Below are 144,179 nucleotides of genomic sequence, written 5' to 3'. Positions count from 1 at the left end.
CCATCCCGTACATAGCAGGCACGACTTTCAGTCTTCTTTCCTTGCACCTTGGGGTTTGTTTGCTTCTTCACTCGCAGCCCTGCCACCTAATCCTACCCAAATCTCAGGTTAGCTCCTGCCTGGCTCTGGCAGTCGCCCCGGTTGCTTTCCTACCTGTGCTCTCTCCAGGCCCGCTGCAGCCGCTTCAGGAATGACAGAGGCACAAAAGGCTTCCAGAGCCTGCTGCAGCCTTATCAGTCCACCTCCATCTCTGAGCGCACCAGACAGTCTCACTGCTTCCATGATGTCCTTCTCCTCCCTGCTCCTCCCAAACCCTTTTCCACCTCTGCATCGCTGGCTGTTCTGCCCCTGCCTACATAAGGATTCGGGGAGCAGGAGTCGTTCTGGATGGTGTAGGCAGCAAGGGGTGCTTATGCTACGGCTGGAGCTAGAGGAAGAGTAGGCGGGCTTCCAGGGCTGACTCCTGGAGCACCAGGGATGGTGGTGGCAGGCAGAGGGAATGCAGAACATAATGCTATAGCGATGGCCCTGGTGTCAGAGGCTGCTGCCTTCACCGCACCTGCCTTTCAGCCGAAGAAGCCAGAGAAAACACAACCGTACACATGGGGCGGAGAACATGAACGTTCCTATCTCCATGCGGCGTCAGTAGCATTGATGAGTCAAAGGGGCATGACGAGGGCATCGCCTTCCCTTCTGTTTCTCCGCCTTGTCTGCAGTGCCAGAAATCTTTTCTGCATTTCAGAATCCTGGTTGCAGAGGAGTTGCGGTGTACCTGACCCCGACCAGAGACAAGGTGGATGCTGTTTGAAAGAATCAGTCCATGGTTTGAACACCAGGCCCTGCTCACCTCCCCAGCATCTGCCCTCCTCCTCCGTCTGCCAAAATTCTTTGGACCCATTTCAAGGCTCATTTTGAATGTCTCCTCCAGGAAATAGCAAGCAAGTCAGTGGCAGATCCTTACACTTCCTAAGCATCTCTAACCCACATTATAAAAACACTGTTCACGTAGCCACACCTACCTTTCCACACCCCTGTCAGTCATCCCACTTGAGCTGCAAGACCAAAGCACAGGGTTTGCTTCTCCTGGAGTTGTCTTCAGGCAGTTGTCTTTATTTATTTGAAAGGCAGAGTTACAGAGAAGCAGGGGCAGAGAGAGAGAGAGAGAGAGAGAGAGAGAGAAACAGAGAGAGACAGAGAGAGAGACCTTCCATCCACTGGTTCACTCTTCAAATGGCCGCTATGGCCGGAGCTGTGCCGATCCGGAGCCAGGAGCTTCTTCTGGGTCTCCCACGCAGGTGCAGGGGCCCAAGGACTTGGGCCATCTTCCACTGTTTTCCCAGGCCATAGCAGAATTGGAAGTGGAGCAGCTGGCACTTGAACTGGCGCCCATATGGGATGCCAGCACTGCAGGTGGCGGCTTTACCCGCTGTGCCACAGTGCCAGCATCTGCAGAATCCTTCTACCACGGTGCTCAAGTCAGCCGTTATTGACCGATGAGGTCGTGCTGTGGAGGGACCTGGTTTGCCATCCCCGATGTCTATGCCGCAGGCCTTTGGTTGTTAGGTTGCAATTCCCTGCCGTCATTGTTCCCTGTTGGTGACATGGGACGGTCTGCAGCAGGATACCTGTGGATGAGTGGAGGAGAGACACTCATCCCGGACTCAGAGACTCCAGACTGAAAGGGGTTTCAAGAAACAACCTAGTGCAGCTCTCTGTAGGCAGGAAAAGTATTACACCTGGGTTTAAAAATGAATGAGCCAGGGCCGGCGTTTGGCATAGTGTTGAAATGCTGTGAGGAATGTCCACATTCCAAACTGGAGCACCTGGTTGCAGTCCTGTGCTTCGATACAGCTTCCTGCTGACACGACCCCATGGGACAGCAGGTGATGGCTCAAGTAGTTGGATCCCTGCCACCAATACGGGAGACCTGGGTTGAGTTCTGGGCTCCTGGCTTTGGTCTGGCCCTGTCCTGATTGTTGTAGGCATTTGGGGAATGAGCCACCAGAGGGGAGATCTCTGTCTGTCTCTCCACCTTTTAAATAAAATGAAAATAAATAAATAAAAGCTTAAAAATTCATAAATTTAGGCCCAGAGAAATTGAGCAAATATCTGAGATTCATAGACAAAATACAGAAGTTTATCTGATTTTAAAATATTATATACTTTAAGACAGAATTATGAATGAATCTGCTTTTCCAAAGTTCTATTCTTTTTCATTGTTGGACTTTAATCATGGTATATAAAATATAACCTTAGTAGTTGAGTCTTTCTCCTTTTTGCTATTTTCTTTAGAGTTTGTTTTTATTTCTTTGAAAGGCAGAGGGGGAGAGAACTATATCTTCATCTGCTGGTTCACTCCCCAAATGCCTGCAAGAGCCAGGGCTGGGCCAGGTTGAAGCCAGGAAGCAGGAATTCTATCCAGGTCTCCGGTGTGAGTTGCAGGACCCAAGGACTCCGGCCGTCATCTGCCGCCCCCAGGTGCAGTAGCATGGAGCTGGTCAGCTATGGAGGCAGAGGCGGCATCCGTCCCAGGCACTCTGATACGGGATGTGAGCACCCCAAACAGGGGCTTAGCCCACTGTGCCACAGGCACACCCCAGTGCTGAGATTTTCTGCGTGGGAGCCCATCTCTGCACATGAGCCCAGGGTCTGCTTCTCCCCTTTACTCTTCTCTCCTGAATTCCAGGTTCACGTCTGCAAGTGGACGTTGCCTTTATTCCGTGAACCCCGCAGTCAGGACGAATTCACCCTAGTGCCTCAGACCTTCCTCTCTCCAAGGAGTCCTCCCACCTTCTCCGGCTCACAAAGAGGGAGACAGTCACCATCCACTCTGCCTGCTCCCTCGCGTAGGCAGCAGGGATGTTACAAGTTAACACGAGGAGCCTGGCCAACTTCTCTCGTTTGCCTTTGTTCCCTGCCCCAGGGTGGAGGGAACATGGCACATGGGGAGTTCAAGCTGAGCGAGAGAGAAGGGGAAGAGGCTGTGAGGAGGAGAAGGGGCCAGCCTGGGTCTCCCTTGCGCTGGAGCCCTGCGCGGGGAAGCCATGGACATGGATCCTGTGTCCCGAGCAGGGCTGGCTGGGAGCACACCCGACTTGCTTTCTTCCTGGAAGAGCTCCCTGCATTTCTTGGGCTGCATTGCAGCCACATGGGGCCACATGACTAAATTCTCACGGTGGAATGTGGCAAAGCTCATGATGGCCTGATCCCTGGCCGGGGGGGGGGGGGGTGGTCACTGCATCCCCCAGTGTGCCTCCTTCAGAGCCAGAACTCTGAGGTCCTCAGGCAAGGGCTCTTAAAAGCTTTTCAAAAGATTTATTTATGTCTTTGGAAGACAGGGTGACAACGAGGGGGGCAGTTTAAGGAGAAAGGAAGGACCCAAAGATTCCCGCATGCTCCCCAGAAGGGTGTGAATGCTGGCCGACTGGGGAGCTGGGTCTTGCTTGGAGACCGTTGTAGGGAGCGGTTAGGCAGAATCAGACAATCCTCCACCGAGGACGGCGCAGTGGGCTGCTGTCACAGTGGAGCAGGGAGCAAGGAAGGGCCCAGACGGCAAGTTCCTGGGCCACCGCTAGCAGGTGCGAGGGCACGGGCGCCAGGCTCTGCCAACCACACCTCTGCATGGAGCTGCAGGGATGGGCGGACCACGCACAGCTCCAGCTCCAGCTCCATCCCTGCCTCCCTGCCACGCACACCTCGATTAGGAGCCGCCACCTGGAGCACAGCTGGGCAGAAAGGCGAAAGCCCAAGGATTAAGTAGTTTTCCAGGCTCCTGGCTTTGGCGTAGCCGAGCTGTGACCATGTGGCCATCTGGGAAGTGAACCAGTGGGTGGAAGATCTTTCTTTCTCTGTTTCTGTGTCTTTCAAATAAAAAAAAAATAAATCTTTTGAGAGAGAGAGAATGAGAACTCATTGCAAAGTGACTTCACAAGAGAGACTAGGACAGTTGGAATTTTAAAATGTTGAGGGCCAGCGCCGCGGCTCACTAGGCTAATCCTCCACCTTGCGGCTCCAGCACACCAGGTTCTAGTCCCGGTCAGGGCGCTGGATTCTTTCCTGGTTGCTCCTCTTCCAGGCCAGCTCTCTGCTGTGGCCAGGGAGGGCAGTGGAGGATGGCCCAAGTGCTTGGGCTCTGCACCCCATGGGAGACCAGGAGAAGCACCTGGCTCCTGCCATTGGATCAGCGCGGTGTGCCGGCCGCGGTGACCATTGGAGGGTGAACCAACGGCAAAGGAAGACCTTTCTCTCTGTCTCTCTCTCACTGTCCACTCTGCCTGTCAAAAAATAAATAAATAAATAAAATAAAAAAAAAGGTTTTTGATGCTAGTTCAACAACTAGTAGTAGTGTGGCTCAAGAAAAAGTGAGGTAATGAGGGCTCAAGAAAAAGATGATTGGCTGCAGAAAATAAGGAAACAGAATTTTTTTTCTAGCACAGATAATTTGTAAATTTTTAAAATTCTTCTTGTTTCATTTATTTGAAAGCTAGCGAGAGAGAAACACAGGCACAGAGGGAGTCCAAGCAGACCAAGCCTTCTGCACAGGTCCTTCAAGGTGGGACGCGACACCAAGTCACACCCTGATTTTACTTCCCAGGGTAATTCCCCTTCTCTCTGCTGCAATTCCTACCACTTCGTGGCCTGGAAGCAGCTTCCCCAGCTGAGAGGCCTGGGCTGCAGGTGGCAGGTCTGGTGTGTCCTGTGTGTTCTGCTCTGCATCACCCTTGACCATTCCTGTCGATGGGGGGAGTTGCCCTGATGGTCTTGACATTGACCCTTAGTTGCAAGGGCTGTGCAGAACCTGCAGCTAACCTCGAGTCATCTGCTCCCTTCATGCTAATAGTGCTCTAAAGGCTTTCTGTGGTGCTGAGACTTTTAGTCTCACAGCTCCAGTTTGCTAGGAAACAACAAGAAGAGAAGATGGGCTAGAATGGGATATATTCAGCTTTCAAAAGGAACAAAATCCTGATGCATGCCATAGCTCGGATGAACCTTGGAGACTGCCCAGTGGAACAAGTCAGACACAAAAGACCACATAGTGGGCAGGTGAGTGGAGCAGTGTGGGCTTGGAATGCCCACATCCTGCCTCCGGGTGCCTGGGTGTGAGTTCCAATGCCACTGCTGTGCTGTTGGGAGACCTGCGAGGCAACAGTTGGGAGACCTGCACTGAGTTCCCAGCTTGTGAGCGTTTGGGGAGTGAGCCAGTGACTGGGCGGTCTCTGCGTCTCTGTTTTTCTCTCGTTCATTGTCTCTGGCTCTTAAATAGATAAAATAAATGAAATGTACAAGACAGTGTTGAAAACACTTTTAAAAAATGTATTTGAAAAGTAGAGTGACTCAGAGGGAGAGACAGAGAGAGAAAGAGAGAAAGAGCGTGAGATTTTCTGTCTGCTGATTCTCCCCAAATACCTACAACAGCCAGCAGGGCTGGGCCAGGCCAAGGCCAGGAGGCTGGAACTCCATCCGATCTGCCACCTGGGTGGCAGGGACCCAAGGACTTGGGTCATCTGGTGCCTTCCCAGTCACGTTAACAGGAAGCTAGATTGAAAGCAGAGTTGCTGAGACTCGAACCAGGCATGCAGATTTGGGATGTGGGAGTCTTAAGCAGCGGCTTAACCCACTGTGTCGCAGTACCAGCCTCAGACTTTTCTAAAAAGACCCCACATTGTATGATTCCACTTGTATGAGGTGCCTAGAATAGTCAAATACGTAATGCAGGAGTTAATATACGTAAAAATAAGTTTTAGGGGTGGACATTGTGGCAGGGTGGTTAAGCCGCCAGGGACATCTGCATCCCTTATCGGAGTGCTTGGTTGGTGTCTTGGCTCTTCCACTTCTGACCCAGCTTCCTGCTGATGTGCACCCCGGGGGGCAGCAGTGATGACTAAGTACTGGATCTCTGCTGGAGACTCTGAGATCCAGGTGCCTGGCCCAGCCCTTGCTGTTGTGGGCATTTGTGGAGTGAAGCAGCAGATGAGGCGGTCTCTGTCTCTGTCTCTCTGTTGCTCTGCCTTGCAAATAAATAGAAAAAGAATTGAGTATCTTAATGATTAAAAATATTTTAAATACTGTGAAACTGCTCACGAGCCAGAGCCCTGTGTGGCCCCAAGTTCCTTTCCCCTTGCTTAACTGTGAGGGTGTGGATTTGGGAAAGACCCTCCCTTCTCTCTGCTTGGATGTGGTGTGCGGCTGGCACAGCTCCCACTTGGGGTGTGGGAGCATCCGGAGAGAGTGAGTTTCCAAAGCGAATACAGACAAGTCATGGCTGAGAACACATCTCTCCCGGGACGCTTTGCCCAGACCTTGAGCTGCTTTCCTTTCTAATCCGGGCTTTCCATCTCAACTAGGAAATTGTAGTTCGGATTAAAAATTTCCACCTCTCTTTACTACTGATGACCAAGTGTTAATTTGAAAAGATGTTTTCATAAAGCTAAACACAAATTTTTATTTCCCCCCCAAATTACCAGTGATCACAAAGTTCTTTTGCGTCATAAAGCTGAAAGTGGGGCTTACTGCCAAATGTCAGATCTTCTATTGTTACCACATTCTGACCTCCGATGGAAACAGCCATCTACACTACACACATCCTGGCAGCACATAGACTGGGAAAGACTTGCCTGGCTTGTAGCAGAGGAGAGGAATCCCAGCAGTTTCTTTTGGGTTGCTCTTTATCCTGCAAATGCCTTAATCAACGCCCCAGATATTGCTGACATGACTTAGTGGAAAATACGTCAATTTCTTCTTTAACTTAAAAAACATATTGCAAGATATTAGTAAACATTTTAATGTTTAAATATGGGTCACAAAATTTAAAAAATATGGGTCTCAGCATCCGTTTTTTCACATTGCTTAAACTTTCTGGCAGAAGAATTAGAGAAGACAGCTGAAAGATTAGGTGCATAATCTGAAATTTTTAAATTATGATTTATATTTCCTGACAAGCAGGACAATCCTTTCATTTTTTTCCTTCAGTATCAAAAATTCTTAAAAATTATCCATATTGTTATGAAGTCTCATTTTATTCTGTCATTAACATCTTTCTATCTTTTTTCTTTTTTCTCTTCCTCCCCTCCTTCCCTCCCTTCCTTCCTCCCTCTTTCAAAGATTTATTTATTTATTTAAAAGGCAGAATTACAGAGAGAGAGAGAAAGATCTTCCATCCACTGGTTCACTCCTCAACCGGCCAGGGCTGAGCTAGGCCAAAGCCAGGAGCATGGAACTCCATCTGGATCTCCCACGGGGATGGTACATCTCCCACGGCTTTCCCAGGTGCATTAGCAAGGAGCTGGATTGGAAGTGGCACAGCCAAGATTCAAACTAGTATTTAAAAGTGATGCCAGTGTCACAGGTGGCAGCTTAACATACTGTCTTAAACAATGGCCTCTAATGTCTCTTTATTTTAAAAAGGATTTATTTATTGATTTGAAAGGCAGAGTTACAGAGAAAGAGAGGGAGAGACAGAGAGAGAAGTCTTCCCCATCCGCTGATTCATTCCCCAAATGGTTGCAATGACTGGAGCTAGGCCAGACCAAAGCCAGGAACTAGGAGCTCCTGGGTCCAGGGGCCCGAGGACTTGGGCCATCTTCTGCTTCCCTCCATGTGCATTAGCAGGGGCTGGATCTGATATCAGGGACTTGAAACAACACTCCTACATGGGATGCACTGCAAGCAGCAGCTTAACCTGCTGTGCTATAGCGCTGACCCTAATGGATACTATTTTTGACATTTCACTATTGCTAATGGTATAGCAGCTAGGATTGTGTGAACATATAAGAACGTGTACTTTATGAGACCATGCATTTTGTGCAGTTGTTATGTCACCAGTTTGGGACACCTGAATCCAATATATGAGTGCCTGGGTTTGAGTCCAGCTCCTCTCCTTGCAACCCAACCTCCTGCTAACGCACACCTTGGAGGCAGTGGAATGCAGCTCAAGTACTCGGATCCCTGCCACCTACCTGGGAGACCTCGATTGACTTTTGGGCTCTGGCTGTTCCAGCCATTTGGGGAATGAAGAGTGGATGGAAGGTATCTCTGTCTCTCCATCTCTGTCATTCTGCCTTTTAAGCAAATAAATCTCTCTTTTGTAAAAGTCAAGTTTGGAAGCATCCAAACATTGAAAACAAAAACTTTCCAATATGAAAACCTATACCCACTTTAATGAGCTTGAAGAGCAACTTTGAATCCTTTTCTTTAATCTTCTTACTTCAGTGAAATAGTGTTTCAGTGAAATAGCGTTTCACGATGTCCCCATCTTCAGCTCCCTCGGGGAATTGTCATCAGGGATAGCACAGGAGCTGGAATGCTTCCGTTACCCCCAGAAAGCAGGACATGGAAAAGAATCCAGATGCTCAAGAATTCAGGCTTATAAAATCCTTGCCTCCCCTTCAATGTGTTGCTAGATTCCCATCACTTCAATGTAAATAGTATCTTTAAGGAGCAGAAAAAAACAACCCAGGAATGTTGGTTAAATGCATCTTGGTTAGTATGGGAGAAAGTCTTTAACTATTTCACAAGGTATTTTATGAAGTATCTATTTATAGCAGTACACACAGTGCTATTTAACAGCCTTTATTGGGTACACAAAGCATGTTGTTATGGGATGCTATGTTCAGACCCCATGCTGTAGCCTAAACATGTAAAATAATTAATATCCAAAAATATTTTTAAAACTACAGTCACTAGGGCTGCGTAAATACATAAGACGTGTGCTTTAGGCATCCAGATTATCCGCTGTATTGAAATCCGCCTAACGAAACAGTGACCCTAAATCAGGGATTCTGCTGATCAACGCACACAGCAGAGCTGGGACTGACTGCAGCACTCGGAGGCCGACGTTCGTGGATGGAAGTGTTAAGGAATCACTTGAGAAGGAGCTCATGCTGTCGCTCCCCGTCTTCATGGGGGAACGACACTAAACCCTGCCTGGGCTTCATATCCGAGTCACGGCACCATTATGTCGCTCCCCCTCTTGGTGGAGGAGCAACACAGGACCCTGGGCTGTTCTTTCATCTGCTCGGCCCTCCCTGGGTTTGCTGCTGGTTCTTCCCGGGTTGGCTACTATCCCTTCCACCTCCGTGGAAGGGCAGTTCCCCCTGGCCACATTCCCCACTTCCGCAGGGGAGCGGCACACCGCCGGCCGGCTCTCTGGGGGCTGCACAGGTGTTCCCCTTAGATGTTCCTGGTGCATGCCGTCTCTCTCCTCCTTCATAGTCCTCCTCCGCCAATCCCAACTCGGCTGCCCACACGCCGAGTACGCTGCTCTCCTCCAATCAGTAGCAAGTCCTACAGTTTATTGGTTGAACTGGAGGCAGCTGTGCGGAAGCTGTTTACTTCTCTCCCAGCGCCATATTGTGGGAGAGCAGATGCATAGAATAAGTCTTAATTCCAGTAACTCAGTCTAGTCCGGTTTGCTCCCCACACATGCGTCCAGACAGCATGGCCAGGTGCACTGCCTAGGAAGCGACAGGCAGCCCCGCGTGCAGCAGTCGCTGGGGAAGGAAGCTGCGTTCACATGGAAGGACGCGGGGAAGGCAGGATTGCAGCTGGCTTGTTTTACAAGAATTCAGTGCCCTCAGCTAGGAAGCTTTGATTTGCCTTTGGAGAGGGGGAGAGCTGGGTTGGGCAGCATTTGGGCATTTAAGCCTTCCCTTGCCATGCAGGCATCCCATGTCCCAGCTTTTTTGCTCCTGATCCAGTTCCCTGCCATTGCACCTGGGAAGGCAGTGGAGGATGGATGGCCTTTGGGTCCCTGCCACCCATGTGGGAGACCTGGATGGAGCTCCAGGCTCTGGGCTTCGGTCTTTGACCTGGCCCAGCTCCAGTAGTTGTGGCCACTTGGGGAGTGAACCAGAGAATCTCAATCTCTCTCTATCTCCATCTCTTCCCCTCATCACTCTGCCTTTCATGTAAAAAATCTTTTAAAAATTTTCTCTTGCACTGAAAACTCATTTGATTTTCTACCCACAAATACTGCTGTACTTCTAACCTTGTGGTAGCCTGGCAACAGTGACATCTAGTGGTCACACTGATTCCCCAATCTCTCCAAAAAGTCTTAGATCTATGTGTTTGCTATTGAACCTCTGCTGGTGTCCACCCTTAAATGTCTTAACTGATCTTTCTGGGTCCCTGGGGAGCTTCAGATTTGTATGTTGATGGATCAAGGCTGAAGTGGTTGAGTCTGAGTATTTCTTTGACTTGTATGAAAGTCACCTAGTGATACAGCCGAAGGGGAATGATTGGGCTCAAACATTTTTTTTTTTTTTTTGGACAGGCAGAGTGGACAGTGAGAGAGAGAGAGACAGAGAGAAAGGTCTTCCTTTTCCATTGGTTCACCCCCCCCCCCACTAGCCGCTCTGGCAGCACACTGCGGCCAGCGCATCGCACTGATTCAAAGCCAGGAGCCAGGTGCTTCTCCTGGTCTCCCATGCAGGTGCAGGGCCCAAGGACCTGGGCCATCCTCCACTGCACTCCCAGGCCACAGCAGAAAGCTGGACTGGAAGAAGGGCAACCGGGACAGAATCTTGTGCCCCGACCGGGACTAGAACCTGGTGTGCTGGTGCCGCAGGCGGAGAATTAGCCTATTGAGCTGTGGCACTGGCCTGTGCTCAAACATTTTAAAGGACATGGCTGACAGCCCAAAGAGCTGGGTGATGGGTAGAGCGCTCCCGGGGGCTCCCTTTTCTTCAGTGCTGTCCTGCCTTGTGGGGAGCAACTCAGACTAGACTAAGTTACTGGAATTAAGACTTATTCTATGCATCTGCTCTCCCACAATATGGCGCTGGGAGAGGAGTAAACAGCTTGTACGCAGCTGCCTCTCGCCAACTTGAGTGATGACCTGCAGGAGCTGATCCTGCTCCTGATTGGAGGAGAGCAGCATACTTGGCGTGTGGGTAGCAGAGTTGGGATTGGCGAAAGAGGACTATAAAGGAGGAGAGAGACGGCATGCACCAGGAACATCTAAGGGGAACGCCTGAAAGAACACCTGAGCAGCCCCCGAGAGAGCCGGCCGGCGGTGTGCCGCTCCTCCGCGGAAGTGGGGAAAGTGGCAGGGGGAACCGCCCTTCCATGGAGGTGGAAGGGACAGTAGCCAACCCGGGAAGAACCAGCAGCAAACCCGGGGAGGGCCGAGCAGACAAAAGAACAGCGCAGGGTCCTGTGTCGTTCCTCCGCGAAGAGGGGGAGCGACATAATGGTGCCGTGACTCGGATAGGAAGCCTAGGAGGGATAATGGTGCCGTGACTTGGATAGGAAGCCTAGGAGCGACACTGCCCCCCCCCCCCGACTGAGCTCCAGGCAGAGTAACTGGGCTGTGTCCTGTGGCTGTCCCCCATGGCCCACTGGGCGGGATTCACACGGGCCTGCCCAGCTTCCACACTGCTCCTGAGATGGGTGCTCCTGACTTACTCAGTTTTTCCTCTGATTTCTCTGTTCCAGCCACATCAACCTCTCTCTGCGGACCTATCATATTCGTTTCTCCTTTCTTGCTTTTGTTCCTCCTCTTCCCTCTATTATTCGTTTTTTATTTTCATTTTATTTGAGAAGCAGAGCGAGAGAAAGATATCTTCCACCCACTGGCTCACTCCCCAGATACCAGCGACAACCAAGGTTTGGTCAGATGAAGTCAGGAGCCAGGAACTCCATCCGGGTCTCCCATGTGGGTGGCAGGAACCCAAGTCCTTGGGCCATCATCTGCTGCTTCCCAGGTGCGTTAGCAGGAAGTTGGATCGGAAGCACAGGGCAGCCAGGATTCAAACCAGACGCTCCTGACTTAGCCACTTCAGCAAACACCTGCTCCTCTCCCTTTCTTCTCTGACGCCTACTTCAAGGCTTGTCTGGAGGCCGTCTCTTCTATGAAGTCACGTCTTCTCCTCCTCAAGTCTCTGCCCATCTCGCTTTGCTCTGAGTGATCCCTTTATTCATTCTTGCTGCCACACAGTGAGCATTAAACCGCTTTGCTAGCAGCTCATGCTTCTTGATCTTGTCTCATCTGTGAGTGTTTAATTCCCTCAAAATCGAGGCTTGATCTGTTGGATGTCTGTCTGTATTTCCATAGACTTTTAATGGCATAAAATATGTAAAATATCCCTTTCAAGCTATTCCGTAGCATTTCCTCCAGTTTCAGTGGAAAACTTCTGTCTTCTTGTCTGACTTGGTGGTGGGCGATAGTTTTTGGTAACTGCTCATATCACGTGAAGCCTGGGATGCAAAGCAATAAATAAGCATTGCTTTAGCTGCGGCTGTTGTAAACATTTATTCCCAGGAGATTTTCAAGGTAACCCAAACAGCGAGTGAATCCTTTTACAAACATTAACTACTACACAACAGAGCAAAACATTATAGAATGGCATGGAAATCTTTCTGCACATTTGAATAGCTCTAATTGTCTTCCTTCAGGAAGCTCACTGGTTGTCGAAATGCTATCGTCTGTCTCCAACTCAAGTTGTGTTCACAGTGGTTTAGCAGCTCGCTGCTTTTCAAGTTTACTCTGGTGCACTACCACGTGGATTATCTGAGGAACACTGAGTATCACATTAAAATTCCTAATTTCTATTATGTTTTCAAATAAAAGGAACCTCTGTGCCAGAGTTTGGCTAAATAATATTTAAGATTCGATTACACATCCACTAAGCACTGGTGAGTTTAATACCATATTGGTTGAGATTCAACTGAAGGATTGAGTTCTCTCCTGGGCACTGCGTTTTGAAAGAGACAGACAAATTGGAGAGAGTTCAGAGGGGAAGAGCAAAAATGATCAAAGGTTTGGAAAATCAGCCCTGTGAGGAAAGGTTCAGAGAACCAGGTCTGTGCTGCTCTGAGGAAGAGAGGGCCGAGAAGGGCCATAATAGCGTCTCCAAAACACATAAAAGGGGCCAATTATGCTCATTAGTCAGCAGGGACAGGACCAGGAGTAATGGGCCTTAAGCTGCAGCCAGGGAAGATGAAAAAAAGATTAAATATTATGAAAACCTTCATTTCAAGGCTGGGCCTATGAGTTAGGGCTGAAGAAACGAGCCCAGCTGGGATGGCAGGGGACTGTCAGGAAGTTGCCACAGGAAACCTTGCTACTGCAGTCGATTTTGATGTTATTTTGAAAATTTGCATAGTGTTCACCCCTCCAGCCTAGTGAACTGGTTATTTTCACCCAAAACTGTAACGTGCACGCAGACACGCACACGTGAAGATGCAGACACACCCACATCACAAATGAATGCAGAGAGAACGTTAATTACCCATGCCTGGAGCATCTGGGCTCGCTCTCTCACAGGCTTCATGCAGACAAGTAGGCTTCATCATAGAATGTCACAATACCAGTGCCCTTCGTTCCTGGGTTGAGTAGAATAATCCTATTCAAACACAGTCTGACTGATGGACCGGAAGTGACAGAAACGTCGCGCCTGAGTGCCACGATGCTGGAGTGGAGGAAAATAGGCCACATCCCAGTCAACACCTGCGACTTCCCGCGTGCCACTGACTCTCTGTCTCCTTAGCCCCCTTCTGCACTGAGAAGGTGAAAGCCACTCAGCTCCAGTGCTTTCTAAAAGAACATTTATTTGTATTTATTGGAAAGGGAGAGAGAGAGAGAGAGAGAGAGAGATACAGAGACAGACAGACACACACACACACACACAGACAGAGAGAGGGAAAGAGAGAGAGAGAGAGAATATCTTTCATCCACTAGTTCACTCTCTAAATGCATGCGTACGCCAGGGCTTATCCAGGCCAAAGCCAGGAGCCAAGAGATCAATCCAGGTCTCCAGGTGGGTGGCAGGGACCCAAGTACTTGAGCCATTTGAATGTGTCTGTATTGAATGCCCTCCATATCCTGAGCACCTGATGGACTCTGGCTAGAACCCAGGACAAGGTGTACATAGCCCTGCCCTCATGGAGTGTACAGTTTGACAAAGACATATCTTTAAAAAGTATGATTAGGCAGCAACAGCTTCTTATAATTTGTAAGAGTCGCCCCACCTTAGGAGGAGGCGTTTAGCCTAGTGGTTCAGATGCCCACCTGCCACATTAGAGTACCCGGGCTTGAGTTCTGGTCTTGGTCTTGACTCCAGCTCCCTGCTAGTGCACATCCTGGGAGGCAGCCCTGATGGTTCAAGTGCTTGGGTCCCTGCCACCCATGTGGGAGACCAGAGAGGAGTTCCTGGCTCCTGGCGTTCAGCCTGGCCCACCACTGGCCATTGGGACCATTTGGAGGAGGTGGACCAGCCAATGGAAGATCTCTCTCTCTTTCTCTCTCTCTCTCTCTCTCTGTCACACACACACACACACACCTTTCTCTCTCTGTCACTCTGCTATCTTTCTTTTAAATAGAATGAAAATACACAAATAAAAATTTTAAAAATAAATAAAAAGAGGTGCACAGTTGTTTGTGGAGCCCACTGCGACTGGGGCCTGACCGAGGACCGGAGGAGGCTGGAGGGCCCAGAGGCAGGATTTCAGCCTGCTTGGCACTGCTCAGACACAGAGCCTCGCAGAGTCTGGCAGAGTGGTGCTTGGTAGCTCACTGTTGGATGAGTGAGCAAATCCTTCGCACACCTGTCTTTTCCCAGAGAGGCTGTGGTTGGCTACGCGTTAGATCACTGAGCCTTCTGCTAGGCCCCTCTGTGCACTTCCTTGGAAAACGCAGCTGTAGCAAGAGGGCTGGCGAAGTCAATTTAACAACAGTGCCCCGCTCCTCCCAATAGCTGATCCAGAGCCTTCCTCAGCCCCCCCGCCAGGGGGTGTCTGCTTACCCTGCCTGTCTTCAGCAAGATTCCCGTTTGGTGGGGTTAGCTAGAGTGCCCCTCACCTCAGAGGCCCCCTCCTAGTCATTTTCCACCCGCAGACCCCACCTGCTTCTTGGCTGTAGAATTCACCTTGCCCTTGCTGAGTGCAGAGTTGCGTCTCCTCTCTTGACGCTGGCTGCACTGTCCCATTGCAGGGGGTCCTGCACCTGCCTCCATGGTCCTGAAGGAAGTCAGCCATTCCATGCTTCAGTAAATATCACTGAATGCAGTCTGGTGTCCTAGGGCACAGTTAACATTGTATTTTCTTTTTTTTATAAAAAAAGATTTATTTATTTGAAAGGCAGACTGATGGGAAAAACAGCTTCTATCTACTGGTTCACTCCCCAGATAACATAACAGCTTGGTCTGGGCCAAGCTGAAGCTGGGATCCAGGAGCTCCATCAGGGTTCTCTCCCATGGGTGCACGGGCCCATACACCCATCGTGCCATCGTCTGCTGCTTCCCAGGCACATTAACAGGGAGCTGGATTGGAAGTGGAACAGCTGGGACTTGAACTGGTGCTCTGATGTGGGGTGCCAGCCTTATAAGCGATGGCTTAACCTGCTATACCACAATGCTGGCCCTTATTGTATATTTCAAAATAGCCAGAGAGAGAATTTTTGAATGCTCTAAAAATACAGAGTTGATAAATGCACTAATTCCCATGATCTATACCTGTTTCAAAACATCATATTGTATCTCATAACTATGTACAATTACTGTGTCAGTTAAAAATAAAACCTAAAAAACAAAAATGACTAACATCTTTAAAAAAATGTCTTTTTAACAGGGGCATTCAGATAATCGGAACTTCTGTGCACGAACGTGAAGGCTGATTTGACAAAGCTCAAAGCTATCTCAGCACAGGCAGATTTGTTGGTTTCTAACTCAATGATGAATTGTTTCTAAACAACCCGTCACACGGGAAATAAGAGTTTAATTAATAAAAATGAACAGTGCCAGGGACCAGGGATATAGGTAGCAAGAGCCTGTGTCGCTGCCGTCAAGAGGAATACACTTTCATTTCTTGGGTCTTTGCTATTCCCCTCCGATTCAGATCCTAGGAGGAGAGCTTCGTATTGGCTGAGCGGGGATCACGTGCCCGCTGCCTTGCCCCAGGGCCTCCCCAGGGCGATCCCGACGGGTGGGGCGTGGCTCTCGCTGAGGACAAGCCTGGATGCTCTATAGGCAGAAGTAACAGCTGTGCGCGTCTCCAGAGCATTTTCCTTTGCGAAAACATAAAGTGCCATGCAAGTAGCGTTGCCAGCGTGTTGTGCTCAGGGATTTTTAATTTCAAAATTTTGACCAAGATTCTTGAATGTAAAGCTGTGACATCCATGGGTATTTTGTCCATAAGAACTTAGTGCTGGATTGTAATTTTTTTTTTAAGATTTATTTTACTTTGTTTGAAAGGCAGAGTTACAGAGAGAGGTAGAGACAGAGCAAGAGGTCTTCCATCCACTGGTTCACTCCCCAAATGGCTGCAATGGCCAGAGTTGAGTAGATCCAAAGCCAGAAGCCAAGAGCTTCGTCCCAGTCTCCAATGCAGGTGCAGGGGCCCAAGGATTTGGGCCATCTTCCACAGCTTTCCCAGGCACATTAGCAGGGAGCTGGATTGGAAGGGGAGCAGCCGGGACTTGAACTGGCGCCCATATGGGATGCTGGCGCTGCAGGCCAGACCTTTAACCCGCTGTGCCACAGCATCAGCCCCTGGATTGTAATTAATATAATCTAGAAACCCAAGCACCCAAAGAGGCACTTTTATATCAAATTATAGTACTGTGTAGATGAAACCAGTCTACCTTGAAAACCAAAAACCAAAAAAAAAAAAAAAAAAAAAAACCCTAAAACAAAAAAACAAAAACAAACAGTTTCCAAAACCACATGGCAACATCTTTCAAAAGTATAAAGGACAGTTTTATTCAAACTGTGTGCAGGGTTGGGAGAGGGAAGTGTTATCTTCTCGTGACTTGTAATTTCCAAACCAGTCCTTATCAAGAAGGGAGGCAGTAACAGTGAAATAACACAGTAGACTAGTGCAGCCATCTGGTTTTGAGATTGTTATTTATTTTGTTTTTTATTTATTTGGAGGGGAGGGAGGGAGAGAGAGAGAGAGAAACAGAGAGAGAGAGAGAGAGGGAACGCATGCTCCCGTGTGCTGGTTCATTCCCCAAATGCACACAACAGCTGGGCTAGGACAGGCTGAAGCCAGGAGCTGGGTACTGAATCCAAGCAGGGACTCAGCTCCTTGAGCCATCACCTGTTGCCTCCCAGGCTGTGCACTTGCAGGAAGCTGGAACCGGAGGCAGAGCCTGGACGAAACCCAGGCACTCTGATACAGGAGCAGCATAGTAACCCCCATGCCAAATGCCCTCCTTGAGGTCATGTCATTTTAGATTAGGAAAGTGACCATGGAAATGGGAGGGAGGGAAGAGAGAGAGAGAGAGAGAGAGAGAGAGAGAGAGAGAGAGAGAGAGAGGTGTGTGTATGTGTATGTGAGAGAGAGAAAGAAAGGTATGTATCCGTAAGATGTCTTGCAAGTGGCATTTATATGATTCCATATTGTCAATAATTTTAGGGGAAGGCATGAAATGTCTATAATAATACTGCTAAGTGTTGCTTTTAAAATTCTCTTACCTGGTTATGGTGAAATGTCTGTCCAAGTATGAGTAACATTGTTATTCCAACTCTGCAAATACAAAAAGAAGACTTGCATATATTTCTGATTTATCCAGGGTGATAAACAAATTCCATCACTTTTCTGCTCTATACTATATTGTAGCACGCATGGCATCTCATTTTCTGCACTTTTCTTAAACATAGGCTTTCAAGGCACTTCCAGTTACTCTACTATCTATCTTCGAAATCAAGGAACGCGTGCTCATCCATCCGCCTGAAAGCCTCCATTTTTTAAATGACGTTCATTTTGGAAAGGGACAGCACTGGATTTGTGCATTTTGCATGAGGAATCGGACAGCATAGCACTGAAATCAGGACCTTTTCAAAAACCTACTTGGAAATGCTACTCCTTTTCTCTCTGTGTTGTTGTATTCTCTTCACTCTGATGGTAGTTAAGACGCTGACAATTTTCATGCAGAGTGTTTGTTAGGGAAGAAACCAATCATGGTTTCTTTTCCCACATCGACCACAGGAGACTGTACAATGGCAATAAGACAGATGGCAGAAACCATGCCTGCCCCGCTGAAAATATGAGCTTTCTTAGCGTTTGTTTAATTAAATACGGCTGCTTCCACAGCTTCTGAACCAATGTTTGCAAGAAGTAAGCTCCTTTAAAAGAAAAACTTATTCATTTCTTTTTATTTGCACAGCTGATGCCAAGTTTTCCAACCACCTCTCTTTCCAGGGCTATAATAATATCCAGGAGAACTCAGGAAAATATGTGAGACACGGGTTGGCTGCCGAGTGAGGAGCTGGGACGTGGGGCGGGCCCCAGGTGCTCACTGGTTCGTATGCAGCACTCATGCTGGCGTTTACCGCTTGCCTGCTTTCTATCCACTGGAGGAATCCAGCGGCTGAGGCGCTGCTGCCTGCTGCAGGGATCTGGTGCTTTGGACCGGAGGAAGCAGGGTTTGCTTTCTGGCTCTCTTAGAGGTTGTTACTGCAGACAACTTGCTTAGCTTCTGCGGGCATCCCCCTACTGTATCTTTGTTTCCATCAGCATTGAAAGGAGCAGTGAAACACAGAGGAAAAGTATATAATACCAACGCACATTTCAGGGCCAGCTTAGGTAACTGAACTGATGTTTCATGATACTTGGTCTCCTTGTGAATTACGTATGCATGGGAAAGAGGATAATTTAGAAAACCAAGAGGTACTCTTGTGTAGTGCTTCTTTTATTTACACATTCAGGTCTTTGATTGTATACTTCCCTGCAGTGTTGAACTTCAAGATTTCAAATTAATTTCAATCAACTTCTTATGGCCCTCTCTGAGCCCTAGAAGCTGGAAGCATATCTCTTTAAAATGATACTTTCCCATTATTATTATTTTTAAAGTTTATTATTTGAAAGGTGGAGCAACAGAAGAAGAGAGGGAGAGGGAGAGGGAGGGGAGAGAGAGAGAGAGAGAGAGATCCTTTATATGCTGGTTCACTTTCCAGATGTCTTCAATCGCTGGGGTTGGGCCAGACAGAAGCCAGGAGTGAGAAACTCCATCTGGGTCTCCCACATGGGTGACAGGGACTCAAGTACTTGAGCCATCACATACTGCCTCTAAGCGTGCATTAGCAGGAAGCTGCATTGGAAGTGGAGGTGGGACTCTAAGCCAGGCAGTGTGATGTGGGATGCCAGCATCCCATGGGGTGGCTTCACTCTCTGTGTCCTAACACCAGCCCCCCAAACAAAGGTTTGTACTGTTCTAATTCACTCCAGACAAATTTTACAAAGAGGGAAAGATGAGAGTGGCTGATATGCCTGATTAAGCCTTGTTTGGATGTGCAGGTATCAGATCCACTTGATGTTTTTGTACACTACTGTACACACTAGATCTCCAATACTTCCTTTGGACAGATGCCTAGTTCTAAGGGATGGGAGGGGGCATTTGTTTTTGGGTGTGGAAAGGTAAGTACTTGAAAAGTACTGCAAGTACATTTTACCTTTTATAAACGGTCACCTTTTGATGATGTGTTCCTTGGTTCTCTTTAGCATTTGCATCCAGTGGAAGCCGTGGAAATACATCAAACACAATATGCTATGATGCCTAAAGGTAGGGCACAGTGTCATTTTCCTGAGCCTGGTCAGGAATTTGTATTGGCAGTGTTATTTGTTGCTTCCAGCCCCACTCAGATTGACTGCATGCCTTGCATCAGGGATTGGCTAGTGACCTCAGCCTTGAGCATGAGGCTATCACTGAGCCCTTACTTGTGGTGACTGGCTCAGGACTCTGCTATCCCAGTCACTGAGGAAGTAAGGTTCCTTTTGCTGGCGTTGCTGTGCTGGTAGGATGGGAGCCCTAATAGTGTCCCTGTTGCCCCATGGCCCATTCATTCTCACCAAGGTACCAATCTGCACCTGGAACAGCACTTCCTCCCCCATCCTCCTGCTTTTAGACAGAGCTTCCAACTTTATTTTATTTTTAAAATTAATTTATTTTTTTAAAGATTTATTTATTTGAAAGACAGAGTTACAGAGAGAGAGGTCTTCCATCCCTGGTTCACTCCCCAGATGGCTGCGACAGCCAGAGCTGTGGCAATCCGAAGCCAGGAGCCAGGAGCTTCTTCCAGGTCTCCCTCATGAGTGCAGGGGCCCAAGGACTTGGGCCATCTTCTACCGCTTTCCCAGGCCATAGTAGAGAGCTGGATCAGAAGAGGAGCAGCCAGGACTAGAACCGGAGCCCATATGGGATGCTGGTACTCCATGTCAGGGTGTTAACCTGCTGCACCACAGCACCGGCCCCCATCTTTTTTTTTTTTTTTTTTTTTTTTTTTTGACAGGCAGAGTGGACAGTGAGAGAGAGAGACAGAGAGAAAGGTCTTCCTTTGCCGTTGGTTCACCCTCCAATGGCCGCCGTGGCCGGCACGCTGCGGCCGGCGCACCGCGTTGATCCGATGGCAGGAGCCAGGTACTTATCCTGGTCTCCCATGGGGTGCAGGACCCAAGGACTTGGGCCATCCTCCACTGTACTCCCTGGCCACAGCAGAGAGCTGGCCTGGAAGAGGGGCAACCGGGACAGAATCCGGCGCCCTGACCGGGACTAGAACCCGGTGTGCCGGCGCCGCAAGGCGGAGGATTAGCCTAGTGAGCCGCGGCGCTGGCCCCCCATCTTTATTTTATTTTTAAGACTTATTTTATTGATTTGAAAGAATGACAGAGACATTATGCTGAGTGAAATAAGCCAATCCCAAAGGGACAAATACCACTTGTTCTCCCTGATAGGTGACAACTAACTGAGCACCAAAAAGGAAACCTGTTAAAGTGAAATGAACACTATGAGAAACGGTGACTTGATCAGCCCTCACCCTGACTGTTGATGAGCAACTTAATATGTTATCCCTCTTAGTATTTTTTTTGTTTGTTCTACTTAATACTTTTGGTTGAATACTGTAATCAATACACAATTATTCTTAAGTGCTGAAACTTAACTGAAAAGTGATCACTGTTAAATATAAGAGTGGGAATAAGAGAGGGAAGAGATGTGCAATTTGGGACATGCTCAAGCTGACTTACCTCAAACGGTAGAGTTAGAAACATACCAGGGGATTCCAATTCAATCCCATCAAGGTGGCATGTACCAATGCCATCTCACTAGTCCCAGTGATCAATTTCTGTTCACAATTGATCATAATGATAGGACTAAGAACCAAAGGGATCACATAAACAAGAATAGTGTCTGCAAATACTACCTGATAGAATAAAAAAGGGAGAGAATGATCCAACATGGGAAGTGAGATACACAGCAGACCCATAGAATGGCAGATGTCCTAAACAGCACTGTGCCCTCAGAATTAGCCCTTAAGGCATGCGGATCTGGCTGAAAAGCCCATGAGAGTATTTCAGGCATGGAAAGCCAAGATACTCTGGGAAAAAAAAAAAAAAAACTAAATAAAAGATCCCCATGAGTGAGATCCCAGTGGAAAGAACGGGTCATCAAAGAAGGAGGTACCTTTCTCTGAAGGGAGGAGAGAACTTCCACTTTGACCATGGCCTTATCTAAATATGATCAGAGTCGGTGAACTCAGGAGGCTTCCATAGCCTTGGCAGCTCATGACAAGAGCCTAGGGTGATTACTGATGCCATAAACAAGAGTGTCAATTTGTTAAATCAACAACAGGAGTCACTGTGCACTTACTCCTCATGTAGGATCTTTGTCCTTAGTGTGTGTACATTGAGATTTAATGCTATAACTAGTACTCAAACAGTATTTTTCACTTTATGTTTCTGTGTGGGAGCAAACTGTTGAAATCTTTACTTAATGTATGCTAAACTGATCTTCTGTATATAAAGAGAATTGAAAATGAATCTTGATGTGAATGGAAGGGGAGAGGGAGTGGGAAAGGGGAGGGTTGCGGGTGGGAGGGACGTTATGTGGGGGAAGCCATTGTAATCCATAAGCTGTACTTTGGAAATTTATATTCATTAAATAAAAGTTAAAAAAAAAGAATGAATGACAGAGAGAGAGGGAGAGACAGAGAAAGAGATCTTCCATCTGCTGGTTCACTCCCCAGATGGCCACAATGGCTGGAGCTGAGCTTATCCGAAGCCAGGAGCTTCTTCCAGATCTCCTACATGGGTGCAGGGACCCAGTCACTTGAACCATCCTCTGCTGCTTTCTCAGGCGCGTTAGCAGGGAGCTGGATCAGAAGTGGAACAGCTGGGACTTGAACTGGCGCCCATAGGGGATGCTTGCACTACAGGCAGCGGCTTTACCACTATGCCACAGCGCTGGCCTCCCCAAAATAACTTTTTTAAAATAAGAAAATTGTGGGATTGGTGTTGTGGCATAGTGGGTTAAACAACCAGTTGCCATACTGGTGTCCTATATTGGCGTGCTGGCTGGAGTCCTGCTGCCCTGTTTCTGATCCAGCTTCCTGCTAATGCACCTGCCACACAGGTGGGAGACCCAGGTGGAATTCCTGGCTCCTGGCTTCATCTTCATCCAGCCCTGGCTATCGTAGTCCTTTTGAGAGGGAACCAGCAGATGGAAGAGATCTCTCTCTTTATTTCTTTCTCTCCTTCTGTCTGATGTTTTGCCTTTCAAATAAATTAATTAACTTAAATAAAAGGCACATATGAAATGTCTTTCTTTCTTCCTCGATGTGTATGTGTTTCTCTCTTGACCCTGTCATGGTATTTTTAAATCGCTACTTAATATAAGGAAAAATTTAGATTTTAAATGTTTGCATACCCTCCCTGTGTGTTTTATTTATACAGTGCAGTGCCGGTTTTAAATGCAGATATCAGGGGTGGGCATGTGTCACAGTGGTTAGGATGCCAGTGTTCCATATCACAGTGCCTGGTTCAGGTTCCAGCTCCTCACTTCCTGCTACTGTACCCTGGGAGGCAGCAGACCTGGGTCCTTGTCACCCACATGGGAGATGGAGATGGAGTTCCAGGCTCCTGACTTCTGTCTGGCCCAACCCTGGCTATTGGGGGCATTTGGGGAGTAAGACAGTAGATGGAAGATTTCTCCCTCTTTGCCTTTCAAATGAAAATAAATAACTTTTTTTGGTTAAAAAAATTTCAAATATCAGAGTACAGTTATCAAAACAAATGGGAAATTTCCTACACGCAGTACGCGAGAAGAGAGGGATACAAGCCCTACTCGAGAAGAGGGAAGGAGGAAGCAAGTTTGTCCCCGACAGGGAGCGGGAGTGAGCCGCACAGCTGCATCGGGGCATGCGCACTGGGGCCTGTCAGCCACGGAACCCAGGCAACGCGGTTGGTGTGGCATCCAGGGAAGATGGGAGTACTGGCATAGTCCACAGGACATGGGTGGTGCCCAAGGAAATTTAAAGCTCAGGGTTGGAATATGCTTTAGATCTGAGTGGCAGTAGGGATAGGGGAGGGGAGGGGCTCTCCCTTGCTCAGATGTAGCCTCTGATAGGAGAGATGTGTGTTGGTGCTGCCAGCCCAGCTTGGGGCTGCCACCATGCTCCATTCTGAGCCCTCCCCTCTCTGTGTCGCACCCAGACTCCTTCCAGGAGGGCAGCAGTCACTGTGGGTCAGGGAGGTAGAGGAGCAGGTTGCTGAATACCAGCCCTGGGGAGACGGAGGGAGGCGGGGCCCCGTGGGAGCTGAGGCTCCAAGATCCAGGCGTGTGTCTGCCTGTCCTGCTGGACTTCGCTCGCAAAATATCAAAGACAGCATCCGCCGAGTTTCCAGCTGCAGGTGTGCGGCCTCGATGAGCGCGCCGGTTTTCCTGCCTGTCCGCGTGCTGGAGGCACCTGGCTGGCTAATCTGGCTGTGGGCTTCCAGTGACAGCAGGTGTATGTGGTTCTAAATGACGTCATGTTTCTCCCACTCTCTTTGTGGAGTTTAGAGTCATATTTCCTAATTTAGGAATTGTTAGCAAGGGAATGCCCAAATAAAAGCAACCAGACAGCCATCAGACCCTTAGAAGGGGCGATGCTGACCCTCTGGGGCGTGGCGCTGTCTCCCCAGCCGCTTGCCTTCCCTTGTACTCCTCTGGCCGCCTCTGCTCCTGGCAACTGAGTCTTCTTTGTGTGTTGCTGATGAACTGGGACTGTGATTGAACAGCCCCCTCCAAATTGTCTGGAGATGTAACTGTCCCTGCGCGGGTGTTGGGAGTTGGGACCTGTCAGAAGGGATGAGGTCATGAGGCCATGAATGCTGTCACTGCAGAAGGGCCCACTTCCGGCAACAGTGGCGTTGCTGTCACGTGCAGCTCTGTCTCCAGGGGCTCCCTGTGCAGTCAGCCTTGTTACGATGCAGCACAAAGACTGCACCAGGCTCTGCAACTTCCAGCCTGCAGAACCCTGAGAATTCCCTCCCTCCCTCTCTCCATCCCTCCTCTCCATCCCTCCTCTTCCTCCCTCCCTCCCTCCCTCTCTTCCCTCCTTCCCATCCTATCCTGTTATAGCAGCAGGAAACAGACATGGTGTGTTACCTTTGCTCCTTCCAAATGAGATCACTCCCTTCTTTAGACAAATATTCACCTAGGTAGTGTTCCATAAGCATGATTTCATTGAAGAAGGTGTTCATGTCTCATGCTTTTAGGACTGGGAGGGAGATGGGAAGTCATCTATGGCTTTGTGGCACTGGTCCAAGATCACACGTGTGGGGAGCAATCCGGACTAGACTAAGTTACTCGAATTAGGACTTATTCTATGCATCTGCTCTCCCACAATATGGCGCTGGGAGAGAAGTAAACAGCTTCCGCACAGCTGCCTCCAGTTCAACCAATTAACTGTAGGACTTGCTCCTGATTGGAGAGCAGCGTACTCGGCGTGTGGGCAGCCGAGTTGGGATTGGCGGAGGAGGACTATAAAGGAGGAGAGAGACGGCATGCACCAGGAACATCTATGGGGAACATCTAAGGGAACCCGTGCAGCCCCCGAGAAGAGCCGGCCAGCGGTGTGCCGCTCCCCTGCGGAAGTGGGGAATGCGGCCAGGGGGAACTGCCCTTCCACGGAGGTGGAAGGGATAGTAGCCAACCCGGGAAGAACCAGCAGCAAACCCGGGGAGGGCCGAGCAGACGAAAGAACAGCGCAGGGTCCTGTGTCGTTCCTCCACGAAGAGGGGGAGCGACACACACGGTTTATTTTTTGTTGGGTCCAGGACTGGAAACCACGTGTCTTAACTCTCAGTTCAAATGCTCTTCTTAATATAGGATAGTACTTCCGCTAAACGTTTAACCAGTCACCAGTTTCGAAGTCTCCTAAGCTCCGAGCGGGTTGTACTACTCAGTGGAGAAATGATGTCAGTTCTAGCTGAGAAGAAAAGTGATTTCGAGCCGGGGTATGATTCATTAGCAACTGGAGAAGGATAATGAGAAAAAGGAATGGCTTATTCACAAGATGTGAATAATGCGGCTGTTGGTATTTTCTGTTGTTGTTGAAAAAAAAAAAAGGTCCCCATGTTGTTTATTCTTTGTGGTGTAGAAATGGAAAATGGACGTTCCAAGCCAGCTCCTGCGCCCCTGCCCACGTCCTCCCTCCAGCTGCCTGTCTTGATGCTACTCTGAGCTTTCTCCCAAGGTAACTGTTGCTTTCCCCACCCACTGTTCCTCACAGTTAACTCCCCGTATTGTAGCTGAAAACTCACACAGCGAGAACACTGCAGAGCGCGCATGGGGGAGTGAGTAAACACCCAAACACAACAGCGCCCTCTGCAAGGAGCCAAGGAAGAAAAGCCTGGAAGCCTATTTACTATTTTGTTCAATCCAGGCTGCTGCTACCTCTTATTATGACTAATCAGAAACTGAGGTGTAACAGAAAGAAAGCTAAACACCCGGATGGGGAAGCAGTTCTTGTTTAGCTTTTAATTAGCTGTACGACCTTGGGCAGGTCATTTAATCACACTAGATTCCCATTTTCTTCATCTCTGAAATGAGAGGCTTGGATGGGAAGTAATTTCAAAGCTCCCTTCGAAGTCTCAAATTCCAATTTGTGATTACAACATATTTATGTGAACTAAGCAATCATCTAATTTATTCCAGATATGGCAAAATTAACTTTATAATTAGCTGATGCTCCCCTCACTTTAATTCAGAAAACTGAATGAAATTGAAATTACAAATTGAAATCAAGATGAAACAAAGCTTTTAGTGTTGGTGATGTTGGCCAGAAAGTCGGTAGTTAAGGTTCAAATGACTGTTATATATTCCTTTTGTTTACTGTTTGCCCAATCCATAGTTGCTGGATGGAGAAGCCCTACTGTCTATGTCTTTTCATTCCTCTTTGAGGTGCATAGTGCGGGGACACATGGGCACACACATACTCACACACACGAATCCGAATTAAGCATGGAGGAGGGAGAAGAGGGTATTTGGACCCAGCGCTCACAATTCGTCTACTCTTTGCACCAAATGAGAGTTTCCTCTTGCAGGCTGTGGTTAGTCTTGGTTTCTCCGTGGAGCGCTGGGTCGGCTGTACACAGGCACCCACAGCCTAGCCACAGCTCACGCTCAGACCCCGAGCAGCGGAGAGCTGTGCTTAGGTGGTCCCAGCCCCTCCCGCCGGGTTTGCCTGCGTCCAGGACAGCAGAACTCACATTCTTGTAGTGTCCTCAAGGTTTCCTTTCTTTCTTCCTTTTTAAAAAACATTTCAGCATATCTTTGCTTTCCTTTGATTCTTTTGAGGTTTTCGGGTGGTCACTGGCAAAATTACACAAATAGAGTGTTCACAGCTCAGCAGTCCTTGGATCCACATTTGGAGCTCAACGTGGGTGGCATAGGAATAAATGCCAGCAAGAGCCCAGGACAGATCTGTTAACAGAAATTAAACGACTCAGGATAAAGCCCTGAAAGCTTTCATTAAAAGAGACCTGAAAGACTTAAAAATTATAATAGTCAAAATAAAATGTCAATTTAAAAATCGCTAATAGTAAAAAATGCTTTTCTTTCCATATATCCCCAAATTAATATTTCTAATGTCTTTAAAATTATGAGTCAGGTAGCCTTTAGAATTCAAGTTTTGTTTCACGTTAGATTTTTTTAAACATTGACAGGACCCTACGCAAGTCAGAAACAAAATGTCTTTGTGTTCTGATTATAGTGAAAATAGGGTTGTGGAAACATTGTAAAATGAGGAAAATATCCCCAAAAACATAGCCTGTGAAATACAACTCATTCTTCTGCATTTATATCTTTGTTTGGGATGTTACCTGTTATTTTGGTGCAATCAAAATGAATTGAACCAAATTCAACCTATTTAATTAAACATTCAGAATCCTCATTAGTGTAACATCACCATCTTAGCCCACTGTTCCCTCTCTCTCTTTCTCTCTCTCTTTCTTTCTTTCCTTTCTTTCTTTTAATATAGGACAAGGATTTTTTTTAAGATTCATTTATTTATTTGAAAGTCAGAGTTACAGAGAGAGAGGACAGGCAGAGAGAGAGAGAGGTCTTACATCCACTGATTCTCTCCACAAATGGCTGCAATGGCTGGAGCTGCGCCACTCTGAAGCTAGGAGCCAGGATCTTCTTCCGGGTCTCCCACCTGGGTGCAGAGGCCCAAGGACTTGGGCCATCTTCTACTGTCTTCCCAGGCCATAGCAGAGAACTGAATCGGAAGTTGTGCAGCCGAGACTTGAACTGGTGCCCATAAGGGATGCTGGCACTGCAGGTGGAGGCTTTATCCACTATGCCATAGCAACGCCACCCCCCCCCCCCAATTCTTTTTCTTGAAAAGCATTGTCCTTCCTTGGGGCTTTCATGGTGGCTAATGGATAAAGCCACCGCCTGCGATGCCAGCATCCCATATGGGTGCTGGTTCGTGTCTCAGCTGTTCTGCTTCCAATCCGGTTCTCTGCTAATGGCCTGGGAAAAGCAGAGGAAGATGACCGAAGTGCTTGGGCCCCTGCCACCCATGTGGGAGACCTGGATGAGCTCCTGGCTCCTGGCTTCAGCCTGGCCCAGCCCTGGGTGTTGCAGCGACTTGGGGAGTAAACCAGCAGATGGAAGATCTCTCTCTCTCTCTCTCTCTCTCTCTCTTTCTCTCTCTCTCTCTGTGTCTCTCCCTTTCTCTGTGTAACTCTTGCAAATAAATAAATAAAATGTCTTTACAAAAATTGACCTTCCTATTAAAAAATAACCTGCTCAAGGTTTTCCCCCAGAATTCACAATGATTGAATAATTCATGCTGCTTAAATGTAAAAGTATATATATGATTTTTTGAAAAAAAAATATACAATTTACATATATGATTTTTGAGATTAACAGCTATTTCAGATTCTTCCGTTGGCTTTGAGGCAAGATAGATATCTGCATAGATAGTAAACTAGTTGTCAGTATTAATTACTAACACTTCCTCTGATGGTTGGGCACTGGGAGTAACCGAGATGGAGAACGGTCTCTGCAGTTGCTTGCCACCTGGTGGGCGGCCACCCATGCTGAGCAGCCACAGACCCCACTTTCTATACTACAGTCAAGTTTGCCTTCCGTCGTCGCCATACTGTGCTAGGATTGGCACTGAACGAAGACCTCAGACATGGCTTCCCTGTGTTCTTCCCTGCCTATTTGCCAGGGTGAGTGTTCTCTGGGAACAGCTATTTCCAAAGGGCTTATATGAGACTCGCTGGCTGCCAAAGGAGGGATTTTGAAAAGGGCTGTGGTGCTGCAAGAAATGATTCTCACCACATATGTTCCTCGCGGTGTCCCAGAGAGCAAAGCTCATAAAAAGAGGCCCTTGCAAGGATTTCCATGCTGCTACTCTTGCCGGAGAGTAACCGGGTCTGGCCCTGTGCAGCTCCAGCATAGAGGGTGGGCCTGGGAAGCAGCATTTCCTGAAAAGAGCAGGAAGCCAGTCCTGACATCCAGAACTTAGCAATGCAGAGGGACCTGAGACTTGCTGGAGTCTACACTGTTGGAGGCGTGCTGGAGGTGAGTCCAGTTAGTGAATTATTAGCCATCTATTAGCTTCTATCTAACCAGACCTTTGTGAAGTCAGGCACATGTGAGTTGTTAGGTTTACTGCCGTAGGTTGAGTTTACTGAGCCTTGTTCCTGCTGTGTCCTCAATAACAGCCACACAGGAAACAAGGACAGCTTCCAACTAATGCAGTGAATCCTGCTTTGGTGTTGTGGATTCCAGTTTGCAGACACACCATTTTCTCAGAGGACGTGGCCTATGGCAGACCTCGGCACACAAGTGGATGTTTGGACTACTGGGACCTGGGTGAAAACCAGCGTAGGTATACATTCATGTGGAAATAAGTAACATTTAGGACTGTGACTGGCACAGGCAGGACAAAATGAGAAAAGGCAAAAAAAATTGTTAACCATTTATTTATTTATTTGAAAGGCAGATTACAGAGAGCAGAGAGAAAGAGAGAGAGGTCTTTCATCCTCTGGTTCACTCCCCAGTTGGCTGCAATGGCTGGAGCTGTGCCAATCCAAAGCCAGGAGCCAAGAGCTTCCTCTGAGTCTCCCACATGGGTGCAGGGGCCAAGGACTTGGGCCATCTTCTACTGCTTTCCCAGGCCATAGCAGAGAGCTGGATCGGAAGTGGAGCAGCCAGGATTTGAACCAGCACCCTTATGAGATGCCGGCACTGCAAGTGGCGGCTTTACCCACTATGCCACAGTGCTGGCCCCCCAAAAGGCAAAATTTTGTGATGCTTGCCTCAGGATGGGTGGGAAATAACTGGCCTGTGGGCCGTAGAAGGTCCATGAAATTGTTTGGTCTGGCCCTGCTAAGGCAACCTCAGGCAGGATGCAATGTTCAACAAATCTATAGCAGGCTAATTTTAATTTGATGATCTTATATAGCTGGTGAATGATGTGATAAATACCCAAGTGACCCCTGGTAGAAAAGCAGCTCTCCATTCCTGCAAACTATGATACCAATGAGTCAATGGATGATGAAGATGACATCCCATGTGTCATGTTATCAGACACTGTAAGCAGTTCCAAGTGTTGAAATAAATCCAGACAGAAGCCAGATCCACTGCACAAGCTTGCGAAAATGTATACAATATAGATAATCAAGGATGAGAGTGGTTCAAGTGAGATGGGATGTTACATCTCTCTCATATAAACACCGAGAACTGATGGGCAATTTAGCACAGGCACGTGGCTCTGCCCTGTGAAGTAATTCAGGGAGTTGAGTTCCTTCTATCTTGTTGCTATTGTTCTGTAGGGTGTTGCCATCTTCAAAACCAGCTCACTAGCTTTTGCTGTGCAAGGGAAAGAGGCTGGATAGAAAGGAGGTTGAGTAAGTTCTTTTTAGAAGAATCTGACTGATAACTTTCCATCCGCACTCCGTTGGCAAGGTTTTAGTTGTATGCATCTGCCTACACGCAACAAAGGCTGGAAAACATACTCCCTAGCATGGCAGTCACGAATCCCATTAACACGTGGGATTTCTGCGTCTACATGGAAGAAGTGAGGATGGTGTCCTGGGACAATAAACAGTGCCTGTCACAAAACGGCCGTGGAGCTCTAGAGAGTTGCTGGCTGAAGGGATGATGCTGCTGAAGCCATTGTGCTTCCCTTGCTCTCTCTTTCTCATCTGAGCCTGAGCAACGGCAACCAGGTGGGGCTCGCTGGAGAAGACCCAGACTAAAAGGGGTCTGGCCTAGAGCCCAAGGGGGATGGGTCTAGAGAGCTGACTGGTCCAGATTTGTAAGGCACATTTTTTTTGCCTGGAGGTATTTTTGTGGGAGCACTTTGCTATTGGGAGTGTTGAACAGGAAAGAAACCAGCAGATACATCCTTAACTGAGTACCTAACCCAGGCAAAGCACTGTCTTGGAAGCTTTGAGATGAAAGACAAGCAGGGATGGGATGATCCTTGTCTTCTGTATTAGGGCTCTCTGGAGATACAGAATTGGGTAGGATACTCATATAGAGACATGAAGGGATTTGGATCACGTGATCATGACAGCAAAGGAGTCCCAAGACAAGCCATCTGCAGGCTAGGTGCTAGAAGCAAGGCTTAGGGCCGGCGCCATCGCTCAATAGGCTAATCCTCCACCTGCGGCGCTGGCACACCGGTTCTAGCCCTGGTTGGGGCGCCGGATTCTGTCCTGGTTGCTCCTCTTCCAGTCCAGCTCTCTGCTGTGGCCCAGGAGTGTAGTGGAGGATGGCCCAAGTGCTTGGGCCCTGAACCCGCATGGGAGACTAGGAGAAGCACCTGACTCCTGGCTTCGGATCAGCGCAGTGCGCTGGCCGCAGCGTGCTGGCTGCTGCGGCCATTGGAGGGTAAACCAACGGCAAAGGAAGACCTTTCTCTCTGTCTCTCTCTCTCTCTCACTGTCCACTCTACCTGTCAAAAAAAAAAAAAAAAAAAAAAAAAAAAAAAAAAAAAAAAGACTGTACAAGAATGCAGGGGGAGGAACAGGGGCCTAAACACTTTATAAAGGACCTGGAGTACCCAGCCAAGAAGACTTTAGAATGTTCTGCCTATTGTGGAAAGCGACAGGGTGGGCTTGGCTGCAGATGTTTTTAAATAACACACTGCACCTAGACACTTAGCTTCATTAGAATTTAAATGTTAGATGAAAGTTGCTGATCACAGCGGTTTCTTCTGGAACTGGGCATCCACAGAATTCTATGTTGAAGAGCTGTATTTAACTAGCTCTCCATCTTTTACAGACTTTGGTCTTTGAGTGTTTGATCAGCTCTGTTTACTCCGTTTGATGAGCCTGGTCTCACACAGCTTTCTTTGGGACTTCCTAAACAGATGTGCCTTTAGATGGGAGAGAGCAAGGGTTCCCTGCCACCTCCCAGGCCAGTCCTGGCCCTGGCAGAGTGTGAGGACTGCTCCACCATAAAGCCTTGAGAAGAGGGACACAAAACTTGCACTTTTGAGTTTTCGTGACTTAAAGCAGTTAGCCCTAATGTGCCATCAGGTGACATTTCTTTCACTCAAGATCAAAGCAAAGCGAGAAAGGCTTGCTTGGAGTAATCCTGCTTTCAGTGACATGAAGGTGAGGAGGAGAATAAGAAGTGGTTTAGAGAAGAGCCGGGCTGCCATGTCGTGCCTGCATTTCCAGGCTCCTTCCAGAGGCTGGTAGGGAGCATTTGGTGAGATGTTTGTTGGATAAAAACACGTCATGCATGTTTATTAGTGCATTCCCAGTGCCGAGCACCTGGTACCTGGAAGACCCTTGCTAAATTGTGTTAAATGACTAAATCAGGTGTTCTGTGTCAAATAGTTGTGAAACAACCATCACTGAGAAAAATTATTAATATACTCCTACTTGCAGCATAGGCCTCTTGTTTGCCTTTTTTTTTAAGATTTTATTTATTTATTTGACAGGTAGAGTTATAGACAGTGAGAGGGAGAGACAGAAAGGTCTTCCTTCCTTTGGTTCACTCCCAAATGACTGCTATGGCCGGCGCTGCACCAATCCGAAGCCAGGAGCCAGGTGCTTCTTCCTGGTCTCCCTTGCAGGTGCAGGGGACCAAGCACCTGGGCCATCCTCCGCTGCCCTCCTGGGCCACAGCAGAGTTCTGGACTGGAAGAGGAGCATCCGGGACTAGAACCAGCACCCATATGGGATGACGGCACTGCAGGCGGAGGATTAACCTAGTGCGCCACAGCACCAGCCCCTGCTTTTGTTTTAAAAGACTCAGAAAATTTGAAGGGTGAAGGGGACAAGAAAAGTATCTGTTATATCTTAATGTTAGCCATCGCAAAGCACACCGGACACTGGAGTAAGGGAAAGGGTTTATTGGGGAACACCCTACAGACCGGAGTGAAGGGGCGGTGAAGGAAAAAGGGAGAAAGAGAGTATAAGAGGGAAACAGAGAGGAGAGGAGCTAGCAAGGAGAGGAGATAGAGCAGAGAAGAGGAGAGAGGAGAGCAGAGCCAAGAGCCCAGAGGAGGAGGCTAGAGAGAGGAACCGAGAGAGAGCAGGAGAGAAGGGGCAAGACAGAGCAGGGAGCAGAGCTGAGAGAGAGCAGGAGAGAAGGGCCAAGAGAGCACGTGTTCAGGAACAGGCCCTTTTAAAACTTTGCCTGAGGGTGGGCAGGGAAGCAAGAGCAGCCAATCCCATCAGGATGGGGGTGGAGCCTGGCTCAGGTAGCTGGGCCAAGCGGCCAACTTCGCCAGTTTCCTAACAGTATCAAGAAAAAAATGAAAACCATCTCCAATTTTACTTTCTTTAGAGGTACTCATCAATAGCATGTATTTCTTTGTCTTTCTTCTCGGTACATCTTTATTTATACATAAATCTCAATGCATTTAAGTGTATAACCTGGGGCAGAGAAGCATAGATTATACTATGTGGATTTACTAAGTTTTTATTCCTGCTGTCATTTTAAAACATGTGTGAGATATGCACATATAAACCCCTGTCGTATGTGGGTCACCATGAATTTCTTTTCTGTTTTGACAGGCAGAGTGGACAGTGAGAGAGAGAGACAGAGAGAAAGGTCTTCTTTTTGCCGTTGGTTCACCCTCCAATGGCCGCCGCGGCTGGCGCACCGTGCTGATCCGAAGCCAGGAGCCAGGTGCTTCTCCTGGTCTCCCATGGGGTGCAGGGCCCAAGCACCTGGGCCATCCTCCACTGCACTCCCGGGCCACAGCAGAGAGCTGGCCTGGAAAAGGGGCAACCGGGACAGAATCCGGCGCCCCGACCAGGACTAGAACCTGGTGTGCTGGCGCCGCAAGGCGGAGGATTAGCCTAGTGAGCCGCGGTGCTGGCCACCATTAATTTCATCACACACATTCAGAGCCTGCTGTGTCAACCCACCACTTCATTCCATGCACACACTTCTTGCTCTGAATTTTAGCAGCATTCAATGGAGGTCTAATTAGTATTAAACAACAACCACAAGAAGAAAATCCCAAAGGACAGATAAAACAGTTTTTAACCCATCCAATTTTCTAACTATTTATTTATTCGAAGGGCAGAGTGACAGAGAGAGACAGAGACAGAAAGAATGAATCTTCCATCCACTGGCTCACTCCCCAAGTGGCTGCAACAACAGGGGCTGGTTCAGACTAAAGCCAGGAGCTAGGATCTCCGTTCTGGTCCCCACATGGCTGGCAAGAGCCCAGGTGTTTGGACCATCTTTTGCTGCTTTCCCAGGTGCAGTAGCGGGGAGCTAGATTGGAAGCAGAGCAGCGGGGACTTGAACTGGTGCTCCAATATGGAATGTTAGCTTTGCAAGCCATGGCTCAACCCACTGTGCCACAACACTAGCCCCGACTTTTTAGTATAAATAGCCATTCATCAGTGTGTACCATTTATCAGCCCTGGTTTTCTCCACTGAGCCTTTAACAAAAGAAACAGAGAAGTGGGAGACCTCACTGTGCCCCCACATTGGTTATTTTGCAACCATTGAAATTGGCTTCTGGAGGGGTCTCCCATTGGCAGATGTTTGGTGAAGATAGCACTTGGGCCAGCAAAATATTTTAATACATTGGCATCGTATAATTGGGCACTATCCTTGTTTTCCATCAGCCTTGGAAGGCCATCCATGTACTTGGAGATGCTAAGGGTTTCGAGTATCCCCTGTGAACATGTCCTTAAGCAAGATACAAGGGAATCTATCTGAAAGGCATCTATTCTGCACGGGGGTACGTCCCCCTCCTATTTCCTTTATTTTCCTACCTTGCTGCACAGGAAGAAAGATTAGGAGCGGGGAGGGAGGGCTGGATGCTCTCCCCCCTAACCCTTCACCACAAATCCAGCTGCCAAGGCTGAAGCAGCCACACAGAGAGCTAAGGAAACTTTAAAAACTTAATTAAGGGGAAAAAAGCAAACAAAATAATACTATCGTGGATTTACTTCGTGCGTAGCCTCGCCAAGAGAAACCACAGGGTGCATTTGTATGTTTCTTCTATAAGACCTATCTAATTAAAACAGAAGACAGGACAGCATGCTTTCTTCTAAGTTCATTTAAATACATGTTTATGTTGCATTTAAATTCCCTTTGGGGTAATGTAATGAAGATCCAAAGGCATAAAAGCAATCTGATTAGGCAGCTGTAGGCGTCCCTGGGTTCTTTTAGCCTTAAGTACATAAGAATCAATGGCTGGAGCATTCTTCAGAGAAAAGCTGTCTATGCAGCCTGGGCAAAGACCCAGACCCGAAGACAGTGCTGCCAAGGCCAGACTGCTAGGGTTTGCCCTTTGTGTGTCCTTTCTCTCTCCTGCTTTAGCTCTTTTTCTCAAACATCTTACTTGAGCTTTACGTCTGTTCTTCTTGGTAATGATTTTTAATAGTTTTTTTAAAAGACTTTTCAAAAAAATTTCCTTATTTGAAAGGAAATGTGGTGAGAGAGAGGAAGAGAGACAGAGAAGGGGAGTGGTCCTCTGTCCACTGGTTCACTCCCCAACAGCCAGGGCTGGGGCAGGGTAAAGACAGGAGGTTGGGACTCCATCCAGGTTTCCCATGTGGGTTGCGGGAGCCCAAATGATTCATTTGCTGTCTCCCATGTGCATTAGTAGGAAGCAGGATTGGAAGTGGAGACAGAACTTGTTTCGATCTGTTTCCATATGGGATGTGGGTGTCCGGTGGCTCACCCTCCCATGCCACAATGCCTGCCCTTCTGCCATGCTTTTCAGTTAGAGTTCAATTTGAACACATTTTCATTGTGCAAAATGCTTTATGTAGCATTTTTTTCATTATAAAATATTGGGAAGCTTCTAATCAGTGCTTAAAACTTTAAAGTAAAAGGAGGGGCCGGCGCTGTGGCTCAGTGGGTTAATGCCCTAGCCTGCAGCGCCGGCATCCCATATGGGTGCTGGTTCTAGTCCCAGCTGCTCCTCTTCCGATCCAGCTCTCTGCTATGGCCTGGGAAAGCAGTGGAAGATGGCCCAAGTACTTGGGCCCCTGCACCCTCATGGGAGACCCAGAAGAAGCTCCTGGCTCCTGGCTTCAGGTCGGCGCAGCTCCTGCCATTGCGGCCATCTGGGGAGCGAACCAGCGGATGGAAGACCTCTCTCTCTGTCTCTGCCTCTCTCTGTAACTCTTTCAAATAAATAAAATAAATATTTTAAAACAAAGTAAAAAGAGAAGAACATCTAACAAAAAAGGTGTTTTTTTTTTTTTTATCTGTCACACTAAAAGAGTGACAGAGAGAAAGAGAGAGGGAAAGACAGACAAAAAAACATCCTCCATCGGTGGTTCACTTCCCAGCTGGGGCTGGGTCAGTGGGTGCCAGGAAGCAGGACTTCATCTGGGTTTCCTGCAAGGGGTGCAGGGACCCAAACACTTGAGCCATCATGTGGGCTTCCCAGGATGTCCAGCAGGAAGCTGAGCAGCTGCGACTCAAAACAGGCACTCTGATACGGGATGTGGTGTTCCAGGTGGCAGCTTACCCGCTGCACTGCAACGCCACCCTGAAGAGAGCATTCTTGTCCCACCACCCAAATAGGATGACCACTAACACTTTGCTGTTTCTTTCTAGTCTTTGTTCTGCCTGTAGTGTTTTCTTTACAGTAAAGCCACAAAAATAGAGGCTCCCTACATATCACTCACCTAGTTTCAGATCCCCTTCGCGTTTGCATTGAATATGACCGTGATGCAACAACCCTGGGGCACAACTGTTATTCACCTGCAGACTGACTTTGGATTTTTCTGTTTTTCCACTTTTGTCCCTTTTCAGTTCCAGAAGGTGTCCCAGGAGGCCGTAGTGCATTCAGTCACCCTGTCTCCTCTCTGTGCTCGTTCCTCCGTCTTTGCTCGTGTTCTGACCGTGACAGTCTCCAGCAGTACTGCAGATGGTCAGTCAGGGCAGGTTTGTCTGCTTTTGTCATGGCCAGACCCGGGGGGCAGGCTGTGGAGGAGCCTCTCCCCCAAGCTGCAGCGTCCATCTCATGACATCATATCGATGGAGAATTCACAACTGCTTACGAGTCACCAGCAATATCCGCTTTCTACAAATCTGAAAAAGAAGTTGCGGAAAGCTTACGATGCTGCTTAAAGACTGTGTGTCTTCATGTACGGCCAATGGCCCAGCAGCGCCGGCATCACCTGGGTGCTGGCTAGAAATGCAGAATCTCAGGCCCTGCCTTTGATCCACTGAGTCTGCACCTGCGCTTTAGCAAGAGGCCCCAGTGACAGCAAGCGCATTAGTTTGGGCAGCATACGTATAGGATAAAGGCTTTCAGGACAAAAACCACCCCCTCCAGGCCCATCTTAAGCTATTATGAGGGTCCCCCAATAGGAGCAGTATGGGAAAAGGTCTGTGTGTTCAGGTTTGATTTTTCTTGGGACCCTTGAGCAGCTGTTTATGATCTGGTGAGTCATAGAGGAGCCTGCTCTGTAGAATAAAAATGAAGAAGCACAGCAGAAATTTTTAACCTCCTCTTTAATTATGTCTAAATTTAATTTATGACTGTTCTGGATTAAAACAGGGTATCCTAAAAACTGAGTCAATTTGGGGCTGGTGCTGTGGCGTAGTGGGTAGAGCTGCTGCCTGCAGTGCCGGCATCCCATATGGGCACCGGTTTGAGTCCTGGCTGCTCCACTTCTGATCCAGCTCTCTGCTAAGGCCTGGGAAAGCAGTAGAAGACGGTCCAGGTCCTTGGGCCCCTGCACCCGTGTGGGAGACCCAGGAGAAGCTCCTGGCTCCTGGCTTCGGATCAGCACAGCTCTGGCAATTGTGGCCAATTGGGGACTGAACCAGCAGATGGAAGACCTATCTCTCTCTCTCTTTCTCTATCTCTCTCTCTGCCTCTCCTTCTCTCTGTGTGAAACTCAGACTTTCAAATAAATAAATAAATAAATCTTTTTAAAAAATTGAGTCAGTTTTACATTTATGAAAACATTTCAGATGGGTTCCTGTGAACAAAGAATTTCTTTTTCAAAGATTCATCCATCCATTCAAAAGGCAGAGATACAGAGAGAGGGAGAGAGGTCTTCTGTCCACTGTTTCACTCCCCAAGTGGCCACAACAGCTGGGTCTGGGGCAGGCTGAAGCCAGGAGCCAGGAGCTTCTTCCAGGTCTCCCACATGGATGCAGGGGCCCAAGGACTTGAATCATCCTCTGCTGCTTCCCTAGGCATATCAGCAGGGAGCTGTATTGCAAGTGTCACAGCTGAGACTTGAACCAGTGCCCATATGGAATATCAACACTGCAGGCAGAGGCCCATCCTTCTACACAGCAGTACTGGTCCCAATGAATTTCTTTATATATATATATATATATATATATATATATATATGAGGGTACTTCAAAAGTTCACAGAAAAAAAGGAATTAAAAGTTAAGTTTATTTTGGTGCAAATTTTTTTGAAATACATGCATAATTTTTCATGTTATACATTTTCCATAAACTTTTCCTGATATTTATAAAATAAATTTATAGAATGTGTATTCTGCCTGAGATCATGAGATGGCTATAATTCTATCGAAGATCCACAAAAGAGAAGTACATCTGTGTTCTTCCTTTTTATTTTTGTTAATACAGATTTTATTTGACCTAACATTAAAAAAAAGTTATTTATTTATTTATTTGAAAGGCAGAGATACAGCGAGGCAGAGGGAGAGACACACACAGAGACCTACCATCTGTTGGTTCACTCCCCAAATGGCTGCAATGGCTGGAGCTAAGCTGATCTAAAGCCAGGAGACAGGAGCTTCATCCAGGTCTCCCACACAGGTGCAGGGGCCCAAGCACTTGGGCCATCTTCCACTGTTTTCTTAGGCCATCAGCAGGGAACTGGATCAGAAGGTGAGCAACCGGGACTCAAACCAGTGCCCATATGGGATGCTGGTGCCACAGGTGGAAGCTTAACCTACTATGCCACAGTGCTGGCCCCCAGTCTTGTTCATTCTTAGCCAGCATGAGTAATAACAATTCAAATAATTTCACAAAAAATGTCTAAGACAAGAAAAGTTCTGTTCTCATCATTTATGCTTGAGGGATTTCTCAGATACTGAAAGATTTATCTTTTTTTTTTTTTTTTTGACAAGCAGAGTGGACAGTGAGAGAGAGAGACAGAGAGAAAGGTCTTCCTTTGCTGTTGATTCACCCTCCAATGGCCGCTGCGGCCAGCGCACCACGCTGATCTGATGGCAGGAGCCAGGTACTTATTCTGATCTCCCATGGGGTGCAGGGCCCAAGCACTTGGGCCATCCTCCACTGCACTCCCTGGCCACAGCAGAGAGCTGGCCTGGAAGAGGGGCAACCGGGACAGAATCCGGTGCCCCGACCGGGACTAGAACCTGGTGTGCCGGGGCCACTAGGCGGAGGATTAGCCTAGTGAGCCGCGGCGCCGGCGCAAGATTTATCTTGATCAGTAAACTCAGCCAAGATTTACTCATCTAAGAACCTACCAGTTCAAGAACAATCCTTCTTGTTACTGAATGCAAAGCCATGAGGCTTCTATATAGTAGAGGGCAGTCAGCTACCCCTAACACATAGGATGCTGCCTAAGAGGCCCACTTCTTTCTCACCAACTCGGAATACTGAGATGACAGGTACTGCTGAGTGGTTGAGAGAGACTAGGAGCAGAGAAGATAGGCTGTGGACTCCACAAACCGCTCTGTGGATTCCTTTGGGAAGACAGTCCATAATCCACTTGAGATGCTTGCCTGTGGAAGCCCTCCAGCTGGCTCACAATGACTCATCTCTCTTCCACAGGCTAGCTTCTTGAGGAGCCATCCCTGGTCTGTTTGGTGGTGAAAGCATCTCTGTCCCAAAGCTGGTCAGTAAGGGCTGGAGGAGGTGACTGCTTCTTAAATAATAATGCCAAATTCAAGGAGCATGAAAAATCTAACATCAAACCACCAAAGGAATATGAAAATATTCCAGTAACTGACCCAAAGGAAATGGAGATGTACACATTGGCTGAGAAAGAATAAATGATTGTTTTATAAAGCTTAGTGAGCTGCAAGGGAATACAGGTAAGAAACACAATAAAATCAGAAAAACAATAACAAACAAAACAAATTCAACAAGGAGGTAGAAATCATAAAAAAGAACCAAACAGAAATTCTGCAACTAAGGAATACAATGAGTGAAATGAAAAAGCAATAGAGAACATTAACAGCAGACTTGACCAAGGAGTAGGAAGAACATATGAAGTTGAAGACAGATTACTTGAAAATAGCCATATATATATATATTATATTTATACCTCTATTATTATGTAACTCAATATATTATATTTATAACTCTATTAGTTACCCTCAATCAAGGAAAATATATGATACCTGTATTTTAGGGACTGACTTACTAAGTATAATGGTTTCCATTGTATCCACTTTGTTGCAAAAGATAAGATTTCATTGTACTTTGTAGCTGAGTTGTACTCCATAGTGTTTATATACCATAATTTCTTTATCTAGTCAGCAGTTGATAGACATCTGGGATGATTCCATTTCTTAGCTATTGTGGATTGAACTGCAATGAACATGAAGTACAGATAACATTTTCATATGCTGATTTCTTTTGGTTTGGGTAACTTCCCAGGAGTGGGATGGCTGGATCATATGGTAGATGTATATTCAGATTCTGAGGTATCTCTATACTGTCTTCCACAGTGGCTGCACCACTGTGCATTCCTACTAGCAGTAGGTTAGGGAACCTTTTTCCCCATTTCCTCACCAGCATTTGTTGTAGCCATTCTAACTGGAATGAAGTGAAACATCATTGATCTGGATTTCTCTGATGACTTGTGATTCTGAGCATTTCTTCATGTGTCTATTGGTCATTTGAATTTTCTCCCTTGAAAAATGCCTGTTCAAGTCCTTTGCCCTTTTCTTAACTCGATTGTTTATCTTGTTGTTGTTGAATTTCTTGAGCTCTTTATAGATTCTGGATATTAACTGTTTATCAGTTGCATAGTTTGCAAATATTTTCTCCCATTCTGTCAGTTGCCTCTTCAACTTTGTTGAGTGTTACTTTTGCAGTACAGAAGCTTCTAGCTTGATTTAATCCCATTTGTCAATTTTGGATTGGATTGCCTGTACTTCTGGAGTCTTTTCTAAGATGTTTTTGCCTATGCCAATGTCTTGCAGAGTTGCTCCCAAATTTGCAGTCTAGGAGAGAGAAAGGTGATACAGTCAAAGTAAAGAAAGAAAAAGCAAACTTGTCAGTCAAAATTACTTTACCCAGCAAACATGTTTTCAGAAACAAAAGAGAGATACAGACTTTTCTAAAGAAACAAGTGGAAGGAGAACATCACCATTAGATTTGCCTATCAAAAATACGCAGAAAGAAGTTCTTTTAGCTGAATCAATTGATAATTAATTGGTAAAATGAATACATATGAAAGTACAAAACTCAGTGGTAAAGTATGTAGTCACATTTAGAATACCCTAACACTGTAATGGTATGTAAATCACTTAAGCTATTGTATAAAGGTTAATTACATAAAGGTTAATTCTACAAAGGCTAAGTACAGCTTCAGTAATTTGTTTGTGGATGTATGATATAAAAAGAAGCAAAATGTGACATCAAAAACAGAAAGTAGAGGAGACAGTAAAAATATAGTTTTATATGCAAGGGAATTTGTTGTTAGCTTAAAATGGACTGACAGTAATCATAAAATATTTCATGAATGCCTCATGGTAACCACAAAGTAATAATTTATAGCAGATATGCAGAAGCTGAAGAGAAAAGAATCAAAACACATCACTATAGAAAAATCATCAAATCACAAAAGGAGACAACAAGAGAAGAGTAAAGGAACTAAGTGTCTATAACACATCTAGAAAAAAAATCTACAAATGGCACCAGTGAGTATATATATATCGGTACTTACCTTGACTGTAAGTGGATTAAATTTTCTAATAACAAAAGGCAGAGTGAGTGAATAGATGTTTAAAAATAACTGAACTATATGCTACCTACAAAAGGATCACTTCAGTTTTAAAGTCACACATAGAGTGAAAGGTGAAAGAATAGGAAAAGATATTCCATGCTAATGGAAAGCAAAACAGAGCAGAAGTAGTTATCCTTATGCCAGACAAAACAGATATTAAGTCAAAGGCTATAATAAGAGACAAGAAGGTCATTATATAATAAAGATGTCAATTCATAAAGATAATGTAACAGTTATAAATATGAATCCAATTTTGGGACACCTAACTATATAAAGCAACTAGTAACAGAAGGGAGAAATATAAGCAATATAATAATAGTAGGTGAGCTCATTCAGAAAGAAAATCAGTAAGGAAATGCTGAATTTGAATTATACTAGACCAAATGGACGTATGCAGAATATTTAATCAACTGTGGTAAAAGACACGTTCTTCTTATGCACATATAGAACATTGTCCAGGATAGATCATACATTAGGACATAAAACAAGTCTAACAAATTTAAGAAGGTTGAAATTATATCAAGAATCTTTCCCCACGAAAATGGAAGGAAACTAAAAATCAGTAATAGGCAGAAAATTGGAAAAATCACTGATTTGTGGAAGTTAGATAAACATTCCTGAACTGCTAATAAGTAAACAAGAATTTTTCTTTTGACAGGCAGAGTAGACAGTGCGAGCGAGAGAGAGACAGAGAGAAAGGTCTTCCTTTGCCATTGGTTCACCCCCCAGATGGCTGCCGTGGCCAGCACACCACGCTGATCTGAAGCCAGGAGCCAGGTGCCTCTCCTGGTCTCCCATGGGGTGCTTTAAAGGAAGTTTAAAAGCATAATGAGACAACTGAGATGGAAACACAAAATAACGGAACTTATGGATGTAGCAAAAGCTATTTTAAGAGGAAAATTACAATTAAAAGTTAAAAGAAAAATCTCAAAGAAATACCCAAACTGAACACCTTGATAACGTAGAACAAACAAAATGGGTGGAAAGAATAAAAAAAAACAGATCAGGAAGATGAGAGCAAAAATACATGAAACGGAGTCTAGAACAATGATAGAAAAAATAATGAAATCAGGAGTTGTTTTTTTTTTTTTTGGATAAACAAATTGATAAACCCTTACCGAGACTAAGAAAGGAGAGAGAAAATATTGAAATACACAAAATCAGAAAAATGAGAGAAGAGACACAAGTGATACCACAGAAATACATACTATTATAAATGACTATGATAAAAATTATAGTTCCTCAAATTGTATAAGCTAGAAGAAAGGATAAATACCTGGAAACATTCAACCTATCAAAACTGAATTATGAATAAACAGAGAATCTGGGCAGATCAATAGTGAGGAAGGATAGTGAACCAGTAATCAAAAACCTTGCAACAAAGAAAAGCCCAAAGACCTGGTGGTTTCATAGATGAGTCCTACATTTCAAGAACAAATAGTGGGCCAGCGCTGCGGCTCACTAGGCTAATCCTCCACCTTGTGGCGCCAGCACACCGGGTTCTAGTCCCGGTCGGGGCGCTGGATTCTGTCCCGGTTGCCCCTCTTCCAGGCCAGCTCTCTGCTGTCGCTCCCTTGCCCGCAAAGGAACGACACTTCTCCCAGCTGGTCAGTCTTCAGTAGACTTTTATTTAAACAGGATAGAAAAAGAAACCCTTGAGCAAGGGGAGCTCCGAAAGAAAGGGGCAGCTCCCGTACCATATCACAAACAGCTTATATAGTAGAACATTGTTGAAGCATGTAAGCAAGCTTAGTCCATGCTACAGTCCATGCGGTGGTGCTCCAATCGGGTGCCTGATCACGCACAGTCCATGCGCTCCTTGTCCAACCATAAAGGTGATCACGCGCCTTCATCCAATCAAGCTCCTGGTCACCTAGCAGGCAACTCCGGTGCTAACAACAAGCTTCCACCTGGTGTTTTCTCAGCCTTGGTCAGTGGGAAAAGAAGTACGGGAAGCCCCAAGGCCATAGTTGTTTTGACTCTAGCCTGGGGTTATGAAACGGTCCCCATATCACAGCTCAACAGAAACCATAAACATCCACACAGCAGTAACTAATGCCAATGGTCAGCAAGCCAGGCCTTAGCACATGGGCCCATGGCCGGCTCATGGGTCCCCACATCTGCTATGGCCCAAGTCCTTGGGCCCTGAACCCGCATGGGAGACCAAGAAAAGCACCTGGCTCCTGGCTTCGGATCAGCGCGATGCACTGGCTGCGGCGGCCATTGGAGGGTGAACCAACAGCAAAGGAAGACCTTTCTCTCTGTCTCTCTCATTGTCCACTCTGCCTGTCAAAAAAAAAAAAAAAAAAAAAAAGAACAAATAGCCTATCTTTTTCATATTCATCTAAGAAACTTAACAGGAAAGAACACTTCCAGACTCAATTTACAAGGCAGCATTGCTTCAACACCAAAGCCAGACAAAAGAATACAAAAAAAAAAAAAAAAAAAAAAAAGAAACTCGTAAACCAATATCTCTGTAACACAGATGCTCACTAACATACTAGGAAAATTTCACATAGAAAGGATCATATACCATGGTCAAGAGGGATTTATTTATGAGATGCATGGATGGTTCAATGTAGGCAAGTTAATAAGTGTAATACACCAAGGTAATATAATGAAGAATAAAAATCACATGAGCATTTCAATGGGTGTAGAAGATGCATTTGGAAGGGCCGGCGCTGTGGCGTAGTGGGTAAAGCCACTGCCTGCAACGCCAGCATCCCATATGGGTGCCGGTTTGAGTCCTGGCTGCTCCACTTCTTCTGATCCAGTTCTCTGCTATGGCCTGGGAAAGCAGTGGAAGATGGCCCAAGTCCTTGGGCCCCTGTACCCGCTCCTGGCTCCTGGCTTCGGATTGGTGCAGCTCCAGCCATTGCGGCCAATTGGGGACTGAACCAACAGATGGAAGATCTCTCTTTCTCTGTCTCTCTCTCTCTCCTTCTCTGTGTAACTCTTTCAAATAAATAAATAAATCTTAAAAAGAAAGAAGAGGTATTTGGAAAAACTACAAATTAAGCATAGAAGGAATGTACCTCACACAATTATCATTGTATACGGCGAGCCCATAGTGTAGCATATCATACTTAATGGTGAAAAGTTGGAAGCTTCTCCTTATGGTTAGGAACAAGACAAGGATGCTCACTTTTGCTTCTTTTACTCAGAGTAGTATTGTACTGTTAGTACATAGCACTGTAAGTTCTAGCAAGAATAGTCTGGCAAGAAAAGAAATAAGAGGCATCCATGATCTCTGTTCACAGATGACATTGTCATATATGCAGAAAGCTCTGGAGGCATCACACACCCACACAGAAACTGTTCAAGCAAATAAGCAAGTTCATTGAATGTATAGAAACAAAGAACCAATGTATAAAAATGAGTTACTTTTTTATACTTGAACAACAGATTATTGAAAAACAAAATTAAGAAGACAATTTCTTCTGCAACAACATCAAAAAGAAAGCATGTTTGAATATATGTAATGAATGAATGAAATATTAGCATACAGAAAACTATAAAACATTGATCAAATGAATTGAAGATACAAATAAATAGGGAGATATCCCATGTTCATGAATTTCTTATAAAAATGTTCATGCTACTAAAGTGGTCTACAGGATCAACACAATTCCTGTCAAAAGCCCAATGACATTTTTTGAAAGAAATAGGAAAATTTCTAAAATTTGTATGGAACCACAAAAGACACCATATAGTCAAAGCAATCTTGAACAAAAAGAATGCAGTTGGAGGTATCACACTTCCTGATTTCAAATTATATTACAAAGCCAAAAGCCACAGTAATCAACCCAGTGTGGTACTACCATAAAAATAAACACATACAAGGGTATATCAAAAGGTTTGTGGAAAAAGAATTAAAAGATAAGTTTATTTTGGTGCAACTAATTTTTTAAATTCCTGCATAGTTTTCCAAAATATGTATTTTTCATGAATTTTTGGAAGGCCATGTGGATGTTTCAATTTTTTTTGCATTAAAATAAACTTATCTTTTAATTGCTTCTATTAACTTTTTGGCATACCCTCATAGGCCATTAGAACAGATTAGAAACTGCAGATGTAAACCCATGATTTTGGATAGAGTGCCAGGAATACGAAATGGGAAAATGATAGATTCTTCAGTAAATGGAGAGTTTGTAAGAATATGTAATGAGAAAATAGGATATCCATATGTAAAAATAAATAAAAGTAGACCCTTATATTACACTGCACACAAAAGTCAACTCAACTCAAATGGATTTAGATTTAAATAAAAGATACGACACTGTTAGACCCCTAGAAGAAAGCATAAAGGAAAAGCTTCAGGACATTGTTCATGACATTGGCCTTTTTAAAAAAAAAAAAAAAGATTTATTTATTTATTTGAAAGGAGAGTTAGAGAGAGAGAGAGAGAGAGGGAGAGAGAGAGAGAGAGAGATCCTCCATCTGCTGGTTCACTCCCCATGTGGCTGCAGTGGCCAGGGCTGGGCCAGGCTGAAGCCAGGAGTCAGGAGCTTCTTCCAGGTCTCCTGTGTGGATGCAGGGGCCCAAGGACTTAGGCCATCTTCTACTGGTTTCCCAGGTGCATTAGCAGGGAGCTGGATCAGAAGTAGAGCAGCCATGATAGAAACTGGTGGCCCCGAAGACCCTGGTGTCACCATGGGCCGCCGCCCCGCCCGGTGTTACCGGTACTGTAAGAACAAGCTGTGCCCTAAGTCTTGCTTCTGCCAAGGTGTCCCTAATGCCAAGATCCATATTTTTGATCTGGGCTGGAAGAAGGCAAAAGTGGATGAGTTTCCACTGTGTGGCCACATGGTGTTGGATGAGTATGAGCAGCTATCTTCTGAAGCCCTGGAGGCTGCCTGTATTTGTGCCAACAAATACATGGTAAAAAGCTGTGGCAAAGATGGCTTTCATATCCGAGTGCGGCTCCACCCCTTCCATGTCATCTGAATCAATAAGATGTTGTCCTGTGCTGGTGCTGTATGCGGGGTGCTTTAGGAAAGCCCCAAGGCACAGTAGCCAGAGTTCACATTGGCCAGGCCATCATGTCCATCCTCACCAAGCTGCAGAACAAGGAACATGTGCTTGAGACCCTACGCAGGGCCAAGTTCAAGTTCCCTGGCCGCCAGAAGATCCACATCTCAAAGAAGTGGGGCTTTATCAAGTTTAACGCGGATGAATTTGAAGACATGGTGGTGGAGAAGCGGCTCATCCCGGACGGCTGCGGGGTCAAATACATCCCCAGTCGTGGTCCCTTGGACAAGTGGCGGGCCCTCCACTCATGAGGGCTTCACTCTCCTGTGCTCCTTAATCATAGATAATAAAGCTTGATTCCTATTAAAAAAAAAAAAAAGAAAAGAAACTGGTGGCCATATGGGATGCCCCTGCAGATGGCAGCTTTACCCACTGTGCCACAGCCCTGGTCCCATGACATTAGTCTTGACAATGATTTTTTTTTAAGATATGATACCAAAAGCACGGGCAACAAAAGCAAAAATAAGCAAGTGGGATTACATTAAACTAAAGGTCTGCACGGCAAAGAAGCAACCAATAAAGTGAAAAGGCAACATACAGAGTGGGAGAAAATATTTGCAAGCCTTGTATCATACAGAGTTAACATATCTGAAATACATAAGGAAGTTATACAGTGGCAACCTCCCCATAACTCAATTACAAAATGGGCAAAAGACCTGAATATACATTTTTTTCAAAGAGCCAAAAATGGACAAAGGTTTATGAAACCTGATCAACAGGCTTATGACAGCTACTCAACAATACTAATCAAAGGAAAATGCAAATCAGAGCCAAAATGAAGCAATGAGAAGTCTGTCTTGTCTATCTCTGCTCCTGGAAAATGGAAGGGAGGGAGGGAGGGAAGGGGGAAGGAAGGAAATGAGGGAGGGAGGGAAGGAGGAAGAGAAGGGAGGGAGGAGAGAGGGGGAGTGGAGGGAGAAAGGAGGATGAGAGGAAGGGAGGGAGGGAGGGAGGAAGAGAAGGGAGGGAGGAGGGAGGGGGGAGTGGAGGAGGAAAGGAAGGTGAGAGGGAGGGAGAGAGGGAGGGAGGGAGGAAGGAAGGGAGGGAGGGAGTAACTACCATAGGGTCTAGCAATTTTACTTCTGAGTATTAATCCTGAGGATAGGGAATCGTTATTTTGGAGAGACAGCTGCACTCCCATGTTCAGTGCAGGATTATTCTCAGTAGTCAAGATATGAAAACAGTCGTAGGGTGTGTCAACAAATGAATAGATAAAAAGTGTTCTATATAATTTAAAAGCAAAGCAGAAGGATGGTGATGAGGGACCCGGGTGTGATAGAAGTGGGGGATGCCAGCCAGTGGGTACACACCTCACTCATGGCATAAATAAGTTCTGGGTCCTACCGTACAGCACAGAGAATATTGCTAATGGATAGTAATGTATTTTCTACTTAAAATTTGCTTAAAAAGTAGATATTGCAAGTAGACACACACACAAGTTACTAAGGAGATGATAGATATATTAATTAATTCTGGTAATCATTTCACAATGTGTACATATAAAAAGCTACTTCAAAATGTTTGTCATGGGGCTGGCACTGTGGCATAGTAGGCTAAGCCTCTACCTGTGGCACTGGCATCTCATATGGGCGCCAGTTTGAGTCCCTGCTGCTCCACTTCCCATCCAGCTCTCTGCTATAGCCTGGGAAAGCAGCAGAAGATGCCCTAAGGGCTTAGGTCCCTGCACCCATTTGGGAGACCCAGAATGAGCTCCTGGTTCCTGGCTTCAGATTGGCACAGCTCCGGCTGTTGCAGCCAATTGGGGAGTGAATCAGCAGATGAAAGACCTCTCTCTGTCTCTCCCTTCTCTGTCTGTAACTCTATCCCTCAAATAAATAAATAAATCTTAAAAAAAAAGTTTGTAGAACCTTTGCATTAATTTCATTTCCTCCTACTTTTTTTTGAAATATCCTTGTATGTCAAATAACACATTGTATACCTTAAATATATATAATTTTTATTTGCCAATTATAAACCAATAAAATTGGAAAAATAATTTAAATATTTAGATAATTGTAGTCTGATTATACTATATCACTAGTCTAGATAATTTAAATTTCATGTATCTAACAGTAATATTATGATCTAATATGAGAATTAGTCAAAAATCGAATTTCTAAAATAGGCAGTGTGGTTTCTACTGATAATTTACATCATAATCATCGTTGTCATCAATCATCATCTAACTCTCAGCATTACTTCCTACGTGTCAGGCACTAACAGTCTAAATGCTTTCTACAAATTAAATCTTTAAATTACACAAGAAGTTTAAATGCTTTTAAAATAATATTTATTTTTATTTTATTTGAAAGGCAGAGAGACACAGACAGATCTTCCATCCAGTGGTTCACCTCCCAGATGCCCGTAACAGCCAGGGCTGGAACAGGCCAAGTCCAGGAGCCTGGATATCCATTGCATCTCCCACATGGGCGCCAGGAACCCAAGTACTTGAGCCATCATTTGCTGCTTCCCAGGGTGCATGTTAGCAGAAAGTTGGAACCAAGGTGGAGCCAGGACTCGAACCTTGGCACTGCGAGGTGGGATGTGGGCGACCCACGCAGCAGCATACTCAGTGTGCCGCAATGCCTGTCCCCTCAGGAAGCCTTTGAGGTACAGGACGTCATTCCCCTTTTATGAGCAGGAAGCTGAGATACAGCGAGGTTAAACAACCAGTCTGAGTTCACGTAGCCTAAAGCTGGCAGAGCTGGTTGAACATCATTTAGTCACATTACAATTGTGGAAATGTGAATTTATTCTAAGTTGGGGTTGGAGTGAGAAGAGGAATAATTTTCTCCATCAAATTTTGTGTTTGCTTATATATTTACTTTCATTTTCTGAAGGCTAAAAGTACAATGGCATTTTCAAGTTGCAATGTTTGAATTATTGCTTAGAATTTTTTTCCTTCAATTTTTTTTTTTTTTTTTTGGACAGGCAGAGTTAGACAGTGTGAGAGAGAGAGAGAGACAGAGAGAAAGGTCTTCCTTTTCCATTGGTTCACCCCCCAAATGGCCAATCCGAAGCCAGGAGCCAGGTGCTTCCTCCTGGTCTCCCATGTGGGTGCAGGGCCCAAGCACTTGGGCCATCCTCCACTGCACTCCCGGGCCACAGCAGAGAGCTGGACTGGAAGAGGGGCAACCAGGACAGAATCCGGCGCCCCATCCGGGACTAGAACCCCGGGGTGCCGGCACCGCAGGCGGAGGATTAGCCAAGTGAGCCGCGGCGCTGGCCTTTTTCCTTCAATTTTAAGAGTGCCATGCACAATATAATTTCAAAAGTGGGTCAACAATAGTTCAGCTGCAACTTTTGTTTGGTTGAGGCCTGACTTTCCATCCAGCTGTATCCTTGAGGCAAAGATTTTGCCCTGGAAACAATGGGAAAGCTTAGGAAGTGTGTGAGCTAAGGCAGGGACCTGAATGAGGCCATATTTAAAAAAGACAAATCTGAGCATTTTGTGTCCAATTGATTTGAGGCGGAAAAAAAGTAAAGAAAGGAGATCCAATTAGAAGATGATTGCAATTCTTAAATCAAGAGATAAAGAAAGAGTGTAGGCTGCACAAAAGAAAAAGTGCCTTTTTTTTTTTTTTTTTTAAGATTTATTTATTTATTTGAAAGTCAGAGTTACAAAGAGAGAGGAGAGGCCTTCCATCCGCTGCTTCACTCCCCAACTGGCTGCAATGGCCTGAGCTGCACTGATCCGAAGCCAGGAACCAGGAGCTTCCTCCGGGTCTCCCATGCAGGTGCCGGGGCCCAAAGATTTTTGCCATTTTCTACTGCTTTCCCAGGCCATAGCAGAGAGCTGGATTGGAAGGGGAGCAGCCGGGTCTCAAACCAGTGCCCATATGGGATGCTGGCGCTTCAGGCCAGGGCATTAACCCGCTGCACCACAGTGCCAGCCCCAAAAATGCCTGTTTTATGAAAGAAGTTTCAACAAGGATTCCTCGACAACAAGATATATGGAGGAAAGGAAAGGTGTCACAAATGCCACTGAAGTTTAGGTAAATTGAAGAAGGGTGGAGAGAAAGGTCTTTGGAAAAAATTGGTGAGTTCAGTTTGGACAAAGTCCCTGGAGGGATGACAGGACCTGCAGTTGGGACTCATCTGGGGGTTGAAAGAGAGGAAGGTTGAACCTGTTGGAGAGGTCAGAGGTGCAGGTGAGATTTGGAAACGCTTTCCTGGCCCGGTTTTCCTGGTTAAGAATCCAGCCAAGACCTCTGAAGTGATGAGCGTGGGCTTGGCCAGGTGGGGGCAGCAGAGCATTGCCAATTGCTGGGGACAGCTGGACAAGCCAAGAGCAGTCAAGGAGCTGTTTGCATTGAGCCTTTGCACAGGGACTGGAAGAACTACAGTCAGCCAAGGAGGCAGCGCAGCGGGCCCTGGGAGTGAGGTCACTCTGGGCAGTACGAATGCATGGAAGCCCTAGATGCAAAGGTTTCTAGAAAGTCAGGAGGTGGGAGATGGCGGAACACAAGCAAGGGTCTAAGTGTGTGGAGTGTGGAGAAAAAGTTTAGGGGAGTAGTGGGGTCAACACAAAATTAAAAGGGATGAAGTAGGAAATGGTAAGGAGATGGAGAATGTGGGAATATGCATTTTCAAGTCTGTTGATGAAAAGAAGCAGAGTAATAGGTGGTAGTTCAAGGGAGAAGGTGGAATACGTGCAGGTGTGTGTGTGTGTGTGTGTGTGCTAGAACTATTCATCTGAGTGTTTATGTGCTCAACAGAGTGCTACTGGGGAGACTGAGGATGGCAGTGAGAGAAAGAACAAAAGGCCAATTGTGAAGACACTTCCCTGGTGAGTTGGGATAGCGTGGAGAGGCCTGGGAGAAGGCAGGAATTGGAGGAGAGTGGGGATCAAGGTCAAGAGCGTCAATGTTGTGTATTTAAGCTGTGTTCCAAATGTGTGTCAGTTATTTGGAATGTCTAAGTCATTTTCCTAGAGAAATGTGGTTTTGGGGGTGTGGCCTGTGGGCAGATTCTGGGGGGAGTAGCTCAGACAACCCTATGTTCTGATCACCTCCTGCTTTATAACTGGGGAATTAACTCAGTTATTTTTTTGCTCTTTTTGCCTTATAAGCTTTTCCTCAGAGACAGGTTGCACTTTTATGGTTTAAAGTATTGTTAATTATATTAAAACCTTTGTTCTCTTTGTTGCCAGGACTCTTAAGTGTTGAAAAGGCTGAACATTTAGTAACTAGTGGTTGACACAGTAGCTTTAACATCTTGAGCATTTTTCCTGAACACAGTGTCTCCAGGATGAGATTTTGACCGGTCTTACTGCTGGCTGCTCATCAGATTCACCTTAAGGGAGCATCCAAGCAATATCATTGCCAAGTTCATACCCATTGACGTTTAGAGTGATTCCTAATTCAAGTGGTTTGGAGGGAGGCCCATGAATCAGTATTTTTTTTTTTTACCAGTTTCCTAGGTGATGGTAATACACAGTGCAAGCTGAGAACCACTGACTTAGACCACGAGGCAATTGCCGTGACACAGTTAGGCAACTTTTCAATGCATCATTTAGGGAAGGCTGCCCCTCCAAAGTGCGTTTCCACAAGCAGTTCTCCCTCCTGACTTCTTTCTTTCTTTCTTTTTTTTTAAAGATGTATGTATTTATTTTTTTTGACAGGCAGAGTAGACAGTGAGAGAGAGAGAGACAGAGAGAAAGGTCTTCCTTTTTCTGTTGGTTCACCCCCCAGGTGGCCGCTACGGCTGGCGCGCTGCCACTGGTGCGCTGTGCTGATCCGAAGCCAGGAGCCAGGTACTTATCCTGGTCTCCCATGGGGTGCAGGGCCCAAGGACTTGGGCCATCCTCCACTGCACTCCCTGGCCACAGCAGAGAGCTGGCCTGGAAGAGGGGCAACCGGGACAGAATCCGGCGCCCTGACCAGGACTGGAACCCGGTGTGCCGGCGCCACAAGGCGGAGGATTAGCCTAGTGAACCGCAGGGCTGGCTCTGGCATGTGTTTGTTATGGTCCATGCAGGGCCTTTTCTTTGTATGCATGGAAGTATGAGTTCATTTATTCTCTCAATAGTGTATCCTTTGCACAGACTGCCAGATTACTCTTTTTTCTTTTCCTGTTACCAATTTAATGTACTTGAAATCTAATGTATTTGAAAGCCGGAGACACAAAGACAGATAGAGAGATATCTTCTGTCTGCTGGTCAAACACCCACAGAAGCCAGGCAAGGCCAAGTCAAAGGCAGGAGCCAGGAACTCCATCCAGGTCTCCACACAAGTCCTTGAGTCTTCATCTGCTGGGTGCACACCAGCAGGAGCCTGGAACTGGGAGCAGAGCTGGGACTGGAATCCAGGCTCTCTGATACGGGATGTGAGTGTCCAAAGTGGCATCCTAGCCACTATGCTGAGTGCCACTCAGATTTTTCCTTATAGAAGACTGTTCTCATCATGTCCTCCTGGCTGAAATCCTCATTACTTACCCTATAAATGACGAACTGCTTTGTGGGCCTTTGAGGCTCCCTGTGATCTACACCCCTCAATTTAGGAAGTTATTTAACTCCCCTGGTTCCAGTTTTACCAACTCTAAAGGCATCATTGACACACATGCATACACACAATGCCCAAGGGTGCTTCAAGAAGTTTGGGGAAGGGCAGGTTAGGTCGTTCGCTGGGGCTGCTACATGGAAGCAATGGTCTGAGCTTCTCTCCACCTCAGATCCAGCTCCCTGTTGATGCGCCTGGGAGGCAGCAGATGATGCCCAAGTGCTTGGCGCCCTGCCATCCGTGTGGAGACCCAGATGGAGTTTCTGGCTATGGGCCGACCTAGCTCAGGCTGTTGTGGCATTTGGGGGGTGAACCAGTTGATGAAAGACCTCTCTCTCTCTCTCTCTCTCCCCCTCTCTCTCTCCCTCTCTGTCACTTTGCCTTTCAAATAAAATAAATCAGTCTTAAAAAAAGAAGGAAGCTCGACTCAGAAGCAGAGCCAGTTCTTGAGTCTCTGAGGTGGGATGCAGGCATCCTAAGCGACATCTTCACTGATAGGCCAAATATCTGCCCCCCAAGGTATGCATGTATGTATCTGCCCCCCTAGGCTGGAAAATAAGGAGAATTCAAGGTGGTCCGGAAACCGTGAAGCACCCCTTAGAAATGGATGGTAAATGGAAGCTGTTTGAAATAGAAAATCCAGCCCAGAGGTCAGCAGAACAGCACAGCCAGCAGCAGGAGAGAGTGATGCCTACAATGCAGAAGACAGAACTCAACAACAGAGAGGGTCTCCGCACCACCAAGGGATTTGTCAGGGTGTGAAGCAGGAGCAGCAGGCGGCTGTCTCTAGGGGGCGCAGTGGGTTTTGGGACCTCGGTCAGAAAGGCGGAAGAGCGCCCTAAAGAGGCTGAGAAAGGTACAAGGGGATGGGCGTTTCTCCAAGTGTAAGACTGCCCACTAAGATACCCAGGGTGGCTTGATATCCTGGTGGCAAATCCTCTCTGCTCCCCTGCTGTTACCCAAAACAGATGGCCGTGCAATTCCTAGTAGCCTGCATTGGCTCTCTCTTGAATGAGGCAGGGAGAATAGATGGGTGCACTGATTGCATCTGAAATATGAAAGTTAAATACCTAGTTAGCATCGCCTGCATTTGAGGAAAATCAGTATCAGAGAAGATAAAGCACTGAGCAAACGGAAGTACTGGCATGTCAGCTTGACAGTTAACAGAGCAAGCAAATTGGGACTTTTGGATAAGTACAGGAATATCCACAAAGAGGAGATAGTGCGTCATCACTAGGAAAGGGAAAACGTAACTGGGTGATATTAGAGACTTAATGGATGAGCTGACTGGCAGAATGAACACATCTGTGAAGTCAGGGGATTCTTCTGTTACAAAGTACCAAGGGCTACAAACATGGAAAGTAGAGGCATTAGCAACGGACTTGAAGTTCCAGCATCCATCGAATAGAACGTCCAGTAGGGATAGCAGAACAAAACATCAAATTTAAAAAAAAGAGTGGAATATTCCACATCTGAGGAGTTACATGCCCTTGGTTTGAGATAGATTAGAAGCAAACCAAGCCAAACTAAATAAACCCAAGCCACCAAAATTCTCCTCCTATTAGATCCTAAAATGAATTCTGGAGAAAGAAATGGGGTACAAAAAACAGAGGTGACACAAGAAATCTGTAAAAATTAATGTTAAATATGTGTCACTAAGACAAACATTTTAAAGCAATAATCTGGACCTACAGTTCCAAGTGACATCCACACAGGACACTGCAGAACATAGGCAGGGGAGGATTGATTAACTTCGGGTATTATTTAAACAATTTAATATTGTGGATACATGTTCCAAATGCAAGAGCGGAGCCTGGTGGTAACCACCACGTGCGATGCTGCTGTCTCATATCAGAACGCTGGTTTGCATCTCCACTGTTCTGCTTCTGATCCCGCTCTTTGCTACTACACCTGAAGCAGCAGCAGAGGACGGTCCACATGCGTGGGTCCCTGCTACCCACGTGGGAGACTGGGATGGAATTCTGGGCTCCTGGCTTCAGTATAGACCACCCTGATCATTGTGGCCATTTGGGGAATCATTCTGTCATTCAATTTTCTAATCTGACTTTCAGAGAGTAGGATTTCTGTAAATATATTTGCTCTCCCATTTCTTGACCTGTATGTATAAACTTGATTCAAGACTATCTACTTTGTTACTACTGCATCTCAATAATTAGAAATATTCAGAAATCAAGTAAAAATGTTGTAAAGAATCTTCCCATTTTATATTGTCATCTCCATTTAGTGTTATACCTAACTTTGGGACCCCAAGGTTAGGTGGGAAATAAGGGATCATTTCTGGTGTTGTTTGAGGAACTTGTTGATAGTTTCCATGGTGAGACCAAACTTACTCTTCATCTTCTAGGCCTCTAAGCACATGAAGGTTATTTGGGTGTCTTGCCCCAGATTTTCATTATTCTCAATGATTTTGAATTTCAAATTTCAGTAACCATTAATTCAAAATTGATTTGCTTGTAGAACCAAATACAAGCCTGTGAATATTTTGTTTCATTAACTAATAACATGAAGTTATTTCTAAATCATTTATTTTATTTATTTATTTTTAAAGATTTTTAAAATTTTATTTAAAAGGCAGAGTTACAGAGAGGCAGAGGCAAAGGCAGAGAGAGTGAGAGAGGTCTTCCATTCACTGGTTCACTCCCCTAATGGCTGCAACAGCGGAGCTGGGCCAATTTGAAGCCAGGAGCCAGGAGCTTCTTCTGGGTCTCTCATGTGGGTGCAGGCACCAAGGACTTTGGCCATCTTCTACTGCTTTCCCAGACCATAGCAGAGAGCTGGGTCAGAAGAGGAGCAGCTGGAACTAAAACCAGTGCCCACATGGGATGCCAGCACTGCAGGTGGTGGCTTTACCCGCTATGCCATAGTGGTGGCCCCTCTAAATCATTTAATACCAGCCTCTACCTCTCCCTAATCCTTTGTTACTCTTGCTATAGAGAAAAATACTTTAACATTATTTGTAAGGAAGACTTATTTACAACATTTTAGAGTTAAGACTAAGATCTAATTCAAAGTGACTCCTCAGTGTGTGCCATGTAGGCATTCCCTTTCTCTGGGTTTATTTTTCTTTATTCATCATTTTCCCTATCTCTTTTGATCTCAAAATTATCTATTTTATTTTTTAACTTTTAGCCTTTTATTTAAGGTACACAAACTTCATGAATTTCATAAATACCAATTTAGGAACATCGTGATTCTTCCCACCCTACCTACCCTCAACCTGCACTTCCACCCTTCTTCCTCCTCCCTGTCCTATTCCCAATTATTTCTTTCTTTTTTTTTTTGACTAAGGTCTATTTTCTATTTTTTAATCTTTATTTAAAGACAGAGTTACAGAGAGAGGTAGAGACAGGGAGAGAGGTCTTCCATCCGCTGGTTCACTCCACAGATGGCCACAATGGCCGGAGCTGCGCCAGTCCAAAGCAAGGAGCCAGGAGCTTCTTCCAGGTCTCCCACGCGGGTGCAGGGGTCCAAGGACTTGAGCCATCTTCCACTGCCTTCCCAGGGCATAGCAGAGAGCTGGATTGGAAGAGGAGCAGCCGGGACTAGAACTGGCGCCCATATGGGATGCCGGTGCTTCAGGCTAGGGCTTTAACTCGCTGTGCCACAGTGCCGGCCCCTATTTTCAATTAACTTTATCTACCTAAGATCAATTGTGTACTGAGTAAAGAGTTTGACAAATAGTTAGAAAAAATGTTCCTCAACAATTGAGACAAGGGCTGTTAAAAGTCATCATATGACAAAGTGTCAGTTTTACTTCTATAGATTATCTTTAAGGTGCTCTAATAATTGTAAAACATTATATATATGGTACTTGTCCTTTTGGGGCTGGCTTATTTCCCTAAGTATAATGTTTTACAGTTGCATCCATTTTGTTGCAAATAACAGGATTTCATTTTTTTAACCACTGTGTAGTATTCCATGGGGTACATATCCCATTATTTCTTTTTTTTTTCTTTCTTTTAATGATTTATTTGACAGGCAGAGCTAGAGAGGCAGAGGCAGAGGCAGAGAGAGAGCAAGGTCCTCTATCCACTGGCTCACTTCCCAAATGGCCACAATGCCAAGAGCCGGGCCAATCCGAAGCCAGGAACTTGGAGCCCCCTCCATGTCTCCCGCATGGGCATAGGGGCCCAAGCACCTGGGCCATCCTCCACTACCCTCCCAGGACACAGCAGGGAGCTGGATCAGAAGTGGAGCAGCTGCTACCAGAACCAGCGCCCGCATGGGATGCAGCACTGCAGGCGGTGGCCTCACCCACCACACCACAATGCCAGCCCCCTCCCCCACTATTTCCTCATCCAGTCTTCAGATGAAGGACATTTGGGTTGATTCCATCTTAGCTGTTGTGAATTGAGCTGCGATAAACGTAGGGTACAGATAACTCTTTCATATGCTGACTTCATTTCCCTTGGGTAAATTCCCAGGAGTGGGATGGCTGGGTCACAGGCTAGGTCTATATGCAGCTTTCTGAGGTATCTCCATACTGTCTTCCACAGTGGCCGCACCAGTTTACTTTCCCACCAACAGTGGATGAGGGTACCCTTGCCCGCATCCTCACCAGCCTTTGTTGTCTGTTGATTTCTGTATGAGACATTCTCTACAACATCCTTAGCTGCCTCTTTCCCCCTGTATGTGTGGTAGGTGGTCCGGGGAGGGAATCAGATTTCTCACACTCACACTGAGGACAACGTGCCCCAGCTCGTTTGATATCCTGAAAACCCGGGCCCAGAGTGCTTCCGAGACTTGCTGAACAGCACACACGGGATAGAGAGACACGGGCAGGAAGGTTGAGGAAAAGTTGCAGGCGCTGTACTCTGGTGAGTCAGTGGCCAGGAATATCACTCAGATCTGACTTTGAGTTTGTGGTTGTTTTGACTACAGAATGAAAACTGGAAGGTCAGGGCATCAAGGAAAGTTTTGTCCTCAAAACATAACCCACTGTCCAGCTCGTTGTAAAAACAAATAGAGGTCATCTGTCATTTTCTTCACTGTCATCGCCGATTCGGCTCCGCAAGGCCTAACCACACCACCGTGTCTTGGCTGCTGTCTCTCCCATCATCTCCATTTCCAAGTATTTATTTCCCAATGCTTTGTGGGCCTTTTATGCTCCTTTTACGCTGAATTAATTTTTTAAAAATATTTTATTAATTCATTGGCAGGATGTTTTTTTCCACATTTTTATAAGAGCTTTGGCTCTGAAAGAAGTATTTCTTGTACATGTACTTTAACCCCAAAGGAAACCAGAAAAGAAAGTAAGCTGGAACAAGAAATTAATTTTCAATTTACAGGGATATTAACAGATGAAGTCTGGTTACAAGAAATTTCCTGAAATAAAATAACCACATTGCCATCCAATCCTTGCCATCCGTGTGGTTTTTCACAATTCCAAATTAAGTCCAGTTTAAAAAGTGTTCTGTGTCCCTTGCAACAAACATTTCCCTTAAATTTAAGCACAAGGAAAAAAAAAAAAACTCCATCACGGCAATGAATATTGGAGTGCTTGTATCTGTCGGGTGCTGTGGTGGGCCCTGAGGATACTAAACTGGGTCAGTGGGTGCAGCCAGAGAACCAGGCACAGTCCCAGGCGTTAGCCTCTTAGCAGCCGGCCAATGAGGGGCTGCACACCTGAACTCAACCAGTGGTTACTCCCCTCGTCCCAGGTCCCGGCCTCCTCAGTGCACAGAACACGAAACCCCTCCTGCGTGGAATTCGTCCCGCAGAGGGGAGAAAGTGCGCCACGGAGGAAAAAGCAGCCGGGAGGGCCTGGGAATTCGCGGCTGGTGGGTGCCGCGCGTTGAAGCAGGGTCTCAAACAGGGGAGGCCAGGGGCCCCGAGGCCAGCGGGCCGGGACTGGACAACCGGGAGATCGCCCCAGGGGAAAGGCAGCGCGACCAGGGGCCGGGAGGGCCTGGGTCACTCATGAAAGCCACTGGGGCGAGCGGAGGACCCGCACGATCCCATGGCGGCTGAGGGGGACCACGGCGACCGAGGGTGGTCCCGGGAGGGGGGCTTCGCGCTGAGCAGGTGCTGAAGCCGGCCCAGGCCCCGCTCGGTGGACGCCGTCAGGGCACCTGCTGGGAGCACGGCGGGTGTGTGAATGGGGGCGTCAGCTCCGTTCAGATCAAGGCGGAGAGGCCCCAGGTGCCCAGGCCGCGGCGGGACGCAGGCGCGGCTCCGTGAAGGCCACGCCCCCTTCAGGGCCGGCTTGGGCAGAGACCGGCCCATTTCCCCGCTCGCCGCAGAACTCGCGTTTCCGGGGGGACTGGATTCTAGGGCGTACCGAACCGGAACCAGGCTGCGCGCCGTCTTCCGCCCGATTTCTGATGCTCCAACTCGCGACTTCTCAGGGGGGCGGGGCCGCGCCGGCCCAGTGCGCAGGCGCCGCGTGCGGTGCGCGCCGGGCTCGATGGCCGGGTCGCACGGTAGCAAGGTCCGAGCCTTGTACAGACGCATCTTGCAGCTGCACCGGGTGCTGCCCCCGGACCTCAAAGCCTTGGGCGACCAGTACGTGAAGGACGAGTTTAGGAGGCATAAGGCCGTTGGTTCTGACGAGGCCCGGCGTTTCCTGCAGGAATGGGAGGCAAGTGACCCAGGGTGTCGGGGTTCCGCGGCGGCGTCCGGCTCGTGCCCAGTACCTCGTGCAGGACGGAGGGCTGCCCGCCCGGGCCGTAAAGCTGCTCCGACGTCGCCTCCCCGAGTCGGGGTCCGGGGACGGGAGGTCACCGGCGTGTCCCATGCCTTTGTACGTAGCCAGAGCCCACGAGTAAAGCGAGGATCCTCTCAGGGCCTCTTGCGGCCGCGACCTGGGGTCCGTCTCCGCGGGCAGCGCTCTAGGTTGGCTTGCTGCTGGGGCCGTCAGGTAGCGCGCGGAGGGCTGTGTGGGGCTCCCCGCGAGGAAGAGCGGAGCCCGGCCGCGCAGCGCCAGCAAAGTCGGTCTCCCCCGGGTCCCGATCACGGTACCGCGCCCCCGCGCCCTCCGCTCCGGTGGTAACCCCCAAACAGACTTCTGCGTTAGGGATCGGCTTGGACTAATTTTTTTTTTTTAAGGAACGGAAACAGATACTTAGATAATCTTGTGGGGCTGGGGTGACTTGCAGAAATCAACAAGTGAATGGCTGTTGCACTATCTCAGATTCTTGGGGGAGTCTCGCCCCCAGGGTGGCGAAAGAGGAGGTGACTGAAGTCTCTTTTTAACAGTTCATAAAAGTTCGGATTAGGTGAACGCTGCTTTTTCTTTGAATTTCAGAAGCCTTAGTTACAGGATCCCTGGACACTCTCAATGTGAAGTTAGAAGTTTCCTAAAAATCACATCGGATTTGCCTTTCTGGAGCGATGGAAGTTGCATCTTAAAACGCAGACCAGCACGGTTTTTGTGAAGTAATTTGGTCTTAGAGCCAGAAGAACTGGATTCACAGTCGGGCTGTGACATAGTTAGATGGCTTGATTTTTCTGGCCTTACGCGTTTCGAATCGAGTGTTTGCAAGTGTGTTTAAAGGCCCACTGTTTATTGTTAATTGCAGTGAAGCTCTGAGACACTAAACTGCTCATTAAGTGACTTCTTTTAAGTTAGGTCAGTGTGTGGTTGGACGGGAAAACTCATCTTGCTCTGTGTTGGCAAGAAAAATGGCCACTCTGAAAAATGCTGAAGTATAGAGCTTGGAAGTTTTTTGGAGAAAAAAAGGGAACGAGTAGGAACTCCGAATACATTCATAAGTGAGAGAGAGAGGAAGGGTATTAAAAATAACTGAGTACTTTAGGAGTGTTGTTTGACGGAACAGGCTTGTTATTAGGACTGTAGCTGCTGTTTTAACTGCATAGGGTTCCCGTGCAGCCTACAATGGGCTTCCCCTGCTGTGAACGTCCCAGAGAACCAGGGTTCAGTTATCCGTACTGAGAAATGAACATCGCTGTAATGTTATTCACTGGAGGCTGTATTCTCAATTTTGCCAAGACTTCCACGAATGTCCTTGTGCTGCCCCAACATCCGGTCTGGGTCCCATCCGTGCAGACCTGCTTGGGTATTTAAGAAGTACTGGCCAGTTACTCCGTGGAGTGTTCTCTCCTGACTGGATGGCTGCTGTGTGTTTCTGACAAGACCACACAGGGGTAGAGTGTCCTTCTGTACACGTGGTATCCGGGAGCCGGAGATCAGCACGACTCCCCATTGGGGCTGGAGCTGTGAGAAGTCGGTTAAGGTGATACCTGCCAGGTGCCTCCCTGTGAAGTTACTGTTCTCTCTTGAAATTGGTACACGTTCTGGGGGCAGGTGCTCAGAGGCCATGACCCTGTTTCTCTTTGAATTTTGCCGGCTGATTTTGCGGTCACTGATGGTTGTAGCCCCTGTGTTGCAGTCGTGTTTGTCTATTTCCCTGATTTCTTTTGAATTTATTAACTGGAAGACTGTTGGAGCACTTGTCCCTTCTTCTTCCTTTGTGGGGCTAAGCATTCTCACTCAGGTGTTAGGAATAAAAGAAGTCGTGGTGCTGGGCCCCCAGCGTTAATGAATGGGCAGCTGGGTAAAGTTTAAGCCTAGAGATCTGTCTGGAGAGAGCAGTAATTTTCCCAGTTGCAAGGAAGCTCATTGTAAAGCTGGGAGTTAGAGTGGCCGGGTCCTGCCATGTGGTTGCCCTTTCTCAGAGAGAAAGGCTGGAGAAGCTGTGAAAGTTCGGACAGGATTTGGCTCTCCAGACTTGCAGACATTTCAGCGCCACGGTGTTATCTTCCTGGCCAGTCCTGGAAGTGGTTGATGGATGGAGGGGGGGACCTAACCTACTTATGGTGTCTGGAGGGAGGGCCAGGTGGGCGGGCTTTAGGTCCCTGGGGGCTTACCCTGGGTGTTAGTTCCTGGGAGAGGGCTGGTTATGTAAGCTGAGCAGCCGCCTGTCCTGGCTCACCTGTGATCATCCCCTCTCACTAGATGCCCAAGGCAGCGGGGCTGTGAACCACCAAAACTAAGCTGAACTAGTTCTCCCTCCCTTCCTGTCTGGTATTTCAGTGAAAGTACTGAAACGGTGACTGGTACAGCTGGAGTGACTTGCAGGGGAGAAACACCTGGCCAGGGGAGTTATCACTGGAGAGGGATGCCCTTCTGCCTTCCGTCTTGGTTACTTCCCCATGTGCTTTTCAGAACAGATCACGTATCCTGGTTATACCAGGAACTACTAGTGTGGCATGGACTTAGACATCTTTGCTGTGTTTGGTTGGGATTATTCCAGAGCCCACACATGTGGATGCTTCGGTTTCTATCAGGCCAGCAGAGTAACGCCATGGGGGACTTCTGCTCTGCTTTGTGGAGTTAGGGCTCTGGGATTCTTCTACACACTTTAAAATTAGTAATAGACGTGAATGGATTTTGAATTTGTTTTGTGTCTTTGGACAGAGTTGGGTGTAGGCTCCACTGGAGAAAATAAAAAGGAGAATTAAGAATGTTAGAGCCCCAGTGTTAGGAAGAGTGCTCTTCATTGGCTCCAGTTGTGCCCACAGAAAACCCACAAACAGCAGAGAGACAGCTGGAGAAGTTTCTGCTGATGGACCAGCTTGGGGAAGGCGGGAGGGAAAATAAGTGAGTTTCATCTTTAGCGTAGCCATGTAGGTGCATGTCTACATACTAAGGAGCGATTTTGTGCAACTTCTCAGGATAGCTGAAACAGTGTAAGTTCAGGCAGTGATGTGGCCATCTGTTAGGGGCAGTGTTTGGTAATTACCTGGTGCAGTCCTCCAAGCTTGTAGGAGGTAGCTGTCTGAAGTGAAGTTGGAAGTGGTAGATTGTCGCTCCCCCTCTTCACGGAGGAACGACCCAGGACCCTGCGCTGTTCTTTTGTCTGCTCGGCCCTTCCCGGGTTTGCTGCTGGTTCTTCCCGGGTTGGCTGCCGTCCCTTCCACCTCCGTGGAAGGGCGGTGCCCCCTGCCACTTTCCCCACTTCTGCAGGGGAGCGGCACACCGCCGGCCGGCTCTCTCGGGGACTGCTCAGATGTTATTCGGTTGTTCCCCTTAGATGTTCCTGGTGCATATTGTCTCTCTCCTCCTTTATAGTCCTCTTCCACCAATCCCAACTCTGCCACCCACACACTGAGCACGCTGCTCTCCTGCAATCAGGAGCAGGATCAGCTCCTGCTGTTTATTGGTCGAACTGGAGGCAGCTGCGTAAAAGCTGTTTCCTCCTCTCCCAGCGCCATATTGTGGGAGAGCAGATGCATAGAATAAGTCTTAATTCCAGTAACTTAGTCTAGTCCGAGTTGCTCCCCACAGTAGATCAGGAACTTACGGTGTTTTTAAAGTTCTAACTATGCTTATTATTTAAAAAGAAATTATTTATTTAAAAGGCATAGTTACAGAAATAGGGGGAGGGGTGAGATAGAGATTTTTCCATCTGCTGATTCACTCCCCAAATAATCACAACTGGGGCTGATCCAGGCTGAAGCCAGGAGCCCTGAGCTCCATCTGGTTCTGCCACATGGGTGGCAGGGGCCCAACCACTTGGGCCTCCTCCATTGCTTTCCCAGGCACATCAGCAGGGAGCTGGTTTGGAATCAGAGCTGCTGGGACTCGAACTTGGGGTTATGTGGGATGCTGGTGTTGCAGGGGTTGGCTTAACTTGCTGTGCCACAACACCAGCTTCTAAATATGCTTTATTTTTTTTAAAGAATAGCTGATTTAGGTAATGGTTTCCCTTTTTTTCTCCATGCCTGCAACTTTTGTCCTGGGAAGTCAGAATAAGCAGTAAAGATGAAATAGCAAGTCAGCCATGTTGGTGAGTGAAGGTGAGACAACTAGTAACAGTGTTGTTAGGAGCTACTTTGTAAAGAATCTTGTTAACCCCCCCCCCCCCCCCCCCCCCGGTTTTCCCCAACTGTCTTGCATTGTTTTTATTTTTCCCTAAATAACAGCTTTGTTGTTTGCAGTGGGGCCATATCTGTGAGTGGAGAAAGCAAAAAGGCATGAACTTCACATAAATAGTTGGGATCACCAGCTGTTGCAGGCGGTGGGCTAGGCCTTGGGGGACATAGAATGATAATGTATTTTACTGTCATAGTGCTCCAAACGGAGTAGACGAGAATGGAGAATTCTAATTAGAAAGAGTATCTGTTCAATGTTGTGGGAGCGAAGAGGAATGGAGGAGATTGAGAGGCACATAGCAGGGTTGAGCTGACTGGTGAGCCAGCCAGAGTTAGCGTGGGGAGAACAGGACTTTCTAGAGGGAATAACTGCGGGCACTGAGCTAAGAAGCAGTGTCACCTTTTACAGGAGCTGTGGGGATGTGTGGATTTTAGTGGCTTGACACAGAACAGGAAGAGATAAAGGTAGAGGTGGTAGGAGACAAGAGTATCAGCTGAGGATTTTACGCTTTGATTTTGGATCATGGAAAAGTTTTAAGCAAAGGCCAGTGTTGTGCAGCAGGTTAAACCACCATGTGTGATGCTGTCATCCCCTAGGAGTGTTCATGGAATCCGAGCTTTGGCCTGATCTAGCACAGGCCGGTGTGGCTGTTGGAAGAATGAACCAGCAGGTGGAGGATCTCTCTCTGTCTCTCTCTAACTCAGCCTTTCAAATAAATAAATCTTTTTTTTAACAGAAAAATAATTACATTTTAAAATTAAGTGCATAGCACTCATCCAGTATTCCATTGGTGTAGACCTTATCACCATACTTGATATTTGAAATTCATGTCATAGCACAGATACATTTGGTTTGCAGTCTGTACTTGACAATGTTTATTTAGTGAACTTTGGCAAAGCCCTTTATACATATCATTAATACCTTCACAGTACACACTTGGTGATGGTCCAGTAATCTCAACCAAAAACAAAACAAAACAAAATCACCCAACTTAACAGGCTAATCGATACATTAAAGAAGACCTATCCAATACCTCCCCCACCCCCCAAAGCCAGCAGCTGTATTTATAATGAAACCTGAATGTTTTAAAATAGTTCTGGTTGTGCAACTACCCTACCCCATGGTGGGGAGGCAGCAACAGTAATCAATTCATTTATTCTGCTCGCCCCAATAAAGATTTACCCAGTGTTCTTTAGTTTTTCAATATAAATTGAGAAAGTGTTAATAAGCTTTTTAAAAAGGCATATTCTTCTATAACAAGAATGACATAAACCAATCAATAAAAGCATTTGAAAAGACATTAAATTACCACAGGCACTGGTTGTTGGTTCAAGTCAGCATTGCTCTCCTACTGTTTTACATTCACAGTATTACTGAGGTTGTTAAAATACTGAAAATAGGGACTCCAGGTTGCTGGGTTCTGAATGTGAATGTTAAAGATATATTCTCTCTTGAACCCACTTTTCCTAAATAACTCAAGTTTTCTTAAGGTAAGAACTACCAAAATCCAATTAGCAGCCTTCTTTAAAAGAAGAGCAAAAGTGATGATTCTTTCAGAAAGCAATTGCCATGCTCGAAAACTGTTGTGAGTGTTCTTACCTGAGTGTTTTTTTTTTATCTACCAGACTAATAAATCCATATTAATCCCTATATACTCTAAAAATAATTTTCCTTTACAGAAGAGGACATTTCTCTAAGAATTCATGCTGGCAGAAGCCACTCACCCACATTCACCCACTGGAGCCTTGTGGATCAGTCCGTTAATGTGGTGAGCCCCTTCCCTTCCTAACAGAGGCCCTGGGCTTGATGCCTGAGACTCCTGCTGCATACCCACCGTATCTTTGTGGGAAGTTTATCAGTGCACCTCGTGGCAGGCACACCCCTGCCGTGCAGAGTCCCTTCTACTCAAGAGCTGTCTTTGAAAAACCAGAGACACACCTTACTACTTTTTAAACCAGAGAGCTTAGTTTCAGTTATTACGATGATTTTCTTTTTAAGTTTATTCTCCCAAAATGGTTTACAGGCAAACTGTCGTTGCTGTCTTGACTGTTGTGCCGTGGTCACTCGTTACCAGCACAGTGAAATGGCCCAGGCAGCTGTGGGGTAAGCCAGTGAAAGCAGTGCCCTTGCCTGCTCAGGCTGACTAGCTGGATTCAAAAGCTGCGTATGGAACTTGTATTTCTTTCTTTTTTTCCCCAATGATTGGCAAATATTTTATTTTTATTTTATTTTTTTAGAAAGCTTTTATTTAATAAATGCAGGTTTCATAGGTACAGCTTTAGGAATATAGTGGTTCTTCCCCCCTTACCCACCCTCCGACCCCCACTCCCATCCCACCTCCTACTCCCTCCCTCATCCCATTCTTCATTAAGGTTCATTTTTAATGGTCTTTATATATGAAGAGCAACTCTATAACTTAGAGTAAAGATTTCCGCGATGAAACCTGTATTCTCATAACAAAGGGCTGCTGTAGCTCAGCCTGGGAACGCCCTGGCCCTCTGCACCTCAGCCTAAGCCTGTGGAGCTCTACTCCAGTAACGACCCTTTTACAGTTAGGCCTTCCCTTGAAACACCGTTCCCTTAGAGCAATGTCAGATCTGAGTGTGCATCATTAATTGTATCAAGAAACGCAAAACATGTATGTAGTGTAAATCATAAGCATCACCATTTAAGAACATATCTTAATAGTATTTTAATCTGTTATAAAGGTAGTTCATATAACATTTCTAAAGCATGTTGCATGACCGTTAAGTGTTTCCAAGTAGTACAAATTCCCTGAATTAAATGTGTGTGTATTTTTTTTTTTAAGATTTATTTATTTATTTGAATGTCAGAGTTACACAGAGAGAGGAGAGGCAGAAAGAGAGGTTTTCCATCTGCTGGTTCACTCCCCAGATGGCTGCAATGACCAGAGCTGTACTGATCCCAAGTCAGGAGCCAGGAGCTTCCTCTGGGTCTCTCACATGGGTGCAGGGGCCCAAGGACTTGAGCCATCTTCTGCTACTTTCCCAGGCCACAGCAGAGAGCTTGATTGGAAGTGGAGTAGCCGGGACTCGAACTGGTGCCCATATAGGATACCGGCACTATAGGCGATGACTTTACCCACTACGCCACAGTGCTGACCCCTATCGCTTAGGGGAAAAAGAATAACAAAAAATTATAAGCATGATGTTAAGAGATCTACTCCACCCTTAATTTTAGTACATAAATCTAGATACCTTTACTGTTTATGACAGGACATTATATAGAATCACCTAAAAAATTGTTTTGCTCCACTGGTTGGTACAGTGTAACAATTCATTGAGTTTAAATTTAGTCAAAAATTCATTTATAGATTAACTTCAGAACTCAAAACTGGGCCGGCGCCGTGGCTCAATAGGCTAATCCTCCACCTTGCGGCGCCGGCACACCGGGTTCTAGTCCCGGTCGGGGCGCCGGATTCTGTCCCGGTTGCCCCTCTTCCAGGCCAGCTCTCTGCTATGGCCAGGGAGTGCAGTGGAGGATGGCCCAGGTGCTTGGGCCCTGCACCCCATGGGAGACCAGGAAAAGCACCTGGATCCTGGCTCCTGCCATCGGATCAGCGCGGTGCGCCGGCTGCAGCGGCGGCCATTGGAGGGTGAACCAACGGCAAAGGAAGACCTTTCTCTCTCTGTCTCTCTCTCTCACTGTCCACTCTGCCTGTCAAAAAAAAAAAAAAAAAAAAAAAAAAAAAACAAAAAAACTCAAAACTGTAGAATAATAATAAAGATCCCTTCAAGAATTCATACTGTCACTTTCCTTTGTAAAAGACTGTTTGGCAAGTCCACAGATAAACATTAGTATTTGACATATAAGCCACATTTAGGCCCAGAGCCCACCCACCACAGGTCAAGTTTCAACAGAGTAAATTAGAGTCTGTCCAGATTTTCTGTTGTATTGGGTGTTTTTGAAATACTTGGACCGTCAGCCAGGGCTTGACCGTGTCTGTCATGCAGAGATTCGCTGTAACAGGATTTGACGCTGTGTTAAACTGCCGCAGTGTTTGCTGGTCCTCCCAGGTGTTCCGGGTGCACTGAAAGGGGTGTTTACTCGTGCTGGGACCTGGAGAGTTCCGGTGTCACTGGGATCCCTTTCCTTGAACAGGTGTTTACAGAAAGCTTGCCCTAGAGTTTCAAGTCACAAAACAGCCTGGGCCAGCTTCTAACTTTGCACAGAATCACCTCTGAAAGCATGGAGTAAGCCAGGGGTAGTGTTCATTTATCTGATAAGTCCGGTTATGAGAGACAGTCTGACAAGGCGTAACTTGTACTGGTATTGCCAGTGACATCCCAGCACTGGTCTGCACATGCCCAAGGCCGTGAACACCAGCTTGGAAGCCCACAGGACACGTCTGTAGTGTGTAAGATGAGGTGTGTGTGGTAGACACAGTCTGGTCTGATTGGTTGTTCTGATACAGCATGGTGATACTGAAGTGAGGTCTGATGTGTCTGATGGAGATACTGGGTTGCTGAAAGTGACTTGGCTGTGTGGGCCGGGGGGCTGTTTGGAACATACTTAGCTGTGCCTGTCCTCTCTTTGTTTATTTCTTTCACACATTAGCGTGAGTAGTCAGCCACTCAGTACACTGCACTAAGACATCTCAGTAGTAAGCAGTAAGACGATGCAGTCGTGCAGGCCATGTTGGAGAAAGACAAAGTATGATCCTTGCAGAAGCCACACACGCAGCAGCTGTTAAGGAAGGTGCATAACTTGGAAAGGCATAATCTCACAGAGATACTTCTAGGAAGTCATCTGCACATTTGGCCAGGTAAGTTGTGTTTTCCAAGCAAAGCATTGGCCAGCATCATGAAGATGTGTTTCGTGTACAGCTTCAGAAAGATAATACCCATGAAATGAGCAGCTGTCGGAAGGCAGAGGTTCTGCTGAGAGGTGTCTCATAGTAACAGTTCATATGTAGCAGGTTCTGCTTTGTTGAAACTAGATTCATGTCAGTCACACAAGCCAGGCTGCTGAGCTGCTCCAGCCTAGGCACACTCTCTCTCTTCCTTCGCATTTGCTTGCTGGACGCAGACAGGAAAGAGCAGGTAGATGCAGCTGCTGGGTGGAGATGTCCTGGCGATCCATAAACAGGTCCAGCAAGTAGACAGCAGGGTGTTGGGCAGAGGGGCAGAGTGGGAAGCGGTTACTCACAATGGCGGTTGAGTCACCAGAATACCGTCTGAGACTCGCTGGAGGGGACCGGCCCTTGTAGGAGGGCGGCTTGAGCACCTTGTACCAGAGTGCGTGGTGACTATCTGCAACCAGCTGCCGCTGCCACCACTGCCCCTCCAGCTCCATGGGACCTAGTGGCACGCCCAGCCTGATGGAGCAACCCAGCTGCGGACAGTCAGCCGCAAAGCACCGGCCTCAGCTCAGGCCCATGGCCCATTGTTAAAGGACCACCAGTGGCTCCCTTTTTTTTTTTTTTTTTAATTGAAGAGCTGGATGTAGTGATCTCAGATATGTGTATGCCTGAAACAAGATGGAGGTGTCGAGAAGGGAGAGTAGAGATTCAGGAGTGATCCTTGTGTAAGCTGAAATGTGGCTTGTCCTGGTGACTGCCAAGGTGTTAGTGAGACAGGAGGTGACAGAGTGGGTAACTCCCAGGTGTGGGAACATGCCAGTATAGGCAGAGCTGGTGAGGAAAGTTCAGCGTGGTGCATTTCATGTTAGAAATTCTGGAGATGTTCGGAGATATGCATCAGTCTGGGACGTAGCACACCTGTGGCGGGAGCTACAGATTTGGAGTCCAGTATCGGAAGTTGGCAGTCTGAAGGTGTGAATCAAAGTGCAAGGATTTACTGTTTCACGTCTTCTCTTTTATCCCTTTTCAGATCATTATTTGAGGTCCATGTGTGGCCAGAATTTTCAGGAAGGTTGGGCTTGGTGTAGAAAACGTAGATGTGACACTTTACCTTTCAGTAAACCACCAGAAGAGGAGCCAGAATGGGTAACATGCAGAACAAACGACTGAGAGGTGCCCAGGTGACCCCACGCATCCATGGTGGGTGTGGCCATTCACTACACAGGGAGCCAGTCCACAAGCTAAGGCAAACTACAAATCAGCAACATAACAATGGCCCCAAACTGGGTAAGAGAGGCATGCAATTAGAAAAACTAGCAAAGTACCCTTCCAACTCTGATTATACTAAGGAAACTTTAAATAGTGGTATCATGCAACTTAATCATACGTTTTTATCGGCTGACCCATTTCAAAGTCATAAATGAGGGGAAAATATTCATGAGTTACAAATAGACAGCTACGTGCACTCAGAAGCTTTTCTTCCTTTCCAAAACATGCAACAAGATGAAAACGCACCTGTGGGGGTTATGGTATCTAAACTGTCACACAGGTCTAAAGCATAACGGTAATCAAGAAGGAATACTGTGTTCCTTTGCAGGATCAGCTAGGAACAACTAAGTACAGCAATGACAGAAAAAACAAAAACCCGTAAGACAGTCCCTGCACAACTGCTTTCATTTTCTTAACTGGGGAATGTTAGTGGTGTTCATCTTTGATCATTGTCCCCATGCTGTAAGGGACGGAGGGCAGATTTGCTAATCTGTGTTCAGTGCTCTCCAGGAAAACAGCCATGATGCCGAGGGGCCCACGGAGTGATCGCCGGAGGGTGGCTTTCTAGTGCAGAGGCACTGAGGCCTACCCGCTTCCTGTGCCATGCTCACCAGGCAACCTTCTGAACACTAATTCTGTTTCTCAGAAAGCTTAGTAGAGGCCCACAATCCTTTATTTGCAATTTTCAAAGTCAAAGAAGTTCTGAAAAGCAAAAGCTCTTTCAGAATGTATCTCACAGGAAATCGTGAACTAAATAGACATAAAGTCTTCACTTCACTTAATGTGAACAGTCAGACTTTTTCTGCAGACATTAATGTTTAATCGTATACCACTGCAGATTCCACTGGGGTTATCCTCAAGTTCACTTGTACTCCTTGCTACCTTTCTATGATCTAAAAGAGTACTGAGTTCTGAGACATCTGAAAAAGTGCCCTGGAAATAAATGTAAATATTCCTTTAAAAAAATTGGGGCCAGCGCTGTGGCATAAGGGGTAAAGCTGCCGCCTGCAGTGGCAGTATCCCATATGGGCGCTGGTTTGAGACCTGGCTGCTCCATTTCCAATCCAGCTCTCTGCTGTGGCCTGGGAAAGGAGTGGAAGATGGCCCAAGTACTTGGGCCCCTGCACCCATGTGGGAGACCCAGAAAGAAACTCCAGGCTCCTGGCTTTGGATTGGTGCAGCTCTGGATATTGTGGCCATCTAGGGAGTGAACCAACGGATGGAAGACACTCTCTCAGCCTCTGCCTCTGCCTGCCTGTCTCTCTCTCTCTAACTCTGCATTTCAAATAAATAAATACATATTTAAACAAATTTATTTATTTGAAAAGCAGAGTACCAGAGTGAGATAGAGTGAGGGGACAGGGGAGAGGAAGAGAGAGAGAGATCTTCCATCTGCTGGCTCATTCCCTGAATGGTCTAACAGCCTGTGCTGTGCCAGGCCAAAGCCAGGAGCCAGGAACTCCCATCTGGGTCTCCCACATGTGTCACAGGGGCCCAAGGCCTTGGGCCATCATCCATTGCCTTCCCAGGTGCATTAGCAGGAAGCTGGATCAGAAGCAGAGCAGCCAGAATTTGAACTGGCATTCCAATACAGGGATTCCCTTCCCTCCCCTCCACTTCTCCCTCTCTCCCCTTCCCTCCCCTCCCAATATAGGATGTTGTCATTGAATGTGGTAGTTTAACCTGCTGCTGGCCCCAGTGTAAATATTGTGACTTTTGGGAAACAAGAGCCGCCTTCACCAGGCTCCACGCCCCTACCAGCAGAAAGAATGGATTGGCGGTCTGGTTTATATCTCAGTGTTACGTAGATTTCATTACTGTAAGCCTGATGCCATGAAGCTGATCAACCCAACAGGTGTTGATAATGTTCAAATCTAGACTACAAGGGTGATTACCAAGCATTACAATTACATTCCTGGATAGCAGTAATCTCTTTCCTATGCTTGCTCATTCCCAAGCCATAAAGGAAATCGGTTTGCTTGTCTTCCATCCTCTCTGACTAAGCCTAGAGTTAACCCATCTCCCTTCCTAATCCTACTTCATTGTTAGTCATCATTCAACCTTCTACAAAAGTTAGAAAAAGTAAAATTTAAATTACAATAGAATACAGTTATTAAGTAGCAACTTAATTTTTGTTTCACTAGAGAATCACTGAATATTGAATGTGATCTCAAAGTGAACATGAGAAGATTCTTTGTGTTGCTTAGAAAGACCTAACAAAGTACCAGCGAGGTGACCTTGATGCCACCAGGTCAAGGTGATTGCTTTCTGATCTCAGAACTCTCGGGACTCCATATATTCCAATGGTTAGATAAAAGTTATTAAAGTTTAATTCTGAGTGTATACATGTTTAGATTTTCTTTAATTTACAAAACTCTGCAAGGAATCTAAAGTATATAGCTGACATTACTATTTAAGAACCATGTTAAAGTCCAGGTTAAGCCTACAGAATTTAATATTTTGTTTAAAAGATAGACATCTCCTCCCTGACTCCCCAAATACCTACAATAGCCAGAGCTGGGAACTCTATCCAGGTCTCCCGTGTGGGTGGCAGAGACCCAACCACTTGAGCCATCACCTGCTGCCTCTCAGTTTCTGCATTAACAGGAAGCTGGAGTCGGGACTGGAGCTGAGACTTAAACCCAGGCTCTCTGATGTGGTATATGGGCCTCCCAAGTGGTGTCTTAGCCACTATGCCAAATGCCTGCCCCAATCCACAAAATGTAAAGGGCAAGATTAGGAAATACAAAGTGCCAGTATTTGACTCATAGAATGTGTCTGTCTCAAGTCCTTTGTAAGACAAGACAGGTATCCAAAATATTGAGTACATCCAATTACAGTTTTTTTTTTAATATTTATTTTATTTGAAAGGCAAGAGCTACAATGAGTGAATGAGAGATATCTTCCATTGGCTGGTTCACTCCCTACATGGCTGCAATGGTCAGGGCTGTGCCACAAGGAATCAAGGAGCCAGGAGCTTCTTTCAAGTCTCCCACCTAGGTACCGGGGCCCAAGGATTTGGGCCATCAGGGAGCTGGATTGGAAGTGGAGCACCTGGTACTTGTACTGATGCCTGTATGGGATGCCAGCATTGCAGGCAGTGGCTTAATCCTTTGTGCCATAACGCTGGTCCCCCAATTGCATAAGTCACTGACTTACGAGAAATAAAAGAACATGATCTTTGCAGATAATCTGGAAAATGTGAAGTATGAAGAAGAAAATTATAGTCACCCTGTATCTTCCCACCAACGCAATACTGTTCAGCAGTTTTCTGTGTCATTCATTCTTAGTGACTGCATACTAGTCCATCTAACAGATGGCTGTGTTATAATTTCATTCTTTTATCACTGGCATCTCCAGCACTTTAAATTTCTCACTTTTACATACATGCAACAGAACAATTTACATCTTTGTACAGAAATAATAGGACAATCTATTAAAATCCCTTTTTCCCTTTTTTTTTTTTTGTTGTTGTTATTGTAGCCATTTTCAGGGACCTGAAAGACTTCAATGTCTTTAAGGCTCATAACATGCCTTTTGCCCATTTTTAAAAAGCTGTTAGTGTTTTTCCTATCAAGCTAAATAAGCTTTTTTTTTGGTTTATGCTGTCAATCATATTAATCAGATACATTCCATTTGCCTTTTTAACTGTAAATACAGGAATTAATAATTTTATGTGAAGTTGGCAATACTTCAAAGACATAAAACACGATTTTTATTACTCATTCTATTGTGATATTAAAACATAGCCCTAAAACTAACAGAAAGTAACAGAAAAATCAGTGATGCCAAATAAAAGTATAAAGTAGGTTAAGATTTGTTTCAGTCGTTTAATTTGTTTCACAATATAATCATATCTGATAATAAAATAAAACTTTTTGGGGCTGGTGCCATGGCTCAATAGGCTAATCCTCTGCCTGCGGCACCGGCACCCTGGGTTCTAGTCCTGGTCAGGGCACCGGATTCTGTCCCGGTTGCCCCTCTTCCAGTCCAGCTCTCTGCTGTGGCCAGGGAGTGCAGTGGAGGATGGCCCAAGTGCTTGGGCCCTGCACCGGCATGGGAGACCAGGAGAAACACTTGGCTCTTGGCTTTAGATCAGCACGGTGCACCGGCCGCAGTGGCCATTGCGGGGTGAACCAACAGAAAAGGAAGACCTTTCTCTCTGTCTCTCTCTCTCACTGTCTAACTTTGCCTGTCAATAAAACAAAAACAAAAACAAAAACCCAACTTTTTGGTCCATCTCTAATGTTGGGCAAAATCACATTTTTCCTGTTGAGAATATGGAGACTCAAGGAGGCCTTTCAAAAGAATCACACATAAAGCAAAATGTGCCTGCCTAATGCAGTTTATCCCTTTCTCCCTCTCTGTCACTCTCATCCTTCTTCTGTTCAGTTCTGCGGGCAGCTGTAACTGCCCCTGTTGTACCGTCATCTTCCTGCGGGGTTGCATCCTTGCTGTATTTGTCTTTTGGATTCTCTCCCTGGTAACTGTAAGGCCGTTTTTTGCTTTCACTCATTCTTCCACATCTCCCCTGGCTCCTTGTCTTCAGTGGAGATGCACTGGTTGGTGGGTTTGTTGGCAGGGTGGACTCTGAACGTCACAGGAAGAGGCCAGCTGTGGTGGCAGTGTGGGAGCATTGGGAATCTCTTCCTGCCTCTCGGCTGCTCCAAAAGCTTTCATTTCTGCATCATCCAATTTGGATTTCCTGTTCCAAGACGTTGTGTTCTACCTCTTAAAGCACTTGTCAGTAAATGATGATGCTAATGGAAGTCTGTGGATTTTCCTTTTTTCTATTTCTGTCTTGCTTGTAGAAATTAGGCAAAGTGGCTTTTCTTTCTCATTTTTATGTGTAATTTTTTTAAAAAAGATTTGTTTATTTGAGAGGCAGAATTATAGACATATAAGAGAGAATCTTTCATTCACTAGTTTACTCCCCAAATGGCCACAACGGCTGGAGCTGGGGCAAACTGAAGCCTGGAGCTAGGAGGTTCTTCTGGGTCTTCCATGTGGGTTCAGGGGCTCAAGCACTTGGGCCATCATTCACTGTTTTCCTAGGCTATTAGCGGGGAGCTGGATGGGAAGTGGAGCAGCCAGGATTGGAACTGGCGCCCATGTGGGATGATGGTACCACAGGTGGAGGCTTAACCTACTGTGTCACAGCATTGAACACGCTCTTTTAAAGATTTATTTATTTATTTGAAAGAGAAAGAGAGTGAGGGGGTATCTTTCATCTGCTGGTTCACTCTCCAAATGGCCTCAGTGGCTAGGAAGCCAGGAGCCAGGACTCCATCCGGGTCTCCCATGTGGGTGGAAGGGGGTTAGGTTCTTGAGCCATCCTCTGTTGCTTTCCCAGGTGCATTAGCAGGGAGCAGGATGGGGAGCAGAGCAGCTGGACCTCATGTGGTGCTCATGGGGTGTGGCATTGCAGGCAGTGGCTTAACCCTCTGTGCCACAAACCAGGCCCCAGTCAAGAGTTTTTGAAGTTTGATACCTGTTTTGTTTTTTTTTTCTTTCAGTATTTTTATTGGATTGTGAGTTATGGTGTAAAAAGATTTCTCCACAGTTGTAAGATTTCACCTATAGTTTTCTTGTACTTTATGGTTTCATTTACTAGAGAATTTAAAAATTTTTTTAGTAAAACAGAGTCCCTGTACATGCAACTTCCTGTGTGTAATTGGCCCTGCAGCAGTCTCTTACAGGTTTTGTCTGCCTCTCAGAAGCTCAGCTGAGACAAACCTGTGCAGCCCTGGTCACCGCCCAGTGGTCCCCGGGTCTGCGAAGGCTCTCCTTTCTCCTGCACGCACCAGAGGGGGGTTAGGCTCGTCAGCTCCTCTCCCTTGGACTCCAGTACCCCGTGATCCATCCTTGAGTCAAGCTAATTTTACCGTCTCTTTTTAAAAATAATTTTTTTATATAAGGGGAAAAATTGGGGCTGATGCTGTGGCAAAGCAGGTTAAACTGCTGTTTGCAGTGCCTATATCCCATATGCTTCACTTCTGATTGAGCTCCCTGCTAATGCACCTGGGAAAGCAATGGAAGATGGTCCAAGTCTTTGGGCCCCTAATACCCACGTGGGAGATCCAGATCAAGCTCCTGGCTTTGGCCTTGCCCTGGCCATTGTGGCCATTTGAAGAATGAACCAGCAGGTGGGAGATCGATATCTGCTTCTGCCTGTTTCTGTAACTCTGCTTTTCAAATAAATAAATACATATTTTAGAAAGTATTTCATTTATACAATTTTAAGAGCATAATGATACTTCTTGCTAGACCCTCCCCACCTTGCTTCCACCCTCCCTTTTCCTTCTTTAATTTTTAAAATGACATAATTTCAGTTTATTTCATAATAATATGTTTTAACTCTCAACAAAGAATGCAACAAGTAAGTAGAAAAACCACTGTTCCTCAAGATTATAGACAAGGGCTAAAAACAGTAATCAAATCTCAGAATGTCAGTTTTGCTTATTTAATTTTTTTTCACTTTGTATATTATCACAAATCAGGGAAACATTTGATATTTGCCTTTTTGGGATGGGCTTATTTCACTAAGCATCATGGTCTCCGGTTACAGCCAGTATTTCATCATGTCTGTATACCACAATTCCTTTATCCAGTCATCAGTTAATGAATATCTGGGTTGATTCCATATATTAGCTGTTATGAGTTGAGCAGGTATAAACATGAGGGTACAGGTAACTTTCATATGCTGATTTGATTTCATTTGGGTTAATTTCTGGGAGTGAGATTTCTGGGTTCTATGGTAGATCTACAGAGACAGAGAGGAAGAGAGAGGGAGAGAGAGAGCGAGAGAGGTCTTCCATCCGCTGGTTCACTCCCCAACTGGCTGCAGTGGCTGGAGCTGCGCCGATCCAAAGCCAGGAACTTCTTCTGGGTCTCCCACTTGGATGCAGGGTTCCAAGGACTTGGGCCATCTTCCATTGCTTTCCCAGGCCATAGCAGAGAGCTGGATCGGAAGAGGAGCAGCAGGAACTCGAACTGGTTCCCCAGTGGAATGCTAGCAATGCAAGTGGTGGCTTTACCTGCTACACCGCAGCACCGGCCCCATGATAGTCGTTTTTTGAAAAGATTTATTTTATTTGAAAGGCAGAGTTAGAGGGAGAGACACAGAGAGAGAGAGGTCTTCTTTCTGCTGGTTCATTCCCCACATGGCCACAATGGGCCAAGCTGAATCCAGGAGCCAGGAACTTCTTCTGGGTCCCCTGTGTGGCTATAGGGGCCCAAGGACTTGGGCCATCTTCTACTTCTTTCCCAGGCCATAGCAGGAAGCTGGATAGGAAGTGGAACAGCCAAGACTCGAGCCAGCACCCATATGGGATGCTGGCACTGCAGGCAGTGGCTTTACCCGCTGTGCCACAGTGCTGGCCCTCTTTATGTTTTACTGTGAAAAGTTTGACTACAGTGTGTTGTGGTGAATATCTTCTCTGGTCCCGTCTATTGGGAGTCCTGTGTGCTTCCTGTACTTGGATGTCCCTTTCTTTTTCCAAATTGGGGAAGTTTTCTCTTATTATTTCTTTAAAAAGGCCTTCTAATCCATTCTCTCTTTGCACACATTCAGGAACTCCTAGGATCCATACATTGAGTTGTTTGTTAGTATCTTTTAGATTTCCAACATTGTTTTTTAATTGTCTAATTTCTTCTTGTTTTTGGTCTGATTGTAAAATTTCCAGACATTTGTCTTCTAGTTTGGATATTCTTTCTTCTGCCTCACCTACTCTGTTGTTAAGACTTTCCACTGCATTTTTTATTTGATCTGTTAAATATTTAATTTCTAGTATTTCATTCTGAATTTCACAGGAAAAATTTTCATTCCTGTCATGTGTAGTTTCCTTTAGATCGTGAATTTGCTTCTGATTGCTTCCAAGTAATCTGCTGTTTAGTTTTCTGAATGCCGTTTCTGGCATTTCCTCCATCTCTTCATCTTCACCTTCTAATATTGAAATGTTGTAGTGTTCCTTTGGGGGGCTCAAAGTGTCTTCCTTATACTTATTCAAGTTTTTTCCTTTGCTGTTTGGCATTTGTGTATTTTATTTATTTATTTTCATTTTCTGGTGGCTTTTATTTTTGGTCTGTGTCTCTATGGCTTAGTGGGATGTCTGTACTTTTACTGAATAGGAAGCGGTGTGCCCTGGATATGGCCAGAGTGCTCTGTTCAGTATTCCAGGGTGTAGCAAGTATCCAAGGTAAGATCCCCCTTGTGCTTGGTAGCTCCCCTCTGGTTATCTGGGTGGAGGAGAACGGTCAACCACCTCTGTTGGTGTGACCCACCCTTCTCCTCACAGGGGCGGTATGTCCTGGTGTCAGTCCCTGGTGTGCTCCGCTCTCATTCGCACTGCTTAATGAACTGTGCGTTTGACCTGTGGAGTCTTTCCTGTGAGCAGGGTTCCGTCTGTTACGAGCTGCTATAGGTAACCCAGGGACTTGGGGGTGCAGGGAAACACTTTGTAGTTGCTCAGGGTCTTGCCACACTTTGTCTCCTCTTATGCAGTCACTGTTTTCTAGACTCAGCTCACAGGGTGGGTTTTTTCCCTCTGGTTACATCTGTGGATCATGGGCACACAGAGCCCCCACCCACTGGAGCCCCACTCACTTCTCGATGGTGGAGGGTGGGTAGGAGATTTCTATAGGCGAGACTTCCTCTCCCCTCCCATTGCTGGGCAACTGGTGCTCAACAGCAGGAGCAGTACAGCTTGCATGGACAGGGAAGAAACTCAGCATTGTTGAGGCCCTTACTGTTTGGGTAGGGGATGAGACACTGGGCGTGCACGGGAAGTAGGGGCTGGAGCCATTTGCCTGCATCCAAAAAAAAAAAAAAATAAAGGCGTGACCTTTCTCCTGGTTGGGTGCAGGTTTCTACTGTAGCAGGGAGTGGGGAGGGGAAAGAGGTGTGCCACCTCCTCATTTATTTATTTATTTATTTATTTTCTCTTCCCACCTCTGCTGTCAAAAGCGGTCCACCAAGCTCTCCCTCCCACTGCTGTCCGCCGCTCCGTGGGCCATGGATTCCCCTCTCAGCTGTTCTGCCAAGGCCGACGTTCTCCCATAATTTCTTTATCCAGTCTTCAGTTGAGGGCATTTGGGTTGATTCCGTGTCTTAGCTATCGTGAATAAAACTCACAATACTGTGAATAATAAAACTGGTATTAGGCATCTGTGGTTCCTGATTGTCAGGACAAATTAAAGTAGCTTAGTATTCCTGTTTCTTTTAATATTTAATATAGTATTGTCAGTGCCTAAGATAAGGGAGAGAAAAGGAGAGAGTATTTAAAGAATTTAAGATCATGAACTGGAAAAGACCTGGAAGAGCTGTAATTGCTGTCTTGGAAATCAAGATAAGATTAAGTGTTTGCCAGTGAGGTTGCTTATGCCACAGGAGATCACTGTCTTTTCTGAGTGGGGTGCAACTCTGCATCCTCATTTTCGCTACGCACTTCTAAGAATATGTGCTTTGTTTACTACCAGAGTAACCTTCTGGAGTATTGGAAACTCCTGGATTATCCTAACACGCGAGTCCAAGTCATCTTGTGTTGTATGTGTAATTTCAACAGTTTCCACATGATGGCAGAAGAGCCTTATATCTGGAGACTGTTGTCTGAGACTCAGAAAACTTTATATTTTATCTGAAAGAGGATCTTTCCTTTTGTTTTCCAACAAGTAATTTCCATGTCTATATTGTCTGGTATATATATGTTGTTACCATTTTAAATATTTTAAATGTATTCACTAACTTCAAAATGGAATCAACATTTTTTTTCTGTTATATATAATTTAATGCATTTTTTAAGGTTTCATGAATAATTACTGAACAGTATTTTCAGTATTTTGCTTTGGCAAATGTCTTTTTTCTTAGTAAGTCTGTTTAGGAGGAATGAGGACAGTTAAATATTTCCTATTTGTAAGTAAATATATGCATATGAAACCCATTATGTAAAATTTTATTTGACTTTATTTTAGAAATTATGGAATTGATTCAACATACATTCTTTTATGTTAACTTTGGAATTTTGAATAACCATCTCTTTTTTTTTTTTTGAAAGCTTTTATTTAATGAATACAAATTTTATAGGTACAGCTTTAGGAATATAGTGGTTCTCCCCCCATATCCACCCTCCCACCCCCACTCCCATCCCACCTCCTAGTCCCTCCCATCCATTCTTCATTAAGATTTTTTTTTTTAATTTTTGACTGGCAGAGTGGACAGTGAGAGAGATCGATCTGAGACAGAGAGAAAGGTCTTCCTTTTCTGTTGGTTCACCCCCGCAATGGCCGCTGCGGCCAGCGCACGGCGCTGATCTGAAGCCAGGAGCCAGGTGCTTCTCTGGTCTTCCATGTGGGTACAAGGCCCAAGGACTTGGCCATCCTCCACTGCACTCCCGAGCCACAGCAGAGAGCTGGACTGGAAGAGGAGCAACCGGGACAGAATCTGGTGCCCCAACCGGGACTAGAACCCGGGGTGCCAGTGCCACAGGCGGAGGATTAGCCTAGTGAGCCGCGGCGCTAGCTAAGATTCATTTTTTTTAAAGATTTATTTATTTATTTGAAAGTCAGAGTTACACAGAGGCGATGCAGAGAGAGAGAGAGAGAGGTCTTCCATCTGCTGGTTCACTCCCCAGATGGCCGCAACGGCCGGAGCTGTGCCGATCCGAAGCCAGGAGCCAGGAGCTTCCTCTGGGTCTCCCATGTGGGTGCAGGGGCCCATGGACTTGGGCCATCCTCTACTGCTTTCCCGGGCCATAGCAGAGAGCTGGACAGGAAGTGGAGCAGCCAGGTCTCAAACCAGTGCCCATACGGGATGCCAGCACTTCAGGCCAGGGCATTAACCCACTGCGCCACGGCACCGGCCCCAAGATTCATTTTTAATTATCATTACATGCAGAAGACCAACTCTATACTAAGTAAAGGTTGTAACAGTTTATACCCACACAGACACACAAAGTAAAAAGTACTGTTTGAAGCCAAGTTTTCCAGTTAATTCTCATTGTACAACTCATTAAAGAGATAGGTACTAAATGGGGAGTGAGTGCACATGACTCCTGTTGTTGATTTAACAATTGACACTTAGTTATGATGTCAGTGATCAACTGAGGCTCTTGTCATGAGCTGCCAAGGCTATGGAAGCCTTTTGAGTCCACACACGCTGTCAGTATTTAGACAGGGCCATAAGCAAAGTGGAAGTTCTCTCTTGCCTTCAGAGAAAAGTACATCCTTCTCTGGTGGCCCCTTCTTTCCACTGGGATCTCACTCATAGAGATCCTTCATGTAGATCATGTTTTGCCACAGTGTCTTGGCTTTCCATGCCTGAAATGCTCTCATGGGCTTTTCAGCCAGATTTAATGCCTTAAGGGCTAATTCTGAGGCCAGAGTGCTGTTTAGGGCGTTTATCATTCTGTGAATCTGCTGTGTGTACTGCTTCCCAGTTGGATCATTCTCTACTTTTAAATTCTATCTGTTGGAATAACCATCTCTTAACCATGTTTTGATTCTTGCCTTCTTTCTTCGTCACTGTGAGGTCTTAAGTATTCTTTAAAAATTTATTCATTCAGTATTTATTAAATGACTACTATTTTTCAGATAATGGCTTATATACCAGTAATTCATATTAGTGTCAGGGATACAGCTACTTGGGCTGTCATTTGCCGCCTCCCAGGGTGTGCGTCAGGAGGAGCTGGACTGGAAAGTGGAGCCGAGAGTTGAACTCTGGTGCTCCTGTAGGGCCTGCAGATGTTCCAGGCAGTATCTTAGCTGTGTGTCAAATGCCTACTCATTGTGGTCCTTCTTAAAGCAAAATACATTTTTTCATGGATTTTTTCAAATATGTACAGCTGAAAGTATTACACTTTTTTTTTTAAAGGATATATATATATATTTTAAAAGGGTTATAGAGGGAGAGATAGAGAGCTCTCTCTGATTGGAATGGCCAGGGCTGGGCCAGGCCAAAGCCAGGAGATTCATACATGTCTCCTATGTGGATGCAGGGGTCTAAACACTTGGGCTATCTTCTGCCACCTTCCTGGCACATTAACAGGGAGCTGGATCAGAAGTGGAGCAGACAGGACACGAACCAGTACCCATATGGGATACCCACGTTGCAGGCTGCGACTTTGCCTGCTTTGTCAACACCAGCCCCATACTTGTTGATTTTAACATTACTGTAAGAGCAGGCACTTTGCCTAGTTCCCATGTCCTGTATCAGAGCACCTGTGTTTGAGTCCTCACTTTGCTCCTGATTGCAGTGCTAATGCAGATCCTGGAGGCAGCAGATAGTGGCTCACGTGGTTGGGTCTCTGCCACCCTGTGGGAGACCTGGATTGAATTCCAGGCAGTCAGCTTCCCTGTATTTGGGCATGAACTTGTGGATGCGAGTTAAGTCTCTCTCTCTTTTTGCCTGTCTGTGGGATGCTAGTATCCTCTCAAATAAATAAAATTAAAAATATAAAATGCATTACAAAGTTATGATAGTTAAAACATGATTGTTTTTGTAATTAATTTTTAATTTTTATTTTTAAATATTTATTTATTTATTTAAAAGGCAGACTTACAGAGAGGCAGAGAGAGAGGAGGAGAGAGAAAGAGGTATTCCATCCGCTGGTTCACTCCCCAACTGGCTGCATCGACCGGAGTTACAGTGATCTGAAGCCGGGAGCCAGGAGCTTTTTCTGGGTCTCCCATGTGGGTACAAGGGCCCAAGGACTTGGGCCATCTTCTACGGCTTTCTAGGCCATAGCAGAGAGCTGGATCAGAAGTGGAGCAGCTGGGAGTAGAACTGGAGCCAGTATAGGATGCTGGTACTGCAGGCAGTGGATTTACTTGCTACACCACAGCGCAATCCTCAAAACAAATGATTCTATCATAAAGACAAGAGTAGATGGGCCAGAAATAAATCTATGAATATATGGTAAATTGATTTTTGACAGAGTGCCAAAAATATGCAAATGAGGAAAGGAAAATCTTTTAAACGAGAAGGTTTGGGAAAACTGGATATGCACATGCAAAAGAAGGAGATTGGATTTTTATCTTACACCATAGAAAAACATCACTCAAAATGGATTGAAGACTTAAACATAGACCTTTACTATTAAACTCTTAAAAGAAAACAGGAAAAGTGTCACAATGTTGATCTTGGTAATATTTTTGGATATGATACCAAAAGCATAGACAGTAGCAATAAGCAAAGTCAAGTAACCCAATTGAAAAAATGGGCAGAAGGCTTGAATAGACATTTCTCCAGAGAAGACATAGAAACGACAAACAGGCGTATGAAAAGAAGGTCAACTTCCCTGGTCATCAGGGAACTTTAGACTGCAGTGAGACGTCACATGTGTGTTCCCGTGGCCATTAGATAACAAATGCTGGTGAGGATGTGAGGAGATAGGAAGCCTTGCATGCTGTTGTAAATGGTGCAGCCTCTATGGAAAACATTAGGGAGCTCCCCACCCCAAATTAAAAATAGAACTACCATTTGTCCTGCAAGTTCGTTTTTGGATATCCAGCCCCCCAAAAAACAACTGAAGTCAGAATCTTGAAGATATATTAGCACTGGTAGTGCTAAATTAGCACTGTAGTGCTGTTCAGGATAATTAAAACATGGAAGCAATCTAAATTTCCATCAGCAGATGAGTAGATAATAAAATTATGGTATATGCAGACAGTTGAGTGCTATTTAGCCTTTCAAAAGAAATTCCACAAAGACAAGATGGAGGACATTGTGCTTAGTGAAGAAGCCAGCCATAGGATGGCAGGTACCACATGCCTCTGTTTATATGAGGTAACTAAAATGGTCAGTCTCAGAGGAGCAGAAGGTAGAATGGTGGTTGGCGTGGGCTGGGGGTGTGGGAGGAAGAGAGTTGCTGTGCCAAAGGTGCAGGATGAGTGAGTACACAGCCTTGTTGACTGGTTAACAGTGCTGGACTGTGTGCTTAAACATTTTAGATCTCATGTGTTCTTACCACAAAGCAAGATTAACCATGTGCGACCTGGGTGTCTCTACATTGTTACAGTAATTGTTACAGAAATTAATAAGATCTACCTTTTATTCAAGGGATTTTATAGTAAAATTATAAGAACCTTTTAAAAATATGTTCCTAATTCTGTTTGAAAATTTAGATTTAAAAATACTGGATAAGATGGGGCCAGCACTGTGGTGTAGAAGGTTAAGCCTCCACCTGCAATACTGGCATCCCATATGGTGCCGGTTCAAGACCTGGCTGCTGCACTTCTGATCCAGCTCCCTGCTAATGTGCCTGGAAAAACAGTGAAGGTTAGCCCAAGTACTTGGGCCTCTGTACCCATGTGGGAGACCTGGAAGAAGCTCCTGGCTTTCGCCTGGAACCAGCGAATGGAAGACCGACCGCCCGACCTCCCTCTCTCTCTCTTGTTATCTCCTCTTTATTTCTGAATTTCAAATAAATAAATAAGTCTTTTTAAGAAATACCAGAACAAATGAAATGGCAAATTTATTTTGTAAAAGAGAATCCATTTTCTTAGGTTGATTATCCTTCAGTGTTGTGTAATATCTATGAGAAATAATCTGGAAATTTATAACCAGGCTTGAAGCCTTCTATAAGGTAGATGAATTTTAAGTGATCAGAAGTTATGTTTTTTTATTTTTCATTCTGAGTCATTTTACAGGTTAGCTGTCATGGAAATATGTTAGATTTTTCTATACTTAAAGTCTAGAATTTCTATTTATAATGATGAAATTATTTACTATAACATAATGTATACTTATTTCTAGTAAATCTAGTCTAACAGGTTAAGGTGCATGAATTTCCTAGAAACTTTAGTATGCTAAGTATTACAACTTCATATTATAGAACATTTTTCTTATGTTGATAAGAAAGTATACTTCTATTTTTATCCTGAGGCTATATCAAATGCATTGAATTTCCATTTTTAGTATAATGGCTCTCATGTCCAAAGAAGAATAAAATTTCAGAAAATCTTGCTAAGTTTAAACTCTTATCTTTATGGTTGTTTTCAGTTTTAAGCTGGTAATTTTTTAGAAACTCAAACTCCCCATGTATCATGATTATCCCTGTTGAAATTTACTTTGGTACTAAGCAAAGTTCCGTTAAACTATATTACTCTCTCTTTTCAATAGACACTTGATGCCAGGGCCCATGTTAACTTTTTATCTTTAGAGTAGAAATTGAATTTTCCAAGTATTTACTGAAGTGAAGTATTTAACACACGTGATGATGTGACATTTAAGAGCATTGGGATTTTGATTTGAATCCTTTATTAAATTTCACACTGTCTTCCTGGGCTATGATAAAGCTGTCTAAAATTTGATTTGAAATGAATTCTTGAAGCTGTATTTTGGCTTACCAGCACTTACGGACCTATGCCATAGAATACCTTCCATTGTTGTCTGTAAGAATTAAGAGAGCACGAGGCAAAGTGGTCGAAAGCAGGTACTCTGACACGCGAATGTGTTTTAGTGCTACAGCAGTTGTTAACAGTTGGCCCCTCTTCTCAGCCTGCTTATGGCATTCATGTTCAGTAGAACCCGTTTTCTACATAGGTTGTGCACGTACATACACTCTCTCCTCGGTGTCTGTAGGTTCTGCATACACAGTCAACGAACCACAGATAGAAAATACCCAAAAATTGCATTTTTCCTGAATATGAACAGACTTCTGTTTCTCATCACCCTTCCCTAAACCATATAGTATTATAACTCAAGTAAACTAGAGGTGATTTAAGGTACACAGGACATGAATAGATTCCATGCAAATGTTATGCTCTTTTATTTAGGGCCTTGAACATTTTGGGATTTTGGTATATGCAGGGCGAGGGGGTTCCTGGAGCCAGTTCCTCAGAGATGCTGAGGACAACTGTAATGTTTTTGTGGAAACTGACAGTATACAGTGTGGATCCACTAGAATGGGATGATTTGTGTCCCAGTAGGGATAGAATGGATTAGTGTGATTTCATCATGCTACTCATAGTGGCATGCAATTTAAAATTTAGGAACTGTTTATTGCTGGAGTCTTTCCTTTAATATTTTCAGACTGCAGTTAACCTTGTATAACTGAGTCTTTGGAAAATGAAGCCTGGTAAGGGGAGCCTCGTATGCAGCGGTGATGCCCAAACTTGAGTACACCAGCGCGGTGGGGCGGGCTTCTCAACAGATGACCGATCCCACACGGTTTCCGATTCGTAGATCTGGGACTTCGTCTCAGAGCGCGCACTCCTGGCAAGTTCTGACGATGCTGATGCTTTCTCTTTTCTGTCTTAGAGACTTAAAGCAAGATAAGAACGAGCCAAGGAAATCAGAATAGAGACTCCAGGATGTGAAGGCAGAGTGGAAATCAAAGCAGCAGCTAGGAAGGAAGACATGGGAAAAAGGAGCTAGTTCATGAGCTCCTAAAAGACAGAATTGTCTTAAAAAATTTTTCTCTATGTTTTTATCTCCAAAATCAAGTGGTACCAAAGCGTTTATTTAAAAAAAAACTTTGTCATATCCATTCCTCCTCATTCCTATGTATTTGCTTCCTAGAGGCAATCATTTTTTTTAAGAGTTAGAGAGGTAGAGCCAGAGAGAGAGGTGTCTTCCATCCGCTGGTTTACTCTCCAAATGACCGCAATGGCCAGAACTGAGCTGATCCAAAGCCAGGAGCTTCTTCTGGGTCTCCCATGTGGTTGCAGGGGCCCAAGGACTTGGGCCATCCTCCACTGCTTTCCCAGGCCATAGCAGAGAGCTGGATCGGAAGCTGAGTAGTGGTTACTCGTACCAGCACCACACGGGATGCTGGCGCTGCAGGCCGTGGCTTTAACCCACTGCACCACAGCGCCGGCCCCAATCAGTTTTGTTTTAAGTCATGTGATTGGATGTTGAGCTAATAGATGAGACATACTCACCCAGAATGCCTTTTTTATTTGCTTATTCCCTGGAATAAAACAAAATAAATTCATAAGCATCTGATTGAAGTACAGAAAAGGAAACACATTACATTTTTGCAGTTTACAAATGAATAGAATTGAATACATTGCTATGATTTAAGATATATAAAATAATCCTATTGTTAGTCTGGTGTCTAGACTTTTTCTTTTTTAATATCTCAAAATGTAAGGGGTTTTATCACTTCAGTTTTCATCTGGGTCTTTCTATTCCCTGTAAATTACTTGATCGGTAAGAAGACGGGAGGGAGGCATTTCAGATGGACAGAGTAGCTGCATAGTAGTTTATAGGAAGCATAAAGAAGAACAGAAGTTGATCTAATGAGAGGCTCTCTAAGATTGTGTAGTGGGTTTAACATGACATATCTAGTCTTCAATCCAGGCTCCTGTAGAAGCTATCAATTGTGAAATCCTGATTATAGCATTTTCTTGCCATTCATAAACAGAAGGAAGGCACAAAGAAGGGAGGGCACGGGCAGAGGGTTCAGGAGGATGGAAGAGGGAAGCCCTGTTGGTGATGTGGAGAAAGCAGTCTGCATCCAGTAGGTCATCTGCTTTTGTGGGGAAACCTTCCTGGGAAGTTTTACGTCCAGCAGTCTAGTGGTGGCCGGCCAGTCCCGAGAGTTTCAAGTTGAGGGATATAGACTCAAGTCCCAGTACCTCAGAAGTTTTGCTGCAGTTGGGTGGTGAGTAGAAAAATTTCCTCTCCTTTTCCTTCCCTGCTTCTCTTCGGTGTGTGCACATTAACACCAGGTACTGCCGGATGCTAAAAGCATGTTAGTGTCCAGGCATGAACTTTGCCTTCAAAGTCTGGTGTATATAACATAAAGAATGAGAATTATGCATAAAGATGCTTGGGTACAGAGTGCGAGGGGAGTACAGAGGTGGATGCAGGGCCAGGATATACAGGCATCATGGAGGAAATGACATTTGAGCTGAGTTCATCGTAGGCCAGGCAGTAATAAGGACGTTGCACTAGAGAATGTTGCCTGCAGATGCGAGGATGAACACGGATGTTTGGAAACTATGTGACTGAGGAACCAAGTGGTGAAGGGTCTTGGAGAACAGGAGAAATGTAGTCACCATCCTTGCAATTTGAAGAGTCACATGCATGTCTAGAAGTTATTTGATACGCATAGACTGGGTGATGTATAAGGGATTTCATGGCTGAACTTTGACAGTGTTACACCTTTCTCCACTGCAGTTAGAGGAGGAGTGTGTTCAGGGTGGATTTGCACGTTCACTTGGTACTTTTTGCCTTTTCCAACTATCTTATTGATGTGAGATTGTATTTTCTGTATTTTTGTAGCTCTTTTGATTGGGATTACTTTAATTCCTTTCTCAGAAATTTTGTTATCGTACAAGAGTACTTTTGTGTGTGTGTTGCTTTTGTATCCAGTGACATTACTGAATTTGTTAGTACTAACAGTTTTTTTGGTGGTGTCTAGGTTTTTCTGAATCTGAAATTATGTTGTCTGCACATAGAGATTATTTGACCCCCTCCATTTCTGTTTGGATGCCCTTTATTCTTTCCTTGCGACTTCCAGTGCTATACTGGAAGATGAGTTACTGTCTTGTACTTATCTTACAGGAAACGATTTCTGCTTTTCCTGCTCAGTCCGATTTTGCCTGTGGGCTTACATGTGGCCTTTATTATGTTGAGCTGTATTTTTATGTACCTCCTTTATTGAGGGTCATGATGTGAAATTTTACTGAATGTTTTTTATGCACCCACAGTAATAAAATATGGATGTTTGTCCTCCAGTCTATTGCTGTATTACATTTGTTGATTTACATATGTTGGACTACCCTTGCATCCATGGGATAAATCCCACTTCATCATAATGTCTAACCTTTTTGATGTGCTATTGATTTGATTTGCTAGTATTTTGTCAAGAAATTTTGCATCTGTGTTCATTAGGGATATTGATCTGTAGTTTTATTTTTGTTTGTTATAATTGCAGTGTCATAGAATGAGGTTGGAAGATTGTCCTCTCATTCAGTAGTTTGGAATAATTTGAGGAAAATTGGCATTTCTTCTTTAAAGGTTTGGTAAAAATCAGCAGTGACACCATGGACTTTTCTTTATGAGAAGCCTGTTTATTACCCATCCAGTCTGGCTACTTGTTTGTTCAGATTTTATAGGTACTCTCAGTTCCATTTTGTTAGGATACATGCATCCACAAATGTTTCCGTTTTCAACAAATTTCCAATTTTTTGGTGTATAGTTGTTCATAATAATCTGTAATGATCCTTTATATTTCTGTAGTATCAGTTGTAATGTCTCCTTTGTTATCTCTTGATTTTAGTTACTTGGATCTTTTTAATTCTTGTTTGGGCTAAAGTTTTGTTGAATGAAATGTTCTATAAACGTCTTTTATGCCCATTTGCTGTGTAGTATAGATGAATCCTGATATCTCTTTTTTGGTTTCCTGCGGTCTGTCATTGATGAAAGCAGGGTAGTGAAGTCCCTACCTGGCTGTTTTAGAGTCCATCTCTCCCTTTGATGTTACAGTGTGCGAGTGCTCCAGCACTAGTGCATACAAATCTGCAATTGGTACTTCTTGGTCCCTTGACTGTTGGATAGTAACCTTTTTTGATTTAAAGTCTGTTTTGTCTGATACAAGTATTGTTGCTCCTTCTCACTTTTGGTTTCCATTTATGTGGTGTATCTTTTTTAATCCCTTTACTTTCAGTCTATGTGTTTTTATTGGTGAAATTTTTTTTGAGGCATCACATTATTGAGTATTTTTATCAATTCAGCCATTATATATCTTTGGATTGGGGAATTTAATCCATTTACATTCAGGGTTCTTGTTGAGAAATAATACAATTTAACAAAATGACAAGAGTATGTTTTTTTCTTTTTTCATCTTTGTTGTTTGGTAGTTTTCTATATTGATAGGGTTTTTATTCTGGTTTTTTTCTTTTGTGTATCTGCTGTACTTTTTTTTTTCTTTTTGACAGGCAGAGCTAGACAGAGAGAGGGGAAAGGTCTTCCTCCGTTGGTTCAACCCCCAAATGGCCGCTACAGCCGGTGCGCTGTGCCGATCTGAAGCCAGGTGCTTCCTCCTGGTCTCCCATGTGGGTGCAGGGCCCAAGGACCTGGGCCATCCTCCGCTGCACTCCCGGGCCACAGCAGAGAGCTGGCCTGGAAGAGGGGCGACCGGGACTAGAACCCCAGGGTGCCGGCCTGGCAGAGAAAAGGGTCAGTGTTGGTGATGTGTGCAGGTATCACAGTGGCACTTGGGGGTTATATGGTCAGCTGGGCTGTAGCTCTCTGTGGATTCTATGGGTCATGTCGGCACTGTCACTCCAGCGCACCCAGGGTGGTTTGGTGCCTGGCAGTGTTGGCGGGCTTCTAGTAGCTGAGCTGCTCAGGGCAGTCTACTCCGCTGCTTTTTGTTTCTGGGCTCCATGCAGGCCGCACACATCTGTCCTGATGACACCATGCTGTGTTGTGGTGACTGGCGCCTTTAGTAAGTTCTGAAGTCGGGAAGTGCGAGTCTTACAGGTTTGTTCTTCACATTGTCTGGCTATTCAGGGGACCTTATGACTCAATTGAGTGAAGTTTAAGCCTGCTTTTTCAATTTTTTTTAAAAGATTCACCCATGTTGGTACATAGACATTTCACTAATTTGCTCTTCTAACTCACTAACTTAAATGAATTTGTCCTTTCTTCGCTTGACGTACAATTAAGATTATTTCCAATTTTTAGTTTTAGCAAACAATACCCCAGTGAACATTCTAGCACATGTTTGAAGTTTCTGTGATGTAGTGTTGCTACTGGCATCTAGTAATTAAAAGGCCACAGGCGCTGCTCCACACCTGACAATGCAAGAACAGATTCTCACCCACCGAAGAGAATTACCCAAGTACTGTAAAATCCTAACAGTGCTGTGAGGCAGGTCTGATGAAGCTCATGTTGTATGCAGTTTTAAGATTTTTATTTGAAAGTTACACAGAGAGAGGGCTCACTCACCAAATGACTGCAACAGCCAGAGCTGAGCTGATTTGAAGCCAGGAGCCTCTTCCAGGTCTCCCTCGCAGGTGCAGGGGCTCAAGTATTTGGGCCATCTTCTATTGCTGAGAGTTGAAGTGGAGCAGCTAGACTTGAACTGGCGCCCCTATGGGATGCCGGCACTGCAGGCTGGGGCTTTAACCCACTGTACCAGAGCGCTGGCCGTAGTTTTTGCTTTGGTATTATGTGAAATGGGTTTCTGTAAAACATTTCTGGGGCTGGTGCTGTGGAATAGTGGGTAAAGCTGTTGCCAGTTTGAGTCCTGGCTGCTCCTCTTCCGATCCAGCTTCTGCTATGGCCTGGGAAAGCAGTGGAAGATGCTCCAAATCCCTGAGCCCCTGCACCTGTGTGGGAGACCCAGCAGAAGCTCCTGGCTCCCGTCTTTGGATTGGTGTAGCTCGGGCCGGCCATCTGGGGAGCAAACCAGCGAATGGAAGACCTCTCTCTTTCTCTCTGCCTCAAATCTTAAAAAGACACTTCCACCACATGGGAAAGTTTGGGATAAAATGAAAGCTTCTCTGGGGATAGTGGATTATCTCAAACCAGATTGAGTGACAATATTCTATAGAGTTGGCCATATCATTCACTTACCCAGAGTATGCGTGTATTCTTTAACTTCATGAAGTGAAATGCATTGGAACTGCTGGTCTGATTGGGGCTGTGGTGTAGTGGGCTAAGCTTCTGCCTGTGGCACCAGCATCCCGGCTGCTCCTCTTCCAGTCCCGCTTTCTGCTAATGGCCAGGAAAACAGTGGAAGATGGCCCAAGTGCTTGGGCCCCTGCACTCAATGTGGGAGACCAGGAACAAGCTCCTGGCTTTGGATGAGCCCAGTGCATGGAAGCCCTTTCTCTCTGTCTCTCCCTCTCGCTGCCTGTAATTCTACCTCCCAAACAAAATCTTAAAAAATTCTAGAGTTGGTCTGTTTCATAAAGTAGCACTTGTGTGGACAATGACAGTTAAATATTAAGCCGAATATGCCAACTGAATAAGAGCAAAATTACTTTCAAAAAGTAGTGTTTTCTCCTGACAAAGGTACTGCTGAAGGCTTAAAGATTTAAAATATATTGCAGAGAAACTTTTTAATTAAAATTTAATTCAAGAGAGAAATGAACTTAATGAATTTTGAGACCTACCTTTATAGCCGCCGAGACCCATGGCTCCCCTTCAGAAATCTGAGAGAAGTGCTGGCTCCAAAATGGTATTGCGTGGCTTGTACGTGCTCTGGGGGCCAGCTAAGGGCCCTGCCCGACACTGACTTCCGGGGTAAGAACTTTCCCGGAGTCCTGAAAATGACATATTTCAAATTACTGCTGAATAGTAAAGACACAGCTATACTTTCTATATTCCGCTAACCAAATGCAGAAGGGTTGGTGATGGAGAAAAATAGACGACTTGGGTTTAGGCTTCTTCAGTCCTCTGACACTGAGTGAGCAAGCAGGTATCTCATATGAGTTCTGCATCTGTAACCCTCGTTCGTTCTTCTCTTCCTAGGTGTATGCGACAGTGTTATGGCAACAAGCCAACAACAACAGACAAAATCCAACTGAAAAAGCATGTTTTGGCACCTTTCTCCCAGAAGAAAAACTAAATGACTTTCGTGACGAGCAGATTGGACAGTTGCAAGAGCTGATGCAAGAAGCCACGAAACCCAACAGGCAGTTTAGTATTACTGACTCTACAAAGCCAAAGTTGTCTAGATGAGGAAGCTGAATACATAAAATTCTGTTTTCTCTGCCATTCAAATAAATAAGAGTAAGAAGTTTTACACATTGGTTATTTCAGCCTTGAGAGTGGTTGGCACTTCTATTTTTTGATGTTTTGAATACAATATTTAGATCAGGACCCCTAATAAACAACTGATATTATTGGAATAATAGGTAGCTTTTGATTTTCATCCTAAACAAGAAAGAACGGCTCTAAAATGGACACGCTTCTGGAATTGCACTGAAATTTTTTTCTATGTGAGTTTGTTATAAATGCTTCTCATGCCTCAGTCTGTGGCTTTTCTTTGGCTTCATCAGTTGGGTATTTCAGGATAATGATAGATGGTGGAATTCTAACAAGAGTATTATTGAAATGCATCATCATTCTGAAAGTTCTTCGTTTCTGCTTTAATTATACACACAGGGTAACTATTCTACCCTTCAAGTCGTTATTTGTTCATAATGAAAGGTTAAAGAGAAGCACTAAGATTCAGTATTACACTATCATTTGTATGATGGACTATATAAAATATATTTTGATAGTGCTTATTTATAACAAGTAACACCTTAAATAATTTGCAGTTACCTTGAGAATCTCATTTATTGCCTAATAGAGTAAAAACGTTTTCATGAAGTTTTCTTATACTTGACTTATAGATTTAAAAACTCAGATGGTGGGGCTGGCATTGTGGCATAGTGGGTTGAGTTGCCGCCTGCAATGCCGGCATCCAGTATGAGCACTGGTTCAAGTCCCAGCTGCTGCACTTCTGATCCAACTCCCTGCTAATTGCCTATGAAAAGCAGCAGAAGCCACCCACGTGGGCAACCCAGAAGCAGCACCTGGCTCTGGCCTGGCTGTTGCAGGCCTTTGGGGAGTGAACCAGTGGATGGAAGATACCCACCCCCACCCCCAACTCCTTCTGTCTCTGTAATTCTGCGTTTCAAATAACTAAGTAAATCTTTAAAATTAAAAAAACTCTCAAATGGTAAACTCATTCATATAATATGTTTGCAAGTTTTATATCCTGAAACTCCTTACAGTGTTGTTTTTCTTGCCTAGTAGAAACCTAACGTGGGCCAGCACTGTGGCACAGCAGGGTAAGCCTCCGCCTGCAATGCTGACATCTCATATAGGTGCTGGTTCGAGTCCTGGCTGCTCTGCTTCCTGTCCAGCTCCCTGGGAAAGAGTGGAGGATGGCCCAAGTCCCAGGGCCCCTGTATCGATGTGGAAGACACGGATGAAGCTCCTGGATCTCTGTCTCTCCCACTCTCTGTGACTCTTTCAAATAAAATAAACATATTAAAAAAAGAAACCTAATGCTTGTGAAGACACTGCTCTTCTGCAGCCTGGGAAGTGGGAGTTGTGGTTTCTTTACAAAGAGCTGCTGCCTGCTTCCCCTTGCAGATTCGTGTGAGGTCCCTTTCCCTCCTGGGTTTTTTCATCCGGGCTCCACTTGCCTTTTCCTTCTGTTCTTTGGCCCCTGACTCATGCCTCCCCGTCTCTGGTCTTCCCATCATTGTGGTGACCTTACTATCTATGTGGTTGACTTACCAGTAGCTTGATAGGGGTGTAAAATCACTTTCCTCTTTGAGCCGCCTGTATTACGTCTGCACTTGAACCTTCACCCTGTTTGGCATCTGAAATGGAGAATTCAAACATGCCAGGCTTTTGTCATTCTCTTTGCCTTTACCGTGTGATCTGCTTCTTACTCCCACAACATCTTGTCATTCACTCAACGGATACCTACTCAAAACCTCAGTGTGCCAGACAGAACCCTAGTGCTGGGGATAGAGTATGTATCAAAGGCAAAACACCCATCCTCGTGCAACCTGCACTCTGAAAGAAGGCAATGAAATGGAGGAAACATGTAGGGTGAGAGAAACAAGCAGCCAGGAGAGGGGATGCGGCTGTGGTTCCCGAATTGGGCCGAGATGCACTGCGCACCACAGAGAGCCAGGGGTGCCGAAACGCAGCTTGTGTTTTTAAGGAACCATAGCCATGTGTGTTGTGAGGCCGGCCAGTGGGCCTGGGGTCTGTGGCCCCTTCAGACAGAGGTGGAATGTCCTTCACAGGCAAGCTGTCCGCTGTGGCCGGAAAGCCTGTCTCCAGGCCAACTGGCATCTCCCCCACCAACAGCTCCTTGTGCTGCATGTGTGACCTTGTGGCTTTAATCACTCCTTCAGGGTGGGTGGCATCTTCACTCAGGGGCTGAGCACCTGGGGAGAGTCAGGTGGGCTCAGGAGACCCTGTCTCTCTTGTGGGACCTTGCGGTTTTAAACCACGCCTTCAAGTTGGTTGCAGTCTCACCCAGAGCTAGCAGATGAGGGGGCTGAGCCCCTAAGAATATACAGTCTCCAGGAGACTCCTGCTGTCTCCATGAGCCCCAAGCCCATCAGCATACAGCATGTGAAACCCCCATCCAATGGGTACACCCCCCCCCCCCAGAGTGACAACAGTAATGCCTTAAAAACCCAGGACACTTCCTCAAAGCCAGTGTCCTGCTCGGGCATGCCGCCTGCTCTCCCCTGGGACCGACGCTTTCTCTGTCACTTGCCAAATAAAAGTTTCTGCCTCTTTGTAAATTGTTTCCTGGCTTTTTATTTCTACACTAAGCTGAGGAAAAGAACCCACAAGACTTGAGATGAGACTCGCTCTGGGAAGCGGCCTCCCCTGGTGACTGGTAACATGCTGCTAGCTGAAGGCACATGCTGTCTTCCTGAAGCTGAGCAGCCCTCAGTGGTGGCTGTGGTGAGGCGAGTGACACAGAAATCATAATCGTAGCAGAGAATGAAGCTGGTGTCCAGCAGGTGCTAGTTAAGGCATAAATCCTTAGAAGCTGTTCGCGTGGCTTTAGGAATAAAACAGGCTTTTGTTGCCTTTTCCTTGATGTGCTGTGAACATGCTGACACTGAGAGGGTCTAAGCTGAGGAAGCTTGTGAACTGTTGGACTGGGGAGTGTCAGGGATTGGTCACAGCCTTGGCTCCCCTAATTTAACGTCCTTCTATTGCTCTCATTTCCATTGCAATCTGCCCTGGTTTCTGGGACCTGTCACTTCTGCCAGCCCCAAGTGAACCCTGCTCTCTCTGCTTTTCCCTCCTCTGCTGCATTTCCCAAGGCAATCATTCACTTGCCAGACTCTGCCAAGGTTTGATAGCATTCATTAGTTTCTACTGCCTTTAAACCACTAGTGCTTTTTATATTGCCTAATTCTCCTGTAAGTTTTCCAGTTTTTGCAATAATGTTTTCTGAGTTTTCATCCTTTGGATTCCTGCATTACATATCCATTACTTCAAAATATCAGCTTCACATCCAAATCTGTACTACCAACCTAAATCTCATTTCTGAATTCAGATCTGTGTTAGAAATTCAGATTGAACTGGTATTTTCAACTCATATCTGGAATCAAACTTCCCTTTCTTCCTTCTCAGTGGTGAATGGTATTAACACGTACCCAGTTCACGCGTTCAGAATTCTGTGATTCAACTGAAATTTCAGCAGATCGCTACAGACCTCTCACTTTTCACTAATTCTGACAACACAGTGTGGTGGGCTGTAGAATACACCGTTCTGTACTGCTTCCGGCCCCACCCCTTCTCAGGGTGCCGCACTACCCATCTGTGCCCCGCCCCTTGTCAGGGTGCCGCACCAGCGACGCTGTCACCCATCTGTGCCCCGCCCCTTGTCAGGGTGCCGCACTAGCGACTCTGTCACCCCATCTGTTTTCCAGCTCTGCAGCGCTCCTCTTGCCTTGTGACTTGATTGGCTCAAAAGACAGCGATAGTGACATTCTGCGAACTTGGAGTTTGGGCCTCAGAGCTTCACACACTCACACTGTTGGGAACCTGCCCATCTACCCACCAGCTTGTACTGGTTTACAAGAGAGTCAGATCATGGGGAACGGAGTGAACTAACCCAGCTGAAGCCACCAGAGACCAGCCAGCCGTGAGCCACCTGCTGACACAGGAGTAAGCCCCGCCACAACAGAAGTGCCCGGCCAACCCCAGTCCAAGTTGCCAATCAGAAGCTGAGTTCCTGGCTGTTTTAAATCAGTGTATTCCAGGTTACAGCTACAACTGGCATTTTATCGTTGCTGGTAGTTGAGAAGAATCTTACATAGCTAACGGAAAATCAACTAGAAATCATGTGTTAACATTAAAATGATCATTACTTTGGAACCTGTTCTAAGATTCTGTCATCTAGAAAAAATACTCAGCAATGTGGACAAAAATCTTTCATGTGAACCTGTTATTAAAAATGATACTTGAGAGAGTGATAATTTGAGAACAGCCAACAACCCTCCAACCTCAGGAAGGTGAAATGAGTTGTGATAACATGCATAATTAAATAAATTTGGGTTTCCAAATAATTTGTAATGAAATAGGCAATTGTCTAACACTAGTGAGAAAAAGAGACTACAAAATACATGGTTTGTTCACACATTTTTTCAGTAATGTGACAGACTATACTAATCTTAGCAGTTTCCAGTTGGATACTGAAACTTAGAATTTGAGAGAGGCATCTAGGAGCTTTCAATACCCTAAGAGGTTAAATAATTACGAGTTGGTATTGCTAAGTGAACCTCTGAGGGTGAATTTCAGCTCCAATTTTGAGGCTCCTTTGAGACTCAGTGGGCAGAAGGTAAAGCAGGGAGCCCCTGTGAGATGGGACCCTGAGAACTGCACCCAGGGGTAGGAGTGGGCTGGAAGGAAACCTGCTGTCTTGTGCAGAATGGCCGGCCTGCCCCATTCCGAGTCATCTGTGTGCTGAGACAGCTTCGGCTGTGAACGTAGCACAGCGTGGCTCCAGAGTGAATGTCTGGCAGATGGACACAAATGTTTGGAGGATACTAGGGTCACAGTTCTCCTGGGAAAGGGAGTTGCCTCAAGTTTCAATAGATGAGCTAATTCCACAATGAAAGGTAGCAGTGACTAGGGAGCAAAGACAGACCCGCCAGGCACTGTGTGTGGTCTAAGATATCTTTGTGTATTTAAAAATAAATTGCTTTAACATATCTATAAGAAAATTATAAAATCTGACCAGGTTTGGAAGAACCAAAGAAAACTGATGTGGGGAAAATTAAACATAAATCTCAAAAGACAGGTTTAACAGAGGGTTGGGTGGACTTGGAATGAGTGACTACCATTTAGGACAGAAGAAGTTTTCCAGAATTAGGCACAGAAGAGGAGCTTGAAGGTAGGAGACTGGAGAGGAAAAGCTAAAGCATCTATAGTATATACCTCTCATAGTTTCAAGTGGATAGTAGGGTGGAAGCAATATTTGATGATACATTTGCTGAGTTTTATATATATATATATATATATATATATATATATATATATATATATATAGATGAGAAACACCAATCTACAGATTTATCCAAAGCAGGATAGATAAGGAACAATCACCTAGACGCACCTTGGAGAATTAGTAGCATGCCCAAGGCAAAAACTGGTTGAGGGGCCGGTGCTGTGGCATAGTGGGTAAAGCTGCTGCCTTCAGTGCCACATCCCATATGGACGCCGGTTCGTGTTCTGACTGCTCCACTTCCAATCCAGCTCTATGCCGAGGCCTGGGAAAATAGTCCCCTGCACCTCTGTGGGAAGACCTGGAGGAAGCTCCTGGCTCCTGGCTTTGCATTGGTGCAGCTCCAGCTGTGGTGGCCGTTTGGGGAGTGAACCAGTGGATGGAAGACCTCTCTCTCTCTCCTCTCTGTGTAACTCTTTCTAATAAAAAAAAAAAAAATCTGGCAGAAGAAGCCAAAACAGAAGTCACAGATAACCTTAAAAGGAACACGAGCAAGTGGAAAGGACATGTCCTTGGATAGTTTCGGTGACTCCATTCTTTCCCTATTTCTCAATGTCATTCTCAGAAAAAAAAATGTGTTGGGAATGCAACATCCTGGGATCAGGAGGAACTGTCCAGAACAGCCTGGGCTCCATTCCCGTCCCCTGTAGGTCAGGACATCCTCACCTGGGGACACGGAGCCCACGATGGCCTGCTTTCTAGGGACCCTCAGCTGCCGTGCAAGTGGGGTGTGCACAGATGAGACTGTCCGCCCCGGCCAGCTTTCCTGACCCCTGGACGACGGGCTGGTCGTGTATCCAGGCAGCAAAGGGCAGCAGCCTATCAGCAGCGATAAAGCCACTTGATAGAATCTGTGGTGTGAATTTCTGTCTCAGTACTCCTGCTGCAGTGCAAGATGCAGGGGCCCAAGTGGTGACAAGTACCTGGTGATTCTTCCTCGCAGCCGGGCCTTCCCTGGCTTCTAACGATAGTGGAAGTCAGAAACCCACTGGATGACTCTAGTGGGTTGATAAAAGAAGTTTCCAACTTGAAATTTGATCCCCAGAAAGTATTTCAAGAATGACGATGGACTAAGGTCATTTCAGAGAACAAAACGTGAGCATGGTTGCCACTTAGATTCTTACTAAATTCTAAATGATATGCTTTACGCAGTACAAGGATTAAAGAATGAATAAAAGACAAAGAAGTTTGTAGATATGGTGAGTCTATATGGAATAACAATGTTTTATATTAAAATGACAGGGTAATGGCCGGCGCCGTGGCTCAATAGGCTAATCCTCCGCCTTGCGGCGCCGGCACACTGGGTTCTAGTCCCGGTCGGGGCGCTGGATTCTGTCCCGGTTGCCCCTCTTCCAGGCCAGCTCTCTGCTGTGGCCCGGGAGTGCAGTGGAGGATTGCCCAAGTGCTTGGGCCCTGCACCCCATGGGAGACCAGGAGAAGCACCTGGCTCCTGCCTTTGGATCAGCGCGATGCGCTGGCCGCAGTGCGTCAGCCGTGGTGGCCATTGGAGGGTGAACCAACGGCAAAGGAAGACCTTTCTCTCTGTCTCTCTTTCTCTTACTGTCTACTCTGCTGTCAAAAAAATTAAAAAAAATTAAAAAAATAAAAAAAATGACAGGGTAAGCCTCAACCTGTGATGCTGGCATCCCATATGGGCACCTGTTTGAGACCTGGCTGCTCCACTTCTAATCCAGTTCCCTGCTGATGAGCCTGGGAAGGCAGCAGAAGACGGCCCAACTATTTGGGACCCTGTATCCATGCAGGAGATCCAGAAGAAACTCCAAGCTCCTAGCTTCAGCCTGGTCCAACCCCAGCCTTTGCAGCCATTTGGGGAGTAAACCAGTGGATGAAAGATTTCTCCCTCTCTCTCCTCTATTTCTTTCTTTCTTTTTTTTTTAAAGATTATTTATTTGCTTGAAAGGCAAAGTTAAAGAGGGAGAGACAGATCTTCCATCTGCTGGTTCACTCCCAAATGGCGGCAGCTGAGCTGATCCAAAGCCAGGAGCCAGTGAGTTCTATGTGAAGAGTAGGGGCCCAAGCAGTTGGGCCACCTTCCACTGCTTTCTTAGGAGCACTTTCAGGGAGCTGGCTCAGAAGTAGAACAGCCGGGACTCAAACCAGCTCCCACATGGGATGCTGGCACTGCAAATGGCAGCTTAACTTGCTACGTCACACTGCCGGCCCCACAATTGCTTTTATATTAGCCTAATTTCTGGCTCCAGTCTTTTGGTCTTTTCTTTTTTCGTGGCCATTTTCATACAAATGTAGCTCAGAAAACTTAAATTCCTTTGGGATAAAACAAATTATAAATAACATGTAGAGTTCTTAGAAAAAATACAACTTTAATAAGTAAACTCAACTAGAGGTAGAAGTACTCTGGGGACAATGGTAGTCCCCACATGATGATTGAGCCAAACTTTGCAACTAATATCCAATGGACAAGGCATCTAAGAACCAATATGTTTTGCTTCTCAAGGAAGATTTGTAGAGTTGCCCAGAAAAAAGATTATGAATCTTCCTTCTCCTGGAACTTGCAGCTGGTGCAGGTGTAGAAGACGGTCTGCCCCTCGTCGGCTGAGCGCATCTGCCGGGTGTGGTACGCCATTCCCTCGTGGCCACAGCGAGAGCAGCGCCTGTCAACCACGGGTCCCTGGAACTCGGGACCTTCCTCTGCCGCAGCAGGCACGGCTGCCCCCAGCTTGTGGAACACAAAGGAAGTCTGCACAACCTTCCCTTCGAAGTCCCGCATGTGGATGGAGAAGCCACAGCGAGTACAGACGACCGTATCCTGAGCTCCGGGCAGGGGCAGGACCGAGCCGCAATCCGGACAGAAATCCAAGTCCGACTGAAAGCTGGGGCAGGTGCTGGCGCCGTCCATGACGGACACGCGGCGGAATGGTCTCCGGCCTCGGCCACCAAGCAACCAGCCGGCGACTCGGAACCCCGCCAGGGCAGGCGAGAGTGGCCGGGTCTCTCTCCTCTATTTCTGCCTTTCAAATAAACTTTATTAATTTTTTATTTATATAAATGGAACAAAGTTCTTGTATCTCATACAGTCCCCCCCACCCCGACCCGAAAGAAATCTTTTATTTAAGGAATATAGACGTCATGCATTTCGTAAGTACAGCTTTAGGAATACAGTGATTCTTCCCACCACACCTGCTCTCCCACCCCTCTTCCTCCTCTCTCCCATTCCCAGTCCCCTTCTCCACTAAGATCTGTTTTCGTTTAACTTTATACATAGAAGACCAACTCTATACTAAGTAAAGCTCAACAACAACAACAAAAAACATACAAAACAAACTTCCTCGTAGTCAAGACAAGGGCTGTTCAGAGTCACTGCATCTTGCAGTTAATTTCACTTTTATTTCACTTTTTTTTTTTTTTAAAAAAAGAAACTTAACTTTAACAAAGCACCCAAGAATGACACATCTTTTGGGAGCACTTAGGCATAGTTATAATACAACTCTTAAAATTCCCATGCAGGACCTCTGTCCTCAAAAATTTACTTTTTTGAAAGGCAGAGTTACAGAGAGGCAGAGGCAGAGAGAAATCTTCCATCTACTGGTTCACTCCCCAAATGGCTGCAACCACTGGAGCTGTATGATCTGAAGCCAGAAGCCAGGAGTTTCTTCTGGGTCTCCCACACAGGTTCAGGGGCCCAAGGACTTGGACCATCTTCTGTTGCTTTCCTAGGCCATGGCAGAGAGCTGGATCAGAGGTAGAGCAGCCGGGACTTGAACCAGTGCCCATATGGGATGCCAGCACTGCAGGTGGTGGCTTTACCTGCACAGTACTGGCTCCATAAATATTTTTTGAAAAGAAAATGCTTTATATAAAATTTATAGGTTGCAACTAAAACTACTTGAAAGAAGTTGGTAGAACCAATGTGTCTAGCAGTAACAAAGAAAGGCTATTAGAGAAACATCTTTTTTAATAAACTACAAAACCAAAACAATCTTAAAAAATAGAAGGAAATAAAGATTAGAGGAGAAATTTTTAAAATCAAGTTAATTCTTGATTAATTCTTTGGGAACACTCTTAATGGTGATAAACCTCTGGCAAGGTTAAGAAAGAAAAAACACATAACCTGTATCAGGAATGGAAGAGAGGATACAAGTGTATTGTCACTTTAAATAAGTGATGTGCCACACTTTAACAAAAAATGACATTTCTTTGAAAGGCAGTTACAGAGAGAGTGAGAGAGACAGAGATCTTCCATCTATTGGTTCACTCCCTCAATGGCTGTAACAGACAGGGCTGGACCAGGCCAAAGCCATCTGGGTCTCCCACATGGGTGGCAGGGTTCCCCAACATTACGTATTTGTATCAAAGGCAGTAAAGAATGCAAACTCGAGCCTTAGAGTATGGAGAGAGTTGCAACATGTAGAATGGCCCACAGAACATCTAAGGAACTCTTATATCAGCGAGAAAGAGGCCAAAGCCAAGAGAAATCAGGCAGAAAACATGAAGACATTCACACACAAGGAAACTTACATGGTCAGTAAACAAAAGAAAACCCTTGGCTTTCTTTGTAGCAGAGCAATGCCAATATAAATCATGAAGTGTTTGTACTATGCAACTTCCAGAGTGAGCGAAGGAACAAAGTCTGCCAACAGAAACTTACCTTGCTGGTGGGAGTGTTGATGGAAAACAGCTTAACAATTTATGCTAAATTTGAAGATGTTTCTGCATAATGCTAATGCACTATTTTGATCTTAATGCATTAATGCTGAGTACAGACATTGCTGCCAATGACTTGGATTTGAATTCCATCGGCCTTGCTCTGTGACCTTGAGCCTGTGGCTTTCTACATAAAGCAGGTAAGATTTTGCCTCTCTTGCTCCCTCACCACCCCAAGAAACACTTTCTGCGTATGGTGTTGTTGTGGAGATAAGATGAATCTATATGAAGTGCTGAGGACAATACCTGAACATAATAAACACTATAAAGCATTTGCTGGCATTGTTACTGCTATTATTAATATTGTATTACCAACCATAAAACCAGTCCTAAACACTCTTACACGAGCCCTCGGACCAGGACACAACACAGGAATGTTTGTCAGAATTGGTTCAGCAGCTTCGAGCTATGAACAGTGCAAATGGCCCTGAACCATAGAATTATAAAAAGTTATGGAATACAGCAATTAACCTGCATGAGCTATCATTTTTTGAAACATACTACTGGCTGAAAGAACTCAAAGAGATACAGGTTGTGCGAGTCCACTTGTACAAAGTTGAAAAGCAGACAATGAGACAATATTGCAACATGCACACATGAGTGGGATAGCTATGAAGAAAAGCAAGCAAATGACAGTCAGCCAATTGAGGTTGGAAATGGGTACCTGCAGGCCTCGGGGGTCCTGGGAGCAATGTTTTAGACTCCAAACTGGCTGATTTTATATGTGTGTTTTCTCTTCAAATTATTCATGTTCCTCATCAACTTCTAGTTTTAAGCTGGTGAAAACTTCTGAAGTGCAAAATATAACTGCTCAAGGAAGGGACATGAGGAAACAGAGATGAAACGGAACAGTTAAATGGACTCTCTAGGGGCCAGCGCTGTAGTGCAGTGGGTAAAGCCGCCACAGGCAGTGCCAGCATCCCATATGGGCACCAGTTCGAGTCCTGGCTGCTCCTCTTCTGATCCAGCTCTCTGATATGGCCTGGGAAAGCAGAAGATGGCCCAAGTCCTTGGGCCCCTGTACCCACATGGGAGACCCGGAAGAAGCTCCTGGCTTCAGATCGGCGCAGCTCCGGCTGTGGTGGCCATCTGGGGAGTGAACCAGTGGATGGAAGACCTCCCTCTCTCCCTCTCCCCCTCTCCCTGCCTCCCTCTCCCTGCCTCCCTCTCCCTCCATCTCCTTTTTTCTTTGTAACTCTGACTTTCAAGTAAATAAATAAATCTTAAAAAAAAAAATGAATGGACTCTGATGGGCTTTTGGAGATCCTTGCTAGAGATCACGGGAATAAATATGCATAGGATATGCAACTCCTTTGCACTGGAACCAACACAAGGCACACTGGGCGTCACTGAAGGAGGAAGTTTCACCTTTGAGTAACGTGTTGGATCTTACAGTTGTAAATCATCACACGGGGCTCCTGATTATTCTTGGTGGGCGGGGCCTGGGCACTTGTAATCTAAGCAAGCAGTGCGGGGCATTCTGATGGGTTTCTCTCACTGAATTCCACGGCTGTATTAGACATAAGTCAGCATCAAAATAAACCTTGAATGAATTAAACCCAGTGGGTTCAGTTGCACTTGGGACACCCACAGTCGCTTCTGAAGAAACATTCCGCGAACGCACACTCTGGGCGGCAGCAGATGCTGATTCAAGGACTTGGGTCCCTGCCAGCAACGCGGGACACCTGGCCTGAATTCCAGGCTCCTGGCTTTGACCTGACCCAGCCTCGGCTATTGGGAGCGTTGAACCAAAAGATGGCAGCTCTGTCTCTTTACTCTTCAAATAAAAATGTGTGAACTTAAAAAAAAAAAAAAAGGACATACTCTAAAAGAATCCAACAAAGCAGGGAAAATAATTTTATTAGAGATCCACCAGTTTTCCCTTTTAGCATAATTAGCTCCTCTCTAACATAATCCAATCCCTTTAGTTTTGAATTTATGTCATGAACTTCTTTAACATGTAAGAATATACTTGCTACATTTGTGTTTCCATTGTTTTATTTATATTATAAAGCTCCCTACTTTCTAGCCCATAGCACCATTTTATATTGATGTGTTTCAACAAGCTGGCTTTGCAATGAGTGACATTTGACATTTGTTTGCATTTGCATTATCCTTTAGTTTCTGATTTATTCCTTCGGTAGGAGGCCTGATAGGGGAGGACTGTATGACTGGCGCAATGTCAGCTGCATTCATATTAAATTATTGAAGGGTCAGCACGTGGCGCAGTGGGTTAAGCCTCCGCCTGCCATGCCAGCATTCCATATGGGCGCTGGTTCATGTCCTGGCTGCTCCACTTCCAATTCCCTGCTAATGGCCTGGGAAGGCAGTGGAAGATGACCCAAGTGCTTGGGCCCTTGCACTCGCATGGGAGACCCAGAAGCAGTTTCTGGCTCCTGGCTTCGGATTAGCCCAGCTCTGGCTGTTGTGGTCATTTGGGGAGTGAATGGATGGAAAACCTCTCTGTTTTTGTACCTCTCTAATTCTACCTTTCAAATAAATAATATTTTTTTTTAAAATTATTGAATCACAAGTTCAACTAACTACATTTTCCATGCTTTTAAGAATTTCTTTGATCAAGAAGGGTGTCTTGGGGCCGGCACTGTGGCGCAGTAGGTTAATCCTCCACCTGTGGTGCTGGCATCCCATATGGGCACCGGTTCTAGTCCTGGCTGCTCCTCTTCCTATCCAGCTCTCTGCTGTGCCCTGGGAAAGCAATATAAGATGGCCCAAGTCCTTGGGCCCCTGCAGCCATACGGGAGACTGAGAAGAAGCTCCTGGCTCCTGGCTTCAGATCGGTGCAGCTCCGGCCATAGCGGCCATTTGGGGAATGAACCAACGGAAGGAAGACCTTTCTCTCTGTCTCTCTCTCACTCACTGTCTAACTACCTCTCAAATAAATAAAATATTTTAAAAAAAAAAGGATGTCTTGACTCGTGAATCTGAAACACAGAGTCACCTATTCTTACTAGTTTTGTGCTTCAGATAGCTCCAAATCTGATTTACAGAAACATAGAAATGCAGGAAGTATTATGAGCTTCAAGAAATTGGTTATTTTTGTACAAATTATAAGATGAACTTGGGCTGTTTTAGTGAAGAAATAAAGTTTAAAGCTCGATACCTGAAATAGTACACCCTTTTCAAGGTTTCAAATTGCCTTAGTGTAAAAGCTGAGAGGAGCTGAATGTTGAATAACTGTTGCTAAGCAACCTTATGAGGATCACTGTCTGCACAGTAACAGGGAGCCTAGGGAGCACTGCCACTCACGGTGGCCGATAGAACAGACAGCCAAGCACAGACTGTACAAAGAGTAAATCCTACACTTAAAGCGTGTACATAATCAGACACATGAAAAAATGCTCTGGATCACCAGCCATCAGGGAGATGCAAATCAAAACCACCATGAGGTTTCACCTCACCCTGGTTAGAATGGCTCCCATACAGAAATCAACAAACAACAAATGCTGGCGAGGATGTGGGGAAAAAGGTACCCTAATCCACTGTTGGTGGGAATGCAAACGGGTCAAGCCACTACAGAAATCAGTTTGGAGATTCCTCAGAAACCTAAATATAACCCTACCATACAACCCAGCCATTCCACTCCTTGGAATTTACCCAAAGGGAATTAAATTGGCAAATAAAAGAGCTGTCTGCACCTTAATCTTTATTGCAGCTCAATTCACAATAGCTAAGACCTGGAACCAACCCAAATGCTCATCAACAGAAGACTGCATAAAGAGATTAGGGGATATGTACTTTATGGAATACTACACAATGGTTAAAAAACATGAAATCTGGTCATTTGTAACTAAATTGATGAATCTGGGAAACATCATACCTAGTGAAATAAGCCAGTCCAAAAGGGACAAATACCATATGTTCTCCCTGATCTGTGATAATGGGAGAGGGAATAGGAGGTGGGATGGGGGAGTGGGAATGGGGGGAAGAAACACTATATCCCCAAAAGCTGTAGATATGAAAACTTGTATTCACTAAATAAAAACCTTCAGAAATGTATACATAATGAAGCCCAAAGACGAGCTTGCTCAAAAGCAGTTAGATTTTACAATATGACCAAGCAAGATTATGGTAAAAACACTTGAATATTTGAATTTGGATCACCAAGTTTTGTAAGATAGGGAGATGTGAATGGGATCTGAACACTTAGCCTTGAGAGAGTGTGTTTCAGAGCCAGAGACCTCTCAATGGGCAAACTCAGTCTCCCTACGGACAATGCCGCTTCCCCAAGGGCAGGTGCTCTGTCTCATTCCCTGATGTTTCCCAATTCAGTAACACAACATTTTTGAAATCAATAATAGTTAAAATAGTGTCATCACCCAGAGTTCATTCTGGAGATAAGACTGTTTAACATGAATGTGAAAAGCTCAATACAGAAGAATTAAATAGGGAAGCAACTATAGGGGTAAGGGAAACTCCAAAGGCTGTCCAGGGTTGTGTGGGGGCAGACAGCAGCCCAGGGGAGAGCCCGGCTCCGACTGGAGGGCAGAGATGCAAGCCAGAGCTGCTTCCTGGTTGCTGAGTAAGCAGAACACTGCCCCCTGGTGGTTGTGGTGACGCTGGCCGGCAGGCTTCCCAGTGCGAGGTGGGTTCTGAGATCCTGCTCACTGCTGAGGCAGTGTGCCAGTCTGCAGGGCCTTGGGAAGCAACTGAAGCAGTTCCAACGGGCTGAGGTTGGCAGCAGCCACACTGAGTGAGGCCTCAGGAGCTCTGGGCTTGGAGTGTGTGGTCCCCACGTCGGTAGGGACACCAGGAGCCCATCTGGGGTGCAGATGGACAGAGGCTGGTAGCCAGGGCAGCAGGAGCCTATTTGTGGGTGGAAGGCCAGGCAGCCTGGGGTGCTCGGGGGCCGTGTCAGCGGGTCCATGGAGGCGATCACTAATCCAGGGTAGGTGACAAGCTCCACCAGAGACCACAGGCCCTGGGCTCCCGAGCATGCAGCTCGGATAGATCCCCTACACCCTGCCCCAGGGCCTTAGCACATGTGCTGATGGCCAAGCAGCAGGAGCAAGACTGCAACAACAATGGCAGCACACTGAATCAGGGAGAGGAATCCTGGGGCTTGCAATGTCCCTCCAGCACTCACCACTGACCAAGCCTAGCCGTGTGCTCACTGCAGAGGAGAAATACGCTGGTCTCCATGATGACAAAGCTGGCACAGAAGGGTGACTAGAGAGTAGCAGCTGTCGCCTGGTGTCCAGTGGACAGCTGACGTAGAATGCCTACAAGCCAGGAACTGGGATTAATTTACATTATGTGTTACACACACATGCACATTATATAATAGATTTAGTTGTTAACCTACTATGTAGATGATATTACATAAGTTATTTAAACCTCAACTTCCCTATGAACTTGGGTTGCTATTTCATTCTCCATTGCACAGACGAATCATTTGAAACTTAGAGGAATGAAATCACTTATTAAAGGCTCAACAGTTGCTAAGTCCAGAAGTTGGGGTTGCAACGCTTTTCATTAGCGTAGTATCTGTGCCTTTTACCACTATTCATTTACACTTGCTCCCAAAGGAAAACCTAACTGAATTGGTAAGGGCGACCTGCTGGGCTAGCATTATTGGATGCATCCCTATTAGCAGGTCTTTGACACTTGCTTTCCAGTGGCCCTGCCCATGCTCTGTTTCTCCTGTTGCCCATGGGGCCCTCAGCATTTCTTCAGGCACCTCTGCACCAATTCCTCACCGATAAGCAGCACCTCGTTCTGCTCAGCCTGACGTTAGACTACCAGCAGAGATTGGCCCTGGGAGAGTTCCCTGTGCAGGGCGCTACCACAGGCTTGGCAGTGAACACCACGTGAAAGCTGGGATTTTAAAAGGAGATCGTGAGGTGCATTTCCTGATCTCACACAAATGGTCCCCAGGTCTGGACACAGACAATAATGTCCTGCAAATTCAGGAACAGAGAAATAGCCCTGCTTACTCAAAGAAGGACAGCACAAGGGGTAAGTGGATGAAACCGCCTTCGAAGGAGATTGAAGACCAGATGCATGCCGATGGATGCTCCTACTGCCTGTCACCTTTGAGTCACCCTTACAGGATTAGCCGGGGCATGATCTTTACTCCCTTAGCATAATGCTTCATATGCTTTTTTCTTCCAACAATGGCAAGCTTCCTAAAGACCTGTAGCATTTCTTACCTGTTTGTCAAATGGGTGGAGAGTCACAGAGCATGGCGCTTTACATAGAGAAGGCATTCGATGAGTATTTTTGAAGGGTTACAAGTAAACAAATTCAGAAGGACACGACTTTTCAGAAAGCACCAGTTTCCAACTAAACGCTAGAAATAGGATCACTAAAGAGAAGAAAGGCAATTTCATGGAGAGTCTGCTTCAAGACCATGAACGTGGCCTAGGAGATCTCTTCTTCCTATGTGGAGTTATTCTGTGCCAGGCTACAGGCTACGGGCTACACCCAGTAATCCCCTAGGGTAAGGACTAATTTCCACTCAGTCCGGTCCCTCCAGCATCCACACAGCTTCAGGCACTGAAGGAGGCGGTAGAGGCAGACCCATGTTCAAGTTCTCCTTTTGCCGCTCACCAGTTCAGACTTCAGCACATTATTTAAACCTGAGAGCCATCATTGACCAGGATATCAAGAGGGGATCTTTGGTCAGGTGGGAAAATGGAAAATAAGCTGCTAACCAAATGATGCAATAGATTGTACAAAAATGGGATCTGTGAGAACTGAAGGTTTATCCTGGGAATAAACATCTTAACCAAGCTGTAAGGACCGATTTCTTTCTTCAATGTGAATCTCCTATACCCAGCATCTCCAGAGTCTGCTTGAGCCCTTTCCTCTGTTTTCCACTTCCCCCTTCCTCTGGGTCAATCATTCCAGCCAACAGGTCCTCACAGCTCCCTCCCCTCTTCCCTTCAGTCCAGTTCTCCCCCACACACAGGGCCCTTTGTCCAACCCCCTTTGTCCCCAGACCCAGTCCTTGTCCACCTCATTACAGGTCCACAGGGGCAAAGCAGACACCACAGAGACTGAGCACTGGGGGCCTCGAGCAGGGGAGATGGGTCCTGGAAGGAAGACGGGGAAAGAGGGAAGAGACCTTGGGTAAAGAAGGAAAGAAAAAGGGAAGATTGGTGTGTGCTCATGCTCACAGAAGCACCCACGCACCCACCATGAAGTGCCAGACAAATGACAATGTTTTTTCCTTGGATTCCGTGAGTGAGCTTAGCTTGCAGATAGTGTGGTTTGTTGCTATTTGCTTCCTTGTTGGCAATGGGTTCTTTCTGCTCTTCTGTATTTTAAAGCCATGAGGTCATCGGGACTATGTAAGATAAGGTACCAAGGGCTACGGTCAGTTTAAAGGAGCAAGTGTTTAATTTTAGACTATTTCACAAGGAGAGGTGGACGTGGAAGGTCTAGGATGGCTGCATCTCGAGGCCATTGGACACCCAGGCTTGCTGCGGCTTCCAGGTCCACCGGCAGGGCGTGGTTCTCATCCTTGTGTTCAGGTAGAGTGGCAGGCATACCCGTGATTCAGGTCGTGGTGAGGAGGAAGGTCACGGGCTGAGTCCCCTCGGAGCAGCTGTCCCAGAAGGCCCATATTCACCTGCTCTGCTCCAGGACCAGTCCCACACCTACATCCACAAACAAGCCTGCGATGTGTGGTCTTCAAGCTGAGTGCGTTGTCACCCAGGATAAGAGATGCTCCGTGAAACCCCGGGTCCTGGGAAGCAGACATCATGACCTGTTCCACACACATGAGTGCATTCCTTCAGGTGCAGGGAAACACTCTGTTGTAATTAACAAGCAGGCGTCACTGGACAATCAATGCTAATACATTTGCGTATGCCCATGCGTCAGGATTGGAACTGGCCTGCAGTCACTCAACTCACTGGAAGCCCATAGATCATGCTTAGCTATGACTACCTGCAGCCACACCATGGGAGTCCTAGGTTCAGCGGGCAGAGGGGACGCAGCTGCCCCATGAAAAGACCCTCCCTCCCTGCTGCTTTGTTGCTGTTCTCTGTTTGAGGACAAGCAGGCCAATCGTGGAATGAAAGATGGTGACCTCTTCAACAAGCCCCTTCTCTTGCAGTTCCAAAGTTATTTCTCTGCTTTGTGCGTGTGATCATCTCACCAGTCTCCTGTTTCCTGTTTCTTGTTCAGCCTGTCGTCCACCACTTGGATGGCCCTTCTGCCCCCTTTCTCTTATCTCAAATGCTGCCTCTTCAGTTTTAGCACCCAGTGGCCTTAGGGTCCCTGGAGTCGGACACAGTCCAGCTGCTAGCGTTTTCCTTTCCCTGGGCCCACTGTGCACTCCTGGATGAAAGCAGGTCTGGGAATGACAGTTGTAGCTCCAGAGGGTACAGGAAGCCTATCCAGAAAGAGGTTTGGACAGATGCTGTGTGGCCCAGAACAGAGTCTGCACCACACGGTCCACTGGTTCTAAGCAAGAGCAGGTGACCTGAAGAATCCCTGGTACAGGAGTGTGGGGAGTGGGTGCTAAGCCCACCCGCCCTAAATGGGGACTTGGGACAGACCACAGACTCACTTTGGTTCTTGCGTCCTCAGCCGCCACAAGAACGGCTGGGGCTGTGTCGCCTTAGTGGTTGATCCAGCTGTGACATGACATAATCCCATCATTCACGGTGAATCCATTCCACACTGCTGAGCCTCCACGCCTCGGAGGACCTGCGACTAGAGAGCCTGTGTGCGACTGATGTCTTTGAACTCCAAATCCACCCTGCGTGAGAACCTCAGCTGCTCTACGTCGCCAAGCTGCTTCAGATTTGTGAAACAGTCTGCCTGCTCTTGTGCCAATGGGCCTCGTGTACAAGTCAGCTTGCTTCAATTCACGTTTCATAATGTTCAATTTTATAAGCTTAAAGCTTGAAGCACACTGTAAATTACCTCAGACATAGCTCTGGAAAAAGAATTTTATCTGGAAAATAGAACTACACATAAAGAAGTGTGCCAGGTGGCATTTCATCCACTTTGGAGGCAGAAATGGACCTGCCTGTATTGGTCTGCCCTGGCCGTGTAACACAGTACCTACTAACACAGCACAGGGCTGGCTCATACGGCAGAAATCCACTTTCGCAGTTCTGGAAACTTTAGGTTCAAGATCAAGTTGCCAGCACCCTAATGACCTCATTTAACCTTACCTCCTTAAGAACCTCTCCAAATACAGAAATATTGCAGGTTAGGGCTTCAGCATTTGAGTTTTTGTGGGACCCAACACAATTCAGTCCCTAACACGGCCTCGATGGGAGCTAAACCGCACGTCAGGGAGAAGTTTCACATCCTTGCTCTGAGTGAGACCTCACCAAACCAGATCACACCAGCGGTTGAATATCAGTGATGTGGCTTTGCGGCCTTGAAATTCTTGGCTCGGGCTTAGCTTCTGCGTCGATTTGCTTCCGCGTCAATGGGCAGGTGCATGGTGCACTGTCTCTTTAAGAAGAAGTGATGGTGGGAATGTGCTTTCATCCACCTGGGAATGAAAATCCTCAGTGACAGCTGCTGTTCGCCCCAGACTGCATTTGGCTCAGGGTAATTTTACCATCTTGATGGACCCTGACCTAATTGTGTCGAGTCGTTTAGTTCTGATTACAGGACCACCTAAGCAGGGATTAAAAACATGAGCATATTTTGGCTAATTGCTCTGAATATTTCTCAGGGGCAGTTTATCTTCTTGCTTGGAGGGTGGGTTTGGTTTTGGACAATCAAATCCGACAAACACTGTGATTGATCCGATGCATGTGCCGCTTATACACAACGTTAATGATGAGAGCAGTGGAAATGGGTCGCGCGCTGAAAGGTTTGCGTTCAGATTTTTGCTTTCACAGTGCTCATGTGCCTCACAAATTCCCAGCTCTCAGATCTGAAACTAATGACCCAGGTGATAGATCTTGAATTATTTAGTTCTCAAAATGGCCTGCGGATCTGCCGGCCTTTGGCTCGGTTGCATAGCACTGCCATGATACAAGAGAGCAACGCTCCCCTCCACCTGAGGAAGTCTGACAACCTTTGTTAACCAGGAGTAGAGAGAGCACGGAGGGGCCAGAGGAGCTGTCTGTAACCCTGTCAGCCTCTGGGGAAAGCAATGACAGAAGTGGTCCCTGCGTTTGTTGACCTCAATGACATCATCAGGCCTTCCCAAGGCCCTGGGGTCTACTCCCTTTTCACTTTAAAATTCTCAGAGGTCCAGCAGGGAGGGCTGCAGGACGTCTGGGGCTCATAAATATTTCCTATTCCATGGCTTTGGCTTTAAACGTGTTTTATCACAAAAAATGAACCTAATGGCAGCTATGTACTTATGAAGCATCTTGTCTAATAAAATAGAGGAAGGATTCCAAGGAGCATTGAAGGAATGAATAAAACACAAAGAGTGGGTTGAGTAGTGGAAAATAAAAGTGGGAAAATAAATAAAAGATGGGGTAGACATCAAAGTGCAGACTTGAACTGTGAGGTTGTATCTGGGAGGTTGGTGGTGCCAAGGAGGGATCTGGGAGGAGAACCTTCCTCTGCTAATTTATTTTGTTTGGTTGTTTGATGACTGTCCTGATGTTTGCTGTGGTGACAGGGAAAGAACACAAAAGGGCTGAAAGTTAGTACAGAGGTCAGATAGCACGTGACAGGACATTGCATTGCCAACTATGGGTTAGAGAGACAATAAGGACAGTGACTCACGAGCGTGGGTTCCATTGGGAAGGAACACTGAGCAAGTCCCAGAGAGAAGCAGCAGTCTCTGGGGGCGATTCTGGAGCAAGTATGATATCTTAGAGGCAGGGTTGGTTGCCAGATTTCATTAAAACACACACACAAAAACAAAATCAGGATACCAGCTAAATTTGAATTTCAAATTAACAAATTTGTATTTATAGAGAATTAAAAGTGGTAGTATGAAGTATGTGGATACTGTCCACTAGGACATACTAAATGAACACATATGTATATACACATGTACAAACCTACCCACATACGTACTAAATGTACCAACCCTTTCTCTTACTGTCTGGGTGACTTTGGAAAATTAGCTTTTTGAAAATCTCAGTGTGTCATTTGTAACATGGGATGCTTATATTAGACAGTCCTCACTCACTGTGGTTTTTTTTTGAGGTATAAATAAAACCCCGGGAGAGTTCCCTGGGTTACCTACGTCACAGTAAGCATCACTCTGAGGCACAGAGATGAGCAAGGCTCCAAGCGAATTTTCAGTCAAAGCAGTTCAGTTCCTAGCGCTCTGACAAAGTCATGTGAAATTTCTGGTGGAAAATGAGTTTAGCTAACAGCTTTATTCCTGGTTTCCAAAGTGTGGAAGCAACCTAGACGCTCTTCCATAGGTGAATGGAAGAATATGATGAACTACGACTCGGTGGTAACTGTAGCCAGGCTGCTGTGCACCAGCTCATCAGAACCCAGTCCTGGCTAACTTTAGGTCCACTGACCACACCTGTAGCCCTCCTCTCCCTTCCCCTTCCCACCTCTGGTAACCACTGTTCTGCTTCTGCATATACCAAAACGCTACATTATGCCCAGCAAGTTTTGTATGATTATCTGTCAACCAAAAAAAGCCCAAAATTAGAAAAATATTTCAATCTTTGCTAAAAACAAGTTAACTATTATTCCATGAAAAGATGGGAAGAACCTTAACTACATGTTGCCAAGTGAAAGCAGCCAGTCTGCAAAGGCTACATCTTATATGATTCCAACCAATGTGACTTTCAGGAGGTGACGTTACAGAGGCAGTGATCAGTGGCTGCAGGAGTTTGTGGGGAAAGGTGGGTAAATCGGCAGACCACAGAGGAATCGGCACTATTTCAAGACTTGAAACTCAACACCTAACTCCACTCTTCATGCTGATTTACCACATCCTAGAAACAGATTCTGTTTTCCTGAAAGAAGAGAGCCCTTTGCCAGTCAAGGTCTCTTGCAGACCCACGTCAGCTAGAGCTTGTTAGAAATGCAGAGCCCTTGGCCCCTCCTGCAGTGTGCCAAGTTAGCCTCAGGCTGGGTCTGTGCACAGTCACAGTCAGGAACATGGCTCACGATGCCAGACTTGGATTTGAGTCGTGGGCGTCTTGCTTATTCTAACTGTGCCACCAGGAGCAAGTTCCGTAACACCACAAAGCTGCCATTTGCTTATCAGCAACAGGAGGCAAGCGAGAATACCATTTCAAAGGGTCAGCAGGAGGATGAACTGAGGGAACTCCTAGCATGTGCTTGGAAAATAAAATTATTCAGTGTGAAAGATTAAAATCCCTACCAACGTCAAAGGTAGCCAAAAATCTAAGAAGAACACAAACTCCTGATGTGAGTGTTTTACCTTTTTCACTTTCAGGATACTTGCTCTCTAAAGAAGAGAGTAAGGAAGGAGGGAGGGAGGAGGAATGGGGAGGGGGAAAGGACACAGGAAAGAAAGGTCATATTTCCTAAAGTGACAGGCAAGCTCAAGTCGCCCCTCAGAGAGCTGGACAGTTCCTTTCTATTTGAGGAGATAATTGGCATTTCTTTCGGAGCTCTGCATAAAAACCCAGTGAATCCTCCTGCCTCAGATTGATACCATGTGGATGAACTCATTTAGCTCTCATTCAGTCCAATGACTCCTGGATAGTCAGCCACTCCACAGGACACAAAGAAATGCAAAGGTCTTCTTCTAGCCCAGCAACAGCAAAAGTGCCAGTGTGTCTCCAAGTTGGAACTTGTCCAGCTCTCTGCTATGGCCTGGCAAAGCAGTAGAAGATGGCCCAAGTCCTTGGGCCCCTGCACCCACGTGGAAGACTTGGAGGGAGCTCCTGGCTCCTAGCTTCCAATTGGTGCAGCTCTGGCTGTTGTGGCCGTTTGCGGAGTGAACCAGCGGATGGAAGACCTCTCTCTCCGTCTCTGCCTCTGCATCTCTGTAACGCTGCCTTTTGAATAAATAAATAAATCTTTAAAAAAATAAAATAATGAAAATATAGCATGTTTTTTGGTCTGAATCCCTAATTAGTAAGTTGTGAAAATTTATGTAGTTTGAAGTTAGACAAAGTTTTTTTGTGATAAGAGTACTTTGAATTGAATAATAAACTATCATTTATATTCTATTTACAACCCAAATATTCTTTACTACATTTGTTAGATATGTCACTCCCCTACTGACATTTTTTGGATAAAAGGAAATACTGTATTCCAATATTATCAATGATAACATACATTAAATTTCAGAATATGCTTCTATATGTAGATTCTTATTTTCTGTATGACAGAACTAAGAACTTTTACCCTAGAATTCTTTTGACTTACAACAAGCACCTAAAATGTACAGATTTTTTTTAAATTCAATAATTTGTTTCCAATTGTTATAAATACAATAGTATCTTCACTCACAGATTTATTCTACTGTGGACTGGAAGTTTTTTAAAGCTGTGTTCTACTGAATATACAGATTTTTTTCTTGGTCCTGAGTCCCCAAACAATGCTAACAACTATTTACATGGAGTTCACATGGTATTAGGTGTTGTAAGTGACCTAGCAATGATTTAAGCTACACAGGAGGATTGTGTAGACCACATGCAATGGCTGTGCTGTCTACAAGAAGGGACTGGAGCATGGGGAGTGAAATTGCACCTTATCTAAACTGGACTACGAAAGGTGTTTTAAATTTGACAGGCAGAGTTAGTGAGAGAGAGAGAGACAGAGAGAAGGGTCTTCCTTCCATTGGTTCACCCCCCCCCCCCAAGTGGCTGCTACGGCTGGCGCTGTGCCAATCCGAAGCCAAGAGCCAGGTGCTTCCTCCTGGTCTCCCATGTGGGTTCGGGGGCCCAAGCACTTGGGCCATCCTCCACTGCACTCCCAGACCATAGCAGAGAGCTGGCCTGGAAGAGGGGCTACTGGGACAGAATCTGGCGCCCCAACCGGGACTAGAACCTGGTGTGCCAGCACCACAGGCAGAGGATTAGCCTACTGAGCTGCAGCACCGGCCCCTTGAGCATCTTTTATAGGGCTGGGCAAGTAGTTACAAATTGTTTCAATTTCTGTTTGTTGTGGAAGATCCTTATTTATCCTTCATTGGTAAAGGAGAGCTTTGGATGGCACAGTATTTTGGGTTGACAGATTTTTCTCTTTGGACTTGGAATATATTTCACCATTCTCTTGCCTATAGAGTTTCTGATGAGAAGTTGGCAGTGAGTCTAATTGTGTTTCCTCTGAATGAGGTTTGGCATTTCTCTCGTGCATATTTTAAGATATTTTCTTCATGTTTATTGTGGTCATGGTGTCATGGTGCAGATCTTCTCTGGTTATGTCTATTGAGAGTTCTATGTACTTTTGTGCTTTGATGTCTTTTTCTTCAGATTGGGGAAGTTTTCTGTTATTTCTTTAAGAAGGCCTTCTAATCCTTTATCTTTTTCCATACATTTCAGAATTACTAGGATCTAGATGTTGGGTTGTTTGATAGAATCTTTTCTTTTCAACTTTTATTTAATAAATATAAATTTCCAAAGTACAACTTTTGAATCACAGTGACTTTTTCCCTCATAACCTCCCTCCCACCCACAACCATCCCATCTCCCACTCCCTCTCCGATCCCATTCTTCATCAAGATTCATTTCCAATTATCTATATACAGAAAATCAACTTAGTATATACTAAAAGATTTCAACAGATTGCACCCACACAGACACACAAAGTATAGAGTACTGTTTGAGTAGTAGTTTTACCGTTAATTCGCATAGTACAACTCATTAAGAACAGAGGTCCTACATGGGGAGCAGGTGCACAGTGACTCCTGTTGTTGATTTAACAATTGACACTCTTATTTATGGCGTCAGTAATCACCCGAGGCTCTTGTCATGAGCTGCCAAGGCTATGGAAGCCTCTTGAGTTCGCCAACTCCGATCTTATTTAGACAAGGCCATAGTCAAAGTGGAAGTTCTCTCCTCCCTTCAGAGAAAGGTACCTCCTTCTTTGATGGCCTGTTCTTTCCACTGGTATCTCACTCGCAGAGATCTTTCATTTAGGTCATATTTTTTTTGCCACAGTGTCTTGGCTTTCCATGCCTGAAATACTTTCATGGACTTTTTTTTTTTTTTGACAGGGAGAGTGGACAGTGAGAGAGAGAGAGAGAGAGAGAGAAAGGTCTTCCTTTGCTGTTGGTTCACCCTCCAATGGCCACCGTGGCCAGCACGCTGCGGTCAGCGCACCGCACCGATCCGATGGCAGGAGCCAGGTGCTTCTCCTGGTCTCCCATGGGGTGCAGGGCCCAAGTACTTGGGCCATCCTCAACTGCACTCCCTGGCCACAGCAGAGAGCTGGCCTGGAAGAGGGGCAACCGGGACAGAATCCGGCTCCCCGACTGGGACTAGAACCCGGTGTGCCGGCGCCGCAAGGCGGAGGATTAGCCTAGTGAGCTGTGGCGCCAGCCCTCATGGACTTTTTAGCCAGATCCAAATGCCTTAAGGGTTGATTCTGAGGCCAGAGTGCTGTTTAGGGCATCTGCTATTCTGTGAGTCTGCTGTGCATCCCGCTTCCCACGTTGGATCGTTCTCTCCTTTTTAATTCCATCAGTTAGCAGACACTAGTCTTGTTTATGTGATCCCTTTGACTCTTAATCCTATCATTATGATCAATTGTAAACTGAAACTGATCACTTTGACTAGTGAGATGGCATTGGTACATGCCACCTTGAAGGGATTAATTTGGAATCCCGTGGCATACTATACTATACTAGCTATACTATTAGGGGTAAGTCCGAGTGATCATGTGCTGAACTGTACATCTTCTCCCTCTCTTATTCACACTCTTATATTTAACGGGGATCACTTTTCAGTTAATTTAAATGCCTAAGAATAATTGTGTGTTAAAGAGTTCAACCAATGGTATTAAGAATCTTGTAGATCTCCAACCATGTTTCTTAGTTTTCTAATTTCTTCTTTTTTGGTCTGACTGTAATATTTCCAGAAATTTGTCTTCTAGTTCTGGTATTCTTTCTTTTGTCTCACCTATTCTGTTGTTAAGGCTTTCCATGGCATTATTTTATTTGATCTACTGAATTATTCATTTCTAGTATTTCATTCTGACTTCTCTTTAATATCTCTATTTCTTGGGAGCACTTTTCATTTAGATTGTGAATTAGCTTCTGATTGCTTCTAAGTAATCTGATTAATTTTCTGAATTCCATTTCTGGAATATTCTCAATCTCTTCCTCTTTGCCCTCTATTACTGAACAGGTGTAGTGTTCCTTTGGGGGGGGGCTCATAGTATCATTCTTAAGTTTTTTTCCTTTTTTTTTTGGCTTTTCTGTATTTTTTTTCCCTGGTTGCCTTTCTCTTTAATTTGTCTTTGCTTGTGATGAGGTTTCCCTCTGCAATGAGCTGCTAGGTGTCTGTGCATTGCAAGTGGAAGCATGTAGCACCCCCTTCTGGAGTCCAGCTCAGTTCTCAATCATGATGGGGGCAGGTATGAGCTCTGGTGCTCTAAGCCCTGCCTACTGGGGGGAGGGGGCACAGCTCACTTCTCACTGGATGTAACAAGCTCAAGTTTTTGACATTCAGGACTTCTTGTTGTATAGCTTGTGTGGTGGGGAAGAAATTACTCTTAAATGTTGTGGTCTTTATTCCTGGATGAGAGAGGAGGGTTGTGGTGAGGTGGCTCGCAAAATGGATGGGTGTGTGCACATGAGGCAAATTCAGTAGCCCCCTGCTTATGTTAAGAAATGTAAACAATCAGTATGGCTTCTCCAAGCCAGCTGCAGGTCCAGTTGGGAGGGGGAAGATACAGATGGGCAGGATTGTGCCTGACCTCTCCAATTATTCCCCTATACCTTCTCTTTCTTCCTGTGTGGAACTTCAAATGCAGTTCACCAAGCTCCCCTTCCTGCTGCTAAGCAGCTCTTTGGACCCACGATTTCCTGTACAACCTGGTCCACTGTGGGATGGGGTGGCCCCAGTCTCCCCATTACACATCTCCACTGTGCCTCTGCCACTTCCCTTATTTACTCCTTCAGCATGGACCTGCCCAGTCTCTGTTGGACTCCTGGGCTTCCTGTCATGAGTTTCCCATGGCTCTGTCTCTGGCCTGTATCTGCTCTAACTATCTTTTTTGCCCTCATGACTTGTATCGTCCTATAGCTATACTACCATCTTGGGCTCCCCACTGTGATTTTAATTCTAAGAGTACACTTGTACAAAGATGGAGTGGAAGGCACAGACCATGCCACTGTAGAATTCCCCGTAATATCCTTATTATTTGGTAAGGATTGAACTATGCCCCCAGAAGAATATGTTGATGCCCTAAACCCCAATATCAGAATCCTTAAGGAGTAGGGTCACTGCAGGTGTAATTAAGATGAGGTCATATTAGAGAAGGTTGGGTCACTCATCTACCATGACCCAACCTTAGAGGAAGAGGAAAATTTGGGGAGACAGACACAGAGGGACGAGGACCATGTGAAGACTGAGGCAGACTGGAATTTTGCTGCCACAAAGCCAGGGAACACTCGGGGCTCTCAGGGGCTGAAAGAGGCCACGATGGATCCTTGGCTTTGATTCCAGACTTGCAGCCTGCAGAACTATGGGAGAGTCAATCTCTGTTTAAACCACTCGGCCTGTGGTACTCTGTTATGACAGCTTTGGGCAACTAATACATGTCCACTGCTGGCTCTGTACAGGTTTAATCAGTGCTAGGAACACAGAGACAGGTGACATGGTCCCATTATCTGGGTACTCACCATTCCAGAGAAGGAAGCAGTGGGCAATGGACAGATGTAACACCCACCCTAACCAGAGAGATACTTGGTATTTGAGAAGTATGAGATGCAGTAAAAGCAAACCTTGCTTAAGGTAATTGGGGCAGGCATCACAGGGGTGACATTTAGGCTGCATCCAGGGAATAAGTGGAAGTTGTATAGAAACTGAAAGAACGAGACCTTTAGAGACAGGGAACAGCACTAGGAAAGGAACACACAACAAAATGATGCTGGCATGGCCAATTGGATTTTCATCCACATTCAAATCCATAGGAATGACCTCCCATCCTGGCCTCATGAGAACAAACCACGTGGCTTCTAACTCCTGATATCACAGGAAGTCACCCTCAAATATCCACCTATTGGACTTTGTAAGACAACTCAGCTGTCATCATACAGCTCTTCAAAAACACCTTTTTTAGGGGCCAGCGCTGTGGCTCACTTGGTTAATCTTCCACCTGAGGCACCGGCATCCCATATGGGCACCGGGTTCTAGTCCCGGTTGCTCCTCTTCCAGTCCAGCCCTGCACCTGCATGGGAGACCAGGAGTAAGCACCTGGCTCCTGGCTTCGGATCAGTGTGGCACGCCAGCTGCAGCACGCCGGCCACGGTGGCCATTGGAGGGTGAACCAACGGCAAAAGAAAACCTTTCCCTGTCTCTCTCTCTCACTGTCCACTCTGCCTGTCAAAAAAAAAAAAAATGTTCAAGGATGTGCTACACAAAGAATCACAGAAACAGGAACATCACTTCAAAAGCAGAAAATGACTCCAGAAAAGAACAAAAGAAACCCAAAATACAAAAACAAGACTATTTTTTTGAAACACAGCAGGGCAAAGTCCGTACTTTATAACAATAGTCACCTTAAATGCAAATGGTATCAATTACCCAGTTAAAAGACATAGACTGACTGAATGGATTAAAGGAAGAAAACCCAACTATTGCTGCCTACAAGAAACACATCTTACCAACAAAGATGCAGACTCTAAGTGAAAGGATGGGAAAAGATAATCCATGCTAACAGAAACCAAAACAGAGCTGGTGTTGCCATCCAAATACCAGACAAAATAGACTAACACAAAAGCTATTAAAAGAGACAAAGAAAGACACTATATAATGATTAAAAGGCTCAATTTAACAGGAAGATGTGACTATTATAAATGTATACTCACCTAATTACAGGGCACCTGGCTATTTAGAAATGTTAATGGAATTAAAGGGAGATATAGACTCAAATACAGTAGAAATGGGGGACTTCAATACCCCAACTTTCAGCAATGGACAGATCAACCAGACAGAAAACCAGCAAGGAAACCAGAGATAATTGACACCATAGACCAAATAGACCTAGCAGATACCTACAGAGTCTTCTACCCTACAGCCACATATTTTACTCTTCAGCACATGGAAATTTCTCTAGGACTGACCACATGCTAGGCCATAAAGCAAGTCTCAGCAAATTCAAAAAGAATCAAATCAAAATCATACCATTTTCTCAGACCACAATGCAGTGAAGATGGAAATCAACAACTTGGGAACCTCCAGAACATAAGCAAACACATGGAGAATGAACAACATGCTCCTGAATGAACAGTGGGTAATAGAGAGATTGAGAAATAAAAAAAAATTTTCTGGAAACAAATGAAGATGACAACACCATATATCAAAACTTAAGGGATTGGGGCCAGCGCTGTGGTGCAGAGGGTTAATGCCCTGGCCTGAAGCACTGGCATCCCATATGGGCGCTGGTTAGAGACCCAGCTGCTCCACTTCTGATCTAGCTCTATGCTATGGCCTGGGAAAGCAGTAGAAGATGGCCCAAGTCCTTAGGCCCCTTACCTGCGTGGGAGACCCAGAAGAAGCTCCTGGCTCCTGGCTTCAGATTGCCACAGCTTCCGCCATTGTGGCCAATTGGGAAGTGAACCATCAGATGGAAGATCGATCTCTCTCTCTGCCTCTCCTCTCTGTATAACTCTTTCAAATAAATAAATAAATAACTTAAAAAACTTATGGGATACAACAAAAACAGTGTTAAGAGGAAAGTTTATAGTAAGTAGTGCCTACATCAAGAAATTGGAAAGGCACCAAATAAGTGAACTATTAATGCACCTCAAAGATCTAGAAAAATAGCAAACCAAATCCAAAACTAGTAGGAAAAAATTAAAATTGAAGAAATCAATAAAATTGAAATACAAAATACAAAATACCAGCAAAATGAAGAGTTGGGTTTTTGAAAAAGTAAAATTGACACACCGTTACCCCAACTAACCAAAAAATAGCAGAGAGAAGACCCAAATCCACAAAATTAGAGAAGGAAGTGTAACAGACACCACAGAAATAAAAAGAATCATCAGAAATCACTACAAAGAGCTGTATGTCAACCAACTGAGAAACCTAGAAGAAATGGATAGATTCTTGGACACATATAACCTACCTAAATTGAGCCATGAAGACACAGAAAACCTAATCAGACCCATAAACAAGATGGCAATTGAATCAGTAATAAAGACCCTCCCACAAGGAAAAGCCCAGGACTGGATGGCTTCACTTGAATTGTACCAGACATTTAATGAGAACTTTTCCAGTTATTCAAAACAATTGAAAGGGAGGGAATCCTCCCAAATTCTTTCTATGAAGCCAGCAACACCTTAATTCCTAACCCCCCCCAAAAAAAGACACAGCAGAGAGAATTACAGACCAATTTCTCTGATGAATATAGCTGCAAAAATCCTCAATAAAATTCTGGCCAATTGAATCCAACAATGTATCAGAAAGATCATTAACCTAGACCAAGTGGGACTTATACCTGGTATGCAGGAATGATTCAACATTCACAAAATCAATGCATTTACAAACTGCAGAACGAAAACCATATGACTATCAACAGATGCAGAGAAAGCATTTGATAAAATACAACATCCTTTCATGATGAAAACTCTAAGCAAATTGGGTATAGAAGGAACATTTCTCAACACAACCAAGGCAATTTATGACAAACCCATGACCAGCATCCTAATTAATGGGGAAAAGTTGGAAGCATTCCCACTGAGATCTGAAACCAGACAAGGATGCCCACTCTCACCATTGCTATTCAGTATAGTCCTGGAAGTTTTAGCCTGAGCCATTAGGCGAGAAAAAAAAATCAAAGGGATACAAATCGGGAAAGAAGTCAAACTATCTCTATTGGAAATTACATGATTCCAAAAGGGAATCTAAAAGACTCCACCAAGAGACATTTGGAGTTCATAGGGGAGTTTAGTAAAATAGAAGGATATAAAAATCAACACACAAAAAACACCAACCTTGCAGACAATGCCATGGCTGAGAAAGAAATTCTAAGATTAATTCCATTCTTAATAGCTACAAAGAAAAATAAAATACCTTGGAATAAATTTAAGCAAGGATATCAAAAATCTCTATGATGAGAGTTATAAAACTTAAATAGAGGACACAAAAAATGGAAAAGTTTCATGTTCATGGATTGAAATAATCAGTATCATCAAAATGTTCATACTACCAAAAGCAATTTACAGATTCAATGCAATACCAATCAAAATACCAAAGACATTCTTCTCAGATCTAGAAAAAATTATGCTGAAATTCATTTGGAAACCCAGGAGACCTCGAATAGCTAAAGCAATCTTATACTACAAAAAGCTGGAGGCATAACAATAGCAGATTTCAAGACACACTATAGTGCAGTTATAATTAAAACAGCATGGTACTGGTAAAACACCAGATAGATAGACCAATGAAACAGAATATAAATGCCAGAAATCAATCCAAGCATCTACATCCAACTTATATTTGAACAAATAGCCGAAACCAATCCCTGGAGCAAGGACAGTCTCTTCAACAAATGGTGGTGGGAAAACTGGATTTCCACATGCAGAAGTATGAAGCAGGGTGCCTACCTTATATCTTAGACAAAAATCCATTCAAAATGGATTAAAGACCTAAATCTATGATCTAATACCATCAATTATTAGAAAACATTAGGGAAACCCTGCAAGACATTAGCACAGGCAAAGGATTTCCAGAAAAGACCCCAGAGGCACAGACAATAAAAGCCAAAATTGACAAGTGGGATTACATCAAAATGAGAAGCTTCTGTACTGCAAAGGAAATAGGAAAGTGAAGAGGCAACTGACAGATTGGGAGAAATTATTTGCAAACCATGCAACTGATAAAGGACTAATAACCAGACTATATAAAGAGATCAAGAAACTCAACAAAACAACCAACCCAGTTAAATAATGGGCAAAGGACTTAAACATTTTTCAGAAGAGGAAATCCAAATGGCCAACAGATGTGTGAAAAAAATGCTCAGGATCACTATTTGACAGGGAAATGCAAATCAAAACCACCATGAGGTTTCCCCTCAACCCAGTTACAATGGCTTTCATACAGAAATGAACAAATGACAAATGCTGGCGAGGATGTGGGGGAAAAAGGTCCCCTAATCTACTGTTGGTGGGAATGTAAACTGCTAAAGCCACTGTGGAAGACAGTATGCAGATACCTCTAAAATCTAAATATAGAACTACCATATGACCCAGCCATCTCACTCCTGGAAATTTACCCAAGGGAAATGAAATCAGCACATAAGTGAGTTATCTGCACCCCCATTTATATTGTAGCTCCATTCAGAACAGCTAAGACATGGAATTAACCTAAATGCCCATCAACTCAAGATTGGATTAAGAATTTATGGGATATGTACTATTTGGAATACTACACAGCAGTAAAAAAAATGAAATTCAGTCATTTGGAACAAAATAGATGCATTGGAAAACATTACATTTAGTGAAATAAACCAGTCCCAAAGGGACAAATGCTATACATTCCCCCTGATCTGTGATAACTAATAGAGTACCTAAATGAAAACCTGTGGAAGTGAAATTGACACCTTGAGAAGCAATGACTTTAACATGCCTTGTCTTGACTCTTGAAAAGTTTTTTCTTTAATTTTTATTTTTTCCTTCTTAATAATACCACTGGTTGAACTCTTTACTTAACCCAGAAATAATCATATGTGTATAAAGTCAATTGAAATAGATCCCAGTAAAAAATAAGAGTGGGAATAAGAGGGAGAAGTTGTGTTACTCTGCATACATTCCTACAGACTTACTTCTAAGGGTAAAGATAAAATTTATCATGGGACTCCGATCCCATTAAACTGGGTGGTAATAATGCCATCTTACATGTTAAAGTGATATTAAGTGTTTATTTGATCATATAGATAGGACTAATCGTTGAAGGGATAATATAAATAAGATCAAGTGTCTGGTAATAATAATTGATAGAATTAAGAAGGAGAGAATGTTCCAACATGGGAAGTAGTTCACACAGCCAACTTATAGAATGACAAATACCCTAAATAGCACTCTGACCTCAGAATCAGCCCCTAAGGCATTCTGGTCTGACTGAAAAGCCTATGAGAGCATTTTAGTCATGGAAAGTCAAGACACTGTAGGGAAAAGAAAAAAATCCTACATGAAGGATCTCTGAGACTCCAGGGGAAAGAAAGGGTCATCAAAGGAGGAGGTACTTTTCTCTGAAGGGAGGAGAGAACTTCCACTTTGCTTATGGCCCTTTATAAATACTGTCAGAGACTGGATTCAAAAGACTTCCATAGCCTTGGCAGCTTATGTCAAGAGCCTCAGGTGATCACTGATGTCATACCTAAGAGTGTTAATTATTAAATTAACAGGAGTTACTGTGCACTTACTCCCCACGCAGGACATCTGTCCTTAGTGATTTGTACTATGTGAATTAACTGTAAAACTTGTTCTCAAACAGTTCTTTCTAGTTTGTATGTATGGGTATGGATGAAAATTGTTCAAATGTTTACTTAATATAGAGTTGGTCTTCTGTATATAGTGTTAATTAAAAATGAATCTTAACAAAGAATGGGATGGGAGAGGGAGGAGAAGGTGGGATAGGAGTAGGGGTGGGAGGGTGGATATGATAGGAAGAACCAGTATATTCCTTTTTCCTTTTCTTTTTTGACAGGCAGAGTGGACAGTGAGAGAGAGAGATACAGAGAGAAAGGTCTTCCTTTGCCGTTGGTTCACCCTCCAATGGCCGCCACGGCCGGCACACGGCACTGATCCAAAGACAGGAGCCAGGTACTTATCCTGGTCTCCCATGGGGTGCAGGGCCCAAGGACTTGGGCCATCCTCCACTGCACTCCCTGGCCACAGCAGAGAGCTGGCCTGGAAGAGGGGCAACTGGGACAGAACCCGGCGCCCTGACCAGGACTAGAACCTGGTGTGCCGGTGCCGCAGGCGGAGGATTAGCCTAGTGAGCCGCAGCGCCAGCCCAGAACCAGTATATTTCTAAAGTTGATTTATGAAATTTGTACTCATTAAATAAGTTTCTAAAAAGAGAATCACAGGTAGCCTGATAAATAGAACATTAGGGAAAAAAGTCAAAGTATGATAATAAGAAATATGAGGAATATTAAGGTATTGCTCACCTAGAATTTTGATATTCACTTACTGAATAATAGTTAAACACAGTTTATAATTGTCAGTAGGATGAAGTACTATTATTCTTTACATAGATCTGACCCAGGTATTAGATTTTTAGATGCTTACTCTTATCCTGTTAACTCAAATTTCCTTGAAAATTAGCAAGCTTGCTGGTAGCCCATATTCTGATAACTTCAGTGAATAACAAGAGAAAAGCAGGTTAGTCAATTCCGGAGGCTAGCATGAAAAGGACGATGAAACGCTGAAAACCTAAGATTTTAGCAGGTGTTGGAAGTATTGTCAACAATGGCTGCCAGCATTCTCTGGACTGCCATCAACACCACTGATGCTGGTAATTGGCAGCCCAGCACCATGCTGGAGGAACAGGGAGTCTGGCCAACTCTGGCAGCTGTGGGGGTCCCAGCTCAGGGGAAAGCAATACCATGCCAGACTGACAGTGGAGGAAGAAATGGCAGATGCCAACTGGTAGCAAAGAGGCCTTGACATAACACACCTCAGATGCCCCGTTCAGGTACCAGAATCATCTGGGAGGAATTAGATGAGACAGGCATTCTGGAATTGTGTCAGAACACTGTGCAGACATTTTTTTATTTTTTAAGTCTCTATAATGGGAAGTTTTATTTGTGAAGTAATCTGATTTTATATATATATATATACACACTTCACTTTACCTGTCTAGGGAAGGTGAGTCTAGTACAATATATGATCTTTTTTTAATTTAATGATTATTTATTAAGAATTACATTGCATTTTAGTACACTTGTAATTTTTTTAACTTTTATTTAATGAATATAGATTTCCAAAGTACAGCTTATGGACTACATTGGCCCCCCACCCCCCGATGACATCCCTCCCACCCGCAACCCTCCCCTTTCCCGCTCTCTCTCCCCTTCCATTCATATCAAGATTCATTTTCAATTTTCTTTATATACAGAAGATCAGTTTAGTATACATTAAGTAAAGATTTCAACAGTTTGCACCCACATAGAAACACAAAGTGAAAAATACTGTTTGAGTACTCGTTATAGCATTAAATCTCAATGTACAGCACATTAAGGACAGAGATCCTACATGAGGAGTAAGTGCACAGTGACTCCTGTTGTTGACTTTACAAATTGACACTCCTGTGTATGGCATCAGTAATCTCCCTATGCTCCAGTCATGAGTTTCCAAGGCTATGGTAGCCATTTGAGTTCTCCGACTCTTATCTTATTTAGACAAGGTCATAGTCAAAGTGGAAGTTCTCTCCTCCCTTCAGAGAAAGGTACCTCCTTCTTTGAAGACCTGTTCTTTCCACTGGGATCTCATTCACAGAGATCTTTCATTTAGGTCCTTTTTTTTTTTTTTGCCAAAGTGTCTTGGCTATCCATGCCTGAAATACTCTCATGGGCTTTTCAGCCAGATCGGAATGCCTTTAGGGCTGATTATGAGGCCAGAGTGCTGTTTAGGACATCTGCCATTCTATGAGTCTGCTGTGTATCTCACTTCCCATGTTGGATCGCTCTCCCCTTTATTTATTCTATTGGTTAGTATTAGCAGTTACCAGACTTGTTTATGTGATCCCTTTGACTCTTAGTCCTTTCATTATGATCAATTGTGAACTGAAATTGATCACTTGGACTAGTGAGATGGCATTGATGGGATTGAATTGGAATCCCCTGGTATGTTTCTAACTCTACCAATTGGGGCAAGTCAGCTTGAGCATGTCCCAAATTGTACATCTCTTCCCTCTCTTATTACCACTCTTATAGTTAACAGGGATCACATTTCAGTTAATTTTTAACACTTAATAACTCTGTATTAATTACAGAATTAAACCAGTAGTATTAAGTAGAACAGACAAAAAAAATACTAAGAGGGATAATGTATTAAATTGTTCATTAACAGTCAGGGCTATGGTGATCAAGTCACCGTTTCTCATAGTGTCCATTTCACTTCAAAAGGTTTCCTTTTTGGTGTTCAGTTAGTTGTCACCGATCAGGGAGAACATATGGTATTTGTCCCTTTGGGACTGGCTTATTTCACTCGGCATGATGTGTTCCAGATTCCTCCATTTTGTTGCAAATGACTGGATTTCATTGTTTCTTACTGCGGTATAGTATTCTAAAGTGTACATATCCCATAATTTCTTTATCCAGTCTACCGTTGATGGGCATTTAGGTTGGTTCCAGGTCTTGGCTATTGTGAATTGTGCTGCAATAAACATTAGGGTGCAGACCACTTTTTTGTTTGCCAATTTAATTTCCTTTGGGTAAATTCCAAGGAGTGGGATGGCTGGGTTGAATGGTAGGGTTATATTTAGGTTTCTGAGGAATCTCCAGACTGACTTCCATAGTGGCTTGACCAGTCTGCATTCCCACCAACAGTGGGTTAGTGTCCCTTTTTCCCCACATCCTCGCCAGCATCTGTTGATGGTAGATTTCTGCATGTGAGCCATTCTAACTGGGGTGAGGTGAAACCTCATTGTGGTTTTGATTTGCATTTCCCTGATTGCTAGTGATCTTGAACATTTTTTCATGTGTCTGTTGGCCATTTGGATTTCCTCTTTTGAAAAATGTCTATTGAGATCCTTGGCCCATCTCTTAAGTGGGTTGTTTGTTTTGATGTTGTAGAGTTTCTTGATCTCTTTGTAGATTCTGGTTATTAACCCTTTATCTGTTGCAGAGTTTGCAAATATATTTTCCCATTCTGTCGGTTGTCTCTTCACTCTCCTGACTGTTTCTTTTGCAGTACAGAAACTTCTCAATTTGATGTAATCCCAATAGTTGATTTTGGCTTTAACTGCCTGTGCCTCCCGGGTCTTTTCCAGAAACCCTTGGCCTGTGCCAATATCTTGAAGCGTTTCTCCAATATTCTCTAATAACTTGATGGTGTCAGGTCATAGATTTAGGTCTTTAATCCATGTTGAGTGGATTTTTGTGTAAGGTGAAAGGTAGGGGTCTTGCTTCATGCTTCTGCACGTGGAAATCCAGTTTTCCCAGCACCATTTATTGAATAGACTGTCCTTACTCCAGGAATTCGTTTTAGATCCTTGATCAAATATAAGTTGGCTGTAGATGTTTGGGTTGATTTCTGGTGTTTCAATTCTGTTCCATTGGTCTATCCATCTGTTTCTGTACCAGTGACATGCTGTTTTGATTACAACTGCCCTGTAGTATGTACTGAAATCTGGTATTGTGATGCCTCCAGCTTTGTTTTTGTTGTACAAGATTGCTTTAGCTATTCGAGGTCTCCTGCGTCTCCATATGAATTTTAGCATAATTTTTTCTAGATCTGAGAAGAATGTCTTTGGTATCTTGATTGGGATTGCATTGAAACTATAAATTGCTTTTGGGAGAATGGACATTTTGATGATGTTGATTCTTCCAATCCATGAGCATGGAAGATTTTTCCGTTTTTTGGTATCCTCTATTTCTTTAAGATTTGGAATTCTCATCGTCGAGATCTTTAACGTCCTTGGTTAAGTTTATTCCAAGGTATTTGATTGTTTTTGTAGCTATTGTGAATGGGATTGATCTTAGCAGTTCTTTCTCAGCCATGGCATTGCTTGTGTATACAAAGGCTGTTGATTTTTGTGCATTGATTTTATATCCTGCCACTTTGCCAAACTCTTCTATGAATTCCAATAGTCTCTTAGTAGAGTTCTTTGGATCCTCTAAGTAAAGAATCATATCGTCTGCAAAGAGGGATAGTTTGACTTCTTCCTTCTCAATTTGTATTCCTTTAATTTCTTTTTGTTGTCTGATGGCTCTGGCTAAAACTTCCAGAACTATGTGAAATAGCAGTGGTGAGAGTGGGCATCCCTGTCTGGTGCCAGATCTCAGTGGAAATGCTTCCAGCTTTTCCCCATTCAATAGGATGCTGGCTGTGGGTTTTTCATAAATTGCTTTGATTATATTGAGGAATGTTCCTTCTATACCCAATTTGCTTAGAGTTTTCATCATGAAAGGGTGTTGAATTTTATCGAATGCTTTCTCTGCATCTATTGAGATAATCATATGGTTTTTCTTTTGCAGTCTGTTAATGTGGTGAATCACATTGATTGATTTGCAAATGTTGAACCATCCCTGCATACCAGGGATAAATCCCACTTGGTCTGGGTGGATGATTTTTCTGATGTGTTGTTGTATTCTATTGGTGAGAATTTTATTGAGGATTTTTGTGTCTATGTTCATCAGGGATATTGGTCTATAATTTTCTTTCAGTGCTGCATCTTTCTCTGGCTTAGGGATTAAGGTGATGCTGGCTTCATAGAAAGAATTTGGGAGGATTCCCTCTTTTTCGATTGTTCTGAATAGTTTGAGAAGAAATGGAATTAGTTCTTTAATTGTCTGGTAGAATTCAGCAGTGAATCCATCTGGTCCTGGGCTTTTCTTTGTTGGGAGGGCCTTTATTACGGTTTCAATTTCTGTTTCAGTTATGGGTCTATTTAGGTTTTCTATGTCTTCATGGTTCAATTTTGGTAGATTGCATGTGTCCAGGAATCTATCCATTTCTGATAGGTTTCCCTGTTTGCTGGCATACAAGTCTTTGTAGTAATTTCTAATGATTCTTTTTATTTCTGTGGTGTCTGTTGTTATGTTTCCTTTTTCATCTCTGATTTTATTGATTTGGGTCTTTTCTTTTTTTAGTTAGTTGGGCCAATGGGGTGTCAATTTTGTTTATTTTTCCAAAAAACCAGCTCCTCGCTTGGCTGATTCTTTGTAAAGTTTTTTTGAATTCAATCCTGTTAATTTCTTCTGATTTTAATTATTTTTCTTCTCCTACTAGATTTGGGTTTGGTTTGCTGCCGTTTTTCTAGGTCCTTGAGATGCGCTGAAAGCTCATTTATTTGCTACCTTTCCAATTTCTTGATATAGGCACCTATTGCTATAAACTTGCCTCTCAATACTGCTTTTGCTGTAGCCCATAAGTTTTGATATGTTGTGTTGTTACCCTCATTTACTTCCAGAAAGTTTTTGATTTCTCTTTTGATTTCTTGAATGACCCAGTTTTCATTCAGGAGCATGTTGTTCAGTCTCCATGTGTTTGCATACTTTCTGGGGTTTCCTGAGTTGCTAATTTCAAGCTTCATTCCACTGTGGTCTGAGAAGCTGCATGGTGTGATTCTAATTCTTTTAAATCTGCTGAGACTTGCTTTATGGCCTAGTATGTGATCAATCCTAGAGAAGGTTCCATGCACTGATGAGAAGAATATGAAGTCTTTAGATGTAGGATTGAAAATTCTGTAGATATCTGTTAGATCCATTTGGGCAATAGTGTCGATTAAATCTGCTGTTTCCTTATTGATCTTCTGTCCGGATGATCTATTTCTGAGAGTGGAGTATTGAAGTCCCCCAGTACTATTGTATTGGAATCTAAATCTCCCTTTAAGTCCCTTCACATATCTTTTAAATAGACCGGTGCCCTGATATAGGTGCATATACATTTATAATAGTTACATCTTCCTGTTGAATTGAACCCTTAATCATTATATAGTGCCCCTCTTTGTCTCTCTTAACCATTTTTGTATTAAAGCTTATTTTGTCTGATATTAATATGGCTACACCTGCTTTTTTTTGGTTTCTGTTGGCATGGAATATCTTTTTCCAACCTTTCACTTTCAGTCTGCATGCATCTTTGTTAGAGAGAGATGTGTCTTGTAGGCAAAAAATAGTTGGGTTTTGTTCCTTAAGCCAATCAGCTAATCGATGTCTTTTAACTGAAGATTTAAGTCCATTAATGTTTAAAGTGACTATTGATACATAGTGACTTTGCCCTGCCATTTTCCCGGAGATATTTTATAGTATATGCTTTGAGCTTCCCATGCTCTTTCACTGGTAGGTGTTCTTCCTTTACCTTCTTTCATATTGATGGCCGTGTTTCTGTGTTTCTGAGTGTAGCACATCTTTAAGTATCTTTTGCAGGGCCAGACGAGTGGCGGCAAAGTCTTTCAATTTCTGTTTGCTATGAAAGGCCTTTATTTCACCTTCATTCACAAATGAGAGCTTAGCAGGATATAATATTCTGGGCTGGCAATTTTTCTCTCTTAGCACCTGTGCTATGTCTCGCCATTCCCTCCTAGCCTGTAGTGTTTCTGATGAGAAGTCTGCTGTGAGTCTAATTGGAGATCCTCTGAGAGTAATCTGACGTTTCTCTCTTGCACATTTTAGGATCTTTTCTTTATGTTTCACTGTGGTGAGTTTAATTTCAATGTGTCATGGTGAGGATCTCTTTTGGTCATGTTTATTGGGGGTTCTATGAGCTTCCTGTACTAGGATATCTCTGTCCTTCTCCAACCCCGGAAAGTTCTCTGCTAGTATCTCACTAAAAAGGCCTTCTAATCCTTTCTCTCTCTCCATGCCTCAGGAACTGCTAGAACTCGAATGTTGTTTTTTTTTTTTTTTATAGTATCCTGTAGATTCCCAACAATATTTTTTAGATTTCTAATTTCTTCTTCTTTTCTTTGGTTTGACTGTATGTTTTCCTGTGCTCTTTTAAGTACGATATTCTCTCTTCTGCTTCACCCATTCTGTTTTTAAGGCTCTCTAATGTGTTTGTCATTTGATCTATTGAGCTCTTCATTTCATTTTGATTTCTCTTCACTATCACACTTTCCTGTTCTACTGGTTTCTGTGTTTCATTTTGATTCTTCCTTAAAATTTCATTTTCACGAGAGAGATATTCAATCCTGTCCAATAAGGATTTCTGTAGTTCAAGGATTTGCTTTTGAAAACTTCTAAATGTTCTTATCATAAATTTTTTGAAATCTGTATCTTGCATTTCTTGTATCTCATCATCTTCATAATCTTGGCTTGGGGTGTTTTGTTTATTTGGAGGCGTCATAGTGTCATCGTTGATCTTGGTTCCTCGATTTTTGTGTTTGTTGTTTGGCATTGTTAATTCTTCTTCCCTCACTGTGAGTTGTTTCTTTGTTTTTATTTATACTATGTCTGTGTTAAGTGGACTGCCTGCTGTTGGAGGAGCCTTGGAGGCTTGAGATGGGTGTGGCCTGAGAGCTCTTGCTTGGTTCTTCCGGGTTACGGGTGTGCAAAGCTGACACCTTCAGGTTATGCATGGTAGATCTCTCTTTTTATTTATTTATTTTTTTATTTTTTTATTCAGGAGGTAAGTAATACCGCATGGCTGAGCAGAATTGATGGTATTTAGCTTCCAATCTCTGGCTTCTACCAAAGAGTCCGTGCCGGTTCAGTTTCTCCTGTGGTCTCCCACTGGGTTGCCTAGTCTACTGAATTGTAGCCTCAGCTCTCCCCTTTTGTTATGTATATCCCGAGTGGGGCTTGCTCTTTGTCTCTTGCTCGCCTTTGCAAGGTTGGCGGAGAGAGAAACTTGTTTGTACCAGTACCCCCCACCCTTTTCTTTTTTTTCCTTCTCTCCTGTAGTCAGTCTGGTGAACTTTCCCGCCTCAAAGCCCGCTTCCCTCTAGATTCTGTCCGCCATTTCCCCACCAATGTCTCCGGTTACTGAGCTCACCTCCCCTTCCAGCGCCGATGTGTGGACTCAGAGCCCTGGGCATCCCTGCTCTCCCTGCTGGTGTCTGTGTGACATCCACTCCCCTTCCCACACTGGTGCGTAGACCCTGCAGCTCCCGCGGCTCGGCTTCCGCCGTGCAGACATTTTGAAATTGACTGAGGTCGATGATTCATGGTGATGTTCATGATGACCTGGTCTCATCTCCTGGCTTGACAGGCTCCAAGTGTATGATTTGCCAAGGAAAGCTAACAGAGATTGCCAAGCCTGAAGGAACAAAAAATGCAAACACCACTGCAGGAGAGAAGTGTTAAAGGCAGATACTGAGAGGATGAGAAGCAGGAAGAGAAGTTCCCAGGGAAATCAGGGAGACCTAACGCATGATTAGGGTTGATTCCACAGGAGAGGCCAAACGTAGCCACAAAGGCCTTGCAAAGGTGGACGTAGAGGAGATGTTTGGATGTTTCTCAAGAAGCTGGTAGGGAACAGGTGAAGTTGGCTAAGTAATTTTTTGTCTAGAAGGTGGGAATGGTGTGAGGACTGTCTAGTGTGACTCTGAGGAAGTAGGGGCTGGGAGAGGCACTAGTTGTCTGAAAGCCGGGTGTCCAAAAGCAGACAGGTAGGGCAGATTGCAAAGATGGGCAGGAAGGCTGTTGGCAGCCCAGTGTCTGTGCAGGTGTGGAGGCCAGACTGTTGTGTGCTGCTTTGCAGGGAGGCAGTGTGCTAGGGCAGCCGACTGAGCCGGTGTGTGGGGTCTGCATGCCTCACATGGAGCCGTGAGACCTCTTTAGGGAGGGCATCCTCATGGGGAAGGGGGAGGCTTCTGAAAATTCACCAACACTTCTTGGGCTCATGTAGCCTAGGCCAATACCATTTTATCCCCTCTTGTTTGGCACCTGAGCCACTAATGCTGCTTCCTTCTCCACCTGCCATATTTGAAAACAACTCCTGTCTACTCCCAGTCATTCTGTGCAGCCTAGAGCCTGTGTTTGTTTTCTCAACTAGATTTGATGGAGATGTTTGACACAAACTTGGGAAAGCCTTCACACTGTGTGTCTCAAATTCTCCCATCAGTTACTGCAAAGTGTTTTTCCTGTCTTGACACCTGCCACTGAGTAGAATCTTCACAGTGCACACATCACATTCACCCACATTTGGTTTCTTTGCTTCCCAAAATGGAGTGATATCTGAAGGCCTCATTTGTCTTTCTCAGACTAAGGCTTTCTCTTTGGGGACTTGGATCCATATGAATATTTGTAAATCCATGGCCATCTTCCCACAAAAATGCGCACAACCACATGTACTCTGTACAATTTCATAGCACTCCCTAAGAAGTTGAAATAGCAGCTCCATAGACCATTCAAGGTAGTTCTATACTCCTGTCTGTTGTATATTGCAATTAGTTTTCTGTTTGTCTAATTTACACTCTCAAATGAAAATAGAAACATCTCGTAATCAAATGCCTACATTGGCTAGAGGCATCTGTGCTTGCTGCCACTGCTTTGAAAAAGCCCTGCTAAGATTTCTCTTTACCCCAGTCTCCAAATTCATTGGCTGATTTCAGGCCTTAATTATATTAACTCATTTGTTACCAGTGGCCTCTTAAAATCCAAATTCTTATCCCTCCTCACTCCAAATTTCACTCTGTGTTCCAGCATGATCTTTGTAAAATACTGAGTTGTCTTTGTCTTGTTAAAAGCCATTCAAGGACTCCCTATGACTTAAAGGCGAGTGAATTACCAACCAGCTTTATCAATCAAACGTGTCAAACTCTGATCCACGTGTAAACCTATTTTTGCTCCAGTTGAGCCCACAGGAAGAAGTCAGCAAAGCAAACGTGAGACTGAAAGGTCCTAGAATCCAGGGCAGGTTGTGGTGGAACCTGCTGTAACAGTGACACCAAGGTCCGATTCCTGCAAGTGTAGGGCCAGTGCCTCAGGGAGGTGAGAGAAATCTCAGGAGTGTGAACAGCCAATGAGTCTATCCCCAACGAGCAACACAGTGCTGGTCAATGACCGCATTTATTCTGATAATTCAACTACAGTCCTTTGCCCAAATCTCTGCAAACTGGGTTTCGTAACTCTTATCCTCTATAGTGGATGAAAATAGGAAAACTTAGTTCTATTAAACATGATATTAGACTTACAGGTATTTTAGTCACGTTCGGAAAAAATTGTAAGAGATCAGCATCTCGGACCTTGGGCACGGATTTGGGCAGAAGAATGTATTTGAGCACAGGGAGGGGACGGAGAGTTGAGCCAGGAAGGAAGGAAGCCCCTCAAGCTGTCTCAGTGAAGGGTCCCTGCTGTGGGCAGCTGGACCCTGTCTGCTGGAGCCCTGTAAAGAAGGTGAGGGGCTGGCACCGCGGCTCACTAGGCTAATCCTCCACCTGCTGCGCCAGCACCCTGGGTTCTAGTCCCAGTTGGGGCACCAGATTCTGCCCTGGTTGCTCCTCTTCCAGGCCAGCTCTCTGCTGTGGCCCGGGAGTGCAGTGGAGGATGGCCCAAGTACTTGGGTCCTGCACCCGCATGGGAGACCAGGAGAAGCACCTGGCTCCTGGCTTCAGATCAGCACAGTGCTCCGGCCATAGCGGCCATTTGGGAAGTGAACCAACGGAAGGAAGACCTTTCTCTCTGTCTCACTGTCTAACTCTGCCTGTCAAAAAAAAAAAAAAAAAAAAAAAAAGGTGAGGAGAAGAGAACAAGCCTGAGCATTGAGTGTTGAGAAGCAGCAACACCTCTCATTGTTTGAGCCCTCAGGCAACCTGGGAGCTCTGGCTCATCCCTTGTGCAGACACAGCAGAAGCAGCCACCAGGGGTGGGAGATATGTGGGGACTGTCTGAGTGTAACTTCCTGAGCGGGTGGAGGGTGGGGCCAGGCTGGCTAAGTCTCTAATGTGTCGTTCATGATTCCAGATTTTGATGGTTGTGCTACTTCATCACTTTACCATCACAATATATTCAGTATGTGCATTTATATGCACAAGGCTATATGCGTTTTATGTATTTTCCCTGGCTTTGAGATGTAATTGACAAAAATTATATATATTGATATACATATTGTTTAATGTTTGGATAATGTATTGACATAGATGTACATACTGACAATGACATTTTGATAAATGTACATACTGTTCAATGATTAGCACAAACTGACTCACAGATCCATCACCTTACATGCTTGTCATATTTATGGGATTGGAATATTTAAGACCCAGTACCTTGGGTTGGCACTGTGGCACAGCAGGTTAAAGCCCTGGTCTGCAGTGCCAGCATCTCATATGGGCACCAATTTGAGTTCTGGCTGCTCTACTTCCGATCTAGCTCCCCAATAATATGCCTGGGAAAGCAGCAGAGGATGGCCCAAGCCTTTGGGCCCCTGCACCCAAACAAGAGACCTAGGAGAAGCACCTGGCTCCTGGCTTCGGATCAGCTCAGCTCTGGCCATTGCGGCCATCTGGGGAGTGAACCAGCAGATAGAAGACCTCTCTCTGTAACTCTTTCAAATAAATAAAATACATCTTCTTAAAAAAAGACCCAGTACCTAAACAATTTTCAAGCATCCAAGATATTAACTATAGTCATCTTGCTGTACCATTGATCTCCAAAACTTATTCATCATGTCTAACTGAAACTTTGTTAGAATTTTTTTTTAAAATGTGCTGATTTCTTTCTCTACTTTGTGGAATTATCCTTTGAATCCCCATCTGTCCATTTTGTCTCCTAGTGTAGGGTCTTCCCTACATGGCTATTTCTTACTTTGCCCTGCCTCTCCATTGTGAGTGCACTTCGGTTGCCTGCCTCTTGTTCTCTACTTGTTTATGTATCTGACTCCTTCTTCCATATTTACCTATGTCTCCACTATCTATCATGTAATGGACATAATAAATAGTTAAGGAATGGTATTTTATTTGAGTTGAGTTGTTTATCTTTGTCACAAGCAGCATTGCTGCAGAATCAGACAGAAATAACATCAGGCTTTTGAAGTCATTATTAAAAAAAAGTAGATCTGAAGGGAAAGATGAGATTATCAAGTAATAATTAAAGACTTCAACACTCCATTTTCAACAATGGACAAATAGATAGAAAATTAGTAAGGAAATGTTGGCAAAAACTAAATTGTAGACTAAATGGACCTAACAGATAAGAATATACCATTGGATAAAATACGCATTAAGCACACATGGAACTCTCTGGGGGATAACATCTATGTTAGGTAACAAAACAAGTCTGAACAAGTTTAAGAGGAGGAAAATCATACCTAATATCCTTTCTTATCACAATGATATGAAATCAGAAATCAGTAACGTGAACTCTTAGAAATTTCATAAATATGTGGAATTAAACAATGTGCTACTGAACAACCAATGAGTCAAAGAAGATATTAAAAAGAAATATGTATCTTGAGATAAACTGAAAGGCAAACAACACACTAAAACCTATGGGATGCACCAGAAGCAGCTCTAAGGGGGAAAATCTATAGCAACGAATTCCTGTGGCAAAAGAAGGAATAAGCTACCATGACACCTCAAGGACCTGGAGACGGAAGAACCATCTATGAGCCAAGTTAGTGAAGGGAAGGAAACAAAGACCAGAGCAGAGGGGCTGGCACAGTGGTCGAGCAGGGAAAGCGGCTCCCCGTGGCGCTAGCACCCTGTACGGACTCCTGCTGTGTCCTGGCTACTCCACCTCTGACCCAGCTCTCTGCTCATGACCTGGGAAAAGCAGAAGCTGACTCAAGTGTTTGAGGCCCTGAGACCAACATGGGAGACCCAGATAAATTTCCTGGCTCCTGGCTCCTGACTGGCCCAGCTCTGGCTGCTGTGGCCATCTGGGGAGTGAACTAGCTGATGGAAGATCACTCTAACTCTGAGACTTTAAAATAAATAGAGCACAAGTTAATGAAATATAGATTAGAACAATGGACAAAAGAAACCAAGAGTTGTCTTTTATAAAAAAAGATAAGTTGAATACTCAAGCCTTTACCTAAACTAAGAAAAATGAGAAGATTCTAAACAAAAAATGAGGGAGGAAGCATTAGAAATGATACCACAGAAATACAAAGGATTGTAAGAGATGAGTGTTAACAGCTGTACACTAACAACCTGGACAACCCAGAAGAAAGAGGATCTAGACCCACAGCCTACCAATACTGAAGAAAGAACAAAAGATCTGAGCAAGCCAATAGTGAGTACAGAGATTGAATCAGTAATAAACAGTCTCCCATAATAAAAAAAGGCCTGTGGCCTTTTGGAAGAATTCTACCAAATATTTCAAGAATGACTTCTTCTAATCCTTCTCAAACTCTTCCAAAAACACAGGGGACAGCCACCAGCATCTCAGGACAGCAAGGTGATGTGGCATGACCCTGTGTCCTCCGCTGGACCATGCTGTCAGATAACACCATGCGACTGGAGGCTCCAGGGAAGGAGAGGCATCTTTACCAGGCAGAACGTTCCAAGGGCTTGAAGATGACCTCCCAGAGCCGAGGGCTGGGGCCCAAGCCCGCCGCAAGCAGGGCTAGTGTACCTAAATCGTAATGCACATTTGCATATACTGCACGTCGATAGGGTCGGCACAGGGTGCTTTGGCTCTAACAGCTACCGACTCAGTAGCATGTGTATTCTAGGCCATTCCTGAGCATCAGCTGCAACTGCTGCAGCAATCTTTGAAGGTAGAAAGCGAGTTCAAAGAAGAAGCAGGCCCACGGGCACACAGAGTCTGGGGCAGATTTCAGAGCCAGCCCCGACCCCCAGATCGGCACTCTGCCTCGCACCGCGCAGCCTCCCTCCCCCACCAGCCTGCTGCTCTCCCTTTGTGACTGAAGCCTTTATCCTGGGCTCTACAAAGCCTAACCACAACTGATAGCTACTGCATATTGCACTAAACGGCGAGCAGACACGCACACCTTGCAGATCCAGTCTGAAAATATGTATTAGACATCCGTACGAGCTTGTTTTAAGAGAAGCAAACACGTGACTTGTCCCTACAAACAGCATTCGTGTACTGCAAAGTTCAACCCTTGTTATTTTTGCTGTCGCTTGTCTTAGGGTGGTGGGATTCTCATTCCATTCTCCATAAACTTCCGCTCAGTACTCATCCTTAGCATTTGAAGTGCTTCATGTTCATCTCTCGTCAATATCTGAATCTGGCTTTCTACCTCCTTAGGAAGATCATCAGCTTCCCAGGGTGCTCATATGGGATTAGTGCTACGTTCAGAATTCAGCTTTAGTTCTCATTTTGTTTCAGCACAAACCAAAGCGTGGCTCCCCCAGCATTTCCCAGCGCCTCAGGAATCAGAAACGCAATGTAAGCCTCTCTGTAGCTGCTGGGAGAGCCGAGGTACAGCAGTGATGTTCCAAGTGTCAGGTGGGCTACAGTAATTACTAAACGCTAAGCATCAGGCACCCCAGGGAGCCGATAACGGGCTGAAACCAACGCCATGTCAGACAACCAGAACTATACATCCTCCATGCTTAAACTGGATTTAAATAAACCTAAGCCACGAAGGATGGCAAAGGAAATCTGCATATGCACATCTCCAAGGAGACAGCAATTAAATTAACTCCCACCCACTGCAATATAAGATGAGAAAACTGGATCATGATGATGTTAGGCAGCAGTGTTAACAGCAGCAACTGCTGCGGCTTGGTAAGAGGTTTCCAGCTGGCAAGGGCTGCAGCAAAGACAAGCACGTTGTATCATTTGCTCTTCACATACAGTGCGAGATAGGGATCGTGATAGCTGTCCTCTGTGAACTAGGCACTTATGTTTATAGATTAAGTTGACCATGGATCCATAATTGCTGAATCAAAGAACTAGGATTTGTGTTGAGGAAATCTACAGCTAAACTCACACCTTGAACCACCAGGAAGTATTCTGATCAGGAAACCCTAATCCGTGACAGAACCATACGAAGCATCTATCTTCCCAGTGTGACAACTTGACATACACCACCATGTCCTCAGATCCCATTGCTGACTGTCCTGGTCTTGTGCTGGGAGCAGCAATGCTGAGAGGAAGGATAGAGAAAGAGCTGGGGCCGCTGGTGTCTCCACTCAAGCCTTGTTGGGATGGACTCACGGAGACAAACACGTTCTCCAGGCTCTTCAGCCAAACTTGCACCCCCACCGTGTATCCTCTGCCGAGGCTGCATCCCGAGGAGCAACACCGGATACTGGTAGTGATGGATCTGGAATTTCCTCAACAGTAAATACACTGAGACCAATTTTCCTTCTCTTTCTTCTGTGCACTTCAAACCCTCAGATTGGTTCTGGTTCAGATTCAGCAGGTGTATCAGATGTGAGGGGTGGAACTTGAGTTTGACAGAACAAGTTACCAAGGAAGGGTGTCTTCCTATAGAACCCTACCCACAATCTATCAAGGTATGTATGATCAAGAATATATTCCCAGGCCAAAAATCTGAGAGGATTTCTCTAGAGAAATTAAGTTACCTGAGAAATGGAAAGTTTCATGATTTGTGTATGGATTTTCTGTCACATAATGGCATTCTGGGGGTCCCAAAGTTAACAGTGGGCTCTATCCATGAGCGGCTACATCAATATCCAGGAAAATGGCAACACCAATTTGGGTGAACAATGTACAGAAGTGCTAGCAAGGTCCATGATCCTAAGAAAGGTTCCATCTCACTAGTAAGCAGGAAAATGCAAAGTCAGAGAGAGAGATTACTTCTAGTGCATCAGACTGGCATAAATTAGTGGTGCAAGCATACTTCTGGCATGGTTTATTCATTTACAGAGTTCCATTTAATACTTACTACCTACCAGGCACCAAGGCTGGTTTTAGTGCTGAGGATGCAATCATGAACAGAAGACCCAAATCACTGTCCTGCAGTTTGTATACAGCTGAGCAAAGTGCAGCCCAGGTGCTTGTATTGCTAAGAAACTTGTTTGCTAATCAACTTTATTGCTAATAAACTTGCTAATAAAGCCTATTGCAAAGTCATTTAACAGTATCTGTTCAAAAATATAAACACTACCACTTTGAGCTTTAACAGGCTTGAAGAGACGTCCATGATGCGTGAGGACTCTGGTAAACATACAATTCATTACCCCATGAAAACCAAATAACGTGTACAAATGGACATTTATTACTGGTGTTAAAGCCATCATCCAAAGTGCAGAAACACATGCATGAAATTGTTAATATTGAGAAGTGGGATAAGGAAGGAATGTCAAAAAGTCTGAACATCTACAATATGTTGTACAAGTATATGACACCCAATGTATCTAAAAATTTCTCTATCTAAATTTTCCTATCAATGCGAAACATATGGAATGGTCACAGAACTGTTAATAGTTGAAATCTCAAAATTGAGGTAATTTTTTCTGTGATAAAAGCCTTTTGAAACTTAAGTAAAAACTGAACATGAGCTGGTTGTATACTTCAAATCTCATACATTTTCAAAGTTTTACAGTAAGTATTGTAAATAATAGAACTATCAAACTTGGGGGGTTGGCTTGTTTAGAGGTAATATGAAGTATCATAAAGCATTCATTGAAAATTAGTATGAAAAAATTACGTATGATTTTAAGGTTTTTAATGCTAAACTAAATTGACCTTTTAATTCCATGTTCCCACAAACGTTTTGAAGTGCCTTTGAGTGACTGAACTTCTCATCTCTCGTACCTGGAATTCCATATGTGTGCATTCCTGGCAGGCATACAGTAATCTTCAGGTCCTATTTGGAGACCTATGCTGCCTCCTTTGTGTAGTAAGGCGCTCTGGGGATACATGGTGTCTTTGTTTACTCTCTTCTGTAAGCGAACACCTGACCCTGGGCAGTGTATCTCGGCTCAGGGTTCTGGCGGCTGGGAAATCTGAGTGCATGGTTCCTGTTGCTCTAACTCCTGGCAGAACGCCCAAGGGGAAACGGAGACACACCAAGGACACCAGGCGGGACAGGCGGACTGGCTTTCCAACAGCTCACCCTCCTGGTCACTAACCAAGCCCTGCCAGAGGGAGAACACACTCACAGAAGAAAAGCATTAATTAATCCAGCTCTGCAGGCTTAGCCCTCATGATCCGAGCACCTCCCATCATGTCCTATCTCCCAAATCTGCCACTGGAGACCAAGCCTCAAGACGTTTTTGGGTAGAGAATTCACATTTTACCCATAGCATGGGCTAAGTGAATTTATGATATATGCTCAAAAGAAATCAAGATCAACTTGGGGGTGTGTGTGTGTGGCGCTTTGGCTTAGCGGGTAAAGCTGCCACCTACAGTGCCGGCAGCCCATTTGGGCACTGGTTCGAGTCCTGGCTGCTCCACTTCTAATCCAGCTCTCTGCTATGGCCTGGGAAAGCGGTAGAATATGGCCCAAGTCCTTGGGCCCCAGCACCTGCACAGGAGACCTAGAAGCAGCTCTAGGCTCCTGGCTTCGGTTCAACACAGCCCCTACTGCTGGGGCCAACTGGGGAGTGAACCAGCAGGTCGAAGACCTCTCTCTCTATGCCTCTCCTTCTCTTTCTGCAATTCTTTCAAATAATTTTTCCAGAAAGGTCAACTTGGGAAGCTATCCACGATACCTTGTACAAAATAGAAATTTATGGAACATGTAGTGTCTGAGTTAATTTTTAATTAAAAGTAAATATAAAGACATGTATAAATGCATATTTATCACATAAGAAAGGAAGTAAAAGAGAAGACTTAATTTTATGACACAATTTTTTAAAAAGGCTTTTTATTTGAAAGAGTTAACACAGAGAGAGAGGCACAGGGAGAGAGGGAGAG

The 144,179-nt window shown here is 45.0% G+C and overlaps 2 protein-coding genes and 2 pseudogenes across 9 annotated transcripts; 2 read left to right on the top strand and 2 right to left on the bottom strand.

Annotated features, from left to right (window-relative positions):
* Positions 1–46,329: 46,329 nt before the first annotated feature.
* LOC100337902 (large ribosomal subunit protein uL16-like) lies at positions 46,330–46,921 on the top strand. The gene has a single exon (XM_089316347.1). It carries the CDS (start codon positions 46,619–46,621, stop codon positions 46,919–46,921), a length of 303 nt encoding a protein of 100 aa, XP_089172473.1. The 5' UTR covers positions 46,330–46,618.
* An 11,627-nt stretch (positions 46,922–58,548) lies between these two features.
* SDHAF3 (succinate dehydrogenase complex assembly factor 3) lies at positions 58,549–92,822 on the top strand. 7 transcript variants are annotated; one of them, XR_016222749.1, is made up of 5 exons: positions 59,400–59,771; positions 65,708–65,796; positions 68,607–68,814; positions 69,881–70,137; positions 92,549–92,641. XR_016222749.1 is itself a non-coding variant. In XM_089315707.1 (2 exons), the coding sequence occupies exons 1-2, from the start codon at positions 59,598–59,600 to the stop codon at positions 92,602–92,604; spliced, it is 606 nt and encodes a 201-aa protein (XP_089171833.1). In that variant the 5' UTR covers positions 59,348–59,597; the 3' UTR covers positions 92,605–92,822. The 7 variants fall into 7 exon arrangements, 2 of the variants coding, with proteins under 2 accessions (XP_089171833.1, XP_002713734.1); XR_016222748.1 differs by lacking the exons at positions 68,607–68,814; positions 69,881–70,137 and having other exon boundaries at positions 92,549–92,822; XR_016222750.1 differs by lacking the exons at positions 65,708–65,796; positions 68,607–68,814; positions 69,881–70,137 and adding an exon at positions 60,438–61,386 and having other exon boundaries at positions 59,401–59,771.
* Positions 67,773–69,344, bottom strand: LOC100359299 (cyclin-J pseudogene; annotated as a pseudogene).
* Positions 92,823–100,388: 7,566 nt separating the features above from the next.
* LOC138845812 (DNA-directed RNA polymerase I subunit RPA12 pseudogene) lies at positions 100,389–101,036 on the bottom strand (annotated as a pseudogene). The gene has a single exon (XR_016222753.1). The product of XR_016222753.1 is annotated as a DNA-directed RNA polymerase I subunit RPA12 pseudogene (transcript).
* Between the last annotated feature and the right edge of the window lie 43,143 nt (positions 101,037–144,179).

Source organism: Oryctolagus cuniculus, chromosome 16 (genome assembly GCF_051225735.1).
Source record: "Oryctolagus cuniculus isolate XC-2025 breed Fujian yellow rabbit chromosome 16, ASM5122573v1, whole genome shotgun sequence".
In the NCBI taxonomy this organism is placed as follows: domain Eukaryota; kingdom Metazoa; phylum Chordata; class Mammalia; order Lagomorpha; family Leporidae; genus Oryctolagus; species Oryctolagus cuniculus.
The sequence above is the reverse complement of the archived record's forward strand: the minus strand, read 5'-3'. Positions and strand labels throughout refer to the sequence as shown.

Coding starts and splice junctions, on each gene's coding strand:
- LOC100337902 (XM_089316347.1), top strand. CDS start 46,619: ATGCGGGGTGCTTTAGGAAAGCCCCAAGGCACAGTAGCCAGAGTTCAC.
- SDHAF3 (XM_089315707.1), top strand. CDS start 59,598: ATGGCCGGGTCGCACGGTAGCAAGGTCCGAGCCTTGTACAGACGCATC. Junction 60,148..92,548: donor TCCCCCGGGTCCCGATCACG/GTACCGCGCCCC, acceptor TTCTCTTCCTAG/GTGTATGCGACAGTGTTATG.